Source organism: Aedes aegypti, chromosome 3 (genome assembly GCF_002204515.2).
Source record: "Aedes aegypti strain LVP_AGWG chromosome 3, AaegL5.0 Primary Assembly, whole genome shotgun sequence".
In the NCBI taxonomy this organism is placed as follows: Eukaryota; Metazoa; Arthropoda; class Insecta; order Diptera; family Culicidae; genus Aedes; species Aedes aegypti.
Genome location: NC_035109.1, coordinates 184299769 through 184443947, shown reverse-complemented (window position 1 = coordinate 184443947; position 144179 = coordinate 184299769). Strand labels below are relative to the sequence as shown.

At 39.8% G+C, this 144179-nt stretch overlaps 3 protein-coding genes and 2 long non-coding RNA genes across 7 annotated transcripts; 2 read left to right on the top strand and 3 right to left on the bottom strand.

Annotated features, from left to right (window-relative positions):
• Positions 1 to 39141: 39141 nt before the first annotated feature.
• On the bottom strand, positions 39142 to 63384 carry LOC5577347 (epoxide hydrolase 4). 2 transcript variants are annotated; one of them, XM_021851855.1, is made up of 6 exons: positions 62918 to 63384; positions 47079 to 47635; positions 41845 to 41943; positions 41297 to 41617; positions 39509 to 39917; positions 39142 to 39447 (listed from the first exon to the last, which is right to left on the bottom strand). In XM_021851855.1, the coding sequence occupies exons 2-6, from the start codon at positions 47322 to 47324 to the stop codon at positions 39260 to 39262; spliced, it is 1263 nt and encodes a 420-aa protein (XP_021707547.1). In that variant the 5' UTR covers positions 47325 to 47635; positions 62918 to 63384; the 3' UTR covers positions 39142 to 39259. The 2 variants fall into 2 exon arrangements, with proteins under 2 accessions (XP_021707547.1, XP_001656425.2); XM_001656375.2 differs by lacking the exon at positions 62918 to 63384 and having other exon boundaries at positions 47079 to 47764.
• Positions 63385 to 74265: 10881 nt separating this feature from the next.
• On the bottom strand, positions 74266 to 124329 carry LOC5577348 (histone acetyltransferase KAT2A). Its single transcript, XM_001656374.2, has 7 exons — positions 123704 to 124329; positions 95859 to 96772; positions 80114 to 80394; positions 79873 to 80051; positions 79541 to 79812; positions 79381 to 79473; positions 74266 to 74789 (listed from the first exon to the last, which is right to left on the bottom strand). The coding sequence occupies exons 1-7, from the start codon at positions 124181 to 124183 to the stop codon at positions 74723 to 74725; spliced, it is 2286 nt and encodes a 761-aa protein (XP_001656424.1). The 5' UTR covers positions 124184 to 124329; the 3' UTR covers positions 74266 to 74722.
• LOC110677672 lies at positions 116341 to 116591 on the top strand. The gene is made up of 2 exons (XR_002501118.1): positions 116341 to 116451; positions 116517 to 116591. It is a non-coding gene; the product is annotated as an uncharacterized LOC110677672 (long non-coding RNA).
• Positions 124330 to 125836: 1507 nt separating the features above from the next.
• Positions 125837 to 127094, top strand: LOC5577346 (lipid droplet-associated hydrolase). 2 transcript variants are annotated; one of them, XM_021851418.1, is made up of 3 exons: positions 125837 to 125951; positions 126026 to 126202; positions 126274 to 127094. In XM_021851418.1, exons 1-3 carry the CDS (start codon positions 125843 to 125845, stop codon positions 127005 to 127007), a joined length of 1020 nt encoding a protein of 339 aa, XP_021707110.1. In that variant the 5' UTR covers positions 125837 to 125842; the 3' UTR covers positions 127008 to 127094. The 2 variants fall into 2 exon arrangements, with proteins under 2 accessions (XP_021707110.1, XP_001656423.1); XM_001656373.2 differs by having other exon boundaries at positions 125873 to 126202.
• A 14719-nt stretch (positions 127095 to 141813) lies between these two features.
• Positions 141814 to 142574, bottom strand: LOC110677847. Its single transcript, XR_002501239.1, has 2 exons — positions 142365 to 142574; positions 141814 to 142045 (listed from the first exon to the last, which is right to left on the bottom strand). It is a non-coding gene; the product is annotated as an uncharacterized LOC110677847 (long non-coding RNA).
• Positions 142575 to 144179: the final 1605 nt, after the last annotated feature.

The window sequence follows — 144179 nt, the reverse complement described above, 5'->3', positions numbered from 1 at the left end:
CCTCTGGCTATTTTTCTTTCTCCATAATAAATCCATACAAACTTTGAACGGCTGGCGCTAAATTATAGTTTCTCCGATCGAGCTGAAATTTTGCACAGTTGTTATTGGACCTAGATTCAATCCTGGAGCGAGAATCTAAATTTTGTCTTACACTAGTGACCAAGTCAAGAGCCAATAGAACGCTAAATCCATCCTTTTTTAGACTTGGTTTGCAAAATCGTAATGTTAGATATGTTGCACGCCATATTTGAGGCTCGATAAGTAATACTTGATTCTTATGGAGGGGAATAGGATAACCTTAAAAATTTGACGGAATTTCGTTCAAAGACGTCTGAGAAACATAATTTTCAAATTGAAAATATGATATAATTTGAAGTCAGTGTTAATAATTAGGTTATCATACCAAAAAAAAACTAGAAATTAGGTAGACTTAATAATCACGAATATGATTGAAATTGTTAGAGAAGGTTACCAAGTTTTCCCATACATACATGAAAAACATCGCCCTGCAGAACCACAACAGCCAACGCCGCAAGGCATCATTTACATGAACCCCAAAACTACTCTTTTGCTCATGATTAAATATCATTATCGCAAGGCGTAATTATAGCCTACCAGAAAAGTGCCTGCAGGCACCTACTCCAGGACATGTCTCTGCCCTCGTAATTCTACCCCTGCAGGATACACAACGTCAATATGGCGTAATTCTATATCGTATCACATTTTACCCCATTCACCATCGCCACAAAAGCGTCTCAGTCAACATGAAATGTATGAATATTAATAATCCCCCAGATTTGATTTCAGCGCCATTGTAAGGCCATGTAACGTTTTTCCTACATGGCATGCCAGCCGTAAATGATACGATAGGCTATGTACTTAATCACGACCGACACAAATAGCGCTGCCATTATTGTACGACGCGCATGAGTAAATAAGGAGCCCCTTCTGTAAACGAGCCCCTCGAAAAAATACGACGAACCAGTTCGGCAACGACGCGATTGCGTGATTACTCTTCGCCATTAGTTTCCATCCCTCAACCGTTGCAAAGTAGGCGTGGTTTCCAAGTTTGCTTTGCACATATTTCCCATATTCATCTTAGCGCTCTGGCGGATACAGAATGAAGCTTACAACTCGATAGCACTTTTCCCGCATCACAGCAGTAAAGCGCTCAATATAGGAGAAGGAATCGCTTCAAGTTTTGAAGCATACTACATTAGATGCCTGAAGCGCTGCTGAAACACAAATGAAGCTCGATTGAAACTTACTATTCACACAGTGGGGTAGGTTGTCGTCAAAATTTAACTATCAGCACTTGGTGATTCCTTTAATATTTCTTAATCTATCGATCTATCTATAAATAGAAATGGAATGGTGTTTATATGTCACGAGTAAGCTTCAGAACGGGTCATTGGTTTTGCGTAGTTCTTGCACTGTTACATTAGCCTGAAATTCCGACGTATTGGTTCGAAAAAATACTTTGGATAGTCTCCTTAATAGTCGAGAAACGTGAGATATTTAGCATACTGATTTTTTTTATTCAACGGCTTTGATTTTTTAGTACATTTTAGTTCTAAATCATCAAAAGTGGGTATCATAATAAAAGTTCTCACTTCTTCCAAATCAAGTCTCCCAGGAATGTTCGAAAATGTTCTCTTGATTGATAATGCTTTTGAAATTCTGAGTAACTCGATCTTCAAATAATGCACGCTTCTAAACTTCATAGCAAGTTTTTGAGCAGTTCTCAATTTGTTAGTAATAATTTGTTACCATTTTCAATGGTGGAATTGGCTTCTGAGTTTTTTTTTTAAATTAAATATAATTTCCAAAAGGGCTTAGAACCAGGGTCCAATAGCGAAATTTTATTTTAAAAATTTTTGTTTCCTAATTGAGTAAAACTTTTTTAATTTCTTTTTGCAGATCCATATAATTTTCATAGCATGATCGCAAGTGCGTTGAAATTGAAAGTTTTGAGAAAAAGTTTAGTTTGTAAAGATTTTCTTGTTTTGTCTTTATTAAAGTGTGTTTTAACTGACGCTAGGTCAACACACTGTCGAATTAGAGAACACCCAAAGGCCACTTCGAGAATAAGGGTGTGTCAGAGGGGCAACACTAATGAAATAGAAGTGACGCAGAAGGCTCTACTACACGAGCCGAAAAATAGCTCACAGAGTATGCGAGTATGCCAAGTTCATGCAAAAATAATTTGTAATTTGTTATTCTAAGAATGCTACCAGTATAAATACAGTGCACTGTTAATCACTTATTCTTAAAAAAATATCCTTAACCTAAAGGCGGTTTGCGTAGCTGGAGGACTAAAAGGACGGACACTGAAAAGTGATAATTGCAGCAGTTCGTTATCGTGAGACGACAGGGTCAGATCATGTTGTATAGGCCAGCATCTTTCAAAAAGCGCAAAAGGGCTTCCAGGGCTGCTACGTCATCTCTCAGGGCTTCACGAATGCTTCTTGATATTCCATGAATATTCCTGGGGAACTCGTATAGTTGGCAGACGTAGATTACGTGCTCTACGATATTCCTTATGTGGCAAAAGGAACACATCCGAAAGATCCATTACCACTCATGTTGTGTGAAAGACGCGTGTGTCCCGTCCTCAGTCGAGATACCAACTGTTGTTCCTTCAAAAGAGGAAGGTCTTTCCACCGTTTGGTGAACGATTCTACCTTTCGTAGGTACGGTGAATTTTGGATACTCCTAAAAAGCTGTGTTATCCATCTATTAACATCATCAAATGGTTCTTTATTTTCATAGCAGGGGCGAGAAAAACCAGCGCCATCTAGATGATCAGCAGCTGTGTTGCCCACTGCCCAGTGCTGGGAATGGTAATGGACCTATGCACGAGTTCATTATCTGACGTTTGAGCGGTGCCGTGTTATTTACGTGACCATAGCAACGAGTGAATTCGGCACCGCTAAAACGTCAATTTAGTGAACTCGTGCATCGGTCCATAGTAGTAGGCTTGAATTTCGCGAAAATCACGTGGCTCTCTCACTACAATAGTTAAAAATCGTGAATCTCATCAAGTAGCCTATATTAGGTATTGCTGTTTGCATTTGAGAAGCAAATCTTGACTAATCGTCCTCCAAATGCGGTAACAAAAAACAATCAAAGGACACCTAGCAACGATTAAATAAATCATCGCCGCCCTAGCAAGATAAATCTATCTTTGACATCGCATTTCTAGTGAAAAATCTTACCGCGTTTGGTGTTCCCGCATTTGATATTTGCATTTCAAACGCACACAGCAATATATGATTTTCTCTAAATCAGTAGTGTCATTGAAGGCTCTAAATGCGGGAAATGCAGCGGGAAATAGAACATTGTTCTACTGTAATTTTGGGTTGCCCTTAGCAACGGGTGTTTTGCAATTTTCAAGGCTTTTTGCCTACAGCAGCGATGGGCGTGAGTTTCACTGGCTTCGCTGACTGCGATTGGCTTTGTTTGACCACTGTAGAGTGAATTTCAGATTTTTTCCCAACCCTGGTGTTGCCAGATCCATGAAAAGGTGGTGTTGGGTCGAGCATCGATGATCGTACGCTAGCTGAATCCGTAAGACTAATTATTGGCCGGTCAGATGGTGCAGTGGCTGCGATTTCTAACACACAAACTACATTTATTACTATTAATAACTATTAACACTTGTAATTGGGATCGATTCCATAAGTTGGGATCGATTCCATAAGTTGCAAAGCCGAACTACCGAGGGACCGAATGCAGTACTACCCAATCTGAGCTCGAGTGTGACGGACCTGTTCTCGGCTCCATCCGAGCCATATGCCGACGAATTTTTCACTAACAATCAGTTGGATCGATGCTCTCGTTCTTGGGTGTAACATTTTTCCTTGAACTCCAATGAGACATGAATAGCTCACCGAGGGGATCTTCAATGCGGTTAGCGATCGCTGATACTCGAACATCCCCGTCCTTCCTGAAATAGTTTAGTTTAGTTTAGTTTAGTTTATTTCACATATGACTTAAGACTAATGTCTTTTTCTTGCCATAACGGTTGAAACTACAAAGTTACACAATTTTAATAATACTACATACATACATACTACGAAAACTTAAAAATAATCATCTATCGAAAAATGTAGTGCAGCCTTTCTTGAACATTGCTTCCGAACGAACACGTTTCAAATCAGGTGGAAGTGAATTCCAATATACCACACCCTTCACAAAAAACGATTCGCCATACAGTGAAGTATTGTGGACAGGAACAGATAAGTTCATAGTTCGTCTTCCTTGAAGTGGTGTTAACTTAGAAAACAGATAATTAGGTGTTCTTCGGTACAAAATCTTGTGCATGAAGAGACAAGCTCTCAAGGCGTGAAAGTTGCGGAAAGGGCAGCCTAAAAGAGATTCTTGGAGATGCCGCACTGATGTCCATCTATTTATGTCATAAACATATCTCACACAATCATTCAAAGCAACTTCAAGTTTAGATAGCAATGTCATGGTCATATTCACATAGACCACATCCGCAAAAATGAAGTGGGGCAACAATAATGATTTGAACAATTGAAGCTTGGTTTGCACTGGCATATCCATTGTCACAGCTCTCAAAGTCCTCAGACCGCTATATATTTTTCCGCATTGCTGAGAAACAGTTTTGTCCCACTTAAGGGCTTAAGGTTAGTTTGAAAAATCATGCCAAGATTACTACCATCGCAGGTTAGCCCAATATGGTTTCCATCAACTTTTAAGTCAGGAAAAATTAGATTGTCTTGTCTTGGTACACCAAACAGCAAAGCTTTGCTTTTGCTGTGATTGATCCGAAGGTTATTCCTCATGGCCCAACGATGTAGTCGTGTCAGATCTTCATTAACAAGGTGCAGCAACTCAGCCGGTAATTTTCCTGGATAAATGCAAACTAATTGGACATCATCTGCAAATAATTGGGCTCTACAATAGTGCAACACGTTGGGAAGATCATCAATATACAGCGTGAATAAAACTGGGCCAAGCACTGAGCCCTGTGGGACACCCGATGTAACTGCAGCACTTCTAGATGTTTTATCATTACAGACGACTACCTGTGTTCTTCCTGATAGGTAGGATCGTATCAAACTAACTGCTTTGTCAGTGAAGAGATAGCGGTCATACAACTTACTGCACAGCTGATGATGGGAAATGGTGTCGAACGCCTTGGAAAAATCCAACAAAAGCAATACGACCTTATCCTTGTTGTCGACAGCCACTGCGATATCATCATAAACTCTTAATAAGGCCGTCTTAACACTTTGACCTTGCCGAAACCCTGCTTGATGATCCGAAAGAAGATTGAACCTTTCAATATGTGCTACCACTTGTCGCTTAAGTAGCTTTTCCAGAACCTTGGACATACCGCACAATAGACTGATTGGACGCAAGTTATCGATCGAATTTATGTGCTTTTTCTTACGTAGCGGTAGTATTTTTGCTTTTTTTCAAGCGGACGGGAAGACTGAAGTAGCTAGGATGTTATTGAACATCCAGGTGATATGATCGACAATCAACGGAAGCACAATTTTCAAAAACTTCATGGATATCCCATCCACACCTGCTGCATCTGATTTAATCTCGAAAACTGCATTCACAACCTCATAATTACGAATGGGTTGAAATTCGAGCCTATTTGCATTTCTTTCCGAACGTTGATGAACAGGAATTGGCTGTACAGATTCTTCAAGTGGCGTAAAACTACTTGTAAAAGCAGCATTAACTGCGTCAGGTTCAAAAAGACATTCCTCGTGTTGGTTGGATTTACAAACACCAACATGTTTTATTTTTTTCAAAAATGCTTGAACGGGTTCCCTCAATCCAAACAGGTTATTGATGAACTGTACTTTGGCCCGTCTAGTTAATAGATTCACTTTGTTCCTCAGACGATTGTAGACACTCTTCAATAACGGTTTACTATCTGGTAGTGCCAACTTCCAATCTTTGTAAGCTAGATCCCTCGCATACATAGCACGCATGATGTCATCGTTGAACCAACTGTTATACTTCTTACGGTGCCTAACAACACGGACAGGGATAACTGCATCATGAATAGTTGTGATACTAGTAATGAAAAAGTTCATCTGTTGATCGACGTCACCCGAAGAATAAAACCGGTCCCAGCAAACACTGTCCACCGCTGTTTGCAAAGCTACAGCATCAAAATGGACATAGTCCCAGTATGTTTTTGGCTTATGGCATGTCTGTACCTCAATATCCAGTGAACAGAAAATCAAATCATGTTTCGAAAGAACTGGCATAGCTACCTGATTAAAAACGATCACATCATTAGGCTGATTTGTAACCAAAAGATCTAAAAGTGAGCATCCACTATCGTAAAAATGAGTTGGTTCATTTCCGACCACCTCCAAACCAAACATAGCAAATGCGGATTGAAGCCTGGTGCTCCTTCGGTTACTCAGTAGCATATCTGTGTTCAAATCACCCACTAAAGCGACGTGCTCATAAGTCGAAATAATGCCTGACAACTCTGATTCAAGGAATAAGGAGCAATCACTTTCAGGTGGGTTATAAACTACGAGTAGAAGAAGCTTAATGGCACCAATGCTGATTTCTACTCCAAGACACTCAGTTTTGAACGTCGAGTCATCACAAAGAGATGTACAGTAAACCGTTCTATGACGAACATGCTCTTTGATATAAACTGCTATACCACCTCCTCTTTTGTACACACGATCATTTCGTATTACTTTGTAACCGAGTATCCCGATCGCTCCATCAGGAATCGCTTCATTTAACCACGTCTCCGTGAAACAAGCAACTGTTACTTTGGACATTTCCAACAACAGTCTAACTTCTTCAAACTTGCTTGAATGATGGGCACATAAACTTTGCACATTCCCATGACAAATGTTTAGCTTACCAGTCTTGAGAACAGTGTTCAAAACTACCTTCGGTATCGTATGTGAAGGAGTGGTTCTTATGAAACTAGACATTTGTGTAATAGCGAAAAACAATGATCAAAGGCTGCATATATAGGTAACAACTCACGAAACAACTGTTCAATACAATCTTCATTTCTGACAATTTCAAACAATTACAACACCGAAAAAAAAAGTGTGATGAAACAAACTAGCGGCTACAACTGGGACAACTGTTCGATAGACATAATAGGTGTTGATGGACCATCAGTAGTTCTTTTCACGTGCACGATTCCATTTTTTGTCGACACTGTCGCAAGTTTTTTCTCTTGGCGCATCTTCAAGGCTGCTCGTTTGATCGATCTGGCATTCATGGTTAAATTTTCATTGATGTATATCCGATGGCTGGAGTCTATTCCGATGTGATGAAGATTGAGATCTCGTTTGGTGAGATACTTGGAGTAGAACTCATCTCTCAAACAGACTGAAGAAAATTGCAGCAGTGTGAGACAGCGGGTACCATCAGCCAAACGACCGGAACGCAGACGCTTACATTGGATGTGTGTTACTTTCCACTCTTCAATACCAATAGCTTTCGATATCGCAGAGACGTGACGATGTAGATCCTCATTTACGAAATAGGGAATACCAACAGCAATCAAATCCGAACGGTTCTCTAGACGACTGATGGTTTCAGCAGTAGAGTCCACACGGTTCTTCATAGCCTCCATATCAGTGCGAAATGAATTAGACTCGGTAGCACAGCAGGCCCTTAAGTGCTCAATATCTCCTTTCACATCGTCAATTTGATTTTGAAGATCCTGTTTCAGTTCGTCAAGCTTGCCATTAACCTCAGTCCTCATGCAATCGATTTTGTGGTTTGTTTCGTCAAACCGTTTCGTGAGCATCAACATAACAGTTTCCAAAGAAGGGGTGGATTTTGTATCGCCCTCCTTCTTTTGACCGGATCCAAGATTTGGCGTTAAATTGCTACGTAACCGCCTAGAATTCGGGTCCTCACTAGCCATATCAAACACAGTTGATCACAATAGACAACGAAACAATGGCTATTCACGTATATATCACGATGGCAATAGTAGTACGATGCTGAGATAAATTTATCGTCGAATTTCAGCTGAGATATCGTTCGATAGACCAAGATATCAATTCGCGAGTGATATACAGGTGTAAACTACTGATGCAGTTGAAGTTTACTCTCATAGGATATACATTTCACACGATTTATTCGATTATTGCAAGAGCTCTTATTCGCGGCGGCTAAACGACGGCATGGTTGCCAGAAAAACTAATAGCTGGGAATTCTGGAATAAAAGAAAAGATACCTCTCGTGCACACATAAACGGGTTGACTATCTGATAACATTTAGCTTGGATTCTTCTTCCAGACCATTTATAGACACACTTCCTCCTTTCTTGATTTATTCCTCTAGGATTTTCTTTTGGAATTGGCTTGGGTCACGGATCTTGGAGTCTCCGGTTCAACATAAGCTTAACTTCAGACTATTTGGATTGGCCATTACTGGTTTGTTTGTCGGTGGCCACCTGTTTTTCGTTGCACACACTAGTCTTGGACCGTTTGATATGGATCTAACTGGGCTCCTTCAAATCCAAATTGGGATGCAGCACCATTTCTGCTCCTGGGTTGACCGTTATTGGGGAACTGCCTGCTTAAACGCTCAATCGTAGATTTGGCTGCTTTAGTAAATCTGTCTTACTCATTCTCAGTAAACTACTTCGCAATTCTACGGCTGGTAGTGTCGTTGTGGAAATTACTTGTTCCCCAGGATTGATTTCTGTGTACCTTTCGTGGATTTTGAGGATTAACCTCCTTCAAACCGACTGCTATGTTGCAAGTGATATAACTACTAGTGTATTGTCCTTCAACGCATCCTACCCATCCAAATACGGACTCCGAGAGAGTGGGAAGACCTTCTCCTAAAGAAATGTCATTTTCTTTATTGAATAGTGCGAAGAAATGTTGGATGCCAAGTACAATATCCACATCACTGGATTGAAAAAAAGCTTGGATCTGATAACACTGCGTAACAAAAATGACATTTTTGCGTGTCTTAAGGATCAAATTATGTGTCTCCAGTAGTTTTGGGGTTGCTAAATCTGATGTCATTCTCAGAAATGTTCCAGCCCGTCACAATTGTTAGCTACAGGTCGCCAAACTTGTATAAAACATTGGTTTTATTGATGTTTACCTAAAATTTAATGTATAATTTATCAAGCTTTTTTGTGATCTAATTCACCAAGCATGCAAAATAAGACCTGAACTATTAATTTAGATAAAATTTAGTTGAAAATGCACGATTAAATTTAGATTAAACCGATTTTTTCAACATGCTTGCAGTCTTCATACAAAATTCTTCGTTTCTTGAAAATACAATACTTTTTCAAATCATCAAAAAATAACTTTTTCACAGCGGAAGTATTATAAACTTTATTGATGAGTATTGTTTTGTACATAAAGTTTAAATTGTGTGGCAAATTTGGCAAATAAATTGCCTTACAAGCCAGCAAACTTGCATGCAAGTTGACTAAAATATTCAATTTTTGCATTTTCAACACCCAATATCTCAAAAACTAGACGTGCTACTATATTTTTTAAAACGGCAATGGATTCAGCAACCCTTAATTAAAAAACAGCGGTATTTTGGTGCTTGAGACAAAAACGTGTTCCGCAGTGTAATTGGACTCCATCCGGGAATTCCGATCCAGTAATGTTTCCTTTTGGTAAATTCGTTGTGACCTTTGGCAGCAACAAGAATCCGCCGCGAGAATCCGGAGATTCGCGATTTTACTATCGTTTCAACCTTTTGACTTACTTGCATGCTGCTTGGTCCGGTACCATATACCGAAACTTCCGACAATTGTCGCTGAAGTTTTAGTCACGGTGTGCCAGAAACCGTTATTAACGCAAAAAAATGTCCAAGAATTTGGCACCCACCATTTGAAAGATATAGTATTCAAGCACCTTCTCCGTGAATTTGAAAATATTTTAACAAGGGAATCCAAAATTATCGTAATTTGAAGGTTTTGAGCTATTTTGCATGGGATTTTTACATACTTCACAATTTTCTCAACCAGTGCATTATTATTAATTTGTAAACTATCCAAATAATCATCAGCTTTGCATTGAGCATTAAAAATATATGATATCTAAGCATCTTCTCTTAAAATTTGCAAGAATTTCTTCGAGAAAATCAGAAGTTACAGTGATTTGTATATTTACTCATTAATTCTATGAAGTTTAAATGAGAGCTTATTTCTGTGACTATTTTAAATTCATACAAATAATTTAGACATTTTTAAGTCTATAGGACTTACACTCGGAATTCAAACGAAATAGTTGACTAGCATCTTCTCAGTTGGTTTGAAAAAACTTTGTCAAAAGACAACATGACTACAGTTCTTTGAAGTTATGGAAGAGCAAATTTTGAATATCATTAATTAGCGCTTTTAATGTTTTTACCATTACTAAATCCAACAAGTTCTTGTCAATATGTTAATCAATGTCATTAAAGGGCGTGATTGACCGCCCGCTGCTGCTTCTTTGTTATTACAAGAGCAACTATACTTGCACAAGGAACCAACGGCTGCTACTAAGGATTTGTTGCACCACCCTCAGTGTGTAAGTAATGGAATTCTCATTTCCTGTACTAAGCAATATCGGCGCCGGCTACATGCGAATACATGTCAATTTGGGTTACGGAATAAATGTATTACGTGTTGCTATCTCTGACGAAGCCGTTGGGGTACTCTGCATTTCCACGAGAAATCATTGGGAGTTTGGAAAATGGAAAGGGGTTATATTACAGGACTCGTCTTGGTAAACAAAACGCTTAATTACAAGAGTCCTGGAAATCATCTTATCATATTCACTGGTTACACCTCCCTCCAAACACAATAAAGTCAACAAAATAAAATAAAAAGTAATTCTTCCATATGTACAAAACTTGACTGAAGACTCAATATGACGACACCCTTGATGACGAATCGAAGATTTTGCATGATACGAATCATGTAACATCAATTTAAAACGTAATCTATCCGTATCTAAAGGAATAATCGATATTCATGTATCTAACAATTCACGGATCATGTGTTATTATGTAAAACTAAACCGAATATGAGAATTTTTGCATTTAAATATTTGAAAACATGAAACAAGTTCTATTTCGACAATAACCGACTACGCACAATTATTTGAACAAATATATGAATGTATCCCCTTCGTTGTCCAAATAAGCTCTGAATAATCATATTTAGCCCATTTAGAACAGTTGTATAAAACGTTCTCATCAGTTGATAATCTATCCTCGACTGTGCAATAGAGAATCATTTTCAAATTGTTCAGGTTTACCAATACGCTTATTTGGGCCATAACAAATCAATGCCCAGCAAAACGACGAAAATGGAACAATTTTCAAAAATGAACACATTTGCTAATGCTGTAACGAAGCACTGACTTTCTTGGATGAAAGATACAAGTTAAATACAAATCTGGTAAGTTAATTTGTGTCGCAATAAAAATGCGTGTTACGAATTCATTTTAGACGATTGAAAACCAAACCTTAAAGACAGGTCAAAAACTTCAAAGTATTCCAGTTATGTTGGTTTTCGATAAAGTTTTCTCAAACTAACTGCGAAGATGCTCGACTACTGTATCTTTTGAATACTGAGTGTCACTCCTGTAAACATTTTTATTTGTGAATTATTTACATTAATATAAAAAAGCCATAGGAATAAGCTCTTATTTAAACTTCATAGAAATAATGGTAAATATACAAATCATTGTAACTTCTGATTTTCTCGAAGAAATTCTCTCAAATTTTCAGAGAGGTTGCTTAGATATCATATGCCTAATGCTTAATGCAAAGCTGATGGTTACTTGGCTGGTTTACAAATTAATAATAATGCTCTGGTTGGGAAAATTGTGAATTATGTAAAAATCCCTTGTAGAATAGCTCAAAACCTTCAAATCACGATAACTTTGGATGCCCTCGTTGAAATATTTTCAAATTCACGGAGATGGTACTTGAATACTATATCTTTCGAATGGTGGATGCCAAATTCTTGGACATTTTTTTTGCGTTAATAACGGTATCTGGCACACCGTGTTAGTTGTTGGGCAAGCCGATCGGTCATGAAGTTGCACTCTGATCCGGAATCCAGAAGTGCTATGGCCGGAACCAAGGTCCCATCCACGCCTAATGGTAATAGTAGACAATAGCTGTCGCAAGAAGCACAGACGATTGTCCAATTCCAGCAACGGGCAGGCGTTCCATGGGGAATCTTCGGACTCCCTGGTGATTGGGTACTGCTGCCCACTGCTGCAGTTCGTACGGATGGCGATCCGTGTTCACCATCGATGTCCTGCTCCTTCATTGAGGAAAACTCTTCCCAACTCCCTCTAGTGACTGGATCCAAACGATCGCACAGGATATCCAGCAACAGAAAATCCTTATAGTCGCCAGGTTTAATTAGCTGGTCCAACGTTAGGGCTGTGCGTTCAAATCCGTCTAATAGGGACTGCAATTCGGAAGCCAACTCATTGGTCAGTTTCGGAAGACTAAACAACGCTTGTACCTGTTGTCGCTTCAAATGCTTGCAATCGTTGTATCGCTTCGTCAGGATGCCCCAAGCAATTTGGTAGCTGGCCTTTATTATCGCCAACGGATCCACTAACATCTTGGCCTCGCCCTCCAAGCATCCTTTTAGGTAGTGGAATTTTTCCACATCCGGCATGTCAGTCTTTAAATCAATAAGCGACGTGTACAGGTCTCAGAAGCTCAACTACTGATCGATGTTGCCGTCGAACATTTGCAACTTAATTTGCGGCAGATGCACGTGCTCAATGGTTGAATGCTGGGTCGAATCCAGGTTTCGAATGGACAAATTCAACCCATACGATACCTCCAATTCCCTCGTTTTGTCCAGCAACAAAGACTTAACATCAAAATATTTGCTGCTGAATTCCGATCGCTTATTCGAGTAGCTCTCGTTCTCCTCGTCGAACTCTTTATGGATCTCGATGTCCAGAATAATATCGTTGACTTTCTCCCATAGTTCATCTAGCTTCTCTAACCGAACCGTCACCTGGTTGATACTAGTCACCTCACTCAACCGGTCCGCAAATCCAAAGATGTCCTGAAACATGTTGAAAAGCGACCGCAGTGTTGTCTTCAGGATCCTCACTGCTGAAGCCCTTTTGTAGGACGTAGACGGTGGCATTTTCACGATGGACGAATAGTTTAAAACACAAGAAAGTCTGGTTGTAATATTCTGCGGATTTTAGCTTCGGTTAGACATACACTGTAGAGCAGGCCTGCCCAACCTTTTTGGCTCTTTTTCGGTCGCAAAAATAGACCGATATGAACAAAATTAGTCTCAAATGAAAGCTTGGTAGTACATCTGTCTAATCCATGGTGGAAATTTATATCAGCCTCTTTGCTACCGATGATTTTTACCTTTACCGGACTGATTTTTACCTTTACTTGCATTGCTAGCGAAGAGTGCGATAAAAATTTAAAATTTTCAGCATGGATTAGACAGATATACTACAAATCTTTCATTTGAGACTAATTTTGTTCATATCAGTCTATTCTTGCGAACGCACCAACCATTTATGTCGAAAAATAGCCAAAAAGGTTGGTCAGGCCTGCTGTAGAGCAATTCTTAAATTTACCTGAAAAACAGGAAACTGAACCATCGGTGTATCTGTTATCATGATTTGAATATTTTGTGCATAGCCAGTCCAGAACGGTTGACCGGAGAACTATCGAGTTGCCCCCGGTGCGAAACTGGTTTCCAATCGTGCTATCTACGTTAGGTTTAGGCGATAGCCAACAAATGTCTCCATTCCAGTGTATCCTGGCCACTGGAAGGAAATCTACATTGGAAGACGTGCGGAGGATACTATTCCCCTCAGTGACGAGGCAGATCCTGTCGTTCCCTATTGTTTTTTCGATAATGGCAGCGGTTAGTGCGAGCAGTCAGCAGGCGTGGATGGAAAAAGTCCGGATATGATGGTAGGGGAACTGGGGGTAATATGCCCATAGGGGGCAAAACGCACCACCCTCGATTTGGGCGAACGGTGTGGTTTAGAATACTTTTTTTCACCCTAGGTTATAGAAAATCAATAAGAATGCTTCTCCTAATATATTTTTATGTGTTTTTCTCAAGAAAATCGTAAAAAATGTATACAAACGTTTTCGCTATTTTCGTTGAAATTTTGTGCGATCTTCAAGGTCAAATTTTAGGTCGATATATAACCAAATTTCTGAAACTATCGCCGGGAGTCAACTTGTGCACTGTCATAGTTTGTAAAATATGTAAAAAATATGTTGAATTTGTCCTTCAAAAGCTTATTGAAGGACCTAAACTTTAATCAACTCTGGGGGCAAAACGCCCAACCCTATTTCATAACACCAAAACAGCCGTTTGAATTCAAATTCTACCAAACGTAATGCCATATTGAAGTTATGCGTAATTTGGAACCTTACAAATGTACATTTTTGGCATCAGCATGTATACTTTTATTGAACAATAACATCTGAACAAACGCCCGGATGTATGCAACCTATAAACAAGTATGATTGTGTGCGTACGTTTACAGCATGGCTAACGCCTAACTGAAGCGGGGCGTTTTACCCCGCAAAACAATACATATGCAGTTAAGCAAGCATTTTTTAAAAAATGATTTATAAAACTCAGAAAAGCTAAAATGGATAGCTGTTTCTACTATTTGATAGAAAAAATGTTTGTTTATCCGACCATCATTAAAAAAAGAACATAAAATAATGGTTTACATATAAAATCGCTGTTTTCCTTAACATGAGATGGTGTGAGTGTTATTAGCCGATCCCTTGCAATTCACGTAAACTCAAGGCCATATATTGACCGAATGTCAACAATAGCATGCGCAACGCGGAAACGGATGTTTCGGTTAGTCGAGCGGTGAGGGCGAGAGATTATTCGAATCATGTTGAGGCGCGTGCGGCAGCTTTGCTTGACCAAATCAAAGTGATGCTGGAAAGTGAGCCCACGGTCAATGGTGACGCACATGCATCGTATTCTTCGTGGGGATGCGTTGACCGTTGATACTTATGGGCACGGATATACGATGGTTAGAAGGACACACGTGACATCTAACACTTTTAAGGGCAGACAGTCCGAAACCAGCTGCAATGTTCCATGTAAAGGTCGCGTTAACTGCCGCCTGTGCCTTGATCCTGACGCGAACTGGTGTTTTGCCAGAGACGACAATGAGTATGTCGTCTGCGTATACAAATACATAGATGTCTTTTGGTAAGGTGACAAAAACGCTGTTCATTGCTATCAAAAACAGTGTCACGCCTGTCACGGACCCCTGTGGCACGCCGGTCTCTTCGGGAAAGGAGTCGGATAGGTAGTCTCCAACAACGACCCGGAAAAATAGCTCAGACAGAAAGTTTTGAACAAATTTCAGAATGTGACCGGACAGTTTCTATTCAAATAGCTGACGTAGCACTAGCGGTTAGATTGTTAGTTAGTTAGATTGTTAGATTGAAGGCCTTGGACAGGTCCAATGAGACAATTTCAGTGTGTAAGCCTTCCAACTGTGCTGTGTGTAAACCGTTGCCAAGTTGGGAAAAGTAAGTGCTTGTTCCATGATCTTTTTGCATTCATTGTACTGGCTTGGGTGTAAATTCAAAGCATTATCTCTGCTAGTATCGCCTATGGGAATACGTTTGACGGCGCGCAATACTTTCCTTTTGATCTTTACCGCTATCCGGGTTTGATCGGTCCACCAATGTAGCGCTTTGCGCCCGGTTGGTTACTGATGGGTAGTATGGAAGACTTGGCAGCTTTGTTAATAATGTCATTGAGCTCTTGTAGGGTAATTCGGGGCATAATGGACACATCAAGCAAATGCTTGTTTTAAGACCATACAATGACATTTTTTTCAAATTACTCCCGTTTCCAAGTTTTATGTTAGTACGTTGTGCTACATTCATTCGTGGTAATAAAAATCATATCATATGCCAGAAAAGTGAGATTGAAAATGAGGTCCAAAACAAGGCTAGTAAAAAGGTATCGGGGCAAAATGAACACTTACATGAAATTCAATGATTCCAAAATATTTAAGGTCTGGCAGTCGTTCCGATGTGTAAAAGGGCTCTCCCTTTATCACAAGAGCTAAAAAAACCTTTCAGGGTTCGTTATTTTGCTCAAAAATTAGATTCTCCCACCGCCTTGCTTATATGTCAATTTAAAGCGGACAAAAACTTAAAGTTAAATTTCAAACGACAATTGAAGCAAAACATAAACTTATTTACCGTCAAACATTTCAAATGCAATACAGATCTCATGCAGTATATGAACTTTTGATGAAGTATGCATATTCTCAGAGATTGAGGAGGTGTCTATTTCGCCCCGGGTGTTCATTATTCCCCTAATACCCCTACATGAGCAGATTCGCGACCCTAGAAGATTCCCGGAAGATTTGTTCGTAGTTATCCCAATCGGGTTTTTCGTATAACCATCTTGGACGACGAGTGATTGCCGGTGGTGTGACGTTGGTGGCAATGTGAATAGGGTTGATGCAGGATGGCTAACCGCAGCCTATTGACCCGGCCGATCTGGAGTTTCCTTTGAGAAAGGTATCTGATCCATTGTTGAGAACAATGAGATCGTGTTCTTCGAAGACATGCAGTAGTGAGGTTCCTCGATTATCAGTGCGTTGCCCGCTCCATATTGGATGGTAGGAATTTATGTCATCAACTAGCAGGACTGGATCTGGTATTGCTTCAAGGAGTCTAGGGAGCTGTGCTTGGATATTTGGTTGGGCACCACAGGGAATATGTTTACTACGCTGATATTGAAGGGTCCATGGAGACGCACTCCAACGGCTGGAAGGTCGGTTTCGAGTCTAATGACCTCAAAAGTAATTGAGGCCAACACTCCAACAGCAACGGAATGTATTAGGTTGGTACCACGAAAAAGGACCCAGCGGTATTGACAACGTAGAGATCGACTTAGCTGTTCGGTTGTGACCCTGTTCATTTCCTGCAGAGCTAAGCACCATGGTGTAGTTGAATTTGTTAGAAGCTCTTGGTTCGCGAGATTATTAAAAAAAAATCCATTTATATTCCACTAAAGTAAGAAGTTGACTGGCTTTGCGAGTGCAGGCGTAAGATTAGAGGTTTCGGAAATCGATGAGTCCCGGCTACGATTATACGAAGTTTGTCTGCCATAACGGTGCCTGCGACGAGAAAGAAACACGTTTGAATACTGGGTAAGTGATAAACGATTTAAGGGCTATTCTCATTGCGCCGTGCCGGGCCGGGGCCGGGTCCGGGAAGTTTGCATTTCGCGACGGGGCTTTTTCGCTCAGTTCACACTGCAACCGTGCTTACCGGGTTTTCTTGATGCGAGATTGCACGCACACTACGATGAAACTGTCAAATGGTTCTGTTTTTGCAGATTCAGATTGATGATTCAGTTTTAAAATGAATGTTACTGTAGAAATTCAGAGATTAGGATTACTGCAGGATTTGTATAAGACTTTTTTCTGATATTCTTGTTAGATTTTTGGCAATGTACTGCAATTTGGCATAAAATACGTAATTATTCGACCACAATGTGGTTGTGGAGGTTGACCTAAAAATTAATAACAAGTTTCGTACGAAAACAAAACCACAAGTTGGTAGCGATTTATGCCGAGGTGAGTAGGTGTTTCTGGATCAATTTGATGTCCCTCTAGTTAGCTCTCTATGATACTCTACAATACCACAAATGACACAGTCATGAATTTCTCTAGAGGTCCATCAAAAAATCATATAAAATCATACTTCTCAAAATTAATAAATAAATACTACTGAAGCAAATAAAAGATTACTTCGATAAATTCTTCTTCAATCCATGTTTATAATAAAACAAAAATATAATATATTGTTCTTAAGATTCCTCTAATAATTCTTCAAAATGTTGAGTAATTATTGAAAAAAAACTCTTAGAAACTACTAATGAAATATTTTTAGTAATTTCTGAAGTAATTATCTAGAGAAAATTATATTCAATGCTGGTAGGAATATTGGGAGGCATATCTTAAAAATACTTTTTTACTCGAAGAAATTTGGTAGTATTCCTGGAGTACTTATTGGAATCTTTCTAATGTTTTGAATGAACTCCTGAAAGAATTTTTTAAACAATTATTATGGAAATCGCGAAGAGAAATATCTGGATAAATTTCATCCATCGTATGTATGGAATGAGTTTTGCATTATAGTATGATTATTATCATCATACAAAAGTGGTTCATGATGATATTTCATACAGCATTCCTGACCCAGTCAACATTTTGGTTGGTATAACTTTTGTTATACATCACTCTATATGAACCAATTCAATCGTATAGAATGCATGAAAAGGCTATATACCTACCAAAGTGGAGGCTATATGCGTACTTGGCACGACTTTTTCAGACTTTCTGCGATCAGATATACGATGCCACAAAATTTGGATGAAAATAAAAAAAAAAAGTTTCCAACGAGTCTCGAACGCAGGTCCTCTGAATCAGGAATCGGACACCTTACCACTATTTTTTTTAATCCTTGCAGTAATTTTAGATACAAGCCAAGAGATTATTAGTTTGTAGTCATGTTTGATTTAGAGCCTGTAGTGTATGAATTTGTGGAGGGATATTTAAAATAATTTATGAATGTTTGTATGGTGTAATTTTTAGATGGATCAATTCTGAAAAAATAATGCAGTTATGGAAGAATCTTTGTAAGAATTTAAAGGTTATGTATTGAAAAATATCAGGTGAAATTAATTTGCGAAGTTATTTCTTGTGGTGGTACAAGATACTAATCAAATAGAATACTTGGCGGAATATTTGAACAAGTTCGTGTGGAATCCCCTGAATTTCAGAGGAATTTCTTGTCAAAATCTCAGATTATTTTGGAAGAAATATTTTGACAAAAAATGTGGAACACTGACTTTTGTTTAATCTTAAGTTTTGTTAAAAATTATTATTTAAATTATTGAATTAATCTTTCAGGAATTAATAATGGTAATCAATAATAATGGTAATCAATAATATATGCATAAGTAATTCCTACAGAAATCCGCATGGGAAATTCTCTGAGCATCCCTCTAGAAATTCATCGAGGAAATTCAACAGGGATATTTTTTAAAATTTTCAAAATTAAAAAAAAAAACGGAGATTCTTCTGAGGTATTTCTGCAGAGATACATCTGAAAATTTCTCTGGGGATTCCTCCGATAATTCTCTCTTCAGGGATTCTACCAGAAGTTTATTGCTTCCAGGTATTCTTTCAGAACTCCAGGAAATCCTGGAAAAACTCCTAGCGGAACTCCTGGAGCGACTCCTGGAGGAATCCATGGAGGAGCTCTTGGAGGAATTCCTGGAGGAATATTTAGAGGAATACATCGAGGAACTCCAGGACGAGTCCAAGAAGGGAATTTCTCATTAAGGAGGAGAGATTTCTCATTCAATCTTCCAGAATACTAAGAGTTCCCGCAGGGATTCCTGAAGGAACTCCAGGGGGAATTGCTGAAGGAATTCTTGGGGCAATTCTTGAATAAACTCTTGAAGGTATTCTTGCAGAAACTGCTGAAGGAATTCCTGGAGGACTTCCTGAAGGAACCCTTAGAATTATTCCTGAAGAGACTCCTGCAAGACTTCTGGAGGAATTCATGCGGAAACTTCATGAAAAATTCCTGACAGAACTCTTTAAGGAACTCCTGGAGAAATTTCTGAAGGATTTCTTGGAGGAATTCCTGGAGGACTTCCTGATTGAACTCCTGGAGGAATTCCTTAAGAGACTTTTGAAGTAATTTCTGAAAGAACTCCTTAAGGAATCCCTGAAAGCATTCTTAAGTGAAAGTGATGAAGCGATTTATTTCTTTCTGACAGGACAATATCCAGAGTAATAATAATATAGCATTCCCAAAGATGCCATTTGCATGAGCTTTCGAATGAGTCATAGAGATTTTGAATCAGGCGTGTAATTACAGGAACATGGACAAACACTTTTGTATGATTTTTAGGGAGTAAACCCAAACTTTTACACGGGAGTGTATCTTGATTGCCCCCTGGAGTTAAATCAAAACAAATAAGGAATTTTCTCAAATTTTGCTGCTGAGATTGCTTCAGGAATTCTCCTAGCAGATTTACCAGAATCGTTCCCAAGAATTCTTTGAATGTTTTTATGACTCCTTCAAGAACAAATGGAAGCTTTCACAGAAATGCGTTCAGTAGATATCAAATAAATTTATTAAACGGTTTTCTAAGATTTCTTGTAGAAATTATTTGAGCAATCACTCCAGTGATTTTTTACCTGAAACTCCTTATACAATAATTTGGATTTCTAATGGTTTTTCGAGTAATCCGGAACAGAATTAAAACAGAATTCTTGATGGAATCAATATCATGTGCAATCTTAGAAAAATTGTAGAGATGTACTTAGAAAATACTTAGTAAAAATCTCTGATTATTAAAAAAAAAATATTTTAAACAAAATTTCTTTGACAAAGAATTTATTTTAATTTTAATGATTTTCTACGATCTTTTCTAGATTTTTTTTTGAAAAAATCGCTCGACAATTTATAATAGGATTCAATATAGATATTCCCCAATATAGATATTCAGGGATTCTTCAAAGGAGTCCCTTCATGGATTTTTCCAGGAGTTCCTCCAGCTCTTCTTCCAGGAGTGTTTTCAGGGGTTCCTCAAGGAGTTCCTCCAGGGATTTCTTAAGGACTTACTCTGGGAATTCTTTTAGGACTTGCTCAAGGGATTTCTTAAGAACATCTTCTCGAAAACCCTCCAGAGTTTTCTCCAGGAAATTTTAAGATTTCCCAAAGGTGTTCCTCCCGGAATTACTTCAAGGATTTATCCAGGATATCCTTCCCAGATTTCCTCCTTTAGTCTGCATATTTCTTTCTAGGATTTTTCCAGTGATTCCTCCAGATTTGTTTTTGGTATTTTTCTACATTTTCTTCCAGGGATACCTCCTAAAAGTTCTCCAGAGATTATTCCGGGGATTTTTACAATAACTCAGTAATTCCCCCCCAGTAATTTTGTAAGAACTCCTTCAAAGATTCATTCAGAATATTTCCGCATTCCCACTTAGGATTCCTGCATAAATTCTTCCAAAAATCTCATCACGAGTTCCTCTTGGGTTTTTCAGTAATTCGTTTAGAGGTTTTTTCACTTATTTCACTTATTTCTAAAGGAATCCTTGGAGGAATCCCTGAAAAAATCCTGCTGAAGTTTCTGAAGGAGCTCCTGAAGGAATCTCTGAAGAAAATTCAGGAAGAATGTTAAGAGGAATCCCTGAAAGAACTCCTGATTCCCGGAAAAAAAAACCTGAATAAACTTCCGGAGGAATCCTTGTAGGAACTCCCAGAAGAACTTCTGGAGGAATCCATAACAAAAATTCTCTGGAGGAACTTGTTATGGTATTCTTTAGGGGATACCAGGAAAAACTCCTTAGGGATCTCTAGCGGAACTCCTTTAGGAATCCCTCAAGGAATTCTTGGAAGAATCTCTGGAGAAACTCCTGTAGGAACCCCTGAAGGAATTTCTTAAAGAACTCCTGGAGTAATTTCTGAAGGAACTCCTGGAGGAAACTCTGAAGGAATTCATGGAAGAAATCCTGAAGAACTAATGCAGGAATTTCTGAAAAAAGTTCTGAAGGAACTTCTGGAGGAACTCCTGGAGGAATTCCTGTAAATAAACCTGCGAATGTTCCTGAAGAAACTCCAAGACGAATTCCTGAACGAACTCTTGGAGAAATTCCTGGAAGACCTCTTAGAGAAAGACTTCAGGAAAAATCCTGAAAGTATCATTGAAAGAATTCCTGGACGTATTATTGGAGATACTCCTTGAAGGATATTCTGGGGCAATTCATAGAGGAACTCCTGGAGAAATTCCTGAAGGAACCTTTGGAGAAATTCCTGAAGCTACTGCTGGAGGAATTCCTGAAAATGAACCTGGAAGAATTCCTGTAGTAACTCCTGGATGAATTTCTAAAGAATCTCCTGGAGGAATTCCTGTACAAATTCCTGGAGAAATTCTTGAAGGAACTCTTAACTCCTATTCCTGAAAGAATTCCTGAAGGTATTTGTAGGGAATATTAAGACAACGATGTACTCTTTTCAATGGTTTATTCAATAATGGTCTTAGTTTTGTCAATTGTCATAGTCATAGCCTGCTTAATTATAGAATCATTCACCATAGCCTACTACAACTCGGCCATCCTGACATTCTCGATGTCCTCATCGAGACAATCAATATTTGAGCTATCATCATCAATCCATTTCCGCATATTTTGTGGTGAACAAACCGCGTTTAAAGGAACATTTGAAATTTGAAACCCTTCAATATCAACTACAACATATCGATCGTTTGGCAATATTTTAGAAATTGTGTATGGGCCTTTGAACTTTGGAGATAATTTGTGTGAATCAATTGTTTTTAATACAACGAAATCCCCTTCTTTGTATTTGGTTATTTTTGTACGCTTTCTATCAGTCTTTTTTTATTATAACTTTGAAGTTTTAAATTATTTTGTTGAGCTTTTGCTCTTATTTCAGAAATATTTTGCATTTCACTCGATGGTTGTCTATTATGAACAAATGATTTCAAATTAAAATTCTCATCATTCAAGTCTCTTTGCATTTTCCCAAATAACAAAATACTAGGATAATTGTTTATTGATTTATTATAAGTGTTGTTAAATACATATTCTATTTCTGGCAATAATTTATCCCATTTATAATTAGTCTCATTACACAATTTTGCCAACATGGGTGTTAAAGTTTTGTTTATTCTTTCTACCTGTCCATTTGCTTGTGGAGTTCGAATTGCAGTTTTTATGTGTTCAATACAATTTAAATTTAAAAAATCTTGAAATTTTGTTGATGTAAATCCGGTTCCACAATCTGTGATAATTCTTACAGGTTTGCTGTAGTAATTCATGTAATTTCCTAAATGCAAAAGTATTTCATCTGTATTAGTTGTTTTAGTTGGATAAAGCTTAGTAAATTTAGTAAACGCGTCAGTCATAATTAAAATATATTTAAATTTATTATTAGGCTGAATTTTTATAGGCCCATAATGATCTAAATGTATTGTATTGAACGGAGTATTCCCTTTTTCCACTATTTTCAAAAATCCTTCCTTTTTTCCAACTGGGTTGTTAAAGATACACGACAAGCAGTTTTTGATATGTTTCTTTACATACTTCCTCATAGATGAAAACCAAAAATTCTTTTTTATTTCTACTATAGTTTTTTCTATTCCTATATGTCCACGATTATCATGGCAAATCCTTAATATATTATCAATCATATTTTTGGGAACTACTAATAGATTTTTGCCATTGTCTTTTCTAAATAAAATTCCGTCTAATAACATAAAATTTGGAAAAGTCGATGTTACTAAAATTTGTTTAATATTTTTTAATTTTGAATCTTGCTCTTGAGCTATGGTAATATTATGCTCTATTTGTGATTCATTAAGTATTCCAACCGTACATCCTGTCATTTCTTTTGTTTGCTGATTATTATTTACCTTCTTATACATATGAATTCGACTAAGTGCGTCAACATGTCTCATTTTTTCCTCTTTTCTATATTCTAGCTCAAAATTATAGTTTTCCAAAAATAAAGCCCATCTATTTATTTTTGGATTCATTTCCTTTTTCTTCAATGTTTGTACCAACGCATTACAATCCGTGAAAATTTTGAAATTTTTACCAGCCAAATAGACATGGAATCTTTTAATTGCATGAATCACAGCTAAGGTTTCTAATTCGAAACTATGAAGTTTTGATTCGTACTCATCCGTTTTTTTGCTAAAGAAACTAACAGGATGAAGTTTATTATCTGTCTGTTTTTGCAATAAAATTGCACCAAATCCAAATGAACTTGCGTCACAATGAAGTTCAGTATCAGCATGTGGATCAAAAACTGACAAAATAGGGGCTGAAACTAATTTTTGTTTCAAAAGATTGAAAGCATTTATTTGTTCTTCTCCAAATTCAAAAATAGCATCTTTTTGAAGTAAATTGTACAAAGGTCTGGCAATAACAGCAAAATTTTGAATAAATTTTCTGAAATAACTCATTAGTCCAAGAAACCTATGAACTTGCTTACAATTTTGGGGAACCGGAAAATTTTTGACTGTTTCTATGTGACTGCTATTTGGTTTTCTACCTTTATTGTTTATTGTATAGCCAAGATAATCAATTTCGTCAAACAAAAATTTACATTTCTCCAAATTAAGTTCTAATAAATTTTGGCTTAATATTTCAAAAACCTGTTGTAAAACTTCAAAATGTTCTTTGATTGTTCTAGTTGCTATTAAAATATCATCCAAATATACGCATAATTTTCCTTCTTTAATGAGCTTCTCAAAAATTTTATTTATAAAACGTTGAAATACAGCGGGAGCATTGCACAATCCAAATGGTACCGTAAAACGGGGTAACTTTGATAGTTTTTTCGAAGAAAACTTGAATATTTCTACATGCTGTTTCAAAGAATTTCAATTTATATTTTTAAAACAAGTACTGACATCCTAGCTATCGATTGCACTTGATAGATTGCCAAAAGATTTATTCTGAATGGATATATTATTTTTCATATAATCGAAAGTCGGTTTTCTGTTTTGGGGTAACTTTGATAATGGAGTATAAATCGAACAAGATTGAATCAATTGCGGAACATTTATAGGGCGTTGCATACCTCTAGGCGTTTAACGCTATATGGAAATTTCTGATTTAGATTACAAAAATGGTCCCAGTTTGTAAAAATGGTTTTCGCTAAGAGATTTGAGACCGAATTCGTGTTCTACTATAACTAGGCTGTCATGGGTAAGTGACGAACTCATTATGACTTTATCAAATAGTGGTCGTAGAACAGATTGTTTGTAAGCGTTGCAAAGATGCTAAAATCTTGTAAATTTTTAATATTTGCATAAAAATCGTCAAATGCACTTGATTCCAATGAAAATAGCTTTGACATGAAGTGTCATACTAATATTCTTTAGTTTTGCATTAGTTTTTCTTAACTGATTGACAGAAACTTTGTTATTTCGTCTAATATGTTGGGGGTCCCGCACTATCAAAGTTACCCGCATTATCAAAGTTACCCCGTTTTACGGTACTCGTAAATACTCGAATTGGCCACTGGGTGTTACAAAAGAAGTATACTTTGTGCAATTTGGGGAAATTTTAATTTGATGAAAACCAGATTTAAGATCAAGAATGGAATAATATTTTTTGTCTTTAAGGTTATCAAATAAATCTTCTATAATAGGAAGTGGAAAATTATCACGTACAGTATCCTTATTCAACTTCCTGTAATCAACGCAAAGCCTAAAATCGTTATTTTTTTTCGGAATCAGAACTATAGGACTAGCGAAAGGTGAATTGCTCTCTTTTATAATACCTGCATTTAAAAGTTCGTTAATTTTGTCTTCTACCTTACGTTTCTGATCATATGACAACCTTCGAGGTTTGAAATGGAAAGGTTCTCCTTGAAATGTTGGGAGGAAGTAATGAAAACACACGCGAGACTGTACTTTAATAACTGCTAATTGATTAATTTATTATTCTAACGATTTCTTCTGTGCGTCTGCACTGGTCGACGGTCAGTCAGGAAAGAGACCGAACGGAAGTCAGCATGTGCTGAGCAACCTAACTGCTATAATTAATTCTATAGCAACTCACAGTACAATTAACTATTGTTTAAGGCAACACTATTTGCCATAACTCATCTAGATATACTACAGCTCTCCGGGCTTTAAATCACATTTACATTACATTTTTTTTAAAATCGTTATAATACTTATCGCATAAGAAAAGCTATACAAACGTTTAGGTGAATTAATCACTCGTCAAACATATTACATATGAAAAGCTTACTCTACTTTATCTTCTACTCATTTCGGATACTTCAACCTTGGTTGTCCTTTCAACCGATCTGAGCGCCGCACCTTGGGAGATTTTGACTCGCTTCGTCGACGTTTGTTGTGCTTTTTCTTTTTGCCTGCCTGCTTCGTCGACTGCGATGAGCTATTGCTTGCCGGTTGAGTTAGGTTCTCGCGCGAACCCACAGATGGCGCACTGACTTGTTTGTTGCTTTGCTCGTTTTCCACGATTCGTTGTTGCACTGGCTGAGCGATCGGCACGGTAGGATGGAATACATCTGACAAGTCTGATACACGGATTTGATTTGCGTGTACCATTCGAACGTTTCCTTCCAAGCTTATTAAATACGTGAGTGGACTAAGTTTTTTCAAAACTATCGCGGGTATCCATCGGACTAAATCTTTGAAGTGATTACGGTACAATACCTTATCACCAGCACGGTAAGTATTTCTTATTTCTGGTGGGGATTGAATGATTCGATCATCATTATTTCGTACTACAGGTTTTGATGACACGGACTCTAACTCGACTTTACGAGGGTTAACCACAGAATTAACCTTGTTAATGAAGATCTGACACGACTACATCGTTGGGCCATGAGGAATAACCTTCGGATCAATCACAGCAAAAGCAAAGCTTTGCTGTTTGGTGTACCAAGACAAGACAATCTAATTTTTCCTGACTTAAAAGTTGATGGAAACCATATTGGGCTAACCTGCGATGGTAGTAATCTTGGCATGATTTTTCAAACTAACCTTAAGCACAGAGAACAGACGTTCATCTTTAATCGTCAGCGTGTGTAAAGTTTTGTACGGGACCTTTTAAAGTATGTCGTTATGCTCCTGTTACGCGGCGCTGTGATCAGAATAAAGGAGCTTCAATTTTGCCGCTTTTTACATTTTGGCGCTAGTGTCACCATAAAAAATTGCCACTTGTCGCTAGCGTTGCTTTGTGTGCCAATGAATGTTGACGTTTACTAGCGCCATCGTGTGGTCGAAACGAGTTTGTATGTCGCACTGTCTGCGTTGGTGGCGCTGATGATTGACTCAAACCTTTACACATGATTTTGATGGAATTTTGTTCGAGCCTCTATGTCTGTTCTCTGTGGGTTAACCATGTTCGTCAGCGTACGCGGCGTATACGCAAACACCATGGACGACGGCGTACGATTTGTAACTGAAGAAGGGGTGTTACGGTAGTTGATTAGGAAACGATTAATCTTCCTACCAATCGAAAGCGACTGTTGCTTATCGTCAAGTAAGTACTTCTTAAGCACATCTTTGACTGTCCTTACACCTCTCTCGGCCAACCCGTTGGATTGGGGGTGGTAAGGTGGAGATTTGGAAACTGTGACACTATTCACTTCCAAGAATCTCACGAACAGTTCGGAGTTAAAGGGGGGACCATTATCGGTGACAATTTCTTCGGCTATTCCGAAACTAGCAAAGAACGATTCGACCTGTTCTATCAACTGTAGACTGTTTGAACCTTTTAGTAGGCGAACATCTATGTACTTTGAGTAGCTATCGACTATTATCAGTAGCGTGTGACCCTCAAAGTAAAATAGATCCATGTGAAGCCTTTGGAATGGGCGTTCACATTTTGGCCATTTCGACTCAACGACTTCCTTAGGGACAGATTGTCGTTTTTGGCACACGAGACACTTCTGAACATATTCATTAATGTCCTTATCGAAGTTTTTCCACCAGACATACATTCGACCTAACATTTTCATTCTCACAACTCCGTCGTGATTTGAATGTAACTGTTCTACTACAGCCAGCTTCAGACTATCCGGGACAACAACTCTATCATCGAAGTATAACACTTCCCTATCGATGCCTAGGTGATTTCTTATTAGAAAATACGGTTTGTACGAAGGATCGACATTGCTAGGCCAACCATGTGACACGAATGCGAAAATTTTGGTCAAAATTGGATCAGATTTCTGATGAGTACGGACGACGTCAATATTAACTACTTCTTGACCACTCGAAGACACACTATTAAGCCCTAGATCTGTATGCTCTACTTCTGCTAGACTCGGTAATGGTAGACGCGACAGTGCATCTGCATGGTGCATAAATTTTCCAGGACGATGTTCAATTGTGTAACTGTAACTGGCGAGAATTAGAGCCCACCGTTGTAATCTAGCAGCGGCAATGGCAGATATGCCTTTTGACGGGTTAAAAATCTCTTTTATGCCTGTGTTATCAGTTACCAATTTGAATTTGGCACCATAAATGTATTTATGAAATTTGGTGACTCCAAAGATCACAGCGAGTGCTTCTTTGTGCACTTGAGCATAGTTGGTCTGTGCAGGGGTCAGTGTAGATGAAGCGAACGAAATGGGTTTTTCGACATTGCCGACAACATGGGACAAAACTGCACCCACGCCATATGGGCTAGCATCGACTGCTAACGTTATCGGCTTTAGGGGATCGTAGGGTTCAAGTAGATCATTTTCTACCAGCAACCGTTTCGTTTTCTCGAATGCCACTTGGCATTCAGACGACCACTGAAATCTTCGATTTTTCTGTAGCAAATTGTACAACGGACGAAGATGAATCGAAAGATTCGGAAGAAAACGGTGATAATAGTTTAGCAGTCCAAGGTATGCTTGGAGCTGATTCACATTTTGTGGGGGAGGAGCGTCCAAAATAGCTTTTACCTTCGCGTTACTAGGACGAATACCATCAGACGTGATAGCATATCCAACGTAATCAATCTCACTTTTGAAAAAGCTCGATTTAAGAACGTTGATTCGCACATTATGGTCGTTCAACTTTTGAAGCACCATAAACAAGTTACGACGACACTCATCAATTGTTGCGCCACCAACAATGATGTCATCCAGGTACGCAATTCCAGGGGAACCGTCCAAGACTTGATCCATAATGAATTGAAAAATCGCGGGGGCAGATGTAATACCAAACGGCATACGCGTGTAACGAAAAAGACCACTGTGGGTGTTAATCGTACATAACACTTGAGACGATTCAGACAATTGCACTTGGAGATACGCTCCCGACAAGTCAATTTTGCAAAATAGCTTCCAATTGGCAAGTTTTGCTAAAATATCGTCGACACGTGGCAAAGGATAGTGTTCGACGGTGGTGTAACGATTCAACGCGGCCTTTCCATCGAGACAAATCCTAACGGAACCATCTTTCTTGGGGACTACTACGATCGGATTCGCCCACAACGACGATCGGACGGGGACTAAAATACCATCTTCGACTAACTTCTCTAAGCCCTGCTCAACTTTTTCACGAAGTAGGAATGGGACTGAATACGCTTTATGGAAAACGGGACTAGTATCTGGCTTCAAAACTATCTCCGCGGTGAATCCGGTAATTACGTTATTCGCGGACTCGCTAACTATTCTTGGAAAACGCGTTTTGAGTTCTGATTCGAAGGAATGTTCGAACTTACCCACAGACTTGCCAGAAAATATTCTTCTCCAGTCCGGGAATACCAGATCGAGACCGTCACGACCAAGCAACGGGTTGACTTCTCTGTCGGTCCGGATTACTACCAGCTCCAGACGACCATGGATTTCGGACGGAGCGGTAACGCTGACCTCTAGCGTACCTTGCGGTTTGATTCGCTGACCTGAAACGGATACAAATTCCAATGAGGTACCTTTAATCTTACGGTTTGGGAAGAATTTGCGATACGTATCTGCGGAAATTACGCTGCGGCACGCGCCACAGTCCGCTTCGAATTCAATTCGACGACCATCGCATTCCAGCGACACGAATTCCGGCGAATCCAACTTGTTTAACGATCTGGGAGTTGGACCACTGCTTGCCTGCTCCAGGATTGCCAGAATGACGCTAGACTGACATTTTTCCTCTGCTGATTTGGCTTCGAACGACGACGACAACGTGGACGCTGCTGCTTCCACTGGACCACCGAGCATGTTCAGGCGTAGAACCTCGACGGCCTCGGACATCTCAGCGACTCGATTACTTCCTCCGGGCTTCTTGGTTTGCTTATTCTTCGATCGACAGCATGTTGACACGTGACCTTCCTTTCCACACGAATAGCACGTCCAGCTCCGCGCTGGGCACGTGTTTGGATCATGGAGACGATTGCACCGAAAGCATGGTTTCGATGGTTGCTGACACGGACGACTTGTTTTGCTCTCCTCCTTTCCTGGGTTGCTTCGCTTGACTTTAAGCTTCTGGTGGACTTCTTTCCGAAACGTTCCGATTTTCTGCGGCGATTGGGTTGACATCTCCTTGTTTTGACTCAGAGCCGCTTCCCAACTTCGAGCTAGCGAACATGCTTTGTCGAAGGTTAGGCCCGGTTCAGTAAGTAACTTTTTCCGGAGACTCTGGTCACGAATACCAGCGACAAACTGGTCTCGCAGTGCATCCGACAGGAATGCAGCAAACTCACATGTTTGCGCGGTCGCTTTCAAGCTTATGATGAAATCGGTGATGCTTTGGGACGAAAGCTGCTCACACTTCCTAAACTTGTACCGCTCTGCGACGACGTTAGTGGTGGGGCCAAGGTGTTCCTTTAGGAGCTTGACTAGATCGGCGTACGACTTTGTACGAGGATCTTCCGGAGCACACAATCGGGTTGCGATCGTGTACAGACTGGGACCAGCGACTGTGACTAACACGGGGACTTTTCGATTGTCCTGCGTGTCGTTCACCAAGAAGAACATCTCCAACCGGTTGATGTACTCCTCGAAATTTTCACCCACGACATATTGCTCGATTTGGCCAAACATGCCAGCACGAACGACAGGAACTACGCCGCCAGCTTCGAATTTCACTGCACCACTTGATTCACCTGCCTCATTCGCCATGACGACTAATCGAATGTGAGGTTATGTTCACGAACACGTGTTACCGACCGGTTCTTCACTTCGATTTTTTTTTTCACTACCTACACACAACGCGCAACTAATCACTTTTTATCCTCGTCGCCAACTTGAAATGTTGGGAGGAAGTAATGAAAACACACGCGAGACTGTACTTTAATAACTGCTAATTGATTAATTTATTATTCTAACGATTTCTTCTGTGCGTCTGCACTGGTCGACGGTCAGTCAGGAAAGAGACCGAACGGAAGTCAGCATGTGCTGAGCAACCTAACTGCTATAATTAATTCTATAGCAACTCACAGTACAATTAACTATTGTTTAAGGCAACACTATTTGCCATAACTCATCTAGATATACTACACTCCTTTCTTTAAATTAATTAACATCTCGTACTCATGAATTGGCTTCGATGGTTTAACATAATCAAGATATTTTTTTCGAAAAATTTCAGAAAATGTTGCCAAATGATCTTTTGATATATTTCCAATTTTCATATTATCAAGGATGTTGGAGTTAATATTATTAATTTTATATACCTTATGTTCAGGGAGTTCAGCTTTCAAATTACCAGGATCAATTGAGTAAATTTTGATATTATTTTGAATTATCGTCCGTATACAAGGTTGCATGATGACATCTCTTCCAATGATTGCATCAATAAGGTTTAAAACGTTATCCGGGACTACATAGAAATCAATACTGAAAACAATGTTTTGAATAAAAATTTTGTTGGTGAATAATCCTAAAATTTTGAGCCGTTTCCCACCGATACCCCGAAAACTTTTATAATTATTTACTTGTTTAATATCTTTTGCTTTAACCAAACCTCGGCGTATCAGTGAGACCGGACTTCCTGTGTCAAAAAGAGCTTTTAAATTTGTACAATTATCGATTAGTCTAAAATTTACCAAACCGTCACATTTATCTTGTCCGTCATATTGTTTCAAATCGTTGTCCTCTAAGGCGTGTATAGTCTTGTCGTTCATTTTTGGTTTTGATTTTCCAAATTTACTGTTTGTTTGCATGTGTTTCATCTGGTTGATATCATCTCCTCGATAAGCTCTGCAATCTGCCGCAAAATGTCCGGGTTGGTTACACGAAAAGCAAAGCTTTGTCCACTTCCTCACTGGTGCTGGCGCTGGATCAAGTCGTATCAATCGGAATGCTTGCAATACCTCTTGAACTGTTTGAAAATTTTGAATCCTGGCTTGATTTCGAAGAATTTGATTTTCAATACCTTCTACCAGATATTCAACCAGTTCTTTCTCCGGTAAATTGAGCTTCTGTGCAATTAAATATTTCGATTGGTAGTATTCTTCAAATGATTCTCTTCCGGACCAGGTTCTTTTTGCAAGTTGGCTTCTCAAATGGTACACATTGACGTTGATGGTGAACATGGCTTGTAAATTTTTAGTCAGTTCTTCATAGCTTTTCATCATAAAATCCGCGTTTGAATGCAACCAATACTGGGCTTTTCCTTTCAGTAGCTTGAATAATACGATTTTCATTGTCTGGTCATTAACATTGAGTGCTTGCTTCGTGTTGGATAAAGTCTTCAAAAAATGATTCACATCTTCATGATTGTAACCAGAAAACGTCGGCAACATCGAAGAAAGTTCGTCAGGGCGTAATGGCTGTATAGCTTGAGAATTTGATGTTTCAACTACGGTGATAACGGGTTGTTGACTGGAACATACAGGTGCCACCGATGCTGGCCTTCCAAATGCATTCATTGTTATTGCTGTAGAATCTCCCGATCTTCTCTCTGACGAAAGCTGCTGTCTACCTGAGATTGCTACACGCGTTGTATCTTGAATTTGAGGGAGATTTCCATCCCCTAGAATGAATTCCGCTGAGTCGCTAATACTTTCACACTGGGCGAGAATTCCATCCCCAAGAACGGATTCCGCTAGTCGAGTTTCAGCGACATTTTTTTGGTTTGATTCGGTTGGATTGAATCCGGAACATTGTATTTCTTCAGAGGTCTTCTGACTACGTAGAAACATCTTGTTGGGTAATCCCACTTCTGATGATGTAGGGAATATTAAGACAACGATGTACTCTTTTCAATGGTTTATTCAATAATGGTCTTAGTTTTGTCAATTGTCATAGTCATAGCCTGCTTAATTATAGAATCATTCACCATAGCCTACTACATAGGAACTCCTGGACAAATTTTTCGAGATACTCCTGGAGGAATTTCTGAAGGAACGCCCGGAAAAAATCCTGTAGGAACTTTAATTCCTTGAGCTATTACTGAAGCAACTCCTACAGAATTTCCTGGAGATACTCCTGGAGGAATTTCTGAGAGAACTATTGGAAGAATTCCAGAAGGAAATTCTATTTTTGAAACTCTTTGAGGTATTACTGAGGAATTCCTGGAGGAATTGCTTAAGGGATTTGTGGAGCAACTTCTGGAGTAATTCCTGAAGGAACTCCTGGAGGAAGTCCAGAAGAACTCGTGGAGGAATTTCTGAAAATAAACCTGCGAATATTCCTGAAGAAACTCCTAGACGAATTCCTGAACGAACTCCTGGAGAAATTCCTGGAAGACCTCTTAGAGAAAGACTCCAGGAAAAATCCTGAAAGTATCATTGAAAGAATTCCTGGACGCATTATTGGAGATACTCCTTGAAGGAACTTCTGGAGGAACTCCTGGAAGAATTCCTGAAAATAAACCTGCGAATATTCCTGAAGAAACTCCTAGACGAATTCCTGAACGAACTCCTGGAGAAATTACTGGAAGACCTCTTAGAGAAAGACTCCAGGAAAAATCCTGAAAGTATCATTGAAAGAATTCCTGGACACATTATTGGAGATACTCCTTGAAGGAACTTCTGGGGCAATTCATAGAGGAACTCCTGGAGAAATTCCTGAAGGAACCTTTGGAGAAATTCCTGAAGCTACTGCTGGAGGAATTCCTGAAAATGAACCTGGACGAATTCCTGTAGTAACTCCTGGAGGAATATTTAGAGTAATAATTGAAGGAATACCTGCATGAACTCCTGGATGAATTTCTAAGAATCTCCTGGAGGAATTCCTGAACAAATTCCTGGAGAAATTCTTGAAGGAACTCTTAACTCCTATTCCTGAAAGAATTCCTGAAGGTATTACTGAAGGAACTCCTGGACAAATTTTTCGAGATACTTCTGGAGGAATTTCTGAAGGAAAGCCCGGAAAAAAATCCTGTAGGAACTTTTGAAGAAATTCCTTGAGCTATTACTGAAGCAACTCCTACAGAATTTCCTGGAGATACTCCTGGAGGAATTTCTGAGAGAACTCTTGGAAGAATTCCTGAAGGAAATTCAATTTTTGGAACTCTTTGAGGTATTACTGAGGAATTCCTGGAGGAATTGCTAAAGGAACTCGTGAAGCAACTTCTTGAGTAATTCCTGAAGGAACTCCTGGAGGAAGTCCAGAAGAACTCCTGGAGGAATTTTTGAACGAACTTCTGAAGAAGTTCCTGAAGAAAGTCGTGGAGGTATTCCAGGAGGAACTCCTGATGGAAGTCCTGAAAGAACACCTGGAGGGTAGAATTCCTGAAGGAACCCCTGGAAGAATTCCTGGAGAAATTTCTGAAGAAACTCCTGAAGAAATATTTGGAGGAATTCCTGGAGGACCTCCTGGAGTAAGCCCAGAAGAAACTCCTAGAGGAATTCCTGGAGGGAATCCTGGAAGTACTACTGGAGGAACTCTTGAGTGAATTCCTGGAAATTCTCCTGGAGAGATTTCTGAAGGATCTTTTGGAAGAATTCCTGAAGGAACCCCTCGAGGAACTCGTGGAGGTATTACTGAAGGAACTCCTGAAGGAATTCCTGAAGATATTCCTGGAGGAATTTTTGAAGGAACTCGTAATAAAATTCCTGAAAGATCTCCTGGAGAAATTTCTGAATGAACTCTTAAAGGAATATCTGAAGATTCTCCTGGAGGGATTTCCTGAATAAACTCCTAAAGGAATCCGTGAAGAAACTCCTGGGGGAAATATTGAAAGAACTCCTGAAAAATATCTTGTAGAATTCCTGGAGGATTTCTTAATAAACACATGGATTTCCTAAAGGAACTCTTGGAGGAATTCCTTAAGGAACTCTTGGGAGAATACCTAAGCCCTGGAAAGAATTCCCTCATGAAGGAACTTCTGATGGAATATCTGGAGGTATTCCTGAAGTTTATCCTCGAAGATTTCCTGAAAAAATTTCTGTAGTAATTCCAGAACGAACTCCTAAAGCAATTCTTGAAGGAAATCATGAAGGAATTCCTGAAGGATCTTCTGGAGGAAGAAAACCCTGGAGAATTTCCTGAGAGATCTTATGGAGGAATTCCTGAAGGTACACCTGGGTATACTCCTGGTGAAAGTCTTGAAGGAACTTCTGGATGCTATTTCTGAAGGAATTCTTGGAAAAATTCCTGAAGGAATTCCTGAAGGATTTCCTGGAGCATATCCTGGAAGTATACGCCTGGAGGAATTTTTGGATGAATACCAGGAGAAACTCTTGGACTAATCTCAGGAGAAACTTTTACAGGAATTCTTGGCGGAACTCCTGTATGAATTCCTAGAGATACTCCGTGAGGAATTGTTGAAGGAACTCCTGGAAGAATTCCTGTAGAAACTTCTAAAGGAACTCTTGAAGAAACCACTCGAGGTATTACTGAAAGAACACCTTGAGAAATTCCTGGAGATACTCCTGGAGTAATTCTTGAACAAACTCTTGGTATTATTCTTGAAGGAACCCCTTGAGGAATTATTGAAGTAAACCTTGGAGGAAATCCTGGAAGATCTCCGGGAGTAATTTCTGAAGGAACTGTTAGAGGAATCCCTGAAGAAACTCGGAGAATTTTCCTGAAGGAATTCCTTTAGATACTCCTGGAGGAATTCCTGAAGAAACTCCTAGAAAAATTCCTGAAATAACTTTTGGAGGAAATCCTAAAGAATTTCTGGAGGAATCCCTTAGAAACTGGAGCAATTCCTTAGGGGTTTCCTAGAGGAACTCTTGGAGAAATTCTGAAGGAACTGTTGGAAAAATTTCTAAGGGAATTCCTGAAGAAACCCTGGAGAAACCCCTGAATAAATTTTTCCTGAAAGATTTCCTGGAGTTATTCCTGAAGGACATCCTGGAAGAATTCTCGAAGGAATTCATGGAGAAATTCCTGGTAGAATTCTTGAAGGAAACTCCGGAGGATTTCCTGAGAAATTTCTGAAGGAGCTATTTGAGGGGTTCTAGAAGATACTCCTGGAGGAATTCCCGAAGAAACTTCTAGAAAAATTCCTGAAAGAACTCCTGAAGGAATTCCCAAAGGAACTCATGTAGCACTTCCTGAAGGAACTCCTGGAGGAATTTATGTAAGTACTCAGCAAGAATTACTAAAAGAACTTCTGGAGAAATTCCTGAAGAAACACCTGGATGAATTCCTGAAGGAACTCTTGAAGGAATCTCTGAAGGAATTCATGGAAGAATTCCTTTACAAATCCCTGGAAAATTCCTTGAAGAATCCCTGGATAAACTTCTGGATGAAATTCACGAAGAACCTCAGGAGGAATCCATTAAGTAACTTCTGGAAGATTCCCTCTGGAATCCCCCTCTGGAAGCACCTGGAGAATCTTAGGTCGTTTCCTAATAATTCTGGAGACGATTCTCTACGGAATTGTTAGAGTAATGTGTAGCATCCTAATATGATCCGATGGTCGCATACCGCAACGAACTTGATTCCTAAAAATGATCTAAAATGTTTGCAAATCCAAATTTCAACCACAAAACCAACACCGTAGCTAAAACAGTTACTGATTGCACACAAATTTTGCACAGTTGTTTATGATCTCAAATGGAACTGAAAAAACTTCGACTTGGTTGAATTTTATCAAATTTGCGCACTCGTGCTTATGGAATACTATACTCGCCGCAGGCTCTATCCCAGTAGGGTCGTTAAGTTAAGAAACAAAGTTATCACAAAAAAATGCAAAACCCTTCTCCGGTGCGTTTCATCCTTTTTCACAAACGTTGATAAATAACATAAATGAAAACAAATCTGTCACCTCTCTTCATATTGGTAATGCACAGAGAACTCACAACTACACACCCATAGCAAATAATATGCTGCCAGCCGTGCATCCACCGGAGAGTCCCAAATATCGTTGCCGACGATATTTTTTGACAGCTCGGTAACACCCCGGTTTAACCCCGGGCCCGGCACGGTGGCTTTGGTGTGAACGCTCACATATAAAACACATTAAAGATATTCAAAACATAACCCGGTCGGGCCCCGGACAAGTCTCGGCCCCGGCCCGGCACGGCGCAATGAGAATAGCCCTTTATTGTTCCCCACCGAGACGCAGTGCTCCTGCTCGGTGAGGGATATGATAAGCACACTAAAAATACATTCATTCGCTTGAACCTTATATAGGTGCAAGCAGTACGGTAATGATACAATGATAGAGGTAGCTAACAAGAGAAGCAGTGCGCATCAGATAACTATACCATGCCTACCGTTGCTCTCGGCTGTTTGCTGCTATGCGATCAAAGGCGAACAATAGTGAATAGTGAAGCAGCCAACGATAACGCCGACTGCGATGCGAGAGCGAACATACTGCCGCCCGAAAACGAATGTTTTCCAATTCCCTTTTGCTAGCAGGCTGTTGATCGCTGGCTGCTGTGCTGCGCTGTTCGGTTCGATCTAGACAAGCCGGCTGGTGCGTGAAGCTGATGAGAACAAACAAATGCCGACTCGATTGATTGATGATTCTCTCGTCCGTTTGGTATGAAGTTTGATTCGCTTGAATGAGTGGTTGGTGTTCAATGAGAATATATACCGAGGTGAGGAAGAAGACATTTAGTGTGCGTGACATCCGTGTACGGTGCAAAATGTTTCACAACTACAAGCGAGCGAGCTCCCATAAGAAGCCGTGTAAATTAGTGACGTAGTTATTTTTGTTTGCATTTTTTCTCTTTACTAATACATAGCCATTGCTTCTTCTTCCACACCTTAGTATATATTCTCATTGGTTGGTGTTGATCGTTGTCGTCCGCTTGAAGCAGTCCGTCACTCGTGGAACGGTCACCCGGGGTGTCCGTTATCCTGGTGCAGAAAACATGAATCGGCTCCGCGTAGCACTTAATTGTTGTGTGCGAACCAAAAGAACCTCCTTGGCTGTCCGTTTCAGAACTTTTACACATATCGATCCTGTATGTTTCTGTGAAAACTGATAAAGATTAAAAACCCACCCGCCCTGTTTCAAAAACTTGTGCCATTTCGCGTGCAGCGCTCGCAAAATATGATAATCCCAGCAAATCGCACGTTAACATATGCTAGCTCAATGTTTGTTAGAGGAATAGTAAATTGAAACAGTTTGCCCCGTTCTATTGAACGGGAAACATCAGAAACAGCTTTCTAGGAAAAATGTTTGAATTTTTGGAGTAGATAGTATTATATAAGACTTTATTGTACACGATGTAACTAATTATAAAATGTGAAATTATTATTTATGTTAAATCTGTAATGTGTCGCCGAAGGTAGTCATTTAAAAGGTTAAACCTTACGCTACTTGAAATAAATAAATGAATGAATTGAGAAACATCATGAAGATCACTCATTAAATAAGATCACTCATTAAATAAAATTCTGCCCTTGTTTTGCGAATTATTCCATGCACGATGTTTGGCATTAAATTCACCAATGACAAACAAAATGGACTTATTTAGAGTTTATATCCACAAGCCATTTTGAAGCAAATTAACTTGCTACTTAGTGCATGGACAAGGAAAATAAGCAGTTATGAAAGTAGCAAGCTGTGTTTCTTCAAAAACTTTGGATTCAAATGACAAAAAAAAGTTGATGTTTTATATGCCTATGAATGATGATTGCAACATCACCACATGTTCCATTCAGTCGATCATTACAATAAACAAGTTTGGATCTCTTTTGAGTTTAGATCCAGGTTTCAAATAGGTTTCAGTAATAACTGCTATATATATGTTATTAGCTGATAGGAAATTAAACAACTCGTTCTTTTTACCATTCAAAGAATGAGCGTTTCATTGAAATTTAAAAAAAAATCAAGCCAGTAGAGAAACGTGATTCAATAATAAATTTTACTCCAACTTGGACTGACTGCTTCAGCCATAGTGGTGATTTTGAACATTACATCAATCATTTAATTCAATTGTTCAGTTAAAAACTCAAAATTAGAGAGAGAAATGCTACTAGAAGTAGATACATTTACTATCAGGATTTTCCGTTGATGAAGAGACGGAATAGAAGATACCTGCAGTGGCCTAATCAGGGATGTTTTCATTTGATTTGAAAAAAAATAGAACGGTTACCCGTAGGAAGAAGGGGAAAGCTGAAGTTACTGACGACAACATGGGCGTAGGGATTAAATTGAATCTTTTGATTCGAATAACATTATATTAATTTCACAATTTACAGCTTTAAACAAATATATAACACACATTTAATCGTTATCTATGAAACACTCTTGTAATTTCAAAATCAATGTATAAAAATAAGTATAAAATAAACACAAGATGCACACCCAGTTTATTGACCATGGACTAAGAGCCAAGGAATCTTAGCTTTTCAACATAAAGTTTGGCACATTGTTGAGAGCCGTCGCAAAAGTATAGCCATCTTTGAGATTGTTCCCCAGCTTCACCGTATTGTTCGCCACTGCGCCAATGCCGCCAAAAACTCGTCCCACTAATCCTCTCGTGGGAGTAGCTGTGCTGCTTTCCAACGATCTCATAAGCATTCGTTTACCTAAAAATTAAGAATTAAAATTTGTTATGTGATCCCGGCGTTTATTACTCTCAGGTACAACCTATCAGAAACTTCAGCAGAGTGCTGTTAAATTCAGTCGACATTTCCTGGTGCGGTGCATGTCCCGACTGATCCACAATCTTGATCACAAAGTTCTCACAGTAGTCCGAGCTCTTGACCACCGATTCCAGCTTGTATATCCGATCCTCATTGCCCGTGATGATCAGGCATGGACATTGCAGCGTTTCTCCGTCCTTTATCCGGAAGAACATGAAGTTGCGATAGTAGTTCAACGGACCTCGCCAGTCGTCCGTTTGGCTGAACGTGTACTTGTAACCTTCCATAAGATTGTTTATCACAGATCCATTCGTCCCCGATATGAACATCTTCTCCTTCAGGATGTGGGGATAGCATTTTTTCAGGATACGCTCCGCATTGTGCTGCATCTCCATTTCCGGTAGGTAAGGTAGCTGAAATGAGGAGAAAAGAATGAAGGTTTGGCAATATAGTCATTGATATTATATCGAGTTCCCAAATTGACGACAACTTAACAAAGTGCTGATTGATGAACGAAATTTCCTAGATGTCATACATGACAGGATCTTCTGTGGTCCTAATATCGACTTGAATTATTATTTCGTTTTTGCTGAAACTTTGACGAGAAATCAATATTCAACGCTTGTCGACGTGTGGAGCAGCTACTCATTACCACTAATATAGCTAGACGAGCAGTTTGAGGAAAATCAACATTTCTAGAGATGTTTAAACCTACCCAGGAAGCTGTAACCACAATTGCGCCGGACACGATTGGCACATATTGATGACCTAGACGGCATGAATGGTTCGATGAAGAGTGTCATAGAGTGATAGATTTGAAGAATGATGCCAGGAGCCGAATGCTTGTGGCCGCTATCCGGCTAAGCAGAGAGCGGCACGAAGTAGCAAGAAATCATGGATCAGAATGATATATGATATACAGATGATCTACACAATAGTACAAAGTACATGACGGTAGGCGGAACTGAGCACGACAGGGCCCGACTAGGAAACAGTGTCATGAAAGACGGGGATACCTTCGAGGTGGTGGACGAGTTCGTCTGCCTCGGGTCCTTGCTGACGGCTGACAACAATGTTAGTCGGTAAATACGAAGGCGCATCATTCAGAAGAAACTACGGTCAAGAAAGATTCACCCCTGCACCACATTCACAATGTACTAAACCGCTTATAAGACCAGTAGTCCTCTACGGGCATGAGAAGTGGGCTATGCTCTAGGACACTGTTTCTCAACCTTGGTAACGGCGAAAAAACGGCTCGCTATGAGGTGTACGTTTCAGCATGCTTTTTACATAGTCGGGGGTCCGCGGATCCCCTGTTGAGAAACGTGGCTCTAGGAGGACCTGCAAGCTCTTGGGATTTTCGAACGCCGAGTGCTAAGGACGATCTTCGGCGGCGTGCAGGAGAACGGTGTGTGGCGACGAATAATGAATCACGAGCTCGCTCAACTCTACGGTGAACCCAGTATCGTGAAGGTAGCTAAAGCTGGAAGGGAACGCTAGGCAGAGCGTATTGCAAGAATGCCGGACAACAGGCCTGTAATGATTGTGTTCGCTTCGGGACAAGATGGCGTGGGGCGCAGCGAACAATGTGGATTAACCAGGTGCATCACGACCTGGAGAGCGTGGGTCGCAGTTGAGGATGGATAGAAGCGGTCATGATCCAAGTGGATTGGCGAAATATTGTTGTCGAGGGTTTATCAAGTTAACTAATGTAGAACCCAATAAATAAATTAATAATAATAATAACACTGAGAGATGTAATACCAGAATGATACGAAAGAAGGGAACTTACCTGGACAAATTCGAGCCACCTTCGGTTGAAGGGAGAGTTCCGCGGCAGATTGTCCCACAGCAGATTGGGATGAGGCGTAGAGACGCTGACGAATTTGTCCACCATCTCCGGATTGGTGTGCGCGAAAATCCACCCAATGATGGCGCCCAAGTCATGGCCCACAATCGACACACTCTTGGCGCTGATGGCGATCAAGAACTTGCGCAAATCTTCGCAGATTTTCTTCGGTGCGTAATCGAAGCGCCACAGCGGCTTGTCCGAGTCGTTGAACCCCTTCAAGTCGAGGGCGATGACGTGGAAGTATTGCGATAGCTCCGAAATCTAAAATTTCAAGAAAATATTAAGGTATAATTTAATTCAATTCTAACACATTCGCGAAGGAATATCGTACGAGTTTTACTAATCATTGAATGTACAAAGTTTTGATATTTTTACTCTTAATGATCATTCTCGAGAACGTCATCAAACGATCACGGCGTAGAAAGAAGTTTTCTGTGCTATGGGCAAATTAGTAAAAATCGAAGATTCTACGTAGTACCTTAACTTACTTGATATCGCCAGCCGAACCAGCAATCAGGGAATCCATGAAGGAGCAGCACAGTTGGATTGCTACGGTTTCCTGCCTCCACGTAGTGTAATTTAGTGTTCTGCAAGGAATACATAAATACAAAAAAGTTGAATACAAATAATGCAATTGAACTATTGGGTGCATATGGATATCAAAATGCGTTGGAGATGGCGAATATCATGATTTCATCAGGAGTTCCTCCAGGGAATCCATCAAGAGCTCCTTCTGAGATTTCATTTGGAACTTCTCAAAGGTAGTTCCTCTAGAGATTATATCAGGAGTTCCTCGAGGAATATCATCAGGTTTGTTTTCTATGGATATTATAAGGAGTTCCTCTAGCGATTCTATTAGGAGTTCCATCAGAAATCTTATCAAAATATCTTCAAGGGATTTCATCAGAAGTTCCTATAGAAATTACATCAGGAGTTCTTCTAGGTAGTTCATCAGAAGTTCCGCCAATGATTCCATCAGGAATACTTTCAAGAATATCTTTAGGAATTGCTTCAAGAATATACTTAAAAAATTCCTCCAATGATTTCATCAGGAGTTCCTATAGAGATCCTTTCAGGAGTGCCTATGAGAGTTCCTCTGAGGATTTCATCAAAAGTTCTTCCAGGGATTCCATTCAAGTTCGACAATATAGGAATTTTGTCAGGAATAGGATCCTAAATATATTTCATTAAGACTGAGAGTCAGATAAAATTAAATAAATAAATAAATAAATAAATAAATAAAGCGTTGTCCTAATTTTAGTGTCAAACGCTTAAGTTTAAGCTAAAAACACATACTTACTCAATTTTTAAATGCTTTTTCGTTTGTTGAAGTCCAAAAAAATTTTTTTTTTAGATTTTGTCCCACCCCTTGGCTTAAACACAAACTTTGGATGTATTTTGTTTTCCGTGTCTCTTCCGAAATGTCAGATAGGAACAACCCCAGTGTTAAAACTAAAACCCCTGTGATGTTTTTGTCAACCACACGAACGTCAAACATGATCAAAAGTGTCAAGGTTCCTTTATGAACCCAATTTTTAAATTAAAGTTTAAATATGATACAGCCGTTATTTGAACGGGACAACTTGCTAAATAAGTTGCAGTAACATGCTCTTTCATGTTATTAAATAAAAACAAGGTTTCATAAAACATTTTAGGACCTTATTCCTCCAGAGATTTCATCAGAACCTTCTATTGGGATTCCATCTGGAGCTTTTCAAGAGAGTTCATCAGGAAATTCCTTCGAGGATTTTATCAAGAGTTGCTCCAGGGATTCCATCAGGGGTGTTGTTGAATATCTTGTATGTCTTAAGAGATAGCACAGTACTGTCTTCGGCGAAGTTTCGATACTCAGTACAATCTAGCTTTAGGAGTTGACGAACACCCTTCCAGTTGATAACTTGGCCGATAGAAACGCTTTTTCTAACTTGCACTATTTGAACCTTGAGGGAAAATAATGTAACCTTTATAACATATGATATTTCAAGATCCTGAGGATTTAGAAGGTTAGTGTCTTCGACAAGGTTGTTCAGTCATGCAAGGACTGACATGCGGTCAGAAAGATGGCGTCTTCGACAAAGTTGTTCAGTAGCTCGAGGCAGTAGCTGGCATTTCCATCAGGGATTTCTCTGAAGATTCCATCAGAAGTTTCCTCAGAGATTCCACCTGGAGTTCCTCCAGAGATTATATCAGGAGTTCCTCATGGAAATGCATTAGGATTTCTTAGGGATTGCATATCCCTGAGTTTCTTCAGGGATTGCATCAGGAATTCCTTCAACAATGTTATCAGTAATTTCTTCAGAAATTCCACCAGGAGTTCCTATAGAGATTCCTTCCAGAGTTTCTCCAGATATTACATCAGAAGTTTCTTCAGATATCCCACCTAGAACTCCTTCAGGGATTACATCACAAGTTAACATCAGGAGTTCATCTGGGGATTTCATCAGGAGTTCTTTTAGGTATTTCATCAGGAGTTCTTTCATCGATTTCATTAGAAGTTCCTTTAGGTATTCCACCCAGAATATCAGGGATTCCTCAAGGGATTTCATCGGTATTTCTTCTTAGGATTTTATAAGGTGTTCCTCCAGGCATATTTTCAGGAATATCTCCAGGTATTTCATCAAGAGTTCCTATAAGGATCCCGTCAGGAGTTCCTTCATAGATTACATCAGAAGTTCTTCTAGGGAGTTTATCAGGAGTTCCTTCAAGAATATCAAAAGTTTATGTAGGAATTCCTCTAGCAGTTCCCTCAGATATTCTATCTGTAATTCCTACAAGAATTCTATCAAGAGTTTCTCTAGTTATTCCATCAGAAATTCCTCTAGGGATTACATAAGAAGTTCTTCCAAGGATTCCATAAGAAGTGTCTCTAGGGATTCCATCAGGAGTCTTTCAATAGTTTTCATTGAAGTTCTTGCAGAGCTTCCATAAGAAGTTCTTCCATGGATTTCTATTAACGTACTTCTAAGATTTCATTATAAAATCCTCCTGGGACTCCATCATGAACACCTTCTATGATTCCATCCGAAGTTCTGTCAGGAATTCTTCTAAAGGTTCCTTCAAAAGTTCCTCTAGGGTTATTCTGGGTTCCAGCAGGCTATTTATTACGGATACCTACTGGAATTTATAAAAGGGATTCTACCAGAGTTTTATTCTAAGAGTTTTCTAGGCAATTCTTCAAGAGGAGTTCCTCCAGGAACTCTTCAAGGGAGTCCTCCAGGAGTTAATCAAAGGGTGCCGCCCGAAATTCTTCAATGAATTACAAGGATCCTTCTGTGATTTTACCAGAAATTTCTTACAAGGATTTTATCACCGGAACTATGCCCGTAACGCTGGTAGATCACCTTTTCGTGGTGCGTTACGGGGTAAGATCTACCATATTGTACTCTAGTTGTATCTGTTCTTGTGAATACTTATAAGTTACGTTCGGAAGAGTATAAGGGAGTAACAAGCCACTAAGACCCCCCTATTTGTCCTAGATGATGAGGAGGTCGAAGTGGAAAAATGGCTCAATCAGCATCTGAGGTTGGTTTCAACTCATGAGACAAGTACTTTCCGAGTTCAAGGGTTTATCTTTCGATTTCTAGGAGGGAAACGATTCCGAATCAGTGGAGTGACCTCCTAACTTCTAAAATAAGCTTCTGGTGATTTTAACGGGAATTCAAAAATTCCTCCAGATGTTCTTCCGAAACATTCTGAAAAAAAATTCGCTAAAATGTTCTTCAATGACCCGTAAGGAATTTCTTAAATATTCGAACACAATTTCCTTTAAACATTTCACCAGTTATTCCGTCAGAAACTTCACCAGCATTTTCTCTAATTATGTCAACAGTAGTTTTTCAAGAGTTTAGTTTTTTAAGGAATTTCACCAGTAGTTCTTCAAAGGTTAGCACTGAAAATATCCTCTCTAGAGATACGCCAGAATTTCCACCAGAAAAATCCACCAGAGTTTCACCAGAAGTTTTACCAGAAAATATTTCAAAGGTTTTACTAGGAATTCTCTTCTTAGAATTTATTCAAGGTTATCAGAAATTCCTCCAGGAAATTAACCAAACAATTTCTAAAGAGTCCACATGATTTTTTTTTCTGAACACCCACCAATCTTTCCGCAAGATAATCTATCAGAAATTCCGCAAAGAATTGAACTACAAATTATTTCTTTCTCTACTCTAGTTATTCCATCAGGAAGTTTCTTCAAAATTCAAAAAATATCATTCCTCCGAAGATTCCACTAATATTTAATCAGATTAATCAAAGCATTTTTCTCAATGCCTCCGAGTTAAATCCCTTTTTTTTAATTCCTGGAAGAAAAAAAATATGGAGCGATTTTTTGAGAAATCCTTGAAGGAATCACCAGAGAAAACACTGGAGAAATTCCTAAATATATGTCTGTAGGGACTTTTAAAGCAACCCCTGAAGGAGTTCCTAAAAGGTTCTCTTAGGTAATTCTTGCTGGATTCCTTTGAAAAATTCCTACAAGACATACTGGAAGAAATTCCCGAAGGAATTGATGAATAAATTTCTTTAGGAAACCTGGGAGTATTTTTGGTAGATTCTTGAAGTAATTCCTGAATAATTCCCAGGACAAATGCCTCGTACGGTCTTGATAAATCACTGTAAGAATTCCTAGAGTAAATCTCTACAAGTATTACTGTAGGAATATTTTTATGGAATTTCTAGATCAAATCGTGTAGGAATTCCTGAAGCAATCCCTGGAAGAATATTTAGAATAATCGCTGAAGGATCTGTGGAGGAATTCCTAGATATCTAGAAAACCTAGATACCTAGAATCTATGGAAGAATTTCTAGATGAATCACTGGAAGATTGTTGCTACGAGGAATACGAGAAATGGATTTTTTTAATGGCATTCCTGTATTTATTAATTGGGACGGATTTGTTGAGCAAACTTTTTAAGAATTTCTAGAGAAATCCTGTATATCCTGTAAATAAAGAATAAAATAATATGTTAATCAGTCCACAGTCCGGGAAGTCTCTCTCTTCTGCGCCAACTGCAGCCAGTACTTATAGCTCAGAAATACCGCAGGTACGAACAGATAAAAGGTGCCAATTCAAAAGGTAGAATAATTAATATCACTTGAGATAGGTAGACATGACAGAAACATTTGAAGAAGCACGGAGGAAATTCTTTTTATTGTATTTGTATAAATACCTGGAAGAATCTGTAGAAAAAATACTAGAGAGAATCGCTGAGGAAATTCCTGGGGAATTTTTGATGAATCTCCTGGTGTAATTTAAGGGGGAATCCTAGGAGGAAGCCCTGAAAAAAAGCCCTGAAGAATTACTGAAGAAATCACTTGAGGATACAATTGCCTGGACCTTCACGAAACACTCGATTACATACTCAATTCCAATATGTTCTTAAAAGTACAACAATTGCACGTAACGTGAATTTAGTAATTTTTCTCAAAATTCTACTCTAATGATAAAGCTCTAACACGGTATCACCTTGACCGCAAGTAATTATTTGACCTATAAAACACGATGGACGAAACGATGGAAACAAAAATACACTGAACTGGATGACGCGATGTACTTCGGACATTAACCTTAATGGGAGAATAAAAATTCAAACGAAAAAGTCCTCTAGCTCGTCATTCCAGCCATCACGAGTGATTCACGCTCATAAACCTTTAGCGCATGGAGCACCACGCGAGCACTTCTTTTCCGCAACTGATTAACCGTTGATCAAGCATTTGTATTTACCTCTAGTTTGACGTACGAATGTCGCCCCATCTTGCTCTCGGTCATGAAATTCGGCTGCATGTTCGGGAACTGCACTTGCTCGATCGATCTTCTCATAATGGTGGTTTTGTGGACCCGACACTTTATGCACTCAAACAGCCACTTCAAAAGCACTATCAAATTTGCAATCATACAGCGTAGATACACCTTGAAGATCTGCTTCTTCGAAATGACCTCCAGAACTTCGTATTGCTTAGATTGAGCCATTTTTAGAGAGACTTTCTTTTCACTTCACAGGATATGATCAATTTCCTTTAACTTCAGTTCGTCATTATTGGTTCAAAACTGCAAATAGGTTACTAATGACACTCGATGGCGCCCCGAACACTTTCGACCGACCTGTTAGATTTCACGCTTCAAACTGTCTACAGTGAACGTCTTGCATATTATTCATTTGGGACCGAACGCAGCATTAAAAGATTAAACCAGGCGTATCACTTCACTATCAGTTTGTTTTCGAATGTCTTCATAACATTTGCCCTCTTCCATTACGTACACGGACCAGGTCGTCGCATCAGCTTCAATTCACGAGATTCACCAAACAGGCCACATGTTTTCGTCTCTAGTGCAATTCCCTGCACTGCACTGTGAGAGATTTCGTCGTTTTTGCGCCCATATTATGCTTCCAAGCGTTCTGGTGTTTTTTTTTTCTAGAAAGTTTTTTAGTATGTAAATACGTATTTATAATTGTTATCTATCCATTTCTTCTTCTTTCTTGCGTTATGTTCCTATTTGTACAGAGCCTGTTTCGCAGCATAGTGTTCTTATGAGCAATTCCACAGTTATTAAATGCTTTCTTAGTCGATTGACCAGTTTTCGCATGTGTATATCGTGAGGCAGATACAAAGATACTCTATGCCATGAGGAGTCGAGAAAATTCCCTTTCTTGAAAGATCCTCGACCCTTAAATATGTAAAACCCAAGTAACCAAATAGCATTTAAAATTCGTCCTACATGTTATTGTAGTACCACAGATAACAGATGTTCATGCTAGAACAAAAATTTTCTGAAAACCTGTGTAAATATTTAAATTGAAACTCCTTGCAATCACTAGCGCCGCCACACAGCGAATTGCGTCAATCGATGGTGAATATCAGTACATTGAAATATTTCATATTCACCACTGACATCGTCATGGGAACTTAGCGATGACAGCGTCACCATGATGTTGTCACTTGTGTTGTCATTCAAAATGACCATTCATTGTCTTACACAGTTTTACAATCGGACTTCAACGTCTGTTATCTGTGGTAGTACTATGACTAACGGCTACGGCTGACATTCCCTATATTAGCCGTTTAATAGCACTATAAGGTTTTTTGAGTAGCTGTTATGTTTTTAAATTTACAGTTCTGTTATGTTCCAGAGTCTTTAAAAAAATGATAAAATACACAGCTTTCCCCAAATTTTGAAACAAACAAGCCATTACAGTTTATAGTCTAATTGGCTGTTGAAAAGTAGTTTCTTGGCCTATCTTGATGCATAAATTCCTGCAAGGAATCGATCAAGAAAGCGCTTTGTTTCTGAACGTAGTACGCAGTCAATAAAAAATGTCAATTCAAAAAAAAAAAATCAGCGATTCCCGGCTGTAGAAAATTTTTACAAGGAACCGGCGAGAAATTTCTTTAGCGATTCCTTTTCAGCAGCAAATTAGGCTAAAAGCTCCAATTGAATTGACATTTTTTTTATATTTTTATTAGTATCATTCCAAACATTACATTCATTTCTTATATGTAGGTGTTCTGTGTTATTAGACAACACTATCATCCCAATTTGGTAAAATAAATTTAAGATTGCATTAACATTTTGTTAACAACATATTACATTTAATTTGCCGTGGTCGAATGTCCATGGCGGAATCCGAACTGTTTATTGGCAAAAATTGAATTTTTGTTGATGTGGGCCATCATTCTGTTCAAAATAACCTTTTCAAAAAGTTTACTGATGGAGGATAGCAAACTGATTGGACGATAGCTAGAAGCTTCTGCTGGATTTTTGTCTGGTTTTAAAATTGGAACAACCTTAGCATTTTTCCATTTCTCAGGAAAATATGCTAATTGAAAACATTTGTTGAATATATCAACTAAAAATGATAAGCTACTTTCTGGAAGTTTCTTGATGAGGATGTAGAAATTTCCATCATCGCCAGGAGCTTTCATATTTTTGAATTTTTAAATAATAGTTCTCACTTCTTCCAAATCAGTCTCCCAGGCATTTTCGAAAACGTTCTCTTGATTGAGAATATTTTCGAAGTCCTGAGTAACTTGATTTTCAATTGGACTAGTAAGTCCTAAATTAAAATTGTGCGCACTTTCAAACTGCATAGCAAGTTTTTGGGCTTTTTCGCAATTAGTTGGTAATAATTTGTTTTCCTCTTTCAATGCCGGTATTGGCTTCTGTGGTTTTTTCAAGATTTAAGATAATTTTCAAAAGGGCTTAGAGCCAGGGTCCAATTGAGAAATTTTATTTTCAAAATTTTTGTTTCTTAATTGAGCAAAACGTTTCTTGATTTCTTTCTGCAAATCCTGCCATATAATTTTCATAGCACGATCGCGAGTGCGTCGAAATTTCCTTCTTCTCACGTTTTTAAGACGGATCAAGAGTTTATGATCATCGTCTATAATCACAGATTCAAATTTTACTTCACATTTTGGAATTGCAATGCTCCGGGCTTCAACAATGGAATTTGTTAAAGTTTCAAGAGCATTGTCAATATCAAGTTTAGTTTCTAAAGAAATGTTAACATCAAGATTAGAGTCAACATACGTTTCATATATATTCCAGTCTACTCGTAAATAATTGAAAGTGGAGCTGATAGGATTGAGTATCGCTTCATGGGATATTTGAAATGTAACAGGGACATGATCAGAATCCAAATCAGCATGAGTAACTAATTGGCTACAAAGATGACTAGAGTCGGTTAAGACCAAATCAATCGTAGATGGATTTCTAGAAGAGGAAAAACATGTAGGGCTGTCAGGGTATTGAATTGAGAAATATCCTGAAGAGCATTCATCAAATAAAATTCTGCCGTTGGAATTACTTTGAGGATTATTCCATGACCGATGTTTGGCATTAAAGTCACCAATGACAAAAAAATTTGACTTATTGCGAGTCAATTTTCGCAAGTCAGTTTGGAGCAAATTAACTTGCTGTCCAGAGCATTGAAAAGGCAAATAGGCAGCTATGAAAATATATTTACCAGACTGTGTTTCAACAGAAACACCTAAAGTTTCAAAAACTTAAGTTTCAAATGACGAAAACAGTTGATGTTTTATACGTCTATGAATGATGATTGCAACTCCCCCACATGCCCCATCAAGTCGATCGTTACGATAAACAAAAAAGTAAGTTAGGATCTCTTTTAAGTTTAGATCCAGGATTTAAATATGTTTCGGTAATAACTGCAATATGCACGTTATTAACTGTAAGAAAATTAAACAGCTCGTTAAAATATTATTTGGATCCATTAGAAAAACGTAATCCAATAACAATTTGATTTGTAAATTTTACACCAACTTGGACTGCTTCAGTCATAGTGGTGGCTTTGAACATTGCATCAATCATTAGATTCAATTGTTCAGTTAGAAAATTAAAATCAGAGGCAGACATGTCACTTGAAGTGGGTACATTATCTGATGATTTCCCATTAGAATTTTCGGTAGATAAAGAAGCGGAGTAGGAGTTACCTGATACATTCGAAATTGAAAGATTCGAACGGCTACCTGACGGATTAAAATTAGTTTGTGAATGAGCATGGTATGATTCCTAATCAAGCGATCGTTAACTGAAAAATGAGCATTGTTCGATACTCTACCAGGCAAATTCCGGAAACGACCGTTATCGTAACGGATATTATCTTTCATCTGCCTGGCACGAGCCTCAATGACTTTTTTACGTGAAGGGCAATTCCAAAAAATTGACTTATGATTGGCCCCACAATTCGAGCATATAAATTTGGTGGTATCTTCTTTCACTGGACATACGTCCTTAGCGTAGAAGAACCTCCGCAAATCATGCATTTAGCATCCATGCGACAATTTTTTGTACCATGACCCCACTTTTGGCACCGACGGCACTGAGTGGGGTTCTGGTAATCTCCTCCAGGTTTCTGGAAATGTTCCCATGTCACACGGACATCGAACATAATTCTTGCTTTTTTTAAAGCTTTAATATTATTTAGTTCTTTTTTGTTAAAGTGAACTAAATAATATTCTTGAGAAAGGCTTTTCCGAACAATGCCAGATTGGGTTCTCTTTTTCATAATGATTACTTGGACTGGGGAAAATCCAAGTAAATCATTTAGGTATTCCATTTTTGATCTCTTCAGGTGACTTATAGTCACTTGAGAGACCTTTCAAGACAACTTTGAACAAACGTTCAGTTTTGTCGTCATAAGTAAAAATATTGTGCTTATTCTCTTCAAGATGTCTGAGAAGAAGTTCACGATCTTTAAGAGTTTCCGGCAACACGCGACAGTCTCTGACAGACTGATTGCTCATTTCGATACAATTATTCATTTCACCCTTGGAAGAAACTTCGCATTCCGGGGAAGCGTACTTTCTTCCATTCTTGCCACGTGTAGTGACAGTTTTAAAACCCACTTTTTTGGAAGGAAGTAGTGAATTCAGAGATTCACCCTTCCTTTTGTTAGTTGTTGATACCATGTTTAGTTAATAAACGAGGAAGACGTGACCTTCGAGAGGTTTTTTTCCCAAGACGGTGTCCAAGAAGGATTACCACCGCTAGCTTTCGCCAACGGGTCCAACGAAAAATCGAAGGCACGGGTCCAAACAAGGATCGTAAAGGGATCAATAGTAGAAAGAATAGTACCGTAAAACGGGGTAACTTTGATAATGCGGGTAACTTTGATAGTGCGAGACCCACAACATTTTAAACGAAATAACGAAGTTTCTGTTAATCAGTTAAGCAAAACGAATGCAAAAGTAAAGAGTATTAGTATGACACTTCATGTCAAAGCTATTTTCATTGGAATCAAGTGCATTTGAGGCTTTTTATACGAATATTAAAAATTGACACAATTTTAGCATTTTCGAAACGCTTGCAAACAATCTGTTCTACGATCACTATTTGATGTAGTTTTGAATAGTTGGTCACTTATCTTTGACAGCCTAGTTATCATAGAACTTGAATACGGTCTGAAATCTCTTAGCGAAAAGCATTTTCACAAACTGGGACTATTTTTGTAATCTAAGTCAGAAATTTCCATATAACGTTAAACGCCTAGAGGTATGCAATGCCCTACAAATGTTCGTTATTCATTCAATTTTGTTCGATTCATACTCCATTATCAAAGTTACCCCAAAACAGAAAACCAACTTTCGATTATATGAAAAATTATATATCCATTCATAATAAATCTTTTGGAAATCTTTCGACTGCATTCGATAGCTAGGATGTTAGTACTTGTTTTAAAAATATAAATTATTATTCTTTGGAACAGCATGCATAAATATTCAAGTTTTCTTCGAAAAAACTATCAAAGCTACCCCGTTTTACGGTACTGAAAAGTACTGTTTTAGTAGCACTGAAAAGTACTGTTTCATTGCTTTAGGTAGTTTTCAAGAAAACTTCCAAGAGCAGAGAGAATTCGTGTACGCACAGCACGAAGGTACGATGCGTACTGGCGCTTGAAATCCTTAATTTTATTTACTTACTAATGACATCAACCGCAGTTTTTTTTTAATAAAAAGGTCTGCTTTCCTGATGTCTATGACACTCTGAACAATTTTCCCGTAGACTCGAGCTTTCTATCTTATATGGACAGGGCTGGTAGCAAACAGTGGTACCGAAAAAAGTTATTTTAGTGACCGGATTTAAGAAATAAGTGACTAAATAGTGACTTTCGATTCTCGAATAAGTGACTTGAAAATCAAACCGTAATCAGTTTTATTTTAAGGTGAAGATGCATCGAAGCCAAACCTCGAATTTTCAAGAGCACAAATCTAGAGAACCTGACTACCGTTCGTGCTGAAAATCTTGTCGATTGATCACCCCCAGCGAGTGACCAGTTAGTAGCATTTTCAGCACAAACGGTTGTCTGGTTCTCTAGATTTGTGCTCTTGAAAATTCGAGGTTTGGCCTCGATGCATCTTCACGTTAATTCTTTTATACTGTTTTACGATCAATATCCAATATGATAGGGAATATTCAATATGATCTACTACAGGTAGTAGGTCTAGTTGAGTATCATATTTGGATGTTTTTTATTGTACTTCCTAAATTTCAAGATATTTACCTACATTTTTTTCCAACACAAAAATTAACATTTACGTAAATAATCCTTTTTTAGATTTTTAACCTTTTCAAAAAATTACCCAAGTGTTTTTTTTTGTAAATTTTAATAAGAATTCAGAACATTTGTGCAATCAAAATCTTTGTCATTTCACATTTCCAACCAATCTCCCAGAAAATAACATCTAATCTAATAACATAAAATTGAATTCTTTGTAAACTGTGTGGATCCTTAAACTGTTCCATGACTTCAAGTCGATAAGAACTTAAGATTCAGTCTAGAAAAATTATAAGCGTATAGATAAACTTCCGTCCAATGTAATATTCACAGAAAAATGCTTTCTATTTAGCTTTATTAAATTCTACTTTAATGATTCCACCTAATAAGGTCAACATGTTGTGTAACTAGATCTAAATAACGGAATAATAGGGTGCAGTGCTACTTGGGCACTTTCATTATTCACTTTGGCAGAGTTTTTTCTCAGTGAATCAAAAAAACCAAGAAGAGAATCCGATACCAAACATTTCTTTGAAGAAAGCATGCATGATTTCATGAACAATTCAATGAAAACGATAAATTTTTTAAGCATTTTTGTATTAACATTCTTATTTATTAACCCATGAGTATTTTTTGGTATCATTCTAAAAAAAACTTTGAAAAAGGTCTTATAAAATTGTATGTTTAGAATCAATTGATAAAATACATTCCTGAATACATGCATAATAAAATACGAAGTAAGACAACAATTTTATTTCCGTGTAAAACAAACGAAGTAAGACAACAATTTTTGTTATGATTCGAAAAACACGAGGTCTTTTAAACGTTTTTTTTAATTGTATACTCTAGCTAAGATCCATCCCATTTTTAAAGGTTTGGTTTGCAAATAAAGTCTGTCCTATTATCAGGTATCAGAAGGCCGGCTCCAGAGGCACGTTCCCCGCCATTTGGGAGATTTGTGCCATCGCCATATTTGAGCCTATTTCACCATCTACCCGATGAGAGAGGAAAGGGAAGGGAAAGATGGGAGGAAATAGGAGTGGGATCCCTTGAAGAGGGAAAATCGCATAAGCGAATTAAGAGCATGTAGCTTCATACCACAATGGGTTCGAACAGCGCCCTAAAAGGGCACTGCAAAACGCATGAGCGTAAAGAGAGCCTCTAGCTCATTACCACAGCGGGTTAAGAATACCAGAAAGTCCTGAAGATTCAGGTTTCTGAAATCAGTTTCACCTAATAAGTGTTTACCAAGTAATTGGAATCGCAATTACGCGAAAACTTGACAGTTACGTATAAGGTGATAAGAACTTCCATAATCGGAATCACAACTATCATACACAAATGTATCAACACACTGAATATTTGCCATGTGATAGTTGAGTCGGCAGTGGCCAGTCAAGGTTGTAACCAAGCGACTGCAATTCTGCTTTGACAGATTTGTTAAATACTTAGCCACTTTTGGGATGGCTCAGTAATGTACAGACGTCCACTCGTCCCGCGAAGGGAGTTGTGAGGAACATTTCCTATAAGCGCAATTGTGAGATCACTCGAAACAAGGACATTTGTGTCCCAATTCACCGGAAGTGGAAACATCCAAATCACTAGGATTTCCAATGGACGGAGAAACTCCATGGAATTTGGTCAACCAATTCCCAGTTTGTGGAGTATAACAAATTCAAAGTCTGCGTATTTATATCATTATGTTCATACAGAGATGTAGCGATGATCAGATAATGATTCATCTTCTGATACATGCCAATTCGTCAACTCGTGACTGATTCTATTCGAGCAGGGCATTATGTCTAACACTTCTTCTCTAGCAGATACCATGAAGGTTGGGGGATTTCCTACAATAAGTAATCCAAGATTTGAAGTACTTAAGCATTCCATCAGACTGGAGCTTCTCAAATTGATATCATTGCCCACAATCAACAGAAGGCCTTTTCATAGGCAGTGAACGACAACTCGTTTGAATTCATCCGTCGGGGATGATTCATCATGTGGTAAATACACCACAAAACGAAAGACGTATTTCCTATTGAGGTCACATACAGAAATATCAATTGTGACAGCACATAATCTCTGGTTGTTAACTCAGAAATGAGTGTAGCGACGTCAGCGCTATTTACGAGCACCCATGCACGAGGCATGGTACGCGAATTTGCCATTTCATGTTTCTGAAAGTAGCAAAAACTGGGTCCACTAGGTTTCCTAGATAAAAGTTTACAAAAGTAAGGTTTTTGAACTAGCGCCACTTGAGCTGTACCATTTGCATGAGTCTACAAAGATTGATCGTTGCTGACATTTTATGCTGGAGATTGATCTAACTAAGCTATCCTAGCCGTAGCCACTACCCGAACTAGGCAGGATTAAGCTTTTCGCAATCTCAGAACGAAAAAGACCAGCAGCGAACAAAAACCAGATCGGTATCTCTTAAAAGTCGCCAAAGACGAAAAGCACAGAATATACTGTGAAAAACGCATAATGCGAAACCATAGAGGTGAAAATTTAAACTAAAATTCATTAAATGTATTAATAATCCCACCCTTATTTAGCCTCAGGCTTGAGACTGAAGAAGGGCAGCCAATTATCTCGGAGAAACACAAGGTCACCTGCACCATTGCTCCGGGTAGCACAGCAAGGGCATAATACTGTAGTGGGGGCCCTGGAACTCCACAGGCTCCGTTTGCGGCTAGGTTTTATTTAGACCCCCTAACCATTCATTCTTAGGCACGATAAGCTTAAAGCCGTATGAATTAGGGGTCACATGTGAGGTGGACTTTTACCACCGGAACAGGCAATCCGTAGTGTTAATTCTTAGCCAGTTGAAACAACCGCTACCGACACTACGCGGCTATCTAGGCTGATCGGGAAAAGGAAGTTAACATTGATTATTAACTTCTGACGTACCCAAACAGCCCTTATGTCTTATAAAAATGTATGTTTAGAATCAATTGATAAAATACATTCCTGAATACATGCATAATAAAATACGAAGTAAAACAACAATTTTATTTCCGTGTAAAACAATGTTTTGTTATGATTCGAAAAACACGAGGTCTTTTTCACTTTTTTTTTTAATTGTATACTCTAGCTAAGATCCATCCCATTTTTAAAGGTTTGGTTTGCAAATAAAGTCTGTCCTAAGAAGTATGATAAGTTTTTACTCTCAAATGGAACTTTCAATAATTATTCTTTGTTATGCGTTTTAGTGTTAAATACCTATATTATAGATTTTGTTGAATTTTAAAGAGCTGATGTGCTTTATACCAGGATGGTTTGGTTAGAACAACGAATTTCGAAGATAAAGAGAATAGTTAGGATGCATATTTTAATACATAGTGTTGAACAATCCAACAAATATTTTAGTGGAATAAAAGTTAAACAAACCATTCCAAAGCTTAGCTGAATAAACTCTCGCATAACTTCTGATCTCGCCCTAAAAGCCATTGGTAACCATGTGTGTAGCTCGTTGTTTCTGAGCATTTGCATGAATTTTCATGTTATTTAACAACGATATGGGGAAGAAAGGATAAATATCTACCTGCTAGTGATGTTGGTTTGGATGCTTATTCTTTCATTTGCTCAGAAACATCCAGCTACGCACGTGGTTACCAATGGCTTTTAAGGCGTTATCTCAGAGTATGCGAGAACTGTTGCTCAACTACTTATGTTACTTGGGAGTAGAAGATAAACATCTAATTATCCAAAGGTATAAAACATTTGAATAAAAAAGAATGCACGAGACATTCAAAAAGAACACTAAATATTTAACCTTTAGTTTTATAACAATGAACTTACACCATGCTAACAATAACTTAAATACTATTACAAATTACGTGGAACTTTTTTTTTCAAGCTTTTTTCACAAGAAAACCATGTATCAATATGTTGATACTTACATGAAGTTGTTCTGGTGATGACATAACTTAAAACTTAGCCAAAATGAAAAAAAAGGACGATTCATAATTTTCTCCCGAAAATTTAGCTCAAAATAGTTGAAAAAAGTGACTTTTTTACAAAAAGAGTGACTTTAGTTGAAATGGCCTCAAAAAAGAGACTTTAAAGTGACTGGCTTAACCCGTATAGGCCTGAGTGAAAGCAAACATTCTAAAACCCCCCTTCTCAGCGAATTCTTAATGGATTCAAATGATTTTTTGTCAGTGTACTGGCACACATATCTAGTTTCTATAAGTGGACAGAGGAACGCGGAAATATTCATGTTATTCGGGTGGATCACTGAGTCAGGTCGGGTGAGAAGGTACTGTGCGTTTGTGCCCCTGGATGTAGGCAAATTTCAAGTTACAGATAATTTCCGAAATCGGTTATAATGTGGCCACTACATGACGGAATTTTAAGAAAATCGCATCAGTGTAAACCTTATGAGAAACGATTGAATAGGGCGCTTGCAGCAAACAAAAGTGTGCCCAACGGCTCCCTTTGATTTTGCTGAAACGGAAAACACGTTACGAAACGTTTCCCAGCAAAATCAAAGGGGTCCGTTGGGCACACTAAACAAAGGCTGCACACTAGGGTGCGGCTTATTTTTCAAAAGTTCTCAAAACCAAAAATTCGTATGCTCGTACTGAATTCTAATCACATTGAAAGAGAAACCTCAAAATCTGAGCCAAAAATATCAAAATTTAGAGGTGGCGCAAGCGTTTTGAAGGTAAATTTTCAGGTTATGAAAAATGACCTTCAGTGAACTAAACATAACTTTGTTATTTTTCAACCGAAAAAAAACTGAAACTTTTAGCATGAATACCTTCAAAATTAAATTTATGAAATCTCTATAGAACATCAAATTTGTCTAAAATCAAAAATAGTTTTAGTTACAAGCAATTTATTCCAAATTTTTCCTCAGTTTTCTAAAAATTTCAACTTTGTTTGACCATAACTTCATGATTACTCAACCGATTCCAAATCTTTTTACATGATTTTGAAGCTAATTTAATTGGTTTCAAACCTTTCATACATCACATTTCACTAAAAAAATGTTTTGACCAAGTTATTCAGCAAAAACTGAACAAAAACATGATTTTTTAACGTAAAATGTCAGTTTTTTCAATTTTTTGCCAGTTAAATATTATCTTTAAAGCTGAAACTGTTTTTTTCTCATTTGTTTAACTTTTGTGAATGACTTTGCAACAATTTTCAAATAATTCTGCAACAAAAATATTTTTGCGTATGTAAAAATATATATGCACTATTCAACTCGTAATTAAGGCAAGATGCTTTATAAATTTAAGTTCAATAGAAAAAATGCAATTTCCGTCAAAAAAACTTAAATAATCAATAAAAATTTGATTTTTTCATTGAAAAATCATGTTTTTGGGTAGTTTTTGTTGAATAACTAAGTCAAAACCATTTTTTAGAAAAATGTGTTGTAGGAACAATTTAAAAACAAATAAATTTGCTTCAAAAACATGAAAAAAGATTCGGAATCGATTGAGTAATTATGAAGTTATGATCAAACAAAAATGATTTTTTTAGTAAAATGAGGAAAAATTTGAATAAAAGTATTTTTAACTAAGACTAGTTTTAATTTTATACAAATTCGATGTTCCACAAAGTTTTTAAAAATTTAATTTTAAAGGTATTAATGCTAAAAGTTTTAAAATCGGTTGAAAAATTACAAAGTTATGTTTATTTCACTGAAGGTCATTTTTCATAACTTGAAAATTCACCTTCAAGACGCTTGCGCCACCTCTAAATGTAAATATTTTTGGCTCATATTTTGAGGTTTCTCTTTTAATGTGATTAGAATTCAGTAGAGCATACGAATTTTTGGTTTTGAGAACTTTTGAAAAATAAGCCGCAACCTACTGCACACACACACTCTCCTGGTGTCAAAAAGAGAAACTAGGAATAAACCCTTCAAAAACAACAATTGTACCGTTCACAAAAAGACGAAAGGTACAACTCCACCCTCTTTTCTTAAACCAAATACAATTAGTTTACTCAAATGAGGTCAAGTATCTTGGCATCACACTTGACGCAAAACTAAATTGGAACACCCATCTTCAAACAATCATAAATAAATGTCTCAATTCACTCTGGGTTTGCTCAAAGACCTGTGGTAAAACATGGGGTCTAAAACCCAGTATGATCATGTGGATCTATAAAACAATCGTTTGGCCTAGAATAACCTATGCTTCCCTTGTTTGGTGGCCTAAAACAAAGGAAGCTACGGCTAGAGCTAAGCTGAACAAAATTCAACGTACTGCCTGTATTGCCATAACCGGTGCAGTTCGTAGTACCCCCTCGTTTGCCCTAGATGCTATACTCAATCTGCCCCGGCTGGATCAATTCATAAAGCTGGATGCTGAGAAAAGTGCTCTTCGGCTAAAATGATCAACAGTCTTACTGTCAGGGGACTTAACAGGTCACCTCAGTATATTAAACGAATTTTCGATAAATCCTATTGTTGAAAAATGTAGTGACTGGATGGAAAAAGTGGTAAACTATGACTCGCCATTCACGGTGGTCTTTCCTTCTCGTGAGGAATGGGAAGGAGGTGGACCCTCCATTTCACCAGGATCTATTAAATTCTACACAGATGGTTCAAAAATGAATAATCTGACAGGGTCTGGAGTATACGGACCGAAAACCAAAATCTCTATCTCTCTTGGACAGTGGCCTACAGTATTTCAAGCAGAAGTCTATGCAATCAAGGAATGTGCGCAGCTGTGTCTGAAAAGAAATTACAGACATGCCACCATCTGTATTTTCTCTGATAGTCAAGCAGCGCTTCAATCTTTGAAGGCTTTCACTTGCAACTCAAAACTTGTGTGGGAATGCATTCTTGCACTGAAATCCCTAGCTGAACACAATCGAGTTAAACTATATTGGATCCCAGGACATACAGGTCTAGAGGGTAACGAAATTGCCGATCAGCTAACAAGGAATGGATCAACCAATATGTTCATTGGTCCAGAGCCATTCCTTGGCATTTCAAACTCTGCACTAAACACGGAATTGAACAACTGGTTGTTCGGTCAAATTCAATCAAATTGGAATACAGTTTCCAATGCGAATCAGTCCAAAAGGTTCGTAACAATAAACACGACACAAACACAAAAACTTATAGGTCTCAACAAAAGGGATCTCAGAACATACATCGGTCTAATAACTGGTCACTGCCAAAGCAGATACCACTTATACAAGATCGGTGTCGTCCAAAACACAAATTGCCGTTTCTGTGACGAGACGGACGAAACCTCACAACACCTTCTCTGCTCTTGCAGTGCACACATCCATCGTAGGTTCAAAATATTTGGCAAGCACTACTTACAGCCAGCTGATATTTGGAACGCATCCCCCAGGGAGGTGGTTAGCTTTATTAGGCTGATCACGCCAGATTGGGGGAACTACAACACTGCAACCTAGGACTTCTGCCCATCAATGGCAGATGGTTCAAAGTTCAGTCAAATGCGCAAAGTATTCCGGAGGCACATTTGCTACTGGAAAACATTGTGTACATAGAGTAATAGGGTATATCACAATAGTCCTAAAAAATGGACGCAGTGATCCCACACCCGACAGACGAAGAAGAAGACAGGCTGCAAGTGCCCTTTGTGGAACACTATGAGTTTTGCATTTGATTAATCCTACAAATGACCATTTTCGGGTCCCGGGATGCCTCAAACTTACAATAAAGTGGCCAATTTGTATCTGAACATCTGTGCCAAGCTTATGGGAATGCATTTTAGTACACAATTATGTTTGATTTCTACTTTTCGAGAATTGAAACTGTTTAGTATCCAACAATTCTATAGCCGATTCTTTCGAACATTACGTCCGAATGGCCGCATCCGGTATATCGTTTAAAATATAACAAAACTGCAAAACTCTTCATTTATAATGTTGAATATCAGATCTTAACGATTTATGCAAATTAAAATATTTGTCATTGCAAATAAATAAAGTTAACTTGGCATGTCCCTAAAAATAGCCTTTTTTTACCCGACTTGACCCAGTGACCCACCAGAATAACTCCGGCCACAGGAGTATTTACCAGTTTCTTTGGCCCCTTATAGAAACTAGATATGTGGGCCATTGAGCTGACAAAAAATCATTTGAATCCGTTAAGAGTTCTCTGAGCGGTGAGGGTTTCAGTATTTTTGCAGTCACTCAGGCCTGTACGGGTTAAAAAAAAAGTGACCAATTCACTAAAAAGTGTCTCGCTGACGCTACCAGCCTTGTAATATCAAATGTATCACAAGATAAAACTTGCTTAAAAAGTTCAACTTTACATACTCACTAGCGTCACCTAGCGGCAAAATTGCGAACCTGTTTGCCTTCCGGATGTCCTTCATGCGCTGAACAACTTTGCTGAATCTCGAGATATTGCAATGTAATTTCACCTATTTTGCGGTGATGCTAAACTTTTTGGGGGGTGATTCAATATTCAACTGGATGTTACAATACTTATTTTAGTGAGTCCGCATTTATGACGGGTAGTGTATACTACTTAGTTAGGTAGGTAACGTGAACTTCAAACATGATCGAAAGTGTCAAGGTTCAAATTTGGAACCAATTTTATAAATAAAGTTATGAATATGATGATAGCCGTTATTTGATCGGGGGAATTTACCAAAGTAGTAGAAAGAACACGCTATATGGTGTTATGACAAACATGATTTAATCTAAAATTATAGGACGTTATTTTGCTGAATTAACTTATGTCCAATTATTTAGCCATATTTAGTAATAACAGTTTTAAAATTGGCTGTCTTAATCGAACTTTTGCTGCTTTGACAAATATGTGTCTGCCAATCTACATCAAAGGAAAAATAATAAGCTAAAAAGAAACTTATGGCTGGCTCGTGGTTCGAATCATCGACGCTTTTGTTATTTAAATTACGTCAAATTTGTCACAACTCCAAGTAAAAATTTTGTAAACAAAATTCTAAAAAAGTTATTGTCAAAATGCCTAGTAAGATCAAGTCATTGGCTTTCGAATGAGTCCAAGAGAGTTTTAATTGGAGTACAATCACAGATATATGGACACAATTCTATTATATTGTACGTTACGGAATGATTGCAAACTTTGCACGGGAGAAATTTTGCGTTTTTATTGCTCAACTCAACTACATATTATATGGTTGAACATACATTAAAAAATCTTAAAGTTCAATCATTACAATACAATACAATATTATGAGTATCTTCTTGATTCTTATTTAGTTATAAGTATATGAGACAAGCTCGAAAACACTACATAAACTGGGATTAATATCAAAAAATATATTATATCTTTAAGGGGGTATTGGTATCTTTATTGAAGTCAACTTTTGTGAAGACACCAACCTCGTATATTGGAAAGATACAAAAACTCATGTTTTATTTCACTTTGGAGGGATAGATTAAAATGCACATCGAAAGAAGAGCATTTACTTATTGAAAAACTTTATAGAATACACCATAACACTTGGAAGCATAACTAATGCGCTATGAATTAAGAGCACCAAAATGACGAAATCTCCCACTGTGCACTCGGATTTTCTTCTGAACACTTCCCACTTCTTCTTCCCACTTTACACACTTTTGCCTTTCGAAGCTAGCAATACACAACGTCATTGATTTGGCCACTTCAAAAACGTTTGTCGTTAGACGCACACAGTCACGAAAATCCAACCAATCTGCAGCATAATGCCAACATAATCCGGTTTATGTTGTGGTGCCGTAAGATGCAACCTTGATGCCCACCACAAATCACGTACACACATTGTTTCACTTTCCCATTACGGGAGGGTAAAGTCCAACCGTGATGTGACGTCGTCAAGGGAGTTCCATGCGCGAACACGTGATTCCTTTTACGCAAACGTGAGCCGAGGCGACGATGCTTGTTTATTCCGTTCACGACCGAGGAGCTTGGTAGCTCAGATAAGGAACTTAAGCTTATCGATTCCACAAGATTCCACCACAAAGTAGTCGGTGACTATGAGGTGGGTGCCTACTATATGTTGCAACGAACTATCGAGCACCAAAGTTCACTTGAAACTGACGCCCACAGCACCTAAGCAACCCGATGTGGACCTTCTTGCGTATACAGTACTGGGTAGAATAAAGTAGGTATGCATTGGCCGTTTGTCCAAACAAAATAGTCAAGTTTAGAGGCATGGATCTCGGCTTCTAGTGCACCGATAGACCTGAAATTTTGGCCATAGCTCAGAAATAACATGAAATTTTCTGATTTGAAAATGCGTGGCTTTTACGAAATGAACTTTAACATAATCAGAAATTTGTAGTTTTGACAAATCTCGCAAAATTTTGAATTTTCAATTTTAAATATTTTTTGAATGGAAACATTTAGAGTAATACGTCTTTCTTTGATACGATTAACAAGTTTGTAGTATAACATTTTTTAATAAAATATAATAAAATATTTTTGTCAAAATTGGAGATTGGCTATAACTTAAAAGCTTGTGCTTGCAATTGTGTGAATTTTTCGCTATGAAATTCATGTTATTTCTGAGCTGTGATGGAAATTTCAAGTCAATCGGAGCACTAGAAGCCAATATACATCCCTCCAAACTTGATCATTTTGTATGAAAAAGCGCCAATGCGTACTTTGTGCTGCCCAGTACTGTGTGGCTCTATGGTAGAGATTAAATTACTCTATGTGTTTGTGATGATCGTTCGTTTTTTTTTTTCTATCATGTTGCATCGTTTTTTGTGTCACGTTCGTTCTACGGCCAAATGTTCTAACTTTCTCCCTATCAATTTCATCACCCATCAGGAGAGTATTGCTGTTGGAAGTGACAGTGGGTCTCGAGGACTAAAATGGGTCAAAACTGAAGAAAACATATTTCGGTTAATATTTCTTTTAAGTGATTTACAAACTGGAAATTCACTTCAAAATTTTGTGCTTAAAATTATCTTGAAAATTAAAATTCAAATCTTATATCGGAATGAAATTGATCACACGATCAAGTGATGATCGTTTGTTTGAAACACAGTTTTCTATGATAAATGTGAGGTCCTCGAATCCGAATATACCTGTTTGATTCTTACCACTTCGATATTTAGGGAAATTTTACATAATCGAATTTCAAGAATACCGCACTGAACGCCTAAATGTAGGCAAATTCTTCCTTCTTCTTCTTCTTCTCCTCATTAACGTCCTCCCTGGGACAGAGCCTGCTTCTCAGCTTAGTGTTATGAGCACTTCCACAGCACGCGCCAAAAACATTATTTGATGCTGTTTTTTAATTATGGTCGGATAAATAAACATGTTTTCTTTCAGATAGTAGAAACAACTATCCATTTTAGCTTTTCTGTGGTTTATAAAATATTTTTAAAAAAATGCTTGCTTAACTGCTTATGTATTGTTTTGCGGGGTAAAATGCCCCGGTTCAGTGCGGCGTTAGCCGAGCTATAAACGTACGCACACAATCATGGTTGTTTATAGGTTGCATACATCCGGGCGTTTGTTCAGATGTTATTGTTCAATAATAGTATACATGTTGATGCGAAAAATGTACATTTGTAAGGTTCCAATTTGTGCGTAACGTGAACGTGGCATTACGTTTGTGTAGGATTTGAATTTAAACGGCTGTTTTGGTGTTATGAAATAGGGGTGGGCGATTTTCCCCCAGAGTTGATTAAAGTTTAGGTCCTTCGATAAGCTTTTTTAGGACAAATTTAACATATTTTTTGCATGTAATGCAAACTATGACAGTGCACAAGTTGGCTCTCGGTGATAGTTTCAAAAATTTGGTTATCTATCGACCTAAAAAATGACCTTGCAAATCGCACAAAATTGCAACGAGAACAGCGAAAATCGTTTGTATACGTTTTTAACGATTTTCTTGAGAAAAACACATAAAAATATATTAGTAGAAGAATTTTTATCCATTTTCTATGATCTAGGCTGAAAAAAGCATTCTAAATAACATCGTTCGTCCAAATCGAGGGTGGCGCGTTTTGCCCCCTATGGGCATATTACCCTCAGTTCCCCTATCCTGTGGCAGGTACAATGATGCGTTGGGCAAATGTAACCAGAACATCGATGTTACTGAATCGATTCAAATTCGATATGTCGAATCGATTCACCGATTTAATCGAATCATTTTAATCGATTCGATTTTCAAGCTCATATGAAAATTTACATAAAAAAATCTCTCTAAATAAGACCAAATTTTATTGTATTTGATTATTTAATTCCTTCAATCAAATAACGTTTGAAATTAAAGATTATACATTCAATGCTTCAAGCTAGGTTTAAGATTCATCAACTCATTGAAAAAATCTAATCAATTTCATACATTTGAATCGAAACAAATAATCGAATAAGGAAAATCGGTTCACTCGATTTTGAGTGATCCTGACATCGATTCAAAAAATCGATCAATCGAAACGAAAAAATCGATTTTCGGAACATCTATTCAAAATCGCCCATTGCTAGATGATACTCTATGCCCAGGAGAGTCAAGGAAATTTCCATTACAAAAAGATCCTGGACCGACCGGGAACCGAACCCAGACACCTGTAGCCGCGGACTCTAACCACTCGGCTAAGGAAGGCCCCTTTGTGTAGCCCCTTCATATTCCCATAATTATGGGCACTCATAATTGTCTCACAGATACCGTTGTTCCTGGAACTTCTAAACCATAGCAAAATTTGATGTTCGCAAATCTAATGAATAGCTCACAGCTACTGGTCAAATCTTATTAAATCTAAACATGATATGCCAATGTTGTTCTAGGAGTTAATTTTAGATATCACTGCTTAATCTGTTGCGAACATTACAAGCAACGCAAATATTTTTACACGTGACAACGGCACACCCATAAGGCCAGTTTGCTACTGAGAAGAAAAGGAATCGCCTATCTCGATGTGTGGAAAATTTCTCCCAAGAAATGGTCAAGAAAATCACTTTTTTCTGATCGCAGTACGCAGTTGAGAAGAAATGTCACTTCAAAGGGGGCTCTCTGTAGGAAATTTCTTGACCCTTTCAGTCAAGGAATTTCTTTACTTTTTGTTACATCAAGGCAACCCATGAAATGTTGGCCTTGACAGAACAAATAATTTTTCAATTCATTATATGTCCAACCACCAAATAGAATAGACGTTAAACTAGAAACCACCTTTATTTTATTCTACGGACGTATCATTTGGCGACGAAAAATAAGAATCCACGAACATGCCAGCTAATCAAGAACCTGGAATTCAAGACGTTATCCTTCAAATGGCCCAGCTTCTTCAGCAAATGGCGGTCCAGCAACAAGTTCCGCAGCATCAAAGTCAAGAGCAGATTTTGGAATCCCTATCATCAAACATTACCGAATTCTCTTTCGATGAAGAAAACGGAGTCACGTTTGGCCGTTGGTTTGATCGTTATCAAGACCTCTTCGAGAATGATGCCCGCCAGCTGGACGATGCCGCAAAAGTTCGTCTTCTTCTCCGGAAGCTAGACACCGCTTCGCACAGCCGCTATCTCAATTACATTTTGCCGAAGTTGCCAAAAGAGGTCAAGTTTGAAGATACCGTGAAAATCCTCAAGAAAATGGTAATCAAATATCCACATTCAGGAAGCGATTCAAATGTCTCCAGTTGGTGAAGAGTGATTGTGAAGCCATAATCAGCTATGGAGGACACGTGAACCGAGCCTGTGAAGATTTTCAATTCCAGAACCTCACTCTCGATCATTTCAAGTGCCTGATGTTTGTCAGCGGATTGAAAGCCTCGAAGTACGCCGATGTCCGAGCAAGATTACTTTCAATTCTGGAAAACGAAAAACCTGAAGCTCCAGCCACTCTCCAGTCGTTAATTGACGAGTATTAACGCCTTGTCAACCTGAAGGAAGACACCACGATCATCGAACAGCAGGGCAGTTCGAAATCAATGGTTCACGCCGTCAGGGACAGGAAGAGCGCAACGCATCAGAAAGTTTCCGTGAAGCATGAAAGTAAGAAGCCGAAGTCTCCTTGTTGGCAGTGTGGCCAAATGCACTTCGTGAAGGAATGCGGCTACAGCACCCACCTCTGCAAGGAATGTAATCGCGTCGGTCATAAGGAAGGATATTGTTCCTGCTCCATGAAGTCTGCCAAGCCATCCAATTCAGCTCAAACAAACAACAGCAAGAAGCGGAAGAAGGGAAAATCCAGCGCTGAAACTAAAGGGGTATTCATCGTCAACCACATTGAGCATCGTGAAAAGAAACGGAAGTTCGTCACTATGATGATCAACGACGTTCCAATCTCTCTTCAATTGGATTCAGCCAGCGATATTTCCATCGTTTCGGAAGCAGTTTGGGAAGAACTCGGCAAGCCGAAGATGAAACCATCATCAAGTCAAGCCTCCAACGCTTCGGGCGAACCACTTCTGCTGCTCGGTGAGTTTGACTGCAATGTAACGCTAAAGGGCACAACCAAGCGAAGCCGATGTTTCGTGACATCCGTACGAAATCTCAATCTAATGGGCATCGAATGGATTGACCTATTCAACCTTTGGTCGATTCCGTTTGATACAATCTGCAATCAAGTCGTTGTACCTTCAAGGCAAGAAATCGAGCGAGAAATTCAACAACTGAAGATGAACCATAAGGACGTTTTCAGCGAATCGCTTGGGTTGTGCAACCGCACGAAGGTCCAGCTGCATCTGAAGCCGGGAAGTCAGCCAGTTTTCTGCCCAAAACGACCTGTTCCATTTCATTCCGTTCCGATGATCGATGCTGAACTCAATCGACTTCAAAGCCTAGGAATCATTACACCTGTTGATTTTTCAGAATGGGCAGCACCGATCGTTGCTGTCAAGAAACCGGATGGCAGAGTTCGGATTTGCGCGGATTACTCGACCGGACTTAACAACGCACTGGAAGCCAACAACTATCCGCTGCCCACACCTGAAGAAATTTTTGCACAGCTGGCAGGAAGTCAATACTACAGCGTGATCGACCTATCCGATGCATATCTGCAGTGCGAGGTGACTGAAGACTCCACGCAACTTCTAACAATCAACACGCATAGAGGTTTGTTTCGCTTCAACCGCCTAGCTCCAGGTGTCAAGTCAGCGCCGGGAGCGTTCCAACGGCTGATTGAAAGTCTTGTTGCGGACATTCCTGGAGTCCGTCCATTCATCGATGACATCATCATTGCTGGTAAAGATTGGAAGTCACACGCTGAATCGTTGAACCTAGTGCTACAAAGGCTAAAGGACTGGGGATTTCACCTGAAGATGCAAAAATGCAAGTTTTTTCAAACTGAAGTCCGCTACCTAGGTCACATTACCGACCGCAGTGGTATCCGTCCAGACCCGGAGAAAGTGAAGACTATTTCAAGAATTCCTCCACCGCAGAACATTTCTGAATTGCGATCGTTTCTTGGAGCCGTGAACTACTATGGTAAGTTTGTTCCAAAAATTCACGACCTGCGTCACCCTTTGGATCAACTACTGCGGAAGGACGTCAAGTGGAATTGGAGTGCCGATTGTCAGCGATCTTTCGAAAAATTCAAGCATGTGCTGAAATCCAACCTTCTCCTGACCCAGTACAATCCAAAGTTACCAATTATTGTTGCTGCAGACGCATCGAAGACAGGAATTGGAGCCGTAATCTTCCACAAGTTCCCGAACGGAAGCTTGAAAGCCATTCAACACGTTTCACGCTCTCTCACAACTGCAGAGCAAGCATATGGACAACCGGAAAAAGAAGCCTTAGCCCTTGTGTATGGTGTAACCAAGTTCCACAAGTTTCTACTGGGAAGAAGATTCACGCTCCAGACGGATCACAAGCCACTTTTGTCGATTTTCGGATCGAAGAAAGGCATACCAGTGCACACCGCCAACCGGTTGCAGCGCTGGGCTCTCATCATGCTGAATTATGATTTCGACATTGAATATGTTTCGACCAACGAATTTGGATGTGCTGACATGCTTTCCCGCCTCATCGACCGAAGCATGCGTCCAGAAGAAGACTACATCATCGCTTCAGTTTCGCTAGAAGAAGATATGGTAAGCATTCTGAACACGACGGTAGAAGCAGTTCCCGTTTCTTTCTCAGCACTCCAAGATGCCACAAAAAAGTGCAAGATTCTCCAGCAAGTAAAACGGTACATTCTGGACGGATGGCCAGCTGTTTCCAAGCAAGTAGCCCAAGAAGTTCAACCGTACTACAACCGACGTGAATCTCTCAGCATAATCAGTGAATGCGTACTGTTCAAGGAAAGAGTGATCGTTCCGGAGACTTTTCGACGACGCCTGCTCAATCAATTCCACCGTGGTCATCCTGGCGTGGTACGAATGAAATCAATCGTCCGCAACTACGTGTACTGGCCCGGAATAGATGGTGAAATTGAAGATTTTGTCCGACGTTGCGTTCATTGTGCTACTGCTGCCAAGGCTCCTGTCAAGACGAAGCCAGAGCCATGGCCTGCTCCTGAAAAACCGTGGTCCCGCATCCACATAGACTACGCCGGACCGGTAGATGGCAATTACTTTCTGGTGGTCGTTGATCCTTTCACTAGATGGCCTGAAGTAGTGCTGACGAAATCAATAACGGCAAAAACGACTATTAAGCTCCTCAAGCAGATGTTCTCAACGTTTGGAATTCCCGACTGGTGAATTGTGTTCCGTTGTCACTTACCACGGTCTCGGGATTCCCGAGACCGTGGTAAGTGACAACGGAACACAATTCACCGGTTCGGAGTTCCAGAATTTTTGCAAATCTTTTGGAATTCGTCACATCCGTACGGCTCCATACCACCCCCAGTCAAACGGGTTGGCGGAACGTTTTGTGGACACCGTAAAGAGAAGCGTGAAGAAAATTCGTTCGGGAGGAGAGTCCCTAGAAGATTCACTGCACACTTTTCTCACCATATACCGCTCCACTTCAACACAAGATCTCGGAGGACAGTCACCAGCGCAGAAGATGCTAGGACGGCCAATGCGGACGGTGGCAGCTCTATTGAAACCTCCAGATAGCCATATACGTCAGAACCCTGAAGAAACAGAACGCCAGAATAATGCTACCGATCGAGACCATAGGAACTTTGACCGAGGTGATACGGTGTATGCCCAAGTCCACAAAGCCAATTCATGGTCCTGGATGCCCGCTGTAATCATCGAACGGATTGGAAAGGTCAATTACAACGTATTACTGAACCAAGGCAAGCGATTAATCCGTTCTCACATCAATCAACTGAAAAACCGAGTTGAAGCAGAAATACCCCGCTGTCAAGAATCACCACTTTCCATTTTCCTTGACGAATTTGGCCTGCCACAGGAACCTGCCGAATTACCCCCAATCAACATTCAAGAACTAAATGCTGTTCATGATCAAGTTCCACTCGAAGAAGTACCAGCTTTACTAATACCTGCAACAGAAGAACCTGAACAAGAACAACACGAAGAACCTGAGCCAACTCCAACAGACGAGCCGGAAGTTCCCGATCGACCTAGACGATTACTTAGGCTTCCGTCAAAACTTCAAGGATATTGGCTATTCTAAGGGGGAGATGTTACATCAAGGCAACCCATGAAATGTTGGCCTTGACAGAACAAATAATTTTTCAATTCATTATATGTCCAACCATTAAATAGAATAGACGTTAAACTAGAAACCACCTTTATTTTATTCTACGGACGTATCACTTTTCTTGAGCGAAACAGCATACTTAGCTATAATCGTAGCAAGCGGGAAAATTGAAACTACAAATTGAACGGTCCCCAATGCATACATATGCTTATGCTTATATATCCGCCAACATTCCAAATAATTTGGTGGTTTAGTTGTTCCATTCGAATGAGCGGTTTGTTTCGTGGAAAGTGTTTCACTTGAGACTACACGTGTTTGAGTGCTGCATATCGTAGAACCTGATTGAAGCCGGAACTGGTGCTCCTCTCAACAACATTTGGCCCTACGAACGGTATATATGGAACTGTCGTTTCCGGTGTATCGAAATCTGTTAAATCCCAATTGCGGTCTAAATCTAAGGGATCGCAACACTGACAGCCAACTTAAGCTTCTGGATCTGGAGGAGCGAGGAGGCTGAATTACAAGCTACCATTGAACGCAACAGAATCTTTGCGGAGAAGCAATTGGCTGAGCTGCAAATCCATCATGACCTGGCACGCCTGGCACTGAAGACCGAGCAGAAAAACAGAATTCCTGAAGCGGCAAAGAGAGCGTGAGTTGAAGAAGTTGGAGCTGCAGTCCGGCTCAAGCCGTGCGTCTACAACTACGAACACAGTACGTGTGCCAGTACGTCGGAACGCGTTATAGATTGGCTTGCCTAGCATGTTTGTTGAATCGTCACCCTGGATGGATCGCAAATTTTCGCGAGATCTAGACACGCCGGCGCCTAGTGTGTAATCCATCTGCACCCATCAATTGCAACCCATCGGCGCCTAGTATGGAGAATGCAACGGCAAGGCGTGGGAATGTTTGATTGCTAACTGCAAAACGACGCAGCGATCGATACTAGGAACGCGCCGATTCTCGAACCGGTTTTGACTGAGGTTCTGTCGCAAGCGTTCAAAGCTTTACAAAGCAGAAACTTGAGAGATCTGCTTCCTTTTTCCGGCGACGTGATGGAGTGGACAGTTTTTGAAAATGAGTTCAAAACATCCACTGAGGAGTTTCAGTTGTCAGATCGCGATAATCTGAGACGATTGAACAAAGCGCTACATGAAAGGGCGCGAAAAATCGTGGAATCTTTGCATTTATCCCCTGAGAATGTGGGCTAATCCTGCGAATGTTGAAGTCAAACTTCGGTCGAACTGAGTGGGTAGTAGCCAACCGACTAGAGACACTGAGAAACCTGGATAACGTAAAAGAGGGAAACATTGAGTCCTTCCGTGCCTTTTACAATGCGGTACTTGGTACCAAGGTAGCGATGACCAACGCGAGGGCCAACTTATGAATCCCGAACTCATCTCTCCAACAATTTCGAGAACGTGTGCAACGTCAACGTTGCTCCAAGTTGGAAAGGTGTGAGTTCATGGTCCACGAGGAGTCGAGAAAATTTTTGTGCTGTTTGATAAAGGTTCATTGCTGTCGATGATGAATGCTGCCGTTGTTGAAAGTATCGGACTGCGATGACCGATCGTCCCTGTGAGCTATCGTTTGACGAATGGTTATTACTACTCAAAGATGAGCTATCGTTCCGCATTTCTGGACTTTCGGAGCAAGCAAAACTGTACCGTAAAATGGGGCGAATAGAAACACTCTCCGACATGTTTGAATGTGTACAACTTAAACCGTGTAGATAAAAACCATTTTTATTACTCTCAAATATGGGTCCCGTCTTCCTTAGCTGTGACCCCAATTGCCGTTAAAAAACAAAAATTATTTCATACAAATATTTCTGAAAATGTGGTATGTTTCTATTCACCCCGCAATGGGGCGAATAGAAACACTGTTCAGTAAATATCGATACTTTTTTCATTTAAATGGAAAAATAAACACTTGTTCGAGTGCAACTTAAAGAAATATCATAACAAAATCACCTAGTGAAGAAAAAAAATTGAAATTATTAAAAACAATTTCAATTTTTGATCATGTTGCAAATTGTCAAAAATGGCGGATGTTTCAAGCTATCAAAAATTATTGAGATTTCACTATTTTCTTCTTATTTTGTTTAAGCAAAATGTAGCAAAATTTATGATTTGAAAATATTCTGTCGATACTCTGTTACTATTGAACTAATGGAAAAAATATATTTCAGTAGGTTTTTTAAGTTTATCTTTACATAATAGACGCATTTCTACCTGTAGGTCACTTTGTTTCTATTCGCCCCACTTTTTCTATTCATCCCGTCTTACGGTACGTTGAAAATTCGATTCAAGATGCATGTTCCTGCTGATTGGATCGAATAACACGAAGTAATCGACCCGACTATTGTAGGATCGAGCAGCCATCGCGCATTCCTGTGCTCCAACAACGATGACAGCGAGCTTACTAATCTTGTGAAGCAGATGTCCAAGCGTGCAATGGACATCATGCACTGCTCGATTAGTATAGCGATATCAAGAGTAGCGAGAAATCAAGTGTAGCGTCCATGAAGTCGCAGACTGTACCGTGGCTAGGGCTACAAGGATGTGTCCTGGCAAGCCAGGTGATAAGTGTGCTTCAATTGGAGATGATGGTAGAAATTACCAAGGTGTACTTTTGGACCGATTCGAAGATCTGCCTAGGCTGGCTGAGCTCGAACCAGAATCTGATGGCGTACGTCGGTGCTCGAGTGATGAAAAAATAATGGTCACAGAGTCGATTTGTGGCACTGGATTCCGTTGCAGCTGAACGTTGCTGACTTGGCAACGAAGTTTTCTAAGTTTGGCAACATGCAGGAATGATTGCGAGCTCCAGATTTCTTTTATCGTGATAATTTTCATAGCGAGCTAGAGGGCAAGGATATGCCCGAGGCCGATCCGCTGTGTTGCGCAGCGATCAAAGAGAAAATGCTTGATCTACCTGAAAATGAAAAAGCTGATAGTATTGCCGAAACACGAAAAACATCATTCAAGTGTTCATCAAAGTGCTGCTTTCATATGTCAATCACCTCTCGTTGATCCATGAATTATGCCAATGTGGGATGCATTTAGTTCTTGTACAACTTCTGCGTTTGTTGATACTGGCATAGTGAACTAGAACAGTTTGAGTGATCCACCATACTTGGCCTATCTTGAAGTTTTATTCAAGATGAAGAATTCTCAAAGATCATCATAAGAAAGGAAAGGAAGATACTTGAATTGTGTGAACTGAAGATCCGTTATAAAGAGTGTCAAATACTAGGTTAATACTGAAAATAATGATTCCTCATCGATTAACACTACATCTTATCCATCGTCAAAATTCCAGTAGGTATACAGATAATAAAAAGGTGAATTGATATTGGCGTGTCCTTAGATATGGTTTTTCTCAATAAAATGCGAATTACGAATGCAAATTAGTTTGCGTTTCATTTGAGTCATTCATAATAGTAATTTATTTTTGAAATGGTCATCATAATCATGAAAGTATTTCCTAGCGTAAACCATACCACTTTACGTGGTACACATTGTGCAATTTTGTAGGTTCCAACACAATGACACTACATTTTTGCCTAGTCAAATAACAGTCAACTAGTTCGTTTTGTCAAAAGCTTATTTACAAATTTCCCAAATCCGGCAAACCACCAGACACAATTTTCAGATCTTTTCCGTGTTCCACACCAGATATGGCTTCCTGCATCATGGCCAGCGTCGGTTTGGTTTTCATCCCATAGCCGGGTTTCTTACCAGCTACAGTTTGATTTCTCTGTCCTCCGCCACCACCATTATGGTCTTTGTCATCATCATCATCGTCGTCGTCGTCATCCTCTTCATCCGGATCGGAATTTTTTGCCAGTTCCGCTGTGATGGGCGGACATCATTTATCCCATAGTCCGATTTCCTTCATCTTGGTCTGGAAATACCGCTCCAGAGTGTTGGCGCAACTGTGAGGAACGTGAACAATGAAAGTTATACTAATCCACTTAACTGTAGGTATCAGCACGGTGCTCTCCAGACCGCCATTATCATAAAAAAAATCTCCACAAAATCTGTGCATCAGAGAAACTCATAGCTATTACAACAGTTTTTCATTTACCGTAGGTATCAGTAAACTAAATCAACTAGATCCAAAGTTGTCATACACAAATTTAATAACGGAGGTGGGTTCGCATGGTAACAACGCAACGCAACAAGCATGGTAATTTTTGTTATGTGATATGTGCTTCAACTGAAGCTCAGCCGAGCTATGCTCGAGAGTTTTCTCGTTTGCAGTACTGTCCATTAGTATATTCAAGCTTTCCACTGAAATCGAATCCATGGAAATCATCAATTAGTTCGGGAGATGTATCGTTGATCACTAGCGATTCATTATTTTTTGTTGCCATACGTACCGGATATTCCATAATTGAACGGGCTTTTTTGCTAGACAACTGGAACGTGAATCATTGTCCATCAACTGGGAAGCCAACCACTATCAATTATCCATTTGAGTTGCGTAATGGTTCATTACGTAACGCTTTTCAGTAACGCAAAGAACCACATGTGATTTATATAACTATCATTCTTATGTAGAAAAACGGAGAGGTCTATTGATTGATCTATTATTATCATTATTAGTACATGGAGATGAACCAGCCACGGGCTGAAAATCTCCCTAATAAAGCTAATTATTAGTACAGGGAGCTGTGAAATATTTTTCGCACCTACATCTTCCGTTCAGGTGGAAATTAATTGACTTTTCCCGCCGTTATTTGCTCTGTACTCGGAACAGACGATCTTGCAGCCGAGGTACTGGGCATCGTCCACGCCTTTTCAGAACAGAAATATCTACCCCATAATCTGGCAGTAGAGACGCAGACGATCGACGCGAACACATTACCTTACCAGTCAGGCTAAGGCCTCGGTGGTCTCTGCTGTACGTAGGAGATGTCTCTATTCGACTCGGTCTATGGCTGCCTGTCGCCAGCCAAGCATACTGCGAAGGGTCCGAAGACCGTCCTCAACTTGATCAATCCATCTTACTCGCTGCGCACCACGTCGTCTTGTGCCGGTCGGATTGTTTTCAAGAACCTTTTTCTCCGGGTTGTTATCCGACATTCTGATGACATGCCCGACCCACCGCAGCCTTCCAATTTTTGCGAGGTAGACGATGGTTGGTTCTCTCAGCAGCTGGTACAATCCATGGTTCATTCTCCACGTTCCGTCCTCCATCTGCACTCCGCCGTAGATGGTCCGCAACACCTTCCGTTCGAAAACACCAAGGGTGCGTTGATCCTCTGCACGTAGGGTCCATGTTTCGTGCCCATAGAGGAGTACCGGTCTAATCAGCGTCTTGTAGATGGTTAACTTTTGCGATGGTGAACTTGACTCGATCGGAGCGTTCTGCGGAGTCCAAAGTAGGCACGATTTCAAGCAACGATACGTCTCTGGATTTTTCTTTTGGTGTCGTTGTCGGCTATCACCAGTGAGCCCCAGTACACGAATTCTTCGACAACCTCGATTTCATCACCGTCAATATGAACTCGAGGTGGGGGGCGTGCCGTGTCTTCTCTTGAGCCCCTCGCTATCATGTACTTCGTCTTCGACACATTGCTGTTCAGTCCGATTCGCCTAGCTTCAGCTCTTAGTCGGATGTACGTATCCGCCATCGTCTCAAAGTTGCGTGCAACAATATCAATATCGTCGGCGAAACCAAGCAACTGAACGGACTTCCTGAAGATCGTGCCACTCGTGTCTATCCCCGCTCTTCTTATCACACCCTCTAACGCAATGTTGAACAGTAAACACGAAAGGCCATAACCTTGCCGTAACCCTCTGCGAGATTCGAAGGGTTCGAGAGTGTCCCTGATACTCGGACTACGCACATCACTCGCTCCATCGTCGCCTTGATCAATCTTATCAGTTTAACCGGAAAACCGTATTGTACCATAGCTGTTCTTGATCGATTGTATCATAAGCTGATTTAAAATCGATTAATAAATAATGTGTGGATAAATTGTATTCGCGGCATTTCTGCAACAACTGGCGGATGGCAAATATTTGTTGTTGCTCGTTCGCCCATAAATCCTGCCTGGTATTGCCCAACGAATTCTATAGCAATAGGTAATAGACGGCGGCATAGAATTTGGGAGAATACCTTGTAGGCGGCGCTCAAAATTGTGATCGCACGATAATTGGCGCAATCCAACTTGTCGCCCTTTTTGTAGACCACACCTTCCATTCACTCCTCCGGCTATACTTCCTCCTCCCAAATCTTGGAAATAACCCAGTGCAGCGCTCTTGCCAGTGCATCACCACCGTATTTTAGCAACTCGCTCGGTAGTTGGTCCACTCCAGCGGCTTTGTTGTTTTTCAACCGTCTAATCTCCGTTTCTACCTCTTGGAGATCTGGAGGCGGAAGTCTTTCGTCGTCCGCGCGTGCTCCCAAAGTTATTTCCGTGCCACTTTCGCTACTGGCCACATTAAGGTGCTCGTCGTATTGCAGCCGCCACCTTTCGACCATCTCACGTTCGTTCGTGAGAAGATTTCCGTCACAGTCTCTACACATATCGGCTTGTGGCATAAAGACTTTGCGCATACGGTTAAGCTTTTCGTAAAACTTTCGTGTGTCTTTAGCGCGGAAAAGCGCTCCCATCGCTTCGAGATCTCATTCTACTTGATGGCGCTTCTTTCTCCGGAAGACCGAGTTTTGTCTGTTCCGTGCCTGTTTATACCGTGCCTCGTTCGCTTTCGTGCGGTGTTGCAGCATTCTCGTCCATGCTGCATTCTTCTCATTCTTCAACTGGTCGCGTTCGCCGTCGAACCAGTCGTTTTTCTTATTCGGGGCCGCTGGACCTAGTGCTGCTGTTGCGGTGCTACCTATGACGGATCTTATGTGCCTCCAGCCATCTTCAAGAGTTGTGGCGCCAAGCTGCTCTTCCGTTGGTAGGGCCACTTCCAACTGCTGCGCGTATTCTTGGGATACTTCTGAGTCCCGTAGCCGCTCGATGTTAAGCCACGGCGTTCGGCTTCGACGCGAGTTGATCACCTTCGATATGAAGTACAGCTTGTTGATCACCGTAAGAACGACTTACAGCTAGCTAGGAAGTGGTCCTAATCTATATTCGCACTGCGGTATGTGCGAACATTTCCGTCGATTAGAACGTGGTCGATTTGGTTCTTGGTTAGATTATCGGGTGATCTCCATGGCCTTATGGATTTATTTGCGGATGATGAAGGTGCTTCGGACTACCATATCACGAGAGGCTGCAAAGTTGACGCATCGTTGACCGTTGTCGTCTGCTGTAGGCAAAAAGCCTTGAAAATTGCAAAACACCCGTGGCTAAGGGCAACCCAAAATTACTGTAGAAAAATGTTCTATGGACCGATGCACGAGTTTACCATTTGACGTTTTAGCGGTGCCGTGTTATTTACGTGACCACGGAAACCAGTGAATTCGGCACCGCTCAAACGTCAAATTAGTGAACTCGTGCATTGGTCCATGGACCGATGCACGAGTTCACTATCTGACGTTTGAGCGGTGCCGTGTTATTTACGTGACCATGGCAACAAGTGAATTCGGCACCGCTCAAACGTCAAATTCGTGAACTCGTGCACAGGTCCATTTCCCGCATTTAGAGGCTTCAATGACACTAACGATTTAGGAAATTCATTCACCCAACATAGGCTACTTGATGAGATTCACGTTTGTGGACTACTGTACTGGGAAGAGCCACGTGATTTTCGCGAAATTCAAGCCTACTACTACAGCTAATGCTCGATAACTGGGTGCTATTTAACTGGGCTGCTTTTTAACTGGGTGCTCGCTAACTGGGCTGTAGCCCAGTTAAAAAACAGTTAAACGTCAAAAACTTTCACCATCCCGTAACTGACGAGGGGCGTGCAAATGCAAAATAAGGTTTCGGCATTATTTTTTTAATTGGCGAGCGACTCGTGCGATCCACCACCTCTTTCGAAATCGTCGATAATTTTAACTTTTTCCACCAACGTAAGGGTTTTTTGTTTCCGTTTGCGGTTGGTGCCCGGTGGGATGTTCATTGTAGGAACGAAAACTGTTTAATTCACCTCAAAATTTACAAGACGGTACGATTAAAACGCGAATTCAATGACGGAATGACACGAACACGACGCGATTCCAAAACCGAATGACGCCAACCAAAACTTTGCATCTAAGTCGCCCTCGATTTTTATTTGAATGTGTGTGTGCGTTGGAATGGCAGTCCAGTTATCGAGCACTGCTCGCTAACTGGAAGGTTCTCTCAGCCCAGTTATCGAGCAATGGTAATACAGCATTCCCAGCACTGTTCTCTATAACGGCTTTTCTCTCTTAAGACGCTCCCTTGCGATGTCGTTACAACAAGCTTCGACTGTACCATCAAAAAGGCGTAACTTCAAAACGAGCGTTCTTTTTTTAAAGTTCGGCTAGACATTCAGTTTTGCCATGCTATAGACAACGACTGGTGAGCACAGATTTGATTGAGATTTTTTCTGATAGTAACGGTCTGGGGAGCACTGCGATCATAGGGAAACACTCACCGAAAGTATTCAGTCTCAGGCGAATTATACAATCGACAGTTTGTGAAAATGCGCGCCATGTCTGCCATAAATAGCCGTCGCGAAATGTAATACCTGGAACGGGAGCGCAAAAGTGACATAATAGAAAATCAGGGCAACACTTAAGACGTTTTTCTCGTACTTATTCTTCAGTCGTTCGCCCATAGTTTTCAAGTCCATCGGGTACTTGATGTGGTCGTAGTAGTCCGGCACTTCGGCGGGGTTCACCGGCTTCAAGAACGGCCAAGCTGCCGAATGTTGCCGAACGGATTGGAGCACACCGGTCAGGGCGTTCGACAGCTTATCCGGATCGGCTGATTCCTCCAGTGGACGAGAGGTGCGCTGGGTGCGAAACTGCGGTCTCCATCCGACTTCGCGCAAACCCGGAATGGACTCGATGGGAATGCTACGGAGCTGAGAATTGAAGGAAGATCGTTAACCGACTAAATTGTGTAAAGAAATGTTAGTACATACGCCTTCTTTGAAACACGTTAACCCAGGATGAACCTTCTGAACCTCTTGCTGACGTTGAGCAATCAGCTCTTTTACAATCTCTTTCTGCTTCCGAATTACCGAGCTGAATTGAGTGTAAATCAGGCTGGGATGCAGTTCACAATGCATAAGCGTTGCTCCTTCGTACTCTTTAATGTAACCTAAAAACGTAACAAAGTCGTATTAGAAAAAAATCGTTATTCGAAAATCGAATCCAACGTACCAGCATAGACATGACGCGCCACTTTAATGTCTTTGGAGAAACCCTGCTTCTTGAAATATCCGATTGCAAATTCGTCGGCGTAGGTCAGGAAGTGCTTGATGCCTCGCTGTGTGCTGTAGTCCTTCAGGTGGTTCATCAAATGGGTTCCGTAGCCCTTGACTTGCTCGCTGCTCGTGACTGCACAGAACACAATCTCGGTGAACCCTTGCGTTGCGAACGTGCGGAAGCAGATTCCACCGATTGGACGGCCGTCCTTGACCAGCGCTAGGGTTTTGTGTTTTCTGGAAATTATAATTTACATTTAATCTCAATGGTTACAAACTATGTATTATTAAAATCTTTCTTCTACTTGTTACAGCATCCCCTTGATAACTGCAACTGATTGTGACATCATTATATCAGAAGTTCAACGCATCCCATTTCGTGTAATCGAGATGTGCAAGGACGCGAATAGGAGCATCTTAACGGACAGATGTGAGGTGATCGAAAGATGAGATCAGTACTTCATTGAACACCTGACGTTGCAAGCGCACGAAATAAGAGTGAAGACAACGGAGAAAATGCCTTCGTTAATACTGCGCCATAGAAACCGACCAGCCCCTATTTTGAGAGATCAATATTAGACCCGGAGAAGCTGGGCCTTCCTTAGCCGAGTGATTAGAGTCCACGGATACAAAGCAAAGCCATGCTGAAGGTGAATGGGTTCGATTCCCGATCGGTCCAGGATCTTTCCGAAATGGAAATTTCCTTGACTTTCCTTGGCATAGAGTATAATCCTACTAGCCACACGATATACGAATGCAAAAATAGCAACTTGGCAAAGAAAGCTCTTAGTTAATAGCTGTGGAAGTGCTCATTGAACACTAAGCTGAGAAGCAGGCTCTGTCCGAGTAAAGAAGTAAAGCCAAGAAGAAGAATTATCGGCTGTTCTTCAGCGATGCACTTTTTAAAATAGTTGTCAGTATACTACCCAGGTAACCAATAAGCCGTATATTGGGCCAAAATGTTGATTTACTGCTGATATAATGCCAATAAGCCGTTAAATAGCACTATATTAGCCGTATATGGCTGAAAGGGTCCGATATACGGCCTATGGTTACCTGGGTAGGGTTGTAAAATGGTGAGGCGACAACCAGGAAGAAGCGTCCAACATAGCTCTGGTCCTCGCAAGTCCCTACCTCACGCTTCCACTGGTCTAACGATGACAAAGACCGCCAGCTAAGGGTTGCGTACTTAGCTGGTAGTGCCACCTGGGCACTGTTGTCCTTCTGACATCAGCTAGAGTGAGGGGGTGCGTCCCGAGCGTCTGTTCACCAGGAGGTGCGGCTCAAACAGCGTCTGTTTTGGTATCCAGCGGCTGAGTTGAGTATGAAATGTTGTATCACGTCAACTAACCTAAGGTGGCAGCCCCATCAACGTGATGTAGGTAGCGCAACCCCGGTAAGGTAGCATATCAAATTTCTCACCTACCACGAAAAATGGAGAAAGAAGAAATAACGAACGATATTTTCGGCAACCGACCTGGCAACGAAATAAGGACTATGAATGGAAACTTGGTACCTGGAATTATCAGGACGTTAAATGAACTCGGACGAGCGAGCCTTTTGGCTCGTGAACTGCAGAAGGTTGCGGTGGGCGAGGCCGCCATTCAAGAAGTGCGGTGTCCTAGATCTGGAGAACGTGAATTCCGGACGGTTGATCCCATCGCCAACACTACGTTCAAATATAACATCTACCATAGCGGCGGCGATAAGGCAGAACATGGAGTCGGTTTCATAGTGATCGGGAAGCAGATGAAACGCGTTTTGAAGTGGAAACCGATTAGCGAGCGAATCTGCGTACTGAGGATACGGGGCAAATTCTTCAACTACAGCCTGATCAACATCTATGCACCGTCGAACGACAAACCTGATGACGTCAAGGACGCGTTCTATGAAGGCCTTGATAAGGCCTATGGCGTCATCGGAGATGCGAACGCGCAGGTCGGAAGAGAGGACTTTTTCCGTCCGATCATCGGTAAAAAGAGTCTTCACTCCATTACCAATGACAACGACCTACGGCTAGTGACTTTCGCTGCTTCCAGGGGGATGGTCATCAGGAGCACCTACTTTAAACGCAAGGATATTCGGAAGCACACCTGGAGGCATCCTAATGGTGAAATTTGCAACCAGATAGACCATATTCTGGTGGATGGCCGACATTTCTCAGATGTCATCAATGTTAGGAGTTTCAAGGGTCCTAATATTGACTCGGATCACTACCTCGTTATCAGTAAAATTCTAGCGCGGTTATCAACTGTAGCGAATTCAAGACCACAGCGAACAATGCGCTTTTCAGCAGACGGTGTTACAGCTGAATACCCAGGGCTGGTAGCGAAAATTGGCACCGAAAAAAGTTATTTTAGTGACCAGATTTGAGAAAAAAAGTGACTAAAAAGTGACTTTCGATTCTCGAAAAAGTGACTAAAAGTGACTTGAAAATCCAACCGAAATCAGTTTTATTTCAATTCTAATATACTGTTTTACGATCAATATCCAATAGATTGGGAATATTCAATATGATCTTCTGCAGGTAGTAAGTCTCGTTGAGTACCATATTTGGAAATTTTTATTGTACTTCCAAAACTTTAAGATATTCCCAACAATAAAGTATCACCAAAGTATTTTATTTTGTAAATTTCAATACGATTTGGAACATTTGAAAAAAATAATTTTTTTGTCGTTTCACTTTTCCATCCAAACTCTACTACCTAATAAGGTTAATATTTTATGTAACCAGATCAAGATTACGGAAAATGTTATACTTGGGCATTAATCAGTATTTCAAATAAAAAATGATGATAGAAGATCGAATATGATTGAAATACTTCTTAAATCCGCGTCCTTCAAACGCCGACTTAAAAAGAACAAATGGTTGATATAAGTGACATTGGAATTTTCCATCAGTAAGTTTAATGGGAGGTACGTTTGGCTGAATGGACATTTAGCATAAAAACGATAGGTTTAACAGGCTGTTCTTTTGAGTTATTCTTTTAAAGTAGTTAATAGCACTAATCTTCTAATATTTCAATCAAAATTACTTGGACACTTTCATGATTCACTTGACATTGGGGGTTATAGTTGGTCGAATTGGAATAAAAAATACTTCAATATCGCGCATATTAATGTCAAATATAAACTCTGTGGCTTTCAAAAATCTCCTGCCGAAGTGAATCAAAAAATCCAAGAAGAGGACGCCCCACATTTCTTTGAAGAATGCATGCAAGATTTCATGAACGATTCAATGAAAACGATAAATTGACGATAAATTAATAGTCGAAAAACACGAGTCTTGTTTACGTCGTTTTTAAAAACAACTCGGTTTTACGCCGTTTTTTTGAAACAACGCGTTTTTTTACGCGGGACGTCGACCGACGTAAAAAAAACTTTAGGATATGCTCTAGCTTAGATCTATCCGGCCATTTTTAAAGGTTTGGTTTGCAAATAAAGTCTGTCCTACGAAGCATGATATGTTTTTACTCTCAAATAGAACATTAAATAATTATTCTTTGTTATTAACATCCGCGATAAAATAACTTAAATATAATCATTTTTTTTTTATTTATATGATGCAATGGCGTAGCCAGAAATTATTTGTAGGAATATTAGGATTCTTGAGAAGAAAACAGAAAAATACACTAAAAATAACCTTCTTAAAACCCTCTTTTTTACCTACGTTCAAAACAGCTAAACTGTTCATATTGTTTGTTGTAATACTAAATTATCTCAAATGCATATGCATAAAAACTGAACACCAAGAATGTAAAAAACATACTCCGGATAATCGAGTCTAAAATTCCGGATAATCGAGTCACCGAATAATCGAGTCTCCGGATATTCGAGTCCGACCTGCATTACAAGTTACGTGGAACTCAATGAAAGATTAACTTTTTTACAAGTTTTTTTCACATGGCAACCATGAACCACCGACATGATACCGACAAGAAGATGTTCTGGCGATGACCTAACTTAAAACTTAGCCTAAATTAAAAAAGGCCGGTGCATTATTTTCTCCCGAAAATTTAGCTCAAAATAGTTGAAAAAAGTGACTTTTTGACGTAAAAAGTAACTTTAGTTGAAATGGCTTCAAAAAAGAGACTTTGAAGTGACTGGCCTCAAAAAAGTGACCAAGCCACTAAAAAGTGACTCGCTACCAGCCTTGTCTGAATACCACCAAAAGCTGGACTAGCGGATAAATGAGGTCAATGTGAGCGAAAACCTCAACAATCTATGGGATGCAATCCATGGAGTGGTGAGTGAAACAGCGCGAGAAGTGATAGGTACTGCTCGAAGACGCCCCAGAAGCGGATGGTTCGACGAAGAGTGCCAGAGGGTGACGGATGAAAAGAACGTGGCCAGACGTCGGATGTTAGTGTCTGGTACCAGGCTGAACAGAGAGCGGTACAGGGAAGCAAGATCAGCCGAAAAGCGAATCCATCACAGGAAGAAAAAATAGTTTGATGAGAACGTGATAGCCGAGGCGCAAAACTGTATGGAACAGAACGATATGCGACGATTCTATGAAACTGTCAATGGCGTGCGGAGAAAGTCAACGCCGTCTCCCGTCATGTGCAACGACCGTGAAGGTAATTTGCTGACAGATAAAACGATGGTGGCTGCCAGGTGGAAAGAGCACTCGAAACGTTACTGAATGGAGGGAACGATAGAGCATCGGAGAACAGAATGAACATCGACAACGACGGTCAAGTTGTGGAGCCATTATCTCTAGATGAGGTTAAGAAGGCGATTAAAGAGCTGAAGAACAACAAGGCTGCTGGGCCGAACTTCTCAAGCACGGTAGTGAGCAGCTACATAGAATTCACCATATACTACTAAGGATAAGGGAGGAAGAAGAACTGCCTGCTAGCTGGATGGATGGCCTTATTTGCCCTCTCTTCAAAAAAGGGCATAGACAGGAGTGCGCCAATTACCGAGGAATAACGCTCATAAATTCGGCGTACAAAATAATGTCACGTATTCTGTTCAACAGATTGAGACCAATTGAAGAGTCCTTCGTCGGCGAATACCAAGCTGGTTTTCGTGAGGGCCGATCGACGTCGGATCAAATGTTTACCCTGCGACAGATCCTCGATAAATTCCGGGAGTACAACTTGAAGACTCATCATCTGTTAATTGATTTCAGGACGGCGTACGATTCAGTTAAAAGAAACGAGCTATGGGAAAAACTGATGGAACATGGTTTTCCGACGAAGCTGATTAGACTGATTCGTGCAACGTTGAAAGGATCGAAATCAAGTATACGGGTTGCGGATGAGATTTCCACATCCTTCGTAACCTTAGACGGATAGAAGCAGGGCGATACACTTTCAAACCTATTGTTCAACATAGCGTTAGAAGGAGCAATAAGGAGAGCTTGCGTGCATAGGAATGGCACTATTATCACACGTTCGTATATGTTCCTTGGTTTTGCGGACGATATCGACAAAATCGGCATTGATCGCCGAGCCGTGGAAGAGACATACGTGCCTTTTAAAAGGGAGACAACGCGAATTGGGTTCATTATTAAAACCACAAAGACAAAGTACATGGTCGCTGGTAGACATCGTGGGCCCATAGGTGATGGAGGTAGTGAGGTGGCTATAGGGTAATTTGCCCATTATTGCGGTATTCCCTATTATTGCGGTATAAGAATTAAACCCTCATTATCAAACGAAAACTCAATTTTCTATGGATATTATTAGTGATGATGAAAGCTTATAGTATTCCCAAGCTGTACCAGATGAATGCTTAAAAAATTAAACGATTTTGATCGTTGGAAGAACCGTTTTAAATGATGCATCAAGAAAAGCCTATATTTTTAACCAGTCTCTCTATCTACGGGCGGGTTTACATAAGCTTAGATTTTTAAGTTTAGAACCAAAACAATTATATGTAGCGGGTATATCAGTTCAATATGGATGTAGTTACATGATAGATATTGAATTTTGAATAAAAGTTCTATATTTTTGAGAAAAAGCATATACCGCAATAATAGGACAATGAAAATAGCGTTTTGCGTATTATTGCGGTATCTGTAAATCTCATTCAAAAATTCGATATTTCAATAGTAATTTTAAATGTAATTGCTGGAAACATTAGTTATATTATTAGGATACATAATTTTGAGTTATTCATACATTTATTTAGTCAAAGAAAGATTTATGTTTATCTTTACCCTGTAGTTCCTCTTATTTACAAATATTTTGTAAATAAGCACAATCTTTTACCAAAAAGTCACGTAAACTGACTGAAAATCGGAACACATGCCAAAAATACGTTGAAAAACTAAGATATAAGATGATCGCAAGGAAGAAATCCTTTAAAATTGTGTTGCTAGTGGAAAATATTTTTAAAAGCATCAAAATTGTAGGTTATACTTAAGTCAACACATTCATTTCTTTTATAGCGACTAGTGGTCTCAGATGGAAGAACCTTTTCTATTTACTTTGACATTGTCCACCTACGACGAAAGTGGAGACGAAACCGGCAGAAAATCATTCGATTCTGTTGATTTGTTTTCAAATCGTGATATAAAGCAATGAATTAGTTTTCCTCATAGATATGTCCAAAGTCACACAAACTGACAGTACCGTGCAGTGTCATCATTAACATGGAGGGAGCATAATTTCAATGCTCGAACATTGTGTGGTATTGAATGTATATTGAATGTAATAAAATTTATGGTTTTTGGTATACCGCAATAATAGGACGGCTCTACCGCAATAATAGGACAAAATACCGCAATAATAGGACAGAGGAAGAGCTTCAGATTTATATCCAGAAAATGTATGTATAATTACAAAAAAATACTTTTTTACTTCACTATACTCCAGATAAAGGATAGTTTTAACACCTAACATTGCAAAATACTATAATATTTAGATGTTGGACACTGCAATACGATTTTAATTTCAACACCTTGCTTAAGTCCTCCATAATAGGACGGATACCCTAGGTGGTGATATTTTTGAAGTCGTTGAAGAATTTGTGTACCTTGGAACACTAGTGACTTGCGATAATGATGTTACCCGCGAGGTTAAAAGGCGTATTGCAGCTGCGAGTCGGGCTATTTACGGACTCCGTAACAAGCTAAAGTCCCGCAGCTTACAGGCGAAACCAAACTCGCGTTGTACAAGACTCTAATTCTTCCGGTAGCTCTGTACGGCCACGAATCTTGGACGTTGAAAGAGGTCAACCGGAGAGCTTTTGAGGTCTTTGAACGTGCTGCGAACAATACTCGGCGGTAAATTGGATTTGGATAAACAAGAAGAATGCCATCCTTTTGCTTAAATTCTTAAAGATTTTCTCACGTGACTTTCCAACTGTAACGAAAACTTTCTCAACGAAGTTTTACGAAGTTCGCATGCAATTTATGTTTGTAGATCAAGTAATAGGACTTAATGATTTATAAATTTATTTTGAAAATTACTCTCTCGGTCACACTGAAGGGCTTGTAGTGTTTAAGTGCCTTAAATATAGGAACTTTAGAGACTTCTAGCTTGAAAAAACAGATCAGACAGGAACCAAGAATAGACCGAGAATGGACCAAACAGGAAACAGAAAAACAAAACGTAAACTAATAGGAAACAGAAAACAAGATTTTGATTCTTCAACATCGAATCATTGCTCTTTTTTTGCAATTTCTCGTTAAAGTCGTAGTTTATTTTTCATGATTTTCTTCATAAATATTCATAAAATCAAGGTTCAAAGATTGTTCCGGAAATTTCTGCAGTGGAATTCCTCAAAAATTTTCCTTAGGATTTTTTTTTTGTTGCGGATATCTTAAGAATATAATTTGGATTTTTACAAGAATAATAACAGAAATAACCTAATCGATTACATTAGGAATTTATCCAAAGCTTTTTCTAGATAATTCTCAAGGAAGTCCTCCAGGATTTTCCGGTGATTCTTCACTCGATTTCCTTACTATATCCTCTAAGAGTTACATTTAGAACATCTTCAAAAATCATTGTAAGTTTTCCTTGAGTAAAACTGGAGAATTCGTTTGAAGAATAAGTGAAAATATCTGGAAAACACTTAGTATATTCTCTGGAAAATAATCGGGATAATCACTGAGGAAATTACCGGAGGTAGTATCGTTGGAGTGCTCAAGGATTACCTATAGAAAATCCTCTAAGCATCCTTTGAAAAATCGCTAGTAGAATTTCTGGGCGAAATATTTCTAGAGAGATCCCTGTTTTAGTCCATGGAAGTATTCCAGATAAAATCTCTAAACAAATCACTTGAAGATTTCTTGAAGTTTTTCTTCGAGACCTGTGAGACAAAATCCTTGAAGAAGCTGCTAAATAGCTGCGCCTTGAGTAGTATTTTGCATCAGGATTCACTGCAATCGCAATGAGGAAGGAAAATACTTTAGAGACCATTTTTATTAAAATAGAGACCTTAAAGACCTTCAATTGAAAATAGATTCTTTTCGGAAACTTGCATTCAAAGTCTCTAGAAAAAGACCTCCTACACCAATTTCTTCAACTCAAAATTGTAAAGTAAATCTGTATGTTCAACAAGTTGAAGATTAAGGCATGAATAAAATCTGTATAATTTCAATTCAGTTACCAACAAGAAGGAAATCATCAAATGAATTTTGTTGTTGACGAAGAGGCCCGAATTTAACATATAAAATATACAAAGATATGTAGATTATTAAAGAAAACATTAGTTAAATAAATTTAAATTGATTTACGTTCACAATGGAAACATTTTTTGAACGTTATAAAATAGTTTGACATTAAAATTATTCTAAATTATCAAAATGATCTTCTGGCAAAAGAGCCCCCACATTTGTAAATCCGGCCCTGCCCACCATAAAAATGAAATGTACCGGTTTATTTTTTCTCATGTTATTTTTTACCTAAAATATTGTTAATTTTTTAGACTGTACATAAACAAACGGCAAAATTACCGTAGATTTTGATATATCAACAAAAAACAAAAAGTGTCCGGGCATAGAGGACTTCCCCTTAATATGCCTCTGAGAATTTTCGACAATTTTAGCGTTAATAATAAATGGACGCTGCCTTATCTTCTGTCGTAGTTTTAATCCTGTCGAAAACTACAACAAGATGATAAACTTTCATGTCTATTGTTCAACATTGCTCTAGAAGGGTTTATAGAGGTCTACAAGCAAACCGCTACGAACACCGTCGCACGATCAATCTTACACAAGTCGGTTTCCTCAGAATGAAAACGTATCGATGTTTGTTTGATGGCATTTCAGCTGTTGGTCAAGGTTAGTCCAACAAGGAAGTGAATGCTCGGCAGCATGTTTGTTCATGTTTGCTTTCTCACAGCAAACAAAAGCAATGTTGTGACAGTTCTCACTGCATACAAAGAAAAGTTTGTCAACATTGCACCACTACACAGACAACTGGATAGGTCTATACGGAGAGGCGGGTGTGACAGTCTAGAAACGATTTTCAATACATCCAGCCAATTTGTTTGCTTCGCGGATGATTATAACATTATGTACACTAGAGTGATGTAAATTTTGAAATTTTGGCTCCCCTATGTTTAAACGATTTATATTATGATAAATAGTATCCTCCCAAAGTTTGAAATGATTCGGAAGAAATTTGACAGTGCACAGTCATTTAAAGTTTATATGGAGATTACTATGGAAAACGGCAACCTTTTGTCTTCAACCCTCTATCTCTTCATCATAATATTTTATGAAAAACGAACTCTTCTCATGTGAAATCCTTTCAGCTACAACTTTGCCGAAGACCACATTTTAATTGAACGTCAGGATAAATTGTTATTCAACATCATAAAGTGGGTTTGCATGTAGCATGCTTCACCAACTGTTCGGCAGGCAACAGTGGTGCTTTTGGCGGGGAGAATAGATCGAAGTAATCCAGGCTACTACCGTTTTGACTCATATTCCGAACACTTAAGGCCAACAGTGACATCAAATGCATCTGATAGGCATAAATTAGGTGATATTCGTGTAAATTTTAATTTCTTCGCAAAGTCTAACTGTCAGCTGTTGAGTGTGCCATTTAAATTGTTTGTTTGAACTTGTTTAGTATTGTTTTTACATAAAAGTTTGGAACAACTTTTTGATTCAAATGCCGAACACTGCACTGTGTTGATTCTGTCTCATATTCCGAACACCTTGATTCAAATTCCGAACAGCATGAATAAGACGTATTCAAATGAATAATTTCGCAAATAAATTGGTTTGAGCTAGTTCTACTTACCTTTGAAAACGTTAAAATTGAGTTGCAAATGGCTGCCGTTTTCTGATAATTTGGTGACATATTTCAGCGAAACATTTCAACCAATTCGCCTTACAAAAACCGAGTGTTCGGAATATGAGTCTGTTCAGAATTTGAGATAAAACGGTATGTTCCACAGCAAAAAAAAAGTTACTCTGAAAGTAATTGAATGTTCATCTTAGCATGATCTATACTTTGGAATCAATAATAACAAATTATCCTTACGTCTCGTCAAAATATGATCTTCGACAAAGTTGTAGCTGGGAAGATTTCCCGTTAGAAGAGTTTGTTCCTTGTTTTGTTCACTTTTCCGTAGATTATTATTATCAGCAGTTAGAGGGACTGAACACAAAAAGTTTGCGTTTTCCATAGTAATTTAGGGTCCCGGCAGAACGTGAGACGTTATAGACGGTAACGGCAACAGCAGACCCGCCTCTTTCGGGAGAAAAAAACGCCGCATGGAGGAGACGGAATGCGAGGAGATGGAACAGCTGTTCCGATCACAAGAAAGTTCTCAACGCATCCCGCAACGGCTTCGTGCCGCGAGCCAAGTTGTGCAGGGATAATGATAGGAGTATCTCAACGGACGAGCGTGAGGTGTTCGAAAGGTGGAAGCAGCACTTCGACGAACACCTGAATGGCGCAGAGCACAAGCAATGAAGGACGGGACCACGGAAGAAATGCCTTCGACAATACTGCGGGCGATGGAAACCAACCAGTCCTTACTTTGAAGGAGGTTATGGATGCCATTAACCAGCTCAAGAACACTAAAGCTGCTGGTAAGGCTGATATTGGAGCTGAACTCATAAAGATGGGACCGTAGAGGCTGGTCATTTGTCTGAACCGGCTGATAGGCACAATCTGGGAAACAGAACAGCTACCGGAGCAGTAGAAGGAAGGGATAATATGCCCCATCTACAAGTGTGCTATGCTGAGTTTGAATTATAAATAGTAGGCTTTGACTCTCAATGTAACGAAAGGACAGAATAAATTATGACTCTGAAAGTGTAAGACGTGTTTGGTTAAATTGTGTTACTGTGAATAATCCGAAACATAAGTTAGTACAGAATCATTACTTTTCATTAAATCTGTATTTGGAATACCACAACAAGAAAGGCGACAAATTAGATTGTGAGAGCTTTCGAGCGATCACCATTCTTAATGCGGCCTACTAAGTATTATCGCAGATCATCTTCCGTCGTCTGTCACCTGTTGTAAACGAGTTCGTGGGAAGTTATCAAGCTGGTTTCGTTGACGACCGATCGACAACGGACTTAACTGTAAGGCAAATTCTCCAAAAATGACGTGAACACCAGGTCCAAAAGCATATCTCTTCATCGACTTCAAGGCGGCATACGATAGTATCGACAGCGTAGAGCTATGGAAAATCATGGACGAGAACAGCTTTCCCGGGAAGCTTACGAGACTGATAAGAGCAACGATGGAAGGTGTGCAAAATTTGTGTGAAGGTTTCAGGCGAACACTCCAGTTCGTTTGGATACCGCCGGGGACGACGACAAGGTGATGGACTTTCGTGCATGTTGTTCAATATTGCGCTAGAAGGTGTTATGCGGAGAGCCGGGCTTAACAGCCGGGTTTTTTACAAGATCCATTAAATTTGTTTGCTTCGCGGATGATATGGACATTGTCGGCCGAACATTTGAAAAGGTGACAAACCTGTACACCCGCCTGAAACGCAAGGTAGCAAAAGTTGGACTAGTGATGAATGTGGGGCAAGCGCGACAGGGCTCGCCTAGATAGCAGTACACCCCAACCTCTTTTTACGACCGTTATCGGGGGGTCGTAAAAAAAATCGGTCGTAAAAAAATCAGGGTTATAATTATGTTTTTGAAAAATGCAACGTCTAGATGTGGAAAAACTGTTTCGACATATTCGGCAAAGTTGAAGCATGGTTTGAGAACTTTCCAAAATGGCCGTTCAAGTTTTTATATTTTGGTAATAGATGGCAACACTGATCGATTGTTATCAAAAGAGCCAATTTTATGGGGGTGTGATATGCAAATACCAAAAAAATTTAAAGATAACGATACCGAATGTTCACCAAAGTTGAAGGAAGTGTTGCGTGCCATACAGTCGGCCGAATTACAAACGTTCATGTGGCTGGCAACACTGTTTAGGAAGAATAAAGTAAAGATCAAAACCATCAAACTTGAGCGGAACAGAAAAATAAAATGCTTAGCAACATAGCAATACTCTTCATCTGTAATCCAGTTTTTCATGGAGGGTTCAAAATTTTTTTTCGTAGCTGGCAACACTGCTTAAGTGAAATTGCGCCACCAGGCAGTTGCGGATATCTCAGGATCCTGACCACTTAGAAAGATGGCGTCTTCGGCAAAGTTGTTCAGTAGCTCAAGGACTTTTATTATCAAAGCTATGAGATTCAAAATTTTGCCACCAGGCGGCGCTAGTGAGCATGAAACTTTTGTTTTGCGGTTATCTTAGGATCCTAGCCACTTAGAAAGATGGCACCTTCGGCAAAGTTGTTCAGTAGCTTAAGCGCTATCATTATAAAAGTTATGAGATTCGAAATTTTGCCACCAGGCGGCGCTAGTGAGCATAGAATTTTTGTTTTGCGGATAGCTCAGGATCCTGGCCACTTAGAAAGATGGCGTCTTCGGCAAAGTTGTTCAGTAGCTCAAGGACTATCATTATTCTAGCCAAGAGATTCGAGATTTGGCCACCAGGCGGCGCTAGTGAGCATAGAATTTTTGTTTTGCGGATCCTGACCACTTAGAGGGATGGCGTCTTCGGCAAAGTTGTTCAGTAGCTCAAGCGCTATCATTATAAAGGTTATGAGATTCGAAAAGTTGCCACCAGGCGGCGCTAGTGGGCATAGAATTTTTGTTTTGCGGATAGCTCAGGATCCTGACCACTTAGAGAGATGGCGTCTTCGGCAAAGTTGTTCAGTAGCTCAAGGACTATCATTATAAACGCAATGGGTTCAAAATTCTGCCACCAGGCGGCGCTAGTGAGCATGAAACTTTTGTTTTGCGGATAGCTCAGGATCCTGACCACTTAGAAAGATGGCGTCTTCGGCAAAGTTGTTCAGTAGCTCAAGCGCTATCATTATTCTTACTAAGAGATTCGAAATTTTGCCACCAGGTGGCGCTAGTGAGCATAGAATTTTTGTTTTGCGGATAGCTCAGGATCCTGGCCACTTAGAAAGATGGCGTCTTTGGCAAAGTTGTTCAGTAGCTCAAGGACTATCATTATTCCAGCCAAGAGATTCGAGATTTTGCCACCAGACGGCGCTAGTGAGCGGATCCTGATAAACCTAAAAGACAAAAGTTTCATGCTCACTAGCGCCGCCTGGTGACAGAATTTTGAATCTCATAGCTTCTATAATGATAGCGCTTGAGCTACTGAAAAACTTTGCCGAAGGCGCCATTTTTCTAAGTGGCTAGGATCCTTAGATAACCGCAAAACAAAAGTTTCATGCTTACTAGCGCCCCATGGTGGCAAAATTTTGAAACTCATAGCTTTCATAATGATAGCGCTAGAGCTACTGAACAACTTTGCCGAATGCGCCATCTTTCTAAGTGGTCAGGATCCTGAGCTATCCGAAAAACAAAAATTCTATGCTCACTAGCGCCGCCTGGTGGCAAAATCTGAAATCCTTGAGCTACTGAACAACTTTGCCGAAGACGCCATCTTTCTAAGTAGCCAGGATCCTGAGCAATCCACAAAACAAAAGTTTCATGCTCACTACTTCCGCCTGGTGGCAAAATTCTGAACCTCATAGCATTTATAATGATAGTCCTTGAGCTACTGAACAACTTTGCCAAAGACGCCATCTTTCTAAGTGGCCAGGATCCTGAGCTATCCGCAAAACAAAAATTCTATGCTCACTAGCGCCACCTGGTGGCAAAATTTCGAATCTCTTGGTTAGAATAATGGTAGCGCTTGAGCTACTGAACAACTTTGCCGAAGACGCCATCTTTCTAAGTGGCCAGGATCCTGAGCTTTTCGCAAAACAAAAATTCTATGCTCACTAGCGCCGCCTGGTGGCAAAATTCCGAATCTCTTAGTTAGAATAATGGTAGCGCTTGAGCTACTGAACAACTTTGCCGAAGACGCCATCTCTCTAAGTGGTCAGGATCCTGAGATATCCGCAAAACAAAAGTTTCATGCTCACTAGCGCCACCTGGTGGCAAAATTTTGAACCTCATAGCGTTTATAGTGATAGTCCTTGAGCTACTGAACAACTTTGTCGAAGACGCCATCTCTCTAAGTGGTCAGGATCCTGAGATATCCACAAAACAAAAGTTCTATGCCCAATAGCGCCGCCTGGTGGCAAAATTCTGAATCTCATAGCTTTTATAATGATAGTCCTTGAGCTACTGTACAACTTTGTCGAAGACGCCACCTCTCTAAGTGGTCAGGATCCTGAGCTATCGGGAAAACAAAAATTCTATGCTCACTAGCGCCGCCTGGTGGCAAAATCTCGAATCTCTTAGCTAGAATAATGATAGTCCTTGAGCTACTGAATAACTTTGCCGAAGACGCCATCTTTCTAAGTGGTCAGGATCCTGAGCTATCCGCAAAACAAAAGTTCTATGCTCACTAGCGCCACCTAGTGGCAGGATTCCGCAATTAAATGACCACCATATGTTAGCCCTTGAACTACTGAACAAATTTACTGAACATCATGATCCTCTATTTTGAATACTTTTCAAGATAATGATCATTTATAAAAACGGTCGTTAATCTGAATTTCGGTCGTAAAAAAGTGGTCGGAAAAAGAACCGTCGGTAAAAAAAACGGTCGTAAAAAGAGGTTGGAGTGTATTACGATAGACGGGGATACGTTCAAGGTGGTTGACGAGTTCGTCTGCCTTGGATCCTTGCTGACGGCTGACAATAACGTTAGCCGTGAAATACGAAGGCGCATCATCAGTGGAAGTCGGGCCCACTATGGCCTCTACAAGCTGTGGTCGAAAAAGATGCACACTCGCACCAAATGTATCATGTATAAAACGCTCATAAGGCCGGTAGTCCTCTAAGGGAATGAAACGTGGACGATACTCGAGGAGGACCTGCAAGCACTTGGGAGTCTTCGAACGTCGGATGCTTAGGACGATCTTTGGCGGCGTGCAGGAAAACGGGGTGTGGCGACGATGGATGAACTTCGAGCTAGACCAACTCTACGGCGAACCCAGTATTCAGAAGGTGGTCAAAGCTGGAAGGACATGCTGCAAGAACGCCGGACAGCAATTCTGCAAAGATGATGTTCGCTTCGGATCTGGTGGATTGATCAGGTTCACCAGGACCTTGAGAACATGGGACGCTGCCAAGGATGGAGAGAAGCGGTCATGAACCGAGTGAATTGACGAAATATTGTTAGCGAGGTTTTATCAAGATAATAGATGTAGAACCAAATAGATAAAATATATAACATCATTGTAATACCCCAAACAGTTTCAATAATTCAATTTCTTGAATAAATACTCACGGATCAAACACCAGCTGACTGATGTACTCCCTCGGCATTCCCGGCAGCTGATGAGCAAACACGCTGTGCAAACCCAACAGCCAAAGCATGGACTCCTTGGTGACCGGCTTGGTCAGCGAATTGCCCACCACATGGAACTCGATTTCCCGACGATTTTCCTCCGCCTTGGCCGCTTCATCTCTCGGGGCATTCGGAGGGAACACAACCTCCGTTCGGCTGGTGTAATTGGAATCGTTGAGTCTTTTCAGCGCTTTAATGACCACATCGTCCGGAAGATCTTCGCAGTCGGAGTCCTTCTTGTATCGCTTGGCGTCGTTGGACTTCTTAGCACTAGAGGACGTGGCCGCTTCGTGTTGCCGTTTCTTCTGTAGCATCAACGATGCAGTCGGTTTGAAGTTCTGGTCCCATATTTGAGATTCTTCGTTGATGACCTCATGCTTCAACGCTTCAAGAAACTTGGGCAGCTGAGCCAGCATGAGACGCTTCTCCGGGGGCATTCTGTCCCGTTCGGTTTTGCACTTGGTCAGCAGCTGCTGGTAAACGTACTGATAAACTGCCTTCAAAAGTGTCCGGCCAAACACAATTGAAGTTTCGAAATGACGCAGGGAGCTGCAGAATGCCGGAACATGGCAGAACACCAACCAGCGAGTGTAATTGATTTTGTAGTTGGAAGCATCTTCATGGCTCAGATCTTTGCGCGCACTCGGGGCTTCAAAATTCCAATGATTCAAACAATGGAGAAAGGTCTTCGCTACCTCGGTCATCGTTTCCAGCTCGCCCGGATTCAGATGACTGTATTTGAACAGGACAAAGTTTGTCACCGCTTTCGAAATGGATGGTTGCTCGAAGGGAGGGTCACCCAGCGGGCCACGGATCACGGGCTGAGATCTCGTCAGAATGCATTGTCTTAAAAGCTGGAATGATGGGAAAAGTTATATCGTAAAGATAAGAATTCAATTCAAAGTGGAGTGCTGGCAGGAACTTTAGGGGAGCGGGTCATTTGGCATAAAGCCATTTGGCTTAAGGTCATTTTGGCATAACGGCCATTTATCATAACTTGAATTATGTCCCTTCTTTCAAAATATGATTGTTTTTGATGAAACTTGTTTATGCCAAATGACCATTATGCCATAAGGCTTCATATCTGCATTCATATCATATCTGAAAACAGGAATTACAGGAATCAAAAATTAAACAAAAAGTAATCAAACAAGAACCGGAAATAAGAATTCTCGTAAGGTTCCATCAGAAAATCCGATCAAACATATGTCTAAGGACATTTCAAATAGTTTTTTTTATTCTTTATGACATTACAGGTATTACTGCTCGTGTAAGATTTATGAAGAATCCTTGTTGAACGATTCCAGGAGAACCATTATTTGATATTACTCCTTGATAGACCTTTAGAGTTACGAAATTTGTGAATTGGCCTATCTGGCCCGTTTACTGTTCTTGAAATTAAAACTATTATTATGAAAATTTATTGGCTTTTTTCGGTGAATACAATACCTATACTCAGAGTGAAAGGGAGTAACGAAAGTAATGGAATGACAAGATGAAAGAATCGCAAGCGAGCGACAAGAGAAATGAATGGAAGTTGAAAATTTGTTTTAAGGTGAAACATCTCGGAATCCAAAGATGGCCGGCACAATGGCCGACTTCTCCCCCTACTCACGTTTTCAAAGGCACAAAACTGGAGAAATAGTTGGCAAACGTTCCTGATCTTCTTATTTTGAGCTTTCTGCTAGTGCACAAAGCCAAAATAAAAAGTGCTTTGTTGTGGGATGCTTTCTTCGCGAGATTTGTGCCTTTGAAGTATTAGTGCAATCTTAGAAGTTGATTCCAAACTGTTTCACCTTAACAGAGGGCCATATGTATGAACAACACAATCGAAACGACAAATCGTTGCCTACACAGTACCAAAAAATCATGTGATTTACGTCTTTTGGGATGCACATAAAAGAAGCGAGCCAAATGACATAAATTTGAGTCGAATTTTAAATACGTTAATGTCTGATTCTGGAAATGTCGCTCACACTTCTATCGTTTTCGTGTCTTTCAACATGTAAAATTACATTTTTGGTTAAATACATCTTCAAGGCCACGTTTTTGTGTCGTTCCATCACTTACATCATGTGCCATTCAGTCACAACTAGAATTACGTCCACAGTAATTTTCATTATTTTTAAGAGTGTAACGTTCCAGGAGACTAAAGTTTGACTCCTCGTAGAATCAAACTACACATTTCTCTACGAATATTTGGAAGATATTTTTTGGGAATCCCTCGTGACATTAAGACAAGTATTAAATTAATACTTTTGCCTAAACTTTCATTTAGATATTACTCCGAAGATTTCTTCAGGAGTGATTCAGTGATTTTCGACGTAGGACTAAGTCTTTCTTCTCTATACAGGAGTAAAATTGGAATTTCAAAACCAAGAGCGTTACATTGGCATGAAATATTTTAAACGTTTATAACTTTTCGCTGGCTTAACGAAATTCCTTGATTAGTACCTCAATCTAAAAACAAGGCATCGAAGGTTCATGTCGTTTACTTACTGAATCCCACATACCGTCAAGCTACCATTCACCGTGCATTTAAGAAAAATTTGCACTTAACCCTCTAATACCCAACCCCGCCTTTAGACGGGGTACACTTTGGAATTTTGTGTATTTTTTCGTAGCTCGGAAATCAAAATGATTTTATTTTTGGCTTATACCTTGACTCATAACACGCATATAAGAAAAGTTTTTTATGACTTTTGAAAATTTTTTGTATTTTTAGAAATTGTTTGAAAAATTGCATTCTAATATAACCTACAAATGCCTGGGCTTCATTTAACGTGTAATATAAAAAATCGTACCTTTTATATTTTTCTACGATTAACCTATCACAAACGAAGAGCCTGGTGGTATTAAAATCATTTCAAACCTGTTTTTCCGTTAATTACACGAAAAATAAAATACGCTCCGAAAAAAAATTAAAAATTTAATATTTTTCAAAATACCGTAACAATTAAAATTTTTATTATTGCCAAAAATCAACAACTAGAAAAGGCTTCAAGAAAAAATGAAAAAAGCTAGGGATGTTCAAAAATAAAAATTATAAAAATCAAAAACCAAAATTTAAAAATTTGCGAATAAAAATAAATAAATGCCCAAAACGTGTTTAGAACGATTTTATATAACGAAAAATAATACTTAAATCGAAAATAAAAATTTGGGTATTAGAGGGTTAAATAAATTGTATAACTTGGCCAAATAATTTGATGCGTACTAAAATACCACCACGTAGCGTGCAATTATATAATAATTCAGGAAAAAATATAAAACTAGTGTTGGATAACAAAAAATATTCTAAAAATATGTTTGAAAATGTAATGTTTAGGTCGCCTCGTACCGTGCTATGTCACCATTTACCGTACACACTAGTGCACCATTCACCGTGCATACAGTTTTCGTCATGATTTAATTTTGTATCTTGAAGAAACGTTGGTAATGGAGCAACTATATTGCTAGTAGTGTGCGCACTCATTTTTAAGAGTATTAAAATCTTCATTTATAATAAAAACCATAAAAAGTTTAAAAATTTACTAAATAAATAATTTTTCATTAAAATCGTTATAGGAGGTTTGACTGTATTGTCCAAACCATTTCATATTCATTCAAACACTCAATATGAAGTTTTTTAATCACGACATAGCAATAAAACTAAAATTACCGAATAATTTCAAGCTTTTTACAGTAATGCACGGTAATGGGAACCATACATATTGAAAAGGGTCCATTTACCGTGCATTTGGGTTTTAACTGAAACACAATAAAAAATTATAAATTGCATAAAATTTCATTGCTCATACGATGAAATACATCTAACTAGTAGTATCCACAGTGTAAACTTGTGGAAATTTTGAAAAATTTCATACTCTAACGTTAAAATGAAAAATGGTAATTTTTGGCGTTTCTACTAAGAGTGTTGAAAAATCTAATTATCAAACAGAATTCACATGATTTTGACTACATAAACTAGGTTTTTCAAAATGCTTTGTGACAAAAACTACTTCATTTTATCAGTTTTATCTTATTTTGCTGACAAAAGAATAATTTGTGAAAATTGTATGAATATTCTGTAGGAATTTGTATATGTGCACGGTGAATGGAGCCCGCACGGTGACTGGTGACTTAACGGTACCTGTCCAAATAGTTTAATAACTTTTTTAAAAGTGAACGTTGATTTCAAGCAAAACTATAAATAGGGGTGCTAGAGAAAAGTTATCGTCATTTGCTTTTCATTCTCCGCTAAGATCGCATCTCAGCAGGCAGCAGATCAGCTTGCTCTGACCGGGCGTGCTTCTCAGGCACAGACATCGATAGCGAAGGACCCCCCCATTTGTCTTGCTTCGCTCAAATCAAACTGACCGTCGACCGACCGAGAGACGATGCCGTCCGAAACCAAAGCCATCACCGCTACCGCCGACAAAAAAAGAGATAGTTGTGCCCACTATCGCAGCCCTTAAACGAACGGAACGGGTCCTCCCTGCAGAAGATCGAGAAATTCATCGGCAGAAACTACAACTGTAATGTCGGCAAGATTGGCAAGAGTGAACTGAAATCCCGTGAAACTTTGGCTGTAGCTGGCATCCGAGAAGGAGGAGGACAAAAAGAAGGCAGTTCCTAAGCAAAACCTTACCTAGATTCAAAGACCGCCGCGAAGAAGAAGACCCCGAAGAAGCCGCTACCGCAAACCTCATCAGGCGAGAAGAGTTTCAACCAGTGCGAATTCAACAATTCAATCGGCCCTTTTCAGGGCCAACAAATGTGTACTTAAGATTTATTTGTATAATATTTCCTAATGTGTATACCACATACTTGCTATAATCTCTTAATTCATCTCGTAGTATCATACAATATCTGATATATTACGAATAATCGACAATACGGCAATTTGAGGATGTTTCCGAGGACACTGCTGCAGTGCCGTCGGGATGCAATAACAGCATAATGCTAATCTTGTACATCGCTTGCCAAAACATCAATTTCATATAGCCTATTTCTCGGATCAGAAAGCGAAAAATACGAAAAGGAGGAGCATCATCTGTTATTTTAAGGGTATAAAAAGCATAATTCGGCTTCATTTCATTTTCGCTTTTGAGCTGGTAAGAGGACCGCCGAGCCTGCTCAGCTCCTCGATACCTGTGCCACAGAGCTCTTGATCATCAAGCTGCTGCAAATCCAGCGTCCGGATTGTGAAATCGCTCAAAATTTACTCTAAATTGACCTGCGCTTCCAGAATTGGCCCTGCATAAATCGGTGCGCTGACGCAAGATTTGTACGAGATGGCTGAAGAATCAGCCAAAGCCACTTGTTGAAGCGCCCATCGTCATCGCCACCGTAAACCTCATCGGACGAGGAGGATTCCAACATGTGCGCCGTCAAAATTTGTATTTGTATTTGGACTATAGGCTGTAAGCCCGTTACCCTTACTTAAAATTAACAAACAAATTTCTTAGTAGTCTCTTAAAAATATCCTTAATCTACTACGAATTTCATCACTAGTCATATTAATAGAAATTACATCCTGTAGTCTATTGAAGTCATTCATAAATCTAGCTGTAGGCTCATGCCGGGTGTAGTTTCTCGACCTCAATGGGGGATCAAACACCCTTCTGCGGCGAAGTGAAACTGGACTGGTGTTAAAACAAAGCCGATCGTACAAAAGTGTACTCCTTATGCGTCCACTCAAAATATTGCAGAAAAATACAATGTCTGCGATCTGATGTCTGTTGCTTATGCTGTCGATATCTACAAGGCGGCAAAGTTCATCGTAATCAGGCATTTGCTCTCTAGTCCATCCTAGGTTTCTCAGCGCAAATTTCACGAACTTCCTCTGGATTGCCTCAAGTCTTTGCACATGTATATCATATTGGGGACGCCATACAACGCTCGCAAAATCAAGCTTAGTCCTAACTAGGTTGGTGTAGATTGTTAAAATAGCATGAGGATCATCGAAATCTCGGCCAAAACGTCGGGTCAGCGCGAATAGTTGAAGTGATTCCTTAACAACTGTGTTAATGTGGTCGTTAAACGTTAAGCACTGATCCATCGTCACACCTAGATCTCGAACAGTTTCTACGCGCCGCAAGATCGTGTGTCCCAAGCTGTAGTCAAATATAATTGGTTGAACTCTTCTTGCGTATGTTATTACAGAACATTTGCTTGGATTAATACTCAGCCTATTCACGTCGACGAATCTTTCAAAGTTGCGTAGGTCATGTTGAAGCAGAAGACAATCATCGATGATCTTCACTGGCAGGAATATTTTTACATCATCAGCATAGATCAGCACAATTGCCTTTGTCATGAACGAGGGTAGATCATTCATAACCATAACGAAAAGCAGTGGACCAAGATGGCTACCTTGTGGAACTCCCGAATGCACACTAAACGATTCAGACGTGTTATTGAAAACTTTAACGAACTGTATTCTACCTCGTAAGTATGTCCTTATCCATTCGAACAGCATGCCGCTGATCCCGAAGTTGGTCACAGCGCGCATAATACTGTCTATTCCCACGACGTCAAAAGCCTTGCTCATATCTGTATATACACAGTCAACTTGGTATCCCTTGGAGACAAAGTCGGTGACTATGGAACTGAACTCACACAGGTTCGTCACAACTGACTTACCTTTGAGAAAGCCATGCTGTGCAGCAGAAACACGTTCACTGACACGTTCGTAGAGATGGCAGTACACTAATCGTTCGAACAATTTTGGTGTCGCGGACTGAATTGCTATTCCTCGGTAGTTCTCAGTGTCTGAACGTGAGCCCTTTTTATGAACCGGAGTTATGTGAGAGATTTTCCAGAGATGTGGAAAATAGCCGGATGAGAGCGATGAGTTGAACAGAATGGATAGTGGTTCACAAAGTTCGTCCTTGAATTCTTTGAGAATCTTTGCTGGCAATTTGTCCGGACCTGCTGTTTTGCTTGAATCTAGATCTGCCAAACCTTGATTCACTTCATCTTGAGATAATTCCATTACATCACCATGCGCGTTGATTGGAGGATTATAGTCGTTTGGAATATCGTCGCGATAAACACTCTTGAAGTATTCGGCGAAAAGTTGAGCTGTGTCTTGTCCATTTGCGGAGGATCTGTTACCATACTTCATGACCTGTGGAACTCCTGCGTTCTTACGCCTACCATTTACGAATTTCCAGAATGATTTAGGATTAGCTTTGATCCCATTTTGAATCTTAGAGATGTAAACTTGATACGCTTCTCTGTGCAGCACCTTGAATGTTGCCAGAAGTTCTTTATACGAGGCAATGTTCTCCGGGGATGGATTACGACGCTTTTTCTTAAGTGCCTTCCGCTTATCTTTAAGGACTTGAATGAGAATCGGAGAGAACCATTCAGGATATTGGCTTTCCCGAATCGATCGACTTCTGGAGAATGGAGCAAACCGTGAAAATATGCTGAACAACACGAAGTAAAACGACAAAACGTTGAAGTCTATTATGTTGCTAACTATTGCGGAAAATTCAAGTTCGCAATTCAAAACGTCGAGTGAATTAAGGAATTCGAGCATCGACGCGGCTTGCTGATCATGCGTGTGCGAATTACGTTCATACTCTGATTGAGAAATGAAAACATTGCTCCATGAAACATCTCTTATCGCTTCTTTAACAGACGCGACATTCATCAACTCTAAATTCAAATGAGTTTTAGGCATACCGGCTTCCAATTCGCGTAGAGTATCTGTAGCTATCGTCAGTTGCATCGCGTAGTGGTGAACTTCGTGCTTGATTATCGGGTCGGTAACAACAGCTTGACAGGACTCGGTGTCAGTGGTGAATATGAGATCCAAATAGTTATTGTTTTGGTTCGGCAAATCACACACTTGCATAAGTCCAGCCGACAGAAATCCATCAACAATGGCCATTTCACTTTGCGTAGTAATCCGATCGGGTAAGAGAAAACAATTATTTCCTTCTTGAAAACGCTGATTCCATTTCAAATTCGGTAGGTTGAAATCTCCAAATACAAGCACGACGTCGTGCGGGCCAACGGTCTCAATGATGGACTCAACGAATTGGGCGAACGATTGATAACGGTGAACATTTGAGGTAGGTGGAATATATCCACAGCACAGGAAAATATTTCCATTCTTACTTACTTGATACTTGATGGGCTACAATCCGCTACGTTGAATCTACGCCGAATGGATAATTCTTCTCCACTGTGCTCGGTCCTGAGCCAATCGCTTCCAGTCGCCCTGAACGTTAAGTGCCCTTAAGTCCTCTTCAACTGCACAAAGCCAACGTGTGCGTGGCCTACCACGAAGCCGACGGCCTCGTCCGGGTTCTCTACTGAATATTATTTTTGCTTGTCGTTCTTCCGGCATTCGTACCACGTGACCAGCCCAACGCAGCCTGCCATGTTTTATGAGTTTGATAATATCCACTTCTTTATATACTTGGTACAACTCATGATTCATGCGACGCCGCCAGATGCCATTTTCTTGTTTACCGCCGAGTATTGTTCGCAGCACTTTACGCTCAAAAACTCCAAACGCTTTCCGGTCAACCTCTTTTAACGTCCAGGATTCATGGCCGTATAGAGCAACCGGAAGGATAAGAGTCTTATATAGCGCGAATTTTGTTTTCGTCTGCAGGCTACGGGACTTAAGCTGGTTACGGAGCCCGTAAAAAGCCCTATTCGCAGCTGCAAGACGCCTTTTCACCTCGCGGGTAACATCATTATCGCAAGTCACTAAAGTACCAAGATACACAAATTCTTCCACTACTTCAAATTTTTCACCACCCAGCACCACTTCACTACCAACGTCACGATTGGAACCACGCTGTCTACCAGCGATCATGTACTTAGTTTTGCTGGTGTTGACGGTAAGTCCAATCCTCGCTGTCTCCCTTTGAAAAGGCACGAATGCCTCTTCTACGGCTCGACGATCAATTCCGATTATATCGATATCGTCCGCAAAACCCAGGAGCATATGCGACCGGGTGACGATGGTACCGCTTCTTTGCACGCCCGCTCTCCTTATAGCTCCTTCGAGAGCAATGTTGAACAAAAGATTCGAAAGCGCATCTCCTTGCTTCAATCCATCTAAGGTTACGAAGGAGGTTGAAGTCTCATCCGCAACCCGCACACTTGATTTCGATCCATCCAACGTTGCACGAATCAGTCTAATCAGTTTCGCCGGAAAACCGTGTTCTACCATTATCTGCCATAACTCATTTCTCTTTACTGAATCGTACGCCGCCTTGAAATCAATGAACAGATGATGAGTCTGCAAGTTGTATTCCCGGAACTTATCAAGGATTTGTCGCAAGGTAAACATTTGATCCGTCGTTGATCGGCCCTCACGAAAACCAGCTTGGTATTCGCCGACGAAGGACTCCTCCAGCGGTCTCAATCTGTTGAACAGAACACGCGACATTATTTTGTACGCCGAATTGAGGAGCGTTATTCCTCGGTAATTGGCGCACTCCAATCTGTGGCCCTTCTTATACAGAGGGCAGATGAGGCCCTCCAGCCAGCTAGCAGGCAATTCTTCTTCCTCCCATATCCTTAACAGAGTACGGTGCAGTATTTCGTACAGCTGCTCACTACCGTGCTTGAAAAGTTCGGCCGGGAGCTCGTCTTTTCCAGCAGCCTTACAGTTCTTCAACTCCTTAATCGCTCTTCTAACCTCATCTAGCGTCGGGGGCTCCACAGCTTGTCCATCGTTGCTGATGGTTAATCTGTTCTCAGACGCGCTCGTGTTCTCTCCATTCAACAATTGCTCGAAGTGTTCTTTCCACCTGGCAGCCACCAAGATTTTGTCTGTCAGCAAGTTACCTTCGCGGTCATTGCACATGACGGGAGACGGCGCAGTTTTTCTCCGTACGCCATTGACAGTTTCGTAAAATCTCCGCATATCGTTTTGTTCGATGCTGTTTTGCGCCTCAGTAATGATGTCTTCTTCATACTGCCTTTTCTTTCTGCGGTGAATTCGTTTCTCGGCTGCTCTAGCTTCCTTGTACCGCTCTCTATTCTGCCGGGTACCAGACACTAACATCCGACTTCTGGCAACATTCTTCTCATCCGTCACATTCTGGCACTCCTCATCAAACCAACCGTTTCTGGGTCGTCTCTGAGCAGTACCTATCACCTCTCGCGCTGCTGTGCTCATCGCACCGTGGATAGACTCCCACAGATTGTTGAGGTTTTCGCCTACGTTGTATCCCCTTATCCGCTCATCAAGCTTCCGGCGGTACTCGTCTGCTACACCTTCTGTTGATAAGCGCTTGTTGCCAACACTGGTAGCAATTAATTATGTTGCTCGGATATCGTTGGCGCCATAGCAACCGGATAACAAATCTAAGTAAGCTGCGGCTGAAAAAAAAAGAATTCTGAACGAAAAATTCAAGCGATCAAGACGTGCGAGAAGAAAAACTTATCAAACTAGTTAAAATTAGAAAACTTAATGTTAAATTAGTTCTAATCCTAAATGTAAAATAAATTAGTTAAAATTACTTTGAAGCATTTCATTTGAGTTTGGCTGGTAAAATCCTACAAATAGTATTTGTAGCAGCTGTTGCAGGTGAGTGCTGACGGTGGCCTTCAATCTGTGGCCATTCCGTTCCGCCGACTGGATTTTACCTTGGCCCTTCTTCTCCGGCAGGTGAGTGCTGACGGTGGCCTTCAATCTGTGGCCATTCCGTTCCGCCGACTGGATTTTACATTGGTCCTTCGAATACCAAACGCCAGTTTATATGGCACAACAGTTGCGCCGCTCTAGAAGAGAAACTAGAGGCATAGTACCAAAGCGACTAGAAAATTACTTTGTTCAACTTCCACATCAACCAACCATGTTTCGTACTCCTGTAAATGAACAGCAGCAGAACAAATCAATCCAGCGAACTGCAGAACATGTCTCAGCCCCGATCGGAAATGACGCGGAGAACGATCCTGTTTCTGGTTCTCGCATCTCGAAGGGTGCTGCTCACTCTGAAAGGCGTTCAAAGAAAAGCCTATCTTCTCGTATCAGCGAAGCTGACAGCCAACTGAAGGCTCTTTTGTTGGAAGAGCAGATCGAGGAGGACCCAGACAACCAAAATGTACGTATAACGAAATCACCTGGAGGCTCTATATGTGCAAAATTTCACTTATAAGATGTTGCGAAACGGTCTTCTACGTATAAAAGTGGAGGCGATTTGCGTGCATATATTATGTGATGAATAATAACATACAATGCGAGTGTATAAATATTCTACCGAACTAACCTGAAATATTATGCGACTTAACTTATGATAACAAATGATGATTTGACAGCTGCTACGGATTGATCCGATTTACTTTGTACGTGTTTACGGGACGAAGCAAAATGTACAAATGAACTCAGAAAAGAAGTGTTTTATGCGAGGAAACTCATCAATCTGACGAGTTTATCCACGGTGTTTAGCGAGTTTGATGTAATTAGTATGGATAAACGAGTTGTAACGTGAACTTTCATGCGATTTCTGGTTGTCTGGGGATGAACTGAAGGCGTCTATCGAACGAGACAAAATTTTGGCTGAGAAACGATTAGCTGCGCTCCAGATAGAACAAGACCTGGCGTTGAAGACGGAAGAAAGAAAAGCAGAGTTCCTCAAGCGAAAGCGTGAGCGTGAACTTAAGAAGGAAGAACTTAAGACTGGTTCAAGTTACGGCTCGAGTGTCTGCAGCAGCAGAGGTAGCAGCTCGAGTGCGTACACCAGTGTATCTCGACGTGTCACCAAATGGCTCACCGAGTCAAAAACCGTGGAAGCAAGCAACACGAACAATCTGGAGTCAAATCGCATAATTCGCCCATCGTCCCGCGAGCCTGCAGCGAATGATGTACCTGTTCCCGAACCTGGCGTGAATGCAATCCTGTACGAAGCATTCAAGGCACTGCAAGGAAGAAACGTCAAGGACTTGCCGTCGTTTTCTGGTGACATCATGGAGTGGATGATTTTCGAAACTGAATTCAAAACGTCCACTGAGGAATTCCGTCTAACAGATCGGGACAATATCAGGCGACTGAATAAAGCGTTACAAGGTAAGGCACGCAAAACTGTGGAATCGCTGTTGTCTTCCCCTGATAACGTCGCTCAGATCATGAGGATGCTGAAATCGAACTTTGGACGCACTGAATGGGTTGTGGTCAATCGATTGGAAGCACTGCGAAATTTAGAGAGTGTCAAGGAAGGTAACATCGAATCATTTAGGACTTTCTACAATGCTGTAGTAGGTAGCATGGTCGCGATGCAGAACGCCAAGGCGGATAATTATCTGCTCAACCCCGAACTCATTTCAACCCTTGCTGAAAAACTGCCTGGTTTCAGTAAGCAAATGTGGATTCGCCATAAGGCAGCATTGATGAAGGAAGATACCGTGGTGGATTTCAACACTTTCGCTCGTTGGTTGGAGGATGAGATGGACAATCAGTTGGCCAGTTTGAATCCATCGTTCGGTCCCAGGAAAGTGAACTACCTAGCGAAGCCAAAACCGGTTGTATTCAATGTGAACAGCCGGGATGAGGAAACACCGAAGAAGTGTCCACTGTGTTCGGTAGGTTCCCACTTCAGTTTGGACAAATGCGAGCGATTTCGGGGACTTTCTGTAGCTCAACGTAGAACCACCGCCCGATCGTGCAAAGTGTGCTACATTTGCTTGAAATCGGATCACGCCAGAAGAAACTGTAAATCTTCAAAGAAGTGTTCAGTTTGTGGTAAAAATCATCACGAATTGGTACACAGCGATGAGTCACCTAGAAGCTTCCCGCCTAGTATGCCGAATGTGTGCAACGTGAATGGTAAAAACGCGAACACATTACTTCGTGTTGGAAAGGTGAGGATCAAAGGTCCAAATTGCATCGAAGAAGTCTTCGCGCTATTTGATGAAGGTTCATCTTTGTCGATGATGGACGCTACCGTTGCTGCGAAGATTGGACTTCAAGGGCCAACGTCGTCTGTGAATTATCGTTGGACGAACGGTATATCACATAAGGAAGAAGATTCGATGATGCTCTCATTCGATATCTCTGGTCCTGCAGTTCAAGCAAAATGGTACAGAGCAAATTACATTCGTTCAGTGCAAAATCTCGACCTACCACCAATGAATTTCGACATCGAGAAGGTGAGGCAGCTGTACCCAATGCTTGATGAAGACAAGCTAGCTGCTGTGCAAGGTGCTCGTCCCTGTATGCTGATAGGCTCGAACAACGCAGGTTTGATTGTACCACTGAAAACAATTCAATACTCACTGCATGGTCTACAACTTACTCGCTGCCACCTGGGTTGGACGGTTCATGGCTTGATCGAACCAAGCGATACTGCATCATTCGACAATCACGCTTTATTATGTGCTGAAGATGACGACGTCGAGCTGACGGATCTGGTGAAACAGATTTACAAGGTAGAAGATTTTGGAATCACCGGACAGTCTCCAAAAATGTCTGACGAGGATCAACGTGCCATCGATATTATGAACCGTACCATCACACGAAGGGGAGAGCGCTTCGAAGTAGGACAAATCTACAAGTACAACAATTTTTCGTTCCCGGACAGCAAGCCTCAAGCGTTAAGGCGACTACAGATTATCGAGAAGAAGATGGATTCTGACCTCGATTTCGCCGAGAAGTATTGCAGCAAAATTCAAGATTACATCAATAAAGGATATGCACGGAAACTGGAGCCTGATGAACTCACTGAAACACCGAACACATGGTACTTGCCCCACTTCAGCGTGGAGAGCGCTGGTAAATTTCGCTTGGTCATGGATGCGAAGGCCAAATCGCATGGTTTTTCTCTCAATGATTTGTTGTTGAAAGGTCCTGACCTCGTACCTGCCTTGATTGCGATCCTGATGCGTGCTAGGAAGAAGAAGATTGGCTTTGTGGCGGACATCAAAGAGATGTTCCACCAAATCCTCATCCGTAGAATGGACCAGGACTCTCAACGATTCTTTTTTCGTGGCATGGATCGCTCTGAACCTCCTAGTGTGTACATCATGATGGTGATGATCTTCGGTGCTGTGTCATCTCCCTCTATGGCACAATTCATCAAGAATTTCAACGCGAAGGAAATGGAAGAGGAGTATCCTGGTGTGGAACGCGCCGTGATAGATCAACATTACGTTGATGACTATTTTGATTGTGCGAACACCGATGAAGAGGCCATCGAACTGGTACAGCGTGTGGTCGAGACCCACGATCATGGCGGATTTCAATTAGTCAAGTTTTCATCGAACTCTGAAGCTTTTTTGGATTCTCTCGATCCTGCATTGGTTGCTGATCGAGTCGGAAGCAGAACCCGTGTGCTTGGTATCGACTGGGACCTTCAGACCGACGAACTGGTGTTTTCCTTGGAGTTTCCGAAATTGATTGAAAAGTTCCGAACCGGTGAAAGTGTGCCTACAAAACGACAACTTTTGAAGTTCATGATGGGCATATTTGATCCACTAGGTTTCCTGAGTCCCATCACCATACACCTGAAGATCATTTTTCAAGAACTGTGGCGATTGCAATCCGGCTGGGATGACGAGATTCCAGATGGTTTGGTTCCGAGATGGGTAGAGTGGTTAAATGAAACTGCTAGGCTGAAAGAAGTTCGATTGCCGAGATACTATTTTCCGGAGATTCCGTCGTTCGCTGATGCTGAGTTCCATGCCTTTTGTGACGCGAGTGACAAGGCTTTCGCTTGTGTAATTTATATGGTTCATCGGCATAAGGGTACGTCACATGTTGCCTTGGTTTATGCTAAGTCAAGGGTCGCTCCACTGAAGTCTTCAACTGTGCCACGTCTGGAACTTCAAGGTTGTGTGCTTGCTAGTCAGATGATGAAGACGCTTCAAGACGAGATGAAAATAGAGGTGACGAAATTGTTCTTCTGGACTGACTCCAAAATTTGCCTAAGTTGGTTGAAGACGAGTCAGAAGCTTACGGCGTATGTCGGATCTCGCATTATGAAGATCAAGGAGAACGGTCACAGCGTTGATTTGTGGCATTGGGTACCATCACAGTTGAACGTTGCCGATCTTGGAACGAAGTCGAGCAAATTTAGTAATATGCAAGAGTGGATGAAAGGTCCGGATTTTCTGCTTCATGTCAGCACCCGCTGGCCCATCGACGGACCGCTTGAATTGACGCCTGCCGAGTTGGTAAATTTTCACTCCGAACTGACTGTCGATGCCACCGTTGATTCGTTGTGCTGCACTGTATCTGAGGAGTACCCTATTGATTTACCCGATATCGAGCGATTCTCCGATTTCAATCGACTTATTAGGTCGACAGCTTATTACCCGAGGATGAAAAAGATATTAGCATTACCAAAAAATGAAAAGCCAAAACGTTTATTCATCACTGTGCACGACATGACTGATGCAAGAAATGCATGGTATAGGAAAGTACAGTCGGAGGTGTTTGGAGATGAATTGCGTAGCTTAAAGCAGACCGGGTATGTTATGAACAGTAGTCGCTTGAAAACCTATTCGCCGTTTATCCACAACGGAATAGTCCGTATGCGAGGACGTGTGCAAGACAACAGTAAGCCGTTTGATGTTAACAACCCCGTCATTCTCCCCGATAATCATCCATTTTCGATGCTACTGATCCGCATGTACCATATCGTTAACGCTCACCAAGGACTTGAAACGATCGTCAATAACATCAAGGAGCGTCATCGCATTCTGAAGATCCGTTCACAGGTGAAGAAGTACACTGCATCCTGCATAAAGTGTCGAGAGCTTCGGGCTCTTCCGACTGTTCCGCAAATGGGTAATCTTCCTCCGGAAAGAACAACACCGTTTGCATTCCCGTTCACCAATACCGGAATAGATTATTTTGGACCGTTGGTTGTTAAGGTTGGACGTCGCTTAGAAAAAAGATGGGTGGTTCTTTTTACATGTCTGACTTCTAGAGCTATACATCTTGAAGTAGTACCTTCGCTGGACACAAATAGCTGCATTATGGCCATCCGTTGCTTTATGTCAATCCGTGGGTTACCGCAGTGCATTATGACAGACAATGGAACAAATTTTACTGGCGCAGATCAAGAACTAAAAAGGCTAGTAAAAACATTAGATCAACCGCAAATCGAGGATTCGATGAGTATTAGAGGTGTACAGTGGAAATTCATCCCACCCGGTGCTCCGCACTTTGGAGGGTGTTGGGAGCGGTTAGTGCGCTCTGTAAAAAATGCTTTACGTGCGATGCTTCAAGAAAGACACCCGACAGATTTGGTGCTGCGTACTACATTATGTGAAGTAATGAATACTGTTAACAATAGGCCGTTGACGCACGTTTCGAGTGATCCATTAGACGCTGAACCGTTGACTCCAAATATGCTACTTTTGGGGAGGAACAATTCAATACAATTTGACCATGACTTCGACGAGAGGGACCTAGATTGCCGAGCAGCCTACAAAAGTGCTCAAATTTACGCTGATCGTTTCTGGCGTAAATGGTTATCGTCTTACCGTCCAGAACTGATAAGAAGCCGCAAGTGGCCTGATAACAGAAACTACCACGAATATCATGTTGGTGATTTTGTAATGATAGTAGATGAGAGTTTACATCGAGGATGCTGGCCGAAAGGAGTTGTCGAGAAGATTTACAAAGGTCCAGATGGAAAAATTAGAACGGTGTCCGTGAAGACTTCAAAATCATCGTTCACAAGACCTGTTAGCAAAATTGTATTGCTACAAGCGAACATCTCGTTTCCGGGCTCGGAGAATGTTGCCAACACTGGTAGCAATTAATTATGTTGCTCGGATATCGTTGGCGCCATAGCAACCGGATAACAAATCTAAGTAAGCTGCGGCTGAAAAAAAAGAATTCTGAACGAAAAATTCAAGCGATCAAGACGTGCGAGAAGAAAAACTTATCAAACTAGTTAAAATTAGAAAACTTAATGTTAAATTAGTTCTAATCCTAAATGTAAAATAAATTAGTTAAAATTACTTTGAAGCATTTCATTTGAGTTTGGCTGGTAAAATCCTACAAATAGTATTTGTAGCAGCTGTTGCAGGTGAGTGCTGACGGTGGCCTTCAATCTGTGGCCATTCCGTTCCGCCGACTGGATTTTACCTTGGCCCTTCTTCTCCGGCAGGTGAGTGCTGACGGTGGCCTTCAATCTGTGGCCATTCCGTTCCGCCGACTGGATTTTACAGCGCTGGATATTGAAACGCAACGGTCGCTGTGTTCTTGTGTTCGCCACGGTAGACAACCGTGCACGAATTTTACTAACAACGAGATAGTGATCAGAGTCGATGTTTGGGCCTCTAAAGGTCCTCACATCGATGACATCCGAGAAATGCCGACCGTCCACCAAAACGTGGTCTATTTGGTTGCAGAGCTCGCCATTTGGGTGCATCCAGGTGTGCTTTCGGATGTCTTTACGTGCAAAGTAGGTGCTGCTGATGGCCATCCCTCTAGCTGCAGCAAAAGTTATCAGCCTTAGGCCGTTGTCATTGGTGGCGGAGTGAAGGCTCTCCGTACCAATTATAGGGCGGAAAAAATCCTCTCTTCCGACCTGAGCGTTGGCATCCCCGATAACAACTTTTACGTCATGTTTTGGGCACTCTCCGTAGGTCTTGTCGAGACAATCATAAAACGCATCCTTCGTGTCGTCGGGTTTATCGTTTGTCGGCGCATAGATGTTGATCAGACTGTAGTTGATTTCCATTCATTGTGTCTATTCTTACGCATATCGCTTCATTATTTTCAGCGCGTGCAAACTCACGGCAAACGAGACGACGATGAACTGCTATCAGCACTCCTCCACCGGAATGTTTCTCACTATTGTTTCTGTTCCTATCGCATCGGTAGACGGAGAAACATGAATTGAACAGCAAACTATCTTGCACAGAAGAGTCCAGGTAAGTTTCACTGAAGGCATACGCATCGTAGTCCAATTCCAACGATGACAAATACAGGCTTTTTGCCGACCGCTCCCTCTAATGCTGTTCATATTTTGATAGTAAATGTTGACGGCTGCTTTTTCATTTACAGGCATCTCTAAATTCGATGATTGCGACGTGTGGTACATTTGTGTTCCTGTTTCATCCGTGAGGGTAGGTAGTCCTTCAGCATTATAACATCTCGTGTGTGTAAAATTCGTTTCGCATCTTGTTTCAGAGAGTCCGTCATCATCGTTATTATTGCTGCATTGCGACCGCCGCTCGGCTGGGAGGTGCAAGTGGTGTTGAGAAAAAGTCGTTTGATTGATTTCGCTGACGCTCAACTCGAAAAATAGCAGGTCCTCGTTCAACACCAACAAATTCTCGGAAATAAATTCCCTTTTGCCAGTTTTCTGGCTGCATTGCTTTTTCTTTCCACTTCATTCCCATGCCAATTTTAAACGATACGAAGGAGAGCTGATTGATCTCAACCCCCCTACGGACCAACTTCACTACCTCGACAAGCTCATTCATATCCAGATTCCGTTGAACCAGATTAGAGATTTCCTCCACAGTGGCGTGTGGGGAAAACCTCGACAAGAACAACCAAAACTTGGACTCTCTTGCAACCGATTGTACAACAGGGATGGGCAAGGCAGGGTCTGGCTCTTTGCTACCACAAATCGCCCGAGGTGCATCTTCATCGATCTGTGGCGGATCGATTTGGATGCGTGGGCGTTTTGATGACCTGGGTTGAATGGCAGGCCAAGGTGAGCGATTAGGAAGATCCTGCTGTTGCTGTTTCCCTACTATTTCATTGATTTTTTCGGTATTCCTCTTTATCTCACCCCGCAAATCATCCAACATCTGATTTTGTTGACTCATCACAGCTTGTATTAAATCATTTGTAGAGTTAATAGCACCACGAAAACACGTGCTACTCATCAAATGTGTGTGTGTGTGTGTGCGTGCGTCCGAATCTCACCGTTCAATCGGCCCTTTTCAGGTCCAACAAATGCATTAATTTGTAATATTTCCTAATGTGCATACCACATAGTGATAAAGGTTCGTGTGAAAGAGCGTTGCAGAACGGCGATAGTCAAACCAGAAGGACGAGGTCAAAAGGCGCAATCGCTGTTGTCAAACTGAAGCAGACGAAAAACCGAGGGGCGCAACAGCTCTAAATTTTGCTGCAAAAGTAATATTGTAATGGATCCTACAAAAATGCATCATGCGATTAAATCAATCGGAAACGTAATATAGAATTAAAATTACATCCGCTAAACTTCAAACCGATTTTACTGAGAACGTATTAGTCTTCACATTCGCTTTAATTCTGACTCTGTATTGAATTCACAATTGCTAATTGGGGCCTTCCTTAGCCGAGTGATAAGAGTCCGCTGCTACAAAGCAAAGCCATGCTGAAGATGTCTGAGTTCAATTCCCGGTCGGTCCAGGATCTTTTCGTAATTGGAATTTGCTTGACTTCCCTGGGCATAAATTCTCATCGTACGACACACGATGTACGAATGCAAAAATGGCAACTTTGGCAAATTAGTTAACCATCGGGCTGTCGCGTTGTTGTACTTTGTATAACAGTTGTGATTTATATGCTATTATTTTGCAACAAAGATATCTATCGACACCAAACCAAAATGTATTCCTCAAGAATCTTCTTAAGAAACTGTTTTTATTTACAGTATGGCCCTTTATAATATGGTAAAATCAACAAATTTACATGGAAGTCGCATAATAATGGACGCACTATGTACGGTTCGAGGAAACCATAGTTTCAAAACGTCATATCTTAAAATCCAGATAATATAGAAACTTGGGGTCTTTATTAAAGTTGTTCTGGAGGTGAAGCCCTATCTGATGGTACTCCATTTAATACGGAATTTGACTGCTAGGTGACACTAGTGGGCATGGAAGTTTTACTTTTGTTTTGCAGATATTTCAGGATCCTGACTATTTAGAAGGATGTCGTCTTGGGCAAAGTTGTTTAGTAAGTTAAGGAATATCATTTTTCGAGCTAGTTGATTCAAAATTTTGCCACTAGGCGGCGCTAGTGAGCTTGAAACTTTTGTTTGCAGATATCTCAGGAGCCTGACCACTTAGAAAGATAATGTCTTCGGCAAAGTAGTTCAGTAGCTCAAGGCCTACACTGAGCCAATTAATCCGATTATCCTTATCTGAAAAATCATATACCTGCTTCGTAATTCAGATTTGATAGGTTTTATTAATGTCCAATGATGACTATATTAAGATCCAATTGAGTTTAAATAATAACAATATGGAAGCAATTTGAATTCTACATAAAACTTATTGGACACCATTATCCATTCTGTCATTACAAAATCATATACATGGTATCTGATTGTGTAATGTGAAAAACATCAGTTTTCATTTAGCTACAAGATGGCGTGTCCACTGCACAATTTGCTTGTTAATTTCGGTTTCTAGACGAATTTATTGTTGGAAATTTTTCAAAGATCTTATCAAAGGTAAGCTGTAGAAATCAGTTATTTTCGATTATACTGCTATTTTCTAATATATTTCAGAATATGGAACCTCCCTTCATGAGCCTTTGTCTTGGTCGTTGAAGAGATTTGCTTCAAATTCCATGCAACTATGAACCTTCGATGTTCTGCCTGACGTTATCGAAGTAAGTTATTTTATTAGTTAGTTAGTTTTGGACATTAAATTCAGGGAGATTTTTCATCATTTCAGAAATTGTTCACCAACTATGCTGCAACAAAATTCCCTCTGAATTGTTGAAACAGACGTAGATGAATATCTTCAATATGTGCGAACACCCGGATAATGTAATGATTAAAGAATGGCGAAGTAGGTCTCTCTCAAATCAAGGATATATATTTTATGAATTTCGCTCCTTTGTATTGAAGAAATGCTAAATAAACAATTTTAAATTTACTTGAACGATTTTATTATTTATGAAATTTTATTTTGGATAATCAAATATAGCAAATGCCAATTGATAACTCATTCATTGTTATCAAAGAAACAATTACAATTTACTTTAGTTTCACACGAAAGTTATATGATTTTGTATATGACACCAGCTTAGATTGGATTTTTATACCCATAGACTTTTTGTTTCACTGTTATATGATTTTCGTAATGAACTCTATCTGTATGAATTCTAAATAAGAGTTAGATGAAAATCATTATGGAAAAAGCTATATGTTTATTGTAATGATTCGAAAATGAAAATTTTTTGGAGTTTATCATTATTTGAGCAAAGAAATAGGGTATTTTTCCACCAGGCGGCGCTAGTGAGCAAGAAATTTTTGTTTTGCGGATACTGCAAGATCTCGACTTTTTAGATAGGCACCTTCGGCAAAGTTGTTCAGACTGCTCAAGGACTCATTATTTGGAAAAATCTCGAACTTTAAGGATCTTTGTTTAATCCTTAAAAATTTGAGCTACTGAACAACTCTGCCAAAGACACCATCTTTCTAAGTGATCAGGCTCCTGAGATATTTGTGAAACAAATGTTTTATGCTCACTAGCGCCGCCTAATGGCAAAAATTTGAATCAACTAGCTCAAACAATGATAGTCATTGAGTTACCAAACAACTTTGCCGAAGACGTCATCTTTCTAAGTGCTCAGGATCAGGAGATCTGAGAAATAAAAGTTTCATGCTCATTAGCGCGCCTAGCGGCAATATCTTGGCTATAAGGTACCGCGGGGCAAGTGGGTAAATGGGGTAAGTGAAAATAATTGGTATATTTTACTGAATATGTGAATTAATGTTTTAAACTCATGCGTAAATCTTTGAGGCCATTGAGAACATTACGATAGGCAAGAAATTTCTGAGATTTTTCGGCCATTATTGCATAATAGAGCGACATAATGTTAACCTGTCAACTATAACTCCGTAACAAGTTGGCGGCGTGCAATCTTATTTTAATATTTTCTGTAGAAAAAAAGATGCGGAAAATTATTTTCTGTACCACTTCTAAGTTGTCCCCTCTGACAGTTTTAAACTGCAAAAAAAAAAAGTTTTAGGAATAATTTGACATAGACCTAAAAATAACTAAATTGAAACACTGTCAATTTTCTAATCACGTGGGGCAAGTGAAAAGTTTCTCATTAGATTGAATTTGTGTTTTCTCTATAGGTAGCTATAAGTATAAAAGGTTTGCAATTATCATAGAACAACAGAACGTGCTGATAATTCAAGAAACACTATACTTAAAGCGTTAAATGCTATTATCATGGCCGAATCATGGAACTTCTCTAAAACAAGGTTGCCAAATAATACGATATTAAAATGTTTACTTCGGATAGCCAATTAAAAGGAAGATGTTGATTGAAAAGTTCCACTATAAGAGAACGCACGGAAATCTCGTGGAATGTCTATGTAAAGCTAGTTCAAAACATAAAAAATGGGGTATAGGTGTATCCATAAAAAGTTTCTAAATACTTTATTGAAGGATTTCGTTTGATTTCTCTTGAAGAGTTATCCGACGTCATATCCGATTTTCTTAAAAACAAATAATGAGCGGTGGAAATTCTAGAGATCAGAAATGCAATTGCTATCCCATGATGTAAGAACTAACATTGTAAATGTTGCAATCATAATGTTGTCGAATCATTTCAACAAACATAACTGAATAGAAGAAAATTCAAGTAACAAGAATAAAATTTTCTTTGTTTACATATTACTTATGTTATTGTTCATTGGGACGCCTCAACAAATGTTAAAGGTAATGGAAATTGTGAATGTAAGTGTTAGTTTTTGAATTTATTGGTCAAAACGATAAACAAATGTCTGTACTTTTATCTTTAATTTTACATAAAAATCAATTTCAGTATACTGCCTATATTTGGTGAGAGTCAAGCCAAAAAATATACACGACCTTATTTGTTTTAATTTAGGGTCTCTAGAATTTGAAGAATCCCAACTATGCGAAATCCATTACCCACTTGCCCCACGGTACCTTAATAATAATAGCCCTTAAGTTACTGAACAATTTGCCGACGACGTCATCTTTCTAAATGGTCAGACTCCTGGGCAATTCGCAAAACCAAAGGTGTTGTACAAAGTACAACGCGCGACTACTCGCGTTATAAAAATTCGCGCGACGAACGAAAGGTTAAAAACTGTGGAAGTGCTCATAAGAACACTAAGCTGAGAAGCAGGCTCTGTCCCAGTGATGACGTTATGCCAAGAAGAAGAAGAAGAATTGTCAATACGGCAAATTGAAATTTACGGTGGTGATGACGATATCGATGACTGGGGCACTTCTCCGAACGGAGAGCTCCTCACTGTTCCTAAATTCACAACCATTACATTTTGAACTATAACTAAAGAAAGGTTGCAATTATGACAATTGAATTAAATTCAAATGCAGCAAATCACATGGTGTAGTTAAAGTCATGCGGTCGTGTCTTGTACACAACCCCACTGATTTTTTAAAGTATTTTACCGTGAAGGCCCCATACTCTGCGCACTTAAGGCTTTTCAAATTTCAAACAGCTGTAATTAATTGAAAACAAAACACAATAGTCTGAAATTTTCGGAGCAAATACTTATTGATCTTATGTATAAGGAAAAAATATAAAAGTTTCACTAAGTAATGATTTTTATTGCATTTTTTTAATTTTTCTCAAGGGTGTCCGTGTTCCTAACTCTGCGCACTCATTTTTGCAATGCTCCTTATTCTGCGCATTTAGGTTCCTAACTCTGCGCACTCGATAAATTCTTTATAACAGTTAAAGTATTTTACTAAAAGCATTACTAGCAGTTAAACTCTGAATTAATCTTCATTTTCTTACTTTATACGACTTTACGTCCCTAGTGGAGCGTGGAATGTCTGTAACATAGAAGTTTACTAAATGAAGTGAATTTTATCTATAATTCAATCCATGATAATTAGTGTTAATGAATGCCATTAAGGGCAACTCTTAAAATAATCGAAATTACAATCACACGTACAAACTACGTCTTTTTTGCGTTCACTTTTGGGGTGTAAAGGAAAATTAGCTTGGACTGTTTATGTATTTTCATTAGAAAATATAAAACCCAAATTTGTTTGGTTCTGTTCGGGTCCGGATTCGGTATTAAATAATTGTCTCGGATTCGGGTCGGATCCGGGTTTGAAGTAAATAAATAAGAACCTGGTTCGGGTTTGTTATATGTAAAACCCAGAGTCTATATACAGAGAGTTGCGCGAAGAGGCTTCTTTGAATGATTGTTCTCCTTTTTCTTCAAAAATAGCCCCTCCCCATTAAACATTTGACAGTTCAACAGCCGACTAAATTGGTTGCAAAATCGGTCGATTATTGCACCGTCGCTTATGGAAGATTAACACAAGGATCAATCGAATATCATCCGATTTAATAGGGTGGGCCGACGCAATCCTACTAAATAGGTGGATAAATCGGTATTTTAAGTAAAATCCAAGCAAGTTGACCTACTAAAACGCAGATTTCCTCGGTCACCCGATTTAATCTAGCGATTAGTCAGTTGTTCGCTGTGTTAAACTTCCATAAGCGTCGGTGCAACAACCAATTTAGTCGGCTGTTGAACTGTCAAATGTTTAATGGGGCTATTTGTTATGCTGGTCTGCTCGATAGGTAGACGGTTTGACAGTTCGATAGGTAGATTTGGTTTCACTCTTCGCGCAACTCTTCATTTATAGACTCTGGTAAAACCCGAACATTTCTACTAAATACGAAGAATAGTTTAAGCGAAAGGGTATATCCATTCTTCATGTATTGTTCATCAATCAATCGAGAAGTATCGCCACTCTGTATAAGCGTGACGTAATTAATGAACGATTCCTATTGCAGATCAATAACAGTACTTTATTGGCGTTTCTATATAGCAAATACGATTAAACCTCGGTGTTCCATTACTCGATATTGACTCATGAAACTATACAAAATATCTAAATTATTTTATTGCATGGTTAGGGAGCATTCAAAAATTACGTCCATCGTTGAGGGGAGGAAGAGTCTATGACAATGTGACATTAGGTACTGTAAAAATCGCGACAGGGACTGAGGAGACGGAGTGTAGAAATCCTTAAAATGTGAAGGACGTCATTTTTTAATCTTCCCTTACTATGATGGTCCCCTCAAACAATTTTCCAAAGCATTTCTATTCCATATCACGATGGTGTCGACAAGTCGATGGTTCCCTTCAATATCGACCTCTGGAGGGTTGATTGTTTGTTGAAAATAACGTTTTATAACTGCTGCGCATAGTAAGGAACATAGTTGAAAAAAGGGTTCCTTACTATGCGCACTTAAGAAGAATAAGAAAATGAAGGAAAAAAAAGTTGCACTTTACCAGTGATGATTGCTCGATAAATAAACTAGTGCCTACGTACTAAAAATCTGAAACATATTCTCTTTAATTTGCTTCAAATGACTTAAGTGATGAGGTACTCCCTTAGCATTTTTGCTAACGGGCAGTCAATTTGGACGTTTTTCAATATTTTTAAAGCTATTTCATTTTTTATTAGAGTAATAAACATAATTTGTCAAGAAAATTCTTCGCGTACTTTTTTATTACTATTGTAGCAATATATGAAACAAAAATTGTAAACAAAAATTTAAGTGTTTTACCAGATTTTGGTGAATTTTGGTAAAAGTGCGCAGAGTTAGGAGCTGCGCAGAGTTAGGGGCCCTCACGGTACTTTGAAATCCAAAACTCTGAAAAAGCTTCCAAACTAAATGACAGTTTTCCCTTAAAACCATAACGTAATTGAATACTCACAATCACATAACCTATCATCTATCATCAAACGTCCTATCATCTGCAAAAAGCTACCCACAGTGCAGTTAGAGTCTGACCCAGAATTGATCGAAGTTGTATCCATAGTAGTCCTACGTCAACCCAGCAGTAATGTAACAGACATTACCCACCCCATTTATTTACAGATCACCTCTCTTTTGAGAATTAAACATACATTTTTCAAAAGATCATCACAAAAAGTACTTCAAGGATTTCATCAAGAATGCCTCCAAAAAGTATTTCATTAATTATTATTGAAAATCCTTAGTTCTCCAGGAAATTATCCAGTGCTTCTTTCATGGATTTCGCTGCTCCAAGATTCATGTTCAAAACGTCTTCAAGAATTCAGACAGTTTTTTTTTTAAGTTGCCTCCAGGATTTTTTTAGGATTGTCTACAAAACTGGCGTTCGGGATTTCTTGCTATTTCGACCAGGAATTTGTTTGAAGGAATTCCTCCAGAAATTCTTTGATAAATGTCTGAAGGAAGGATCCCGAAATTCTGCCGGGGAAACATAAAGGTTTTTTTTTTTCAGACATTATTTGAAAAATTGAAGGACTCTTGAAGAAGTCGTGAAAGCTTTCCTAGACAAATTTCAAATAGAAAAAAAAAAACAAATCTCATTATAATACAGTTTTTCCGAGAAAACATCGAACTATTGGACTGTTGATCATACCAAAAAATTTAAGGGCTATGAGAAAAAATATATAAACCCACCATTTATCGTCATGTTTAAATAATTTTTCTTGTTTTTTTTTTCCTCAATTTGTCTTCAAAGTGTACTGAAACAGTGATTATTTTAAATCATCACAAATAGTTAAATTTCGGTGCAACATTCCACGATCAATACATTTCAGGGTTGGTGCAACAACAGTCGCAGCAAAAATATTTGTATAAAATCGTAAAATAAAGCCAGCGACATTATTTTTATGTTATCTAAAAGTTTTTCATTTTGGTTTTGTGGAAAAAATATGAAAACTACAAAAACTCATATTTTTGTACATAATATCGCTTGTGCCATTATAGGAACACATTAGCCTATAGTACAGCTTATGCTCGATAACTGGGCTGAGAGAACCTTCCAGTTAGCGAGCAGTGCTCGATAACTGGACTGCCATTCCAACGCACACACACATTCAAATAAAAATCGAGGGAGACTTAGATGCAAAGTTTTGGTTGGCGTCATTCGGTTTTGGAATCGCGTCGTGTTCGTGTCATTCCGTCATTGAATTCGCGTTTTAATCGTACCGTCTTGTAAATTTTGAGGTGAATTAAACAGTTTTCGTTCCTGATGCTGCCGATGTAAGCCGCTTGAAGTCATTGAGAACAAAGCTGATCGAAAACGAATGGCGCAAGCGAGCTTTGTAGATCCAGTGCAGCGATTTTTTTTTTAAATGAATTTTCTAAAGTACACACATGAATTTTGTATAAATATCTATAAACCAGTTAAGAACAAAGCAATAATAACTATTTGTGATTTATTTCTCATTTCGACATATTGCACATTGAATTGAAAAAAAAAATTTAAATCTAAATGAAAAAAGACAAATTTACAATTAAAAAAATAGTGCCGAAACCTTATTTTACATTTGCACGCCCCTCGTCAGTTACGGGATGGTGAAAGTTTTTGACGTTTAACTGTCTTTTAACTGAACTACAGTCCAGTTAGCGAGCACCCAGTTAAAAAGCAGCCCAGTTAAATAGCACCCAGTTATCGAGCATTAGCTGTAGCATTATTTCTAATTTCTGTTCCTGTAGTAGCACTAGCTTTACAGCGTAGGTAAAAAATAACAATTAAAATTGTATGTTTACAAAATTTCAATTTTTTTTTTTAAAGAACGGATTATAAGCTAACGATTACTTAATTCTTCAATTATTTTGTACAATAAAGAATACAACCAATGGTACTTAGGGTTTAATCGCTAGACGAATTCCCGAAGCTGAGATAAAAATGTCTATACAACCTGTGGAATACTGGCGTAATAATCTCTGAAGACTCTGACTTTAGGAAGGCTAGGGACTAGGGAACTAGAGACTAGGACTAGAGAAGACTAGCATTAAAATAACTACCAAGTCTCTAAAAAGATACCTGCCACCAGCCCTGAAAAAGTGACCAAGTCTGAGACCTGATAAAAATGGAACTTACCCGAAAAAGGTACGCATAGACTTTCTTCGTGTCGGTGTCGGTCTCCCGCAGCATACTCATATAAAGATTCTCCACATCGACGATCGCTCCCAACAGTTCATTAATCTGGTCCTCGCTGATCTCTCCCAAATGGGCAATGTGCATATCGAGGGGATGCTTGCAGTTCGGATTCCGGCATTCCTCCTTGAAGTTGGGACAGTAATCCACTTCGACATCCTTGTGTCGATTCTCCTCCGGGGTCTTCCAGCCCGTGCACCGGCACTCCGTTCCTTGACAGGCCGAATACATCGACAGCTTGGTCAGCTTCTGATTTTTCGGCAGCTGGTAAACCCTTTGCTTCCGCTGCAAAATCCTCTCGATGCTGTCCTGGCGGGTTGCCTCTTGTGATCCGCCACCTCCACCACCATTTCCACTTCCGGCGGAACGATCATCTTGCTTCTCGGTTTTCACTTCGACCGAATGTTTCGAATGGTCATTCATAATTCCACTATTCCGGTGTAGCACTTCACTAAACTAGGGATCTAAAAACAGTAAAATTAGTTCGATTTTCGTCCGAGTTTTGTAGCTTTTGTTGATGCTTCTGCTCCAGGCAAGAGGCAACTGCGTCAGTCCGACACCTGCTCAGTCACAACTACGACAAGTTTTGACATTTTGTCAGTTGTACACGCTAATAAATTTCTAATGCTAGTGACGATCTTGCATGCAAGTTTGGCAGCTTGTATGGCAATTTATTTGTTTTTATTTTTATTTTAAATGAACTAATCTAATTTATATTATTATTGGTGTTCAATTCAACGGACTTTTTGAGTCTAATTGAATATTCTTAACTAATAGTATACTCATTTCAATACAGACAATATTTACGCTAGTTACTTTTTTCATACAACTACATCTAACATTTGAACATTACGCTAATACAAAATTATGGACTTTAACAACATAATACAAACGAGGAATCACTATCATACATTTACACTATCATACTATTTGGATCAAATTACACAGCGTCGGGTTTCCATGTACATAATCGTTTTTTGAATTCTTGGAACTTAATATTGTTCGGCCATGTAGACGACATCATTGCCGCAGACTTCCACTTGCGATCTAAGACGATTTTGAAGGAGACGAAATCCAGAGTACTGCAGTCAACCCATCGCGGAACTAACTTCCTTACGTTTTTACACTCATTGTTACGTGCGCCTAAACTTCGACAAACCATTCGTTGAACGTCTTCCTCCGAAACGCTTCCATCGATGTTGGATAGCAGTAAGCTAAAACTCTCATCTTCGTCCACTGAGTCCGGTAGCCGATTTACAGTATCAGATACAAATGATGCTCCACTGGTTAGGTTTGTCTTTTTAGATTCGCAACCAGTCTGCTGCGATGAATTAGGAGTCGAGTGTCGAATCAGGGAATCCGCATGGCAAGTTGTGTACGAAGCAAGCACCGAGAGAATGGATTCAACTTTGTTTTTGAGTTCATTAACATCACGTTGCAGAACGCATTCAGGCTCTAAGCTAGCTGCGGCGATTGGTTCAAATTCCTTCTCACATCTTTCTTTCCTCCATCGAACGAACTCGGTCAAACATTCGTCGCACAGCCAAAAACACTGTTCTTGTTAGGAGGCGATACGGCAGCCAACTCAACTTCGTTCAATTCTGCGCAGGTTGCATGGTATATTGCAGCACATAGACCATTGCAGTAGAGATACGGCTGGTCTTTTGTTCTCACTGAAAGGCGACACTTTTTGCAATCCATGGTGAGTAATCTGGAACTGTGTATTTTATCTAATAATTCGCAAACGGTGATCAACTCGCAATTTTTCGGTAACGATGATGTAGTTTCACAAGACCCGCGCTTCCACAGTAGCTTTGGAAGATTTAAGGTGCCAATTTACACAACAAATTAGACAATTCCGAAGAGCGTTATTGAAAACAACAGCCGATTGAAGCGGTAACACAACACACACAGTATTCCATGGAACATTGCGAGAACGGCATCAGTTTCAGCGACCCCTCTGCTTGTCGGTTTCTCTGGACCACCCTGGTCCCAACTACGACAAAATTTTACATTTCAGGTTTGCACTCCAATAATTTTCTACTCCAAGTCCAGTGACAAAACAATGGCCAGGTAGAATCGATGTCCTTTTGCCAGCAATCAGCTGACGCACTGCAGATGCACTCAAATGCATCTGTCAGTCATCGAAGATTTAAATACCGTTGTTTTGCAGTCTTGCACACGTACTCTGGTAATTTTGTTAAGATATTAATCATATTGTAGAGAAGCAGTGTTAATTAAATATGCAAGAATCGTACCCGGTAGTCGGAAACGTCCCAACCCACATCCTGACGTGGGGCAAGTGGATCGAAGAATCACTGGGAGATCATAAGGAGATTGTCCTCTGCATCACCGGAAATCCAGGCTTGCCCGGCTTCTACACCAAGTTCCTTTCTACGGTGCACGAATGTCTTAACAAAGAGATGCCAGTGTGGGTTATCGGTAAGTTTAGTTCTAATGCTGTTGTGACCTTTGAACAACAATCTTATAATTCCATGTGCCCTCACCAATAGGTCATGCCGGACATGACGAAGCTAGGGATAGCCCATACAAGAAGCCCGTGCCACCAATCGAGAAGAACGAACATCTGTACAACCTCCAGGGTCAATTGCAGCATAAAATCGATTTCATACGAAAGTATGTTCCGGCCGACGTGAAAATTCACCTAATTGGACATTCCATTGGATGTTACCTAGCTTTGGAACTGCTTAAAATTCCGGACATTAGCGAGCGCATTCAACACTGCTATTTCCTGTTCCCTACTATTGAACGAATGGCAGATGCCCGAAATGGTTTCATTCTGACCAAGATTATCAATCCGATATATCGCGTAGTCCAGTGGTTCTATCGATGCTTCGCATTGCTTCCTACCATCATCAAGGTGTGGATAATTTACTGCTACTTCCTCGTAACGGGAACTCCCAAACACTATCTTGGAACTGCACTAAAATACACCAATCCAGCTGTGATAGACAAGGTCTGGTTCATGGCCCTGGATGAAATGGAGAAGGTGCGAAATTTGGATTTGAATACAATCGAGCAGAATAAACATCGGCTAAAGTTCTACTACGGAACCACGGACGGGTGGGTACCGGTGAAATACTACAAAGAACTGAGGCAGAAGGTTCCGGACGCAGATGCAGAACTGTGCACCAGAAAGATCGAACATGCTTTCGTGCTTCGGTCAGCGGCTCAGATGGGATTTATGGTTGGAGAGTGGATCCTTAAGCATCGGGTAGTTATGTAAGGGCTATGGGAAAATATTGTTTAACTTATCCAAAATGTACTAATAAATATGCATTTAAACATAAACTACAACGTAGTAATCAAAAGACGAGATTGCATGTTATGTTTAAAAACTATAACCTTCATCCTCAGTGCAAATCTTATATCTTTCCTCCAACTAGTATCTATTAGAAGTGGTTGGATTGTACTCAATATGCTTTTAAAGTAAGCAGAGAAAAACAGTAAGCAATGAAAATTTTAACTCATTACGCATGGCAAATATGGATAAATTATGGGTGAAATTATGGAAAAATCCACGTGCTCAGCTAGGATTCGAACCCAGGACGACGCTAGACGAGCGCTTTACCAACTAATCTACCGAGCCACTTGGTGACCCAATAACTCAGACGGTAACAAATTTCGAATCCAAATTCCCATAGATCACGCAGACCCTTTCATAAAGCTCCAAACACAATGTGAACGGCAGCACGGTACAACGGCAAAACGGCAAGCCCATTTTGGTCTACACTCTACTTGTCAAATCCATGTTGAAACTGATTGAGTCGACATTGATCAAAACATTGAAATGTCATTCAAGTTGGTGTTGCCGTTTTGCCGTTGCATTGTGATTGACCCTTAACCCATATCCATTCTTCTCATGTATTCTACACACGCACGCAGAGCTTGTGGAATTTATTTGGTCTATCTTCCGGATCCTCGTGGTCAACTGCTTGGTCTGCCAATGCCGAAGATATACGTCATTGCCGTCCACCGCTCTTGTGAGACCATCGCGAATAAATTGCGTCGTACAGGGCCCGTTCTCCAATATTCATCAACGTTTTTTAAGAATAATCATTACGTTTTTAATAAAAAAAAAATGAATTCGCTGAAAAAAATATGTTTTACTATATGACTGATTTTTTTTATTTTTCATTGAATACCCGTTACAATTTTCCCGAAAACACCGTATGTCCAGGTCCGTCGCACTCGGGCTCAGATTGGATACCACTTCTAGTACTGCATTTGGTCCCTCGGTAGTGCAAAAGGTACCCAAGTTTGACACATCGCAGTACACTTTTCACGGCATTCTAGATTACCTATTGAGCCACAAAATGTTGGGCATTTGCAAGGGACATGAAGGTCTTTAATTTGTCTTTAGTATGTCTATCTAAATGTTATGAAAAAAGAGTGTTGTTCTATATCACTGCTGAAATCAACGGCTTTTAGACGCTATTCAAAAAGCGCACGAAATCGACAAAATAAAACAGAGTGGCATAAAGAACAGCCCAAGAAGCATTGGTAGGTGAATAACAGTATCAGCAGAAATGAGCTGTATAAAGTGAATTTTAGCGGAATAAGCTGTTTGTCAGCTGCCAATGCTACTTGAAAGATGCTCAGATGAGCTACACCCAGGCTTGATAATACTCTTCAACATCATCAGATCTCGGTGACATACTCTAGAGCAGCATGCTGCTTTTGCCTCTTAGCGAGGGAGCGAAAAAATGCTAAGCAGAGAGTCAACGAAAAAGACAATCAAGGCTGGTTCATTGAACTCTGTAGCCATGGCTGAACCCGCCTTGAATACAACAGAGTAAAATTCCATCACAACTCCCCGAGGAGTGCCTTGTACGCAATGTGATGGATTTTACTAGTGATCCTTTATATAATATATCTTATAAAGGATTTCTAGATTTTACCAAGGTGGCGCAGATCATTGAAGCTTGCCACTAGTTCTCTCTTTCATTCTCCCGCTGTTCTTATGCAGCGCAACGCAAATAGTGACGTCACTATTTGCGTTGCGCTGCATAAGAACAGCGGGAGAATGAAAGAGAGAACTAGTGGCAAGCTTCAATGATCTGCGCCACCTAAGTAAAATCCATCACATTGCCTTGTACGGGCGGGACACTCAAGAGTGCTTTTGAAGCGTGAATAAAGGTGAGCATCGCAACAAGAGAGAGAAAGTAATAGAAAAAATCCTCACATTTAGTTTTGCATATTCACTCAAATCGCTTGAGGATCTGTGTTGAAATTTTTGAGTTCAGTTTTTATTCCTCAGAAAAACGGCAAAATCGCCTCATCTTTGCATCACATAGGAGTTTCTATCAAGCCTCCTATACTGAGAATAATCCTCATGTGATGCGCACATAGATATTTGCAATCAAGCTTTGCACATAAACTATATCAGTGGCGCGGGAAGTGGGTAGGACAGGTAGGACATATCCTACGCACAAAAATACCCGGGTAGGACAGTCAAAGGATTGTCCTACCCATGATTCAACACGAAGTAACATCATTTCTACAGAATTTGCCAGTCGTAGATGTTCTTGGATAAATTGCCATCAGTATTTTTAGAAGTATTTCTTGACGAATTACTGGATTGCAGGGAGAACAATCAAGCAATTCATAAAGAATCGTTAGAACAATTTATGGATTAACCCAAGACCGGTACCATCGTGTACTGAGTATACGCGTCTTAAACAAAGCTCGCTTGTTATACACAGAACTAGTGTAGTATTGCTGGCTATGGATCAATGCACGAGTATACTAATTTGACGTTTGAGCGGTGCCGAATTCAATCGTAAATCAAATTGAGTTGATATCAGTATTCAGCATATTTTCCTATGACGACTAAGTGTCTTGAGAATAGAAACTTTCGAGACAACTTGCATTAAAAAAGGGACCATACATGCATCAAAAAGAGATCAAAAAAGGACTAATAACGAACCAAGATAACCAAAAGAAACCTAATAGGAACCTGGAGATAAGATTGTTATTCTTACCAGACATTTCTCTGAGAATATTTGAAAAATACTTTTTCGGGAATTTCTCATGACATTACGACGTATTACTGTTTGTATTTCTGTATGAATTTCTACATTATTTCCTCCAGGAACTGATTCAAGTAGAAGTATTTGCCCAAAGATTTCCTCGTTTCATTTCGTGATTTTTATGGAATTTCTAAGGATCCTTAAATCTCGTTTTAGGAAAAGAGGAAACCTACTGAAGATAGCTACAGTAATTACCTTAGATATTTCATCACGATTTCCTCCAAAGATTCTTCAGTTTTTTTTTTTTCAAGAAAGTCATCCAAGAATTTATTCAATGATTCAACCATCCTTTAATCTAGAACTTCTTCCAAGATTATCGCTTAGAACATTTGCAAGAATTCTAACAGTATTTTATCCAGGCATTTTTTTGTCGCTCAAAATTGCTTTATGATTCCTTCGGAAAATCTTCCACGAAACTTTTGAGAAATTTCCAAAACCTGTAAAAATAATTCGGTTAAATTTCACGCCTCCAGGAAAGCGTCATGATTTTTTTTTTCAGAAATAAATAGATTTTTTATATAACTCCGGATGAATTCCAAATATAAATCCTTAAGTAATATCTGATGAATCCTGATTTAGTTCTAGAGTAACCCTTGAATAACCCCCACAAGGTTGTGAGAACTTCTAGACTCTCGAGGAAATCTTGGAGGAACTCCTCAAGTTCTATCCTACAGGAATTCCTTGAAAACTATCGGAAGGGTTTCTTAGAGAAATTTGTGTAGGACAGAGCGGAGGAATTATTGGAATGATTACAGAAGTACTATATGGTGTCAAATCCTTAATAAATAAATTATACGAAATATTCAGTGAGATTTTAGATAAGAAATTATTTGGAAGGTATGTAGGATAAAACTTTGAATTAGTACAGAAATTCCTGTGTGAATGTGGATGAGTTATTGTAGGCAATCAAACGAAAATGCCAGGAACAATAACTAGAGAAACTGGTGTTGGAATTCGTGGAGATCTTGTAACTTTCACATCATCACTAATTGTAGATCGCGTGAGCATCAGTATAGCTCCCACTGTCTACCGTTCAAAATGAAAGTATAGGTCATCTTACCATGTATCAACCACTACACGACACAACAACACAACAGAACATTATACCCCTTCATCTTGATCCAGTGTCGCATACCAAAATAGACCGCAATACGATCACGCTAAGAGATGAGAGTTATCATCTATATAGCTACCTAAAGCCGAGAGCGCAATATATGGGGAGCGAGGCCTGATCTCCATCATCATGAGAAGACCAGATTACACCAAGATTATATCCATAATATGGTATCGGAAACCCTAGCCAAAACTATTCTCTCATAATCTCTCTCATTGCAAATTACCGCCACCCATGTACCCATGTATGTAGATGGAGATGGATACTACCTAAGGGTACATCTCTACACTGAATTTCAAATAGAGTCAGTCGTTGGTTAATCGCTAAGCAGGCAAGTCTAGCTAGCAAATTAATATCGAAAGCCTGACCGACAAGAAGAGTTTAAGTAGAGTGCATGTGTATGGTGAAGAAACGGTAAAGTGGTTGGTGAAATGAGCTTCTTGATTTGTGAAAATGAATTTCTTCCTTCCGACAGCAAAGTCCACCTAGTTCACGTGGAGATGCACTAGCATCATGATGGACTAGTTGACCAAACATTATTGGAGATCGGTAAGAGATTTGAACGAAGTTTAGAACTAATCCCAAGTTTCACCCAGGAGTAATGGGATAATTACTAAAGTGTGCCCCCAATATGCCTCTCCATTTAGGCTTTCCTCTTTTACCCTAAAATCAATGGCCCTGGTAGCCATCACGTCGTGGTTTAAGTGCGCCGCTGTACCGCTATGGCTGATGGTGAGGTCTGCTGCGGAGTGATCGGCATGAAGCCGATGTCCCCCTTCTGTCCGGACAGATCCTCGCTTTCCTGTCGCCGTGGGATACACTTGGACACTGACGCCACACAACACTAGGTTTAAGAGATCATCTAGTTAGTAAGTCGTCAAATAGAACGTAAGTACAAATAAAACCCATTTACTCATTTCATGCATGTAAAATTTATACTTTTCTCTTGTAACGGAATGACTCGATTAGTCTACTTCATGGTGGTTCCACGTTCGAACCTTTTTAGAGGAAATTGGTAGGTGAGTCGAAGGTCGCTACTTCCTCTTCATATCATTTTGTCTCCGTCTCATGCCACCTTTCTTTGGGAAGGTGACAAATGGCGCCCAACGTAAATGTTACTGTACAGTGGATAACCATTTTGACGAAGTTTTTCTATCATGGAGTCATTCGCTTATAATAAAGCAATTTCTGATTTTTCATGTGCAATGGTGGATGGCTTTTGTATATATGCTTTTGTAAATATGTATATAGTAATTTAGTATTAATCTTTCTGGATTTTTTATGGAATTTATAATTTATATATTTTAATTTTACTTGGACATTAGAGCTGGAACTCTTGCATTTTTCTCTGAATTTCCGCAAGAAGTTGTAAATATGTCAAAAAAATATATCTGTTTAAGCAACCTGAGTTGCAACAATATTTGAATTAAGCTGCATATTATCAATAATTTGAACTTTCTCCTTGAATTCCACATGTTTCTCATAAAATCAAATTAATATTACTGAATTTTACTGAATTTCCCAACATTTACATAATTAACACGCTTATTGATTTTAGGATAATTGAATTGAGTAGCCGATCTCCAAATAATCATTTTATCGATCTCAAAGTAATTATTTCGTTAATTGAATAGAAGAAAAGTGAAATAGAAGTGAAAAGGACACTAATGGCGTATAGCATTGAAAGTGAAGATATCGTGGATAATTTAACTGATTTTGACGGTGAAGCTAGTCCGGTAATGAACATTAATAAAATGAGTCAGCGGCAAGTTCGTAGACTCACAATCTCTCCCACATTTCGGGATAGATTAAACGAAGTTTATGAGAATAAAGCGAAGCAAACTGCGGATTCGGTTATGGAAAATCAACGGGACAAACGCGAGCGCGAGAAAAATCCGGATAATGAGAGGCAAACCATTCCTCCCCCGCCGCCGCCGGCAATGCAACGTGAAAAAGTAATGCACGGTGAAGATTTGGATACTATTCGCGAACCAATGATAGCAGGTGAAAAGTACACGGGTACTAAGAAGAAGATTTCGTCGGTAGTTCAGGAACAAAATGGTGCTCCTGATTTAGATTTGAACTTCAATCCTGAAGTGATTTTAGTTGAAGGCCAGAAGGATTCGGTTGAATTTCTTCCACCAGGTTTCAACATTACTTCTCAGTTTTCAAATCCGGCTTTGTCGAACAATCCCCTATTTTTCAACCTTCCGAATAGCAGCTCAAACAGCAGAAAATCGCTTCCGGTTTCACAATGGCCGATTAAGTACGCAGGAAATGACAATGGAATTGGTTTGAATCTTTTCCTTCGAAGAGTTGAATTTTTTGCGCACTCTGAGAAGATGTCGAAAGAAGAATTGTTTGAATCAGCCCACTTTCTCTTAGTAGGACCTGCTCAAGACTGGTTTGTTGCAAAATGGCCGATTTTACGCAACAAAAACTGGGATTATTTCATCCAAGCCTTGAGACACCAGTTTTTGCCAAGTAACATTGACCACTACATAAAAGTGCGTTCATTCTCAATGTTTCAGGCGAAAACAGAATTATTTTCGAACTTTTTGGTTCGCATGGAACAGTTCTTTTTGTGCAGAACCACTCCAATGTCCGAAGAAGACAAATTCGACATAATGTGGCACACAATGAGGCCCATCTACCGAGACCGATTGGCCTTAGTGGACGTGAAAGATTTACACACTCTTGAACAACTATGCACTCGAATTGATAACAACAACGAATCAATCATGAATAAATTCGTTCTCTCATTCGAAAATCAAAAAATTAATGAAATCAATTTCAGTAGCAATCCCAGAGCAAATTTTAATTCCATTGTTAGACCCCAATCAAGCAATAGTAATCAATCCAATCAACAACGAATTCAACAACATAATCAAAGTAATAGTAGAAATAACCAAAGCAGCTCAAATCAAAATTTTATTCCACAAAGCAATAGACCAAGGAACAATTCTAATAACAACAATAATCAAAATATTCAGCAAGAATACCAACCAGATTGTGGATGGAGAGAGTTATCGTTAAATGATATTCTGAGGCACTATAAAGTTCCTGATCGTAGAATTTGCTTTAATTGTCGGAAATTTGGTCATCATTTCACGAAATGTTTCTCAAGGCGCAATGTATTTTGCTGCATATGTGGACTTCCGGAATTTCATTACGAGGAATGTCCATTCTGTGAGGCAAAAAACCAGAGAAGGGGAGATTGAAGGAGGTGATTTCCCCAACCTCAGAAATTCCTCCAGGTTTTCACCGTGATCCAAAAACCGTAAATGTTTTTCAGCAAATTGTTTCCGAATTTCAGAATACAGATTGTACCGATGAGAAACAAGAAAAAGATGATTCAATAAATTATTTTGGTTATTTTCGTCAAGTTGAAACCGTTTTTGTGAATTTAAATAACGATGCTAGATATTTTTTGAAATTTAGTGTTTTAGGATTTCAGTTGCATGGATTATTGGATAGTGGGAGTAGTGTGTCATTAGTTGGAGAACACTTTGGAAATTTAACTAGCTTTCTGCAAATTCAAGATCTGAACAAAGACCTCAAAATTTCAACTGCCAGTGGTGAACCGATGCAAATTAAAGGATTTGTAGACGTCCCATTTACTGTGAATCACTCAACGAGAATATTACCTTGCTTAGTAGTACCTGAGCTTGGAACTCGTTGTATTCTAGGAATGGATTTTTTCAAACTATTCAATATCAAGCTGACTTTTGAAGACATTGAAATCATTGGTAATCTGGTAACCTGTAATATTGAGTTAAGCAATGAAATTCAGCCAACTTCTCACGTTCTCAACGCGGAAGAGACTGAATTACTAGAATCCGTTAAAAGTTCTTTCAAAACATCAGAGCCTGGCACTCTAGAAGCTTGCAATGTCATGGAGCATAGCATTGAGCTCACAGATAACAATGCCATTCACTTGAATCCCCATCCATGGTCTCCAACAATTCAAAAGAAAGTGAATGAAGAAATAAATAGATTATTAGACTTAGACATCATTGAGCCCTCAAACTCAAATTGGGCCTTGCAAGTAGTACCAGTTACCAAAGAAAATGGTGATATGAGACTTTGCTTAGATGCTCGTAAATTAAATGCCAAAACCGTTAGAGACGCATATCCTCTAGCGAGCTCAATGAGAATTTTAAACAATCTAGGCAAAAATCGATATTTTTCAGTTTTGGATTTGAAGGAATCGTTTCTACAGGTCAAGCTTGCGGAAGACTCTAAGAAATACACCAGTTTTAAAATCATTGGCAGGGGACTTTTTCAATACAAAAGATTACCTTTTGGGTTAATCAACAGCAGTGCCACTATGTCTCGTATCCTTGACAGAGTTTTGAAAGAAGGGCTCTATGAGCCATTCATATTTTCGTATCTTGACGATATTATAATTGCAACTAGAACATTCAAGGACCACATAAAATATCTCAAAATTGTCGCTGATTGCTTACGAGAAGCGAACCTTTCCGTAAATTTGGCCAAGTGTAAATTTTGCCTGAAAAGAATAAAATATTTAGGATTTATTCTTTCAGAGAACGGCTACCAGCCGAACCCTGAAAGAGTTACTGCGATCTCCAAGTTTGCTCGACCGCAAACTCCAAAGGAGATTCGCAGATTCTTAGGGATGGCGGGATACTACCGCAACTTCATCCCGAATTTTAGCGGTATATCAGCCCCTATCTCTGACTTATTGAAAGGTAAGCCAAAGAAGATTAGGTGGAATGATAAGGCCGAACAGGCATTTATCAAACTGAAAGAATGTTTGATTTCGGAGCCGGTCTTAGCCAACCCAGACTGGACAAAAGAATTTACCATTCAAACCGACGCTAGTGATGTAGCAATAGCTGGCATACTGACGCAGGTGTTGGATGGTAAAGAACACATTATTGCCTACTTTTCACGAAAGCTGAGCTCTTGTGAAAAGAAGTATGGGCCCACCGACAAAGAAGGCTTAGCTGCTCTCGAAGCAATCGAACATTTCAGATGTTATGTAGAGGGTGCTCACTTCACGCTGATAACTGATTGCTCTGCAGTCACGTTCATCTGCAATTCTAAGTGGCGTCCTAGTTCAAGGTTGTCACGATGGTCCGTCAAATTACAAGAATTCGACATGACCATCAAGCACAGAAAAGGACGGGACAACGTAGTTTGCGATGCCCTAAGTCGTGCTGTTTGTGCCATCTTTGATGACTCGACTTCAAAATGGTACAACGACTTGAAAAATAAAGTGAGCAACGCACCAGAAAAATACCAGAATTTTAAAATAGAAAATGGCGACTTGTACAAGTTTGTCACTTCCAGATCATCTCTTGATATGGGCAGACTGGAATGGAAAGTGGTTGTGCCGCCTGACAAGATGACACAACTAGTGGAAGAAGAACATGCCAAACTAATGCATCTTGGAGTAGATAAAACCCTTGAGCGAATAAAATTAAAATATTATTGGCCTAAGATGAAATCTGATGTCAAAAGGATTTTATCTAAGTGTGGCATTTGTAAGCAGTCGAAGCATTCCACGATTGCTAGTGTTCCTCCAATGGGAGAGCAAAAGAATGCTACGCGTCCATTTCAAATGATTGCTATGGACTATATTAGTGGTTTTGTTCGGAGTAAATCAGGAAACAGTGATTTGTTGGTTTGTCTGGATGTGTTCACTAAATATGTTCGTCTGTTCCCTGTTAAAAAGATTAGTGTTGAAAGTTTGACTCAGTTAATTAAATGTGAATGGTTTTTGAAATTTGGTGTTCCACAAGTATTGATTTCAGACAATGCTGTAACGTTTTTGGCTAATAAGTTTCAAGATTTGTTGTCTAAGTTCAATGTGCATCATTTTAAAAATAGCAGGAGACATTGTCAAAACAATCCTGTTGAGCGGGTTAACAGAGTTATTCTAGCCTGCATCCGGACCTATTGTCAAAATGATCATCGTATCTGGGATTCTCAGATCCCGGAAATAGAGTTTGCGATCAACAACACCAAGCATTCATCTACGGGATTCACACCATTTTTCCTAGTGCATGGCTATGAACCGATTGTTGATGGAAGTGACCATCTTCAGGATAGGTGCACTTCTGATCCTTCATCAGATCAATTCATCGAACGCAGGACTAAAGCTATGGGCACCGTGTATGGAGAAGTAATCAAAAACAATAAAAAACAGTTTGAAAAGTACAAAAAGAATTATGACAGCAGGCACAAAGGTTTACCACCTACTTTTAACATCGGCCAAAAAGTTTACAAGAAGAATTTCAAAATTTCAAGTGCTGTTGATCATTATTCAGCCAAACTTGGCCCTGTATATGTCCCATGTAAAATAATTGCCAGGAGAGGAGCATCATCATATGAGCTAGAAGATGAAGAAGGCAGAAATTTAGGTGTGTTTGCGGCGCAAGATTTGATTCCTGAATAGATTGTGTGAGATATACTTCGAGAAATATGTATTACGAATATAAGTAAATTTGGTCGTGTATTTGAGAAATTGTGTTATAGATCGTATGAATGAAAATCGCGTGTAATTGAATGATTAAGAAACTGATATGTGGATAGTATGTTCGAGGAAATGGTGATCACCGAGAGTTAGCGTAATTTAAGAATAAATAATTTGTATTTGTGCGAAAGTTTGAATCAATGAAGCGTTTGTGAAAGTATAACGAGTGTTAAGCGTAGTATAAAAGTGAAGAATTTGTGTGAAAGTTTGAATCAATGAAGTATTTGCGAAAGTATACCGAGAATTAAGATAAGTTGAGAATATAGAGTTTGTGTAGGTATGAATATTTTAGTCATCCGAGTGTTCGCGTAATATTAGCAGAGTGTTCGGGTTTATGTAGAATTAGATCGAGTATGCAAGTTAAATTGTTATGTCCGAGAATCTTTTATGTGTGAAGTATGAAAATATGGGAAATTTGAAGTGAAATGAATGTTTGTTTATTTGTAATGTGGAATTTGTGTTGATGTTCCTCAAATGAACGCCAGTGCAACCTTCAGTTGACTGAGCAGATTGGAATAGTGATCATAGTTTGTCCTAAATTGGCGCATCAGTTAACTTCGAATGATCATGGATCTGTTCCTGACTGTTGTTGACCTTCGTATTAAAAATAATAGCAAAAATTGAACCAGTAAAAACGAATGCTTCTATCTGGCAAATAAACATCCATATACGCATGAGAGGTCAAAGGTTTGCTCAGACAAGAATGATCTTTAGGTGGGAAAACAGATTACACTTGACGACACCCTACACTACTTTACAAGGTCGACAATTGTCGATCGCATGAGTGGATTGCTCATGGTAAGAAAGAAGCCACTGCTATACAGAGATCTGATCTCTATATTGCAGTCTGGTGTGGGGGTATTGTAACTTTCACATCATCACTAATTGTAGATCGCGTGAGCATCAGTATAGCTCCCACTGTCTACCGTTCAAAATGAAAGTATAGGTCATCTTACCATGTATCAACCACTACACGACACAACAACACAACAGAACATTATACCCCTTCATCTTGATCCAGTGTCGCATACCAAAATAGACCGCAATACGATCACGCTAAGAGATGAGAGTTATCATCTATATAGCTACCTAAAGCCGAGAGCGCAATATATGGGGAGCGAGGCCTGATCTCCATCATCATGAGAAGACCAGATTACACCAAGATTATATCCATAATATGGTATCGGAAACCCTAGCCAAAACTATTCTCTCATAATCTCTCTCATTGCAAATTACCGCCACCCATGTACCCATGTATGTAGATGGAGATGGATACTACCTAAGGGTACATCTCTACACTGAATTTCAAATAGAGTCAGTCGTTGGTTAATCGCTAAGCAGGCAAGTCTAGCTAGCAAATTAATATCGAAAGCCTGACCGACAAGAAGAGTTTAAGTAGAGTGCATGTGTATGGTGAAGAAACGGTAAAGTGGTTGGTGAAATGAGCTTCTTGATTTGTGAAAATGAATTTCTTCCTTCCGACAGCAAAGTCCACCTAGTTCACGTGGAGATGCACTAGCATCATGATGGACTAGTTGACCAAACATTATTGGAGATCGGTAAGAGATTTGAACGAAGTTTAGAACTAATCCCAAGTTTCACCCAGGAGTAATGGGATAATTACTAAAGTGTGCCCCCAATATGCCTCTCCATTTAGGCTTTCCTCTTTTACCCTAAAATCAATGGCCCTGGTAGCCATCACGTCGTGGTTTAAGTGCGCCGCTGTACCGCTATGGCTGATGGTGAGGTCTGCTGCGGAGTGATCGGCATGAAGCCGATGTCCCCCTTCTGTCCGGACAGATCCTCGCTTTCCTGTCGCCGTGGGATACACTTGGACACTGACGCCACACAACACTAGGTTTAAGAGATCATCTAGTTAGTAAGTCGTCAAATAGAACGTAAGTACAAATAAAACCCATTTACTCATTTCATGCATGTAAAATTTATACTTTTCTCTTGTAACGGAATGACTCGATTAGTCTACTTCATGGTGGTTCCACGTTCGAACCTTTTTAGAGGAAATTGGTAGGTGAGTCGAAGGTCGCTACTTCCTCTTCATATCATTTTGTCTCCGTCTCATGCCACCTTTCTTTGGGAAGGTGACAATCTTTCTGGAAAAAAAATCCTGAACTAAATGCTTCAAAAACTCTGGAATGGACCTTTCTGGATTTTCTTGGAAAAACTCTTGTAGCAATCTTAGGAAAATCTGCTAAGTAACAACTGGGACAATCCATGAAAGAGTTAGTCGCCAAATATCTGGAGGAATTACTGAGAATTACTTTCACCATAATTCAAACACCGATGGAAGATTTCCTTGTAGAATAATTGAAGGAATCTAAAAAGAAATTTTTGGAGGGATCTCTGAAGAAGCCGTAGAAAGTGCATATGTACATATGTACATATGCAAGAAGAAATCTCCAAAGAAAACGCTAGCAGAAATGCTGAAGCTTTATCTCGAGGAATCTGAGAAAAAAAAACTAACTAATCTGTGAAATAGACGCGTAATAGCCTCTGAAGTTTTTTTTTTCTAGACCTGTTAAATTTCGCAGCAGTTTGTTCTAGCCTTCGTCAAGTCTGTCATAAGTAAAGTGGTTCGGAAAAGGATATAAATTTTCATGATATAATAAATCACTAATGAAGTTGATCATACCAATAATCTTGAAGCTTTCTCAGTCTTATGGTAATGACTGATATGAAAACAAATCCTCCAGAAATGCCGTGAGTACCAGGTCCATACGCACCATTTGTTCATCGATTTCAAGGCGGCATACGATAGTATCGACCGCGTAGAGCTATGGAAAATCATGGACGAGAACAGCTTTCCCGGGAAGCTCACAAGATTGATCAGAGCAAAACTGCGTGAAGATCTTGGGCGAACACTCCAGTTCGTTCGAGTCTCGGCGGGGACTACGACAGGGCGATGGACTTTCGTGCCTGTTGTTCAATATTGCGCTTGAAGGTCGGACTTAACAGTCGAGGCACGATTTTCACGAGATCCGGACAATTTGTTTGCTTCGCGGACGACATGGATATTATTGGGAGAAAATTTGAAACGGTGGCAGATTTGTTCACCCGCCTAAAACGCGAAGCAACAAGAGTCGGGCTAATGGTGAATGCGTCGAAAACAAAGTACATGCTGGTTGGCGGAACTGAGCGCGACAGGACCCGCCTAGGAAGCAGTGTTACGATAGACGGAAATACCTTCGAGGTGGTGGACGAGTTCGTCTACCTCGAATCCTTGTTGACGGCTGACAACAATGTTAGTCGGGAAATACGAAGGCGCATCATCAGCGGAAGTCGTGCCTACTATGGGCTCCAGAAGAAACTGCGGTCAAGAAAGATTCACCCCCGCACCAAATGCACGATGTACAAAACGCTCATAAGACCGGTAGTCCTCTATGGGCACGAGGCGTGGACTATGCTCGAGGAGGACTTGCAAGCTCTTGGGGTTTTCGAACGCCGAGTGCTAAGGACGATCTTCGGCGGCGTACAGGAGAACGGCGTGTGGCGGCGAAGGATGAACCACGAGCTCGCTCAACTCTACGGCGAACCCAGTATCGTGAAGGTAGCTAAAGCTGGAAGGATACGCTGGGCAGGGCATGTTGCAAGAATGCCGGACAACAACCCTGTAAAGATGGTGTTCGCTACGAATCCGATCGGAACAAGAAGGTGTGGTTCGCAGCGAGCTAGGTGGATTGACCAGGTGCACCAGGACCTGGAGAGCGTGGGTCACAGTCGAAGATGGAGAGAAGCGGCCATGAACCGAGTGAATTGGCGAATTATTGTTGGCGAGGCTTTATCAAGATAATTGATGTAAAGCCAAATAAGTTGATATGAAAACAGTCACAATCAGTTTTCTGTCAAGGACTCTATAAATTTGAAAGTTTTCTGAACTTCCTTGGAAATGAAGATTTTGCTAACGTTTATCCTACCTATGGTTTTGAATGTGGACGCGCCTCTGAACTATATTGATGATGCATGATAGAATCCAATGTTCTGTTACTCTTAAGTTTTATGTGCAATGAAACCACAACAGAAGGATACATGCACTTTAACTCATATGATTTTACTTTTATATTTTATGTGCGGTTACAAATGGTCACATTTGGAATGTTTTGTTTTGATTAGCCTTCTCAAATAACCAAAATAATTGGTTGGTTGGTTTGACTTTATTAACGAGATTTTTAGCCCTGGGCTAGTTCATCTCGGGACCAACGGCTTTACTTCCCTTCCGAAGGAAGTCGTCACTATAACTTTTTACGTCATAAGTGACTATGTCGGGGATGGAATTCGATCCCAGGTCCTCGGCGTGAGAGGCGAGTGTTCTAACCACTACACCAGGTCCGTCCCCTAACCAAAATAAGGAAAAGGAACAAAAATATTGAGTTTTCCCCAAACTTTTTATAGATTTTATTGAATAAAATGTATCCAACTATCGGTTTAATTTTAAATCTGAGCAGGGTTTCTACGGCTGATGGGACCAACGATGGTTTTTGCGTCACCATCAGGTTTGTAGTTTTCGTCAGTCCGCCTGTCGCCTGGATGGATGATATATTTAGCTACCATTTGCTTGAAACCCAGTTGTTGTAGCTATCGTCATCCGAATTCTTCCACTAACGAGATAAAAAATAAATAATTTTGGAGTTATTTGTTTGAATCATGCTCAATGTAAACAGTAGAAGCATTAGCTGTAGAACGCTAATGTCGAGACTGTTCGTGTGACCAACATCTAGTTTGCCACGCTCTGACAGCTTGAGTACCGGGTCTATAAGTGTCAAACCTATTTTTTCGACCAAAATAAAACATTCTCTACAACATGACACTAAACAAGCAATCAAAAACTCCAACAGTAAGTAACAATAAAATAATTCTATTTTGTGATAACAGCGCCACTAGCGTTCTACTACTTATATTTCTATTATGTAAACTTACAGCCTCATATCCATGCTCCATGCTGCCATATTAGGTGATGTTCTATTTCCATTTCCTGTTCCAAAATTGATGTATGTGATCCAGGCCCGGATTTGGGGGGTGCCAAGGGGGCAAATGCCCCGGGCCTCTCGATCAAGGGGGCCCCGTAGATGGACAAAATATGAAACACAATTTATAAAATTATATGTCACAATTTCTTCTTCTCTCTAAAGTTACGTCACAACTGGGACAGAGCCTACTTCTCAGTAAAGTGTTCTTATGAGCACTTTCACAGTTATTAAATGAGATCTGTCTTTGCCGATTAACCAGTTTTTGTGCATATCGTATGACAGGTACTCTATGCCCTGGGAATTCGAGAAAATTTCTTTAGATCCTTGATCGAAGCGATTCGCACCCACAACCCTCAGCTTGGTCTTGCTAAAGAGCTGCGCGTTATCACTAAGGCTATCTGGGCCTTTATATTTTACATATCCAAATCCGATACGATTTACAAAACAGATATTATGACATGTAATTATTTTTATAATATGTAGTAAGTATAGACTCCAGAAGATTTTTATCTGAATCTTTCAGTTTCAATTTCTTCTATTCACTTACGAAAACTTTACGAAGCTTTCTGGAAAGATACTGCCATAGTTTTGTATTGACATTTTTATAACTTTGTTTCCATATTGCGATTTTTTCTTAAAGTTTGAAATTCGCCATAATTTTGCCCGAATCCTCAGAGATTGTAGAATTATCTGTAAATTGTCTGTTTGGATTGTTCTTCTAAACAGTTGTCATTATCCTAAATTACAAAGCAAGGGACTTCAATATGAGCCTTGGGAAGGCCCATGTAACTATTTCTGAAACTTATCTGTAGATCGAGGTAGAATCTTATGTGTTTCTCTGACAACAAATTGTACAAGAAATTATTCAGTATTCCAGATAGTGCAATGTTGATGAGGTTTTCTCACAATATTTTAAATGAAGCTGAGTTAAAAGTGCGCCTAGCATTGAAAAATAAAGTTTAAAAACTTGCCTATTGTTTTTTCTAATCTCAATTAATCATCTAATCATGATTTTTACTGGTGCATGTTACCTCTAAGATTTGATTGAGAACAATTCAGTTTAAATTCAATTTCATAATCTATTATGTAAATCTTTTCATGTATTTGATATAGCTTATGATACGCAATAGTCACGAAGTGATGTGTATTGTTGAACTGGAGTAATATTACAATTTGCTGAAGGTTTGTAAAGGTTTTATTTTCATAAACATAAACTTGTCTATGTTTGGCGTTTTCGGCTTATTTTGTACCAAGGGCCCCCTTCAAGAGATCTGACCTGGGCCCCCCGATGCCCAAATCCGGCACTGATGTGATCACATATAAAATGTTTAAGATAGCACTCACCTTTATTTGGAAATTAATAACCTATCAGCGAATTCTTCCAAACTGTTTTTTCTTCTGTCCATTGTAACGCATGACCAAAAAAACATTAAAGACCTCCATGTCCCTTGCAGTTGTCCAAAATTTTATGGCTCATAAGATAATCTAGAATGCCGTGAAAAGTGTACTGCGATCTGTCAAACTTGGGTACCTTTTGCACTACCGAGGGACAAAATGCAGTACTAGAAGTGGTACCCAATCTGAGCCCGAGTGTGACGGACCTGGCATGACCCACGTGTTGAATTGTAATTTCACGCATTTTAAAGATAAATGTATGACATTTACATTGCATTGCAGAGCATGTATATAAAATATTAAAAGACTTTAAATTTTATTGTAATCTAATAGCATTTAAATGCTGCTCGCTCATACAACAACGTTCGAG

Bases quoted from the DNA above. Each gene is read 5' to 3' on its own strand.
- LOC5577347 (XM_021851855.1), bottom strand. From the start codon at position 47,324: ATGGCTCAATCTAAGCAATACGAAGTTCTGGAGGTCATTTCGAAGAAG. The intron at 41,944-47,078 runs GTAAATACAAAT...TATTCCTTGCAG, and splicing joins ATTCGTACGTCAAACTAGAG to AACACTAAATTACACTACGT. The intron at 39,448-39,508 runs GTTGTACCTGAG...CTTAATTTTTAG, and splicing joins TCTGCTGAAGTTTCTGATAG to GTAAACGAATGCTTATGAGA.
- LOC5577348 (XM_001656374.2), bottom strand. From the start codon at position 124,183: ATGAATGACCATTCGAAACATTCGGTCGAAGTGAAAACCGAGAAGCAA. The intron at 96,773-123,703 runs GTAAGTTCCATT...CCATCATTCCAG, and splicing joins TCTATGCGTACCTTTTTCGG to CTTTTAAGACAATGCATTCT. The intron at 79,813-79,872 runs GTATGTACTAAC...TTCAATTCTCAG, and splicing joins TAACGTGTTTCAAAGAAGGC to CTCCGTAGCATTCCCATCGA.
- LOC5577346 (XM_021851418.1), top strand. From the start codon at position 125,843: ATGTCCTTTTGCCAGCAATCAGCTGACGCACTGCAGATGCACTCAAAT. The intron at 125,952-126,025 runs GTAATTTTGTTA...CGTACCCGGTAG, and splicing joins AGTCTTGCACACGTACTCTG to TCGGAAACGTCCCAACCCAC. The intron at 126,203-126,273 runs GTAAGTTTAGTT...CCTCACCAATAG, and splicing joins GATGCCAGTGTGGGTTATCG to GTCATGCCGGACATGACGAA.